Consider the following 121,896-nt stretch of genomic DNA (forward strand, 5'->3'; position numbering starts at 1 on the left):
AGCGCGCCGTTTTTCATCATTTTTGAGGATTCGAAAAAAATGACGAAATGACAAAAACGATGGGTTATAGCCCATGTTTTTTGAAATTTGGAAAAAAAAAGTTAGCCTCGTTTCTCATCATTTTGGACCATGGGCTATAGCCCATATCGTACGGCATACTATAGCGCGCCGTTTTTCATCATTTTTGAGGATTTGAAAAAAATGACGAAATGACAAAAACGATGGGTTATAGCCCATGTTTTTTGAAATTTGGAAAAAAAAAGTTAGCCTCGTTTCTCATCATTTTGGACCATGGGCTATAGCCCATATCGTACGGCATACTATAGCGCGCCGTTTTTCATCATTTTTGAGGATTTTTTTAAAAAAACGAAAAAAAAAAAACGATGGGTTATATCCCATGTTTTTTTTAATTAAAATAAAAAAGTTAGCCTCGTTTCTCATCATTTTGGACCATGGGCTATAGCCCATATCGTACGGCATACTATAGCGAGCCGTTTTTCATCATTTTTGAGGATTTGAAAAAAAAACGAAAAAAAAAAAACGATGGGTTATAGCCCATGTTTTTTTTAATTAAAAAAAAAAAAGTTAGCCTCGTTTCTCATCATTTTGGACCATGGGCTATAGCCCATATCGTACGGCATACTATAGCGCGCCGTTTTTCATCATTTTTGAGGATTCGAAAAAAATGACGAAATGACAAAAACGATGGGTTATAGCCCATGTTTTTTGAAATTTGGAAAAAAAAAGTTAGCCTCGTTTCTCATCATTTTGGACCATGGGCTATAGCCCATATCGTACGGCATACTATAGCGCGCCGTTTTTCATCATTTTTGAGGATTTGAAAAAAATGACGAAATGACAAAAACGATGGGTTATAGCCCATGTTTTTTGAAATTTGGAAAAAAAAAGTTAGCCTCGTTTCTCATCATTTTGGACCATGGGCTATAGCCCATATCGTACGGCATACTATAGCGCGCCGTTTTTCATCATTTTTGAGGATTTTTTTAAAAAAACGAAAAAAAAAAAACGATGGGTTATATCCCATGTTTTTTTTAATTAAAATAAAAAAAGTTAGCCTCGTTTCTCATCATTTTGGACCATGGGCTATAGCCCATATCGTACGGCATACTATAGCGCGCCGTTTTTCATCATTTTTGAGGATTCGAAAAAAATGACGAAATGACAAAAACGATGGGTTATAGCCCATGTTTTTTGAAATTTGGAAAAAAAAAGTTAGCCTCGTTTCTCATCATTTTGGACCATGGGCTATAGCCCATATCGTACGGCATACTATAGCGCGCCGTTTTTCATCATTTTTGAGGATTTGAAAAAAATGACGAAATGACAAAAACGATGGGTTATAGCCCATGTTTTTTGAAATTTGGAAAAAAAAAGTTAGCCTCGTTTCTCATCATTTTGGACCATGGGCTATAGCCCATATCGTACGGCATACTATAGCGCGCCGTTTTTCATCATTTTTGAGGATTTTTTTAAAAAAACGAAAAAAAAAAAACGATGGGTTATATCCAATGTTTTTTTTAATTAAAATAAAAAAAGTTAGCCTCGTTTCTCATCATTTTGGACCATGGGCTATAGCCCATATCGTACGGCATACTATAGCGTGCCGTTTTTCATCATTTTTGAGGATTCGAAAAAAATGACGAAATGACAAAAACGATGGGTTATAGCCCATGTTTTTTGAAATTTGGGAAAAAAAAGTTAGCCTCGTTTCTCATCATTTTGGACCATGGGCTATAGCCCATATCGTACGGCATACTATAGCGCGCCGTTTTTCATCATTTTTGAGGATTTAAAAAAAAAAAAAACGATGGGTTATAGCCCATGTTTTTTGAAAAAAAAAAAAAAAAAGTTAGCCTCGTTTCTCATCATTTTGGACCATGGGCTATAGCCCATATCGTACGGCATACTATAGCGCGCCGTTTTTCATCATTTTTGAGGATTTGAAAAAAATGACGAAATGACAAAAACGATGGGTTATAGCCCATGTTTTTTGGAAAAAAAAAAAAAAAGTTAGCCTCGTTTCTCATCATTTTGGACCATGGGCTATAGCCCATATCGTACGGCATACTATAGCGCGCCGTTTTTCATCATTTTTGAGGATTTGAAAAAAAAAAAAAAAACGATGGGTTATAGCCCATGTTTTTTGAAAAAAAAAAAAAAGTTTGCCTCGTTTCTCATCATTTTGGACCATGGGCTATAGCCCATATCGTACGGCATACTATAGCGCGCCGTTTTTCATCGTTTTTGAGGATTTGAAAAAAAAAAAAAAAAAAAAAACGATGGGTTATAGCCCATGTTTTTTGAAAAAAAAAAAGAAAAAAAGTTAGCCTCGTTTCTCATCATTTTGGACCATGGGCTCCTGGTTATTTTCGGAGGTTTTCTTTTTCTTCTTTTCCCCATGTTGAAAGTGATCTATGAAAAATGATCTCCATGTAACCATGGGGATGCGTGGTATGAGAGAGAGACGGTGGCGCGGCTTCCATGACAACTTCAAGGCAAACTCAAACTTAATTGGAAATATTGTCCAGGTAACAATAATCCCATTCTTTCTGGCACAAACGTTAAACGCAGTTTGTCACTCTGTTTGACAGTTTTCCCTGGACCCTTATTAGATCGAGAGCATACAATGAAACCAAATGGACCTGTGAGGGGCTGAGGGCCCATTTGCTTTCATATACGCTTTCAAGAATTACATTATTGCTATTGTTAAACATCTGCATTTACAAGAAGTCTCCACACTCTCCACAGAAGTCTCCCACTGTACCTTCGCCAGGCAGCCTCTGTAGACCTTCTTAAAGCACAGCTCAAGAAAAGACCCACTTCTACACTCTTGCTTTTACATTTTTTGTTGTTCATGTCCTCACTGTATTGCATTACAATTACTGCTATTATTTTTAATGTTTTATTCCTTGCTTTTCTTTTCTTTCTTTCTCCATTAATGCTCCGTACAGCATTTCATGTCATACTTTACTTTACATGTCATAAATACTTTGAATAGGAGAGACGGAGTTTAATTGCCAGTCAAAGCAAAGACTGGATGATCATGGCACGTCTTCGCAGGACATGCTTGTGTGAGGGTGGAAATGTAGATGTTTTGGTTTTGTGGTTTTTGTGTGATTTCCTGTGTTTTATAATTTTACATGCTGTAGAGTGAGATTATTGCAGAGTGATTTTACTTTCTTTATTTTTTTGCTTAATATTGTATTTCTGTTTGAACTGCATGATTTTGTATAACTTTATTTTTCCACTGACTGGCTAAATGGCTAGTATACACTATAAGGCCAAATTCCAATACCCCAAATCTCGGCCACTCCCTCACTCACACTCCAGCATGGCGGTGTTACAGTGAAATTGGTGACCTTCCCAGATATGTGACCATTTTTGGACTTCACACAACTTACATGGAGGTCTTTATATACGTGGCCTAAAGCTAAATACCGCTAAATTGAACCTATGCTACCATGGACTATAGCCCATATCGTACGGCATACTATAGCATAGAAATGTAAAATTTACATTTCAACGAAAGGACCTGTAAATGACAACACAAAAACTAAGGCACTGGTGTCGTACTTCTGGTTTACCGGAACGGGGTGCAACTCCCTGCAGTGCCCTGCTCAATTTGTTGTATTTACATGGTTCATTGGTCTCAGAGGTCATCGCTATAGTCTTCATCATTGAGTGTTGCGGAGGATTGCGGAGAGTTGCGGAAAGCGTAATTGCGGAAATTGCGGAATTGCGGAAATGGTGGATAACTTTTTTTTTCAAAATTGCGGAATTGCGGAAAATTCGGAAATTGCGGAAATGGTAATTGCGGAATTGCGGAAATGGAAATTACGGAAATTGCGGAATTGCGGAAATGGTGGATAACTTTTTTTTTCAAAATTACGGAATTGCGGAAAATTCGGAAATTGCGGAAATGGTAATTGCGGAAATTGCGGAATTGCGGAAATGGAAATTACGGAAATTGCGGAAATGGTGGATAACTTTTTTTTTCAAAATTGCGGAATTGCGGAAAATTCGGAAATTGCGGAAATGGTAATTGCGGAATTGCGGAAATGGAAATTACGGAAATTGCGGAATTGCGAAAATAGTGGATAACTTTTTTTTTCAAAATTGCGGAATTGCGGAAAATTCGGAAATTGCGGAAATGGTAATTGCGGAATTGCGGAAATGGAAATTACGGAAATTGCGGAATTGCGGAAATGGTGGATAACTTTTTTTTTTAAAAAACGGAAAGCGTTATTGCGGAAATTGCGGAAAGCGTAATTGCGGAAATTGCGGAAAGCGTAATTGCGGAAATTGCGGAAAGCGTAATTGCGGAAATTGCGGAAAGCCTAATTGCGGAAATTGCGGAAAACGTAATTGCGGAAAGCATAATTGCGGAAATTGCGGAAAGCATAATTGCGGAAATTGCGGAAAGCGTAATTGCGGAAACTGTTGTAGAGGGTGCCGACATACTCAGTTAATAATTTTAAGATGGAGAACTTGACCTTTATTACAATATTTGGAGACAAACGGGTTGCATAATAAAATTCAACACAACTTCAGTGGTATGTAGTGGTTAGTCAACGGACAGAATAAACGCATTCAGATGGCAACCAAATTCAAAATGTAAAATGTAACATACTGGTGCATAACCCATACTGTAGGTACAAGACTTCCAACGACTCACAATAATAATGAGGTATTGTGACTGACAGATGCGACGAGTGCTCGCATACAAATAGTTGTTGCACGAATAAAGCTTTGCGAATATTAAGGCACTGAGAACTCAATACTTCAAAATATACAATAGCAAAATAAACAAACGGAGGGGCAATAGATTTGGTTAAACCACAGCACGTGATCACATCAACGGTCTGCAATAATCAGCTCAAGACGCATAGACAATCGTGTCAAATGCCAGTATTGAAAACACTTGCAAACACAACTACTATATACACACCTCAATTGCCAAACAAACATGGTTACCAACCATTTTCATCCTTTAAACAAAATGCCACTTTTGTAGAGGTTTGGCTTATGTAGTTTAACTTGCCATAAATCAGCTCCAATAATTCACGCGTAGCACTGTACCTGAATGACCTCTAGCACGGTGTGTTGAACTCCACACTGCACCTGACCCAGTTTGACCTAGCAGCTTCCAGTCAGTGTTCTAAACTTAACGCTGTAATCTGTGTCAAGTATGAATCTGTTTTGAAGCAGATATTACTTAACTATTTTCAGTTGTTGATTAGAAATGTATATTCTAATTGGCTTCTATTGTACAGCCAAACTGTCAAAAGCCCTCTTAGCACAAAGCAAATTAGAATATATTGGGGTACTCTGTACTATAGGGACCGAACAATGAGGACCGTTTTTAAATTATCTAAATTCTATTCAACTGTAGAAGATATCTCACTAATATTTGGAGTCACTGGCATTAACTACAGCACACAACCCAAACCTCTACCAAAGTGTAATTTAGCTTTATTAACATTCGACATTAACATGAAATGGTCCAACGTGAATTCAAAAAAATATATATATATCTAGTGCAATTACAACCGCTGCAAGAGTGCTTAAATGCTTTAGGGTTGGATATGTTTACGCCACAAGGCGCCCACTATTTGCCTCGGGGTCGAGTCTTCGGCGTTAAACCCCGATATATCGATGCTGCTCGGTGCTCTCAGTGCTGAAGCCTCTAGAAGCTGAACCTCTCGCTGTTGGAGTGGCCGACCTTATCCAGATTGGGGTTGCAGGCAAACTGGATCATAGGAGGCGGTCCACACAACAGGATGATGGTGTCGTCGCTGGGTGGAGGCAGGTGGTCCCTCACCATCTCTTCACTGATAAAGCCTTGGCTGTATTCCCAGTCTGAAACAGACAAGGGGTTTGGGTTTAAGCAGACGGGATTCCAAAAAAAAAAAAAAAGTAATGCAGCAGGGTGGTATTATTACTGGTCTACAGAAAAGGTCACAACTAAATCTGATTCCCTCAACGGTCATCGTCTATTCTGGATTATTCTGTTTAGTTTACAGCAGCGGTTCTCAAACGTTTTATAGCCCATGTTTTTTTTTATTTTGAAAAAAAAAGTTAGCCTCGTTTCTCATCATTTTGGACCGTGGGCTATAGCCCATATCGTACGGCATACTATAGCGCGCCGTTTTTCATCATTTTTGAGGATTTGAAAAAAATGACGAAATGACAAAAACGATTGGTTATAGCCCATGTTTTTAGAAATTTTGAAAAAAAAAGTTAGCCTCGTTTCACATCATTTTGGACCGTGGGCTATAGCCCATATCGTACGGCATACTATAGCGCGCCGTTTTTCATCATTTTTGAGGATTTGAAAAAAATGACGAAATGACAAAAACGATGGGTTATAGCCCATGTTTTTAGAAATTTTGAAAAAAAAAAGTTAGCCTCGTTTCTCATCATTTTGGACCGTGGGCTATAGCCCATATCGTACGGCATACCATAGCGCGCAGTTTTTCATCATTTTTGAAGATTTGAAAAAAAATGACGAAATGACAAAAACGATGGGTTATAGCCCATGTTTTTTGACATTTTGAAAAAAAAAATTAGCCTCGTTTCACATCATTTTGGACCGTGGGCTATAGCCCATATCGTACGGCATACTATAGCGCGCCGTTTTTCATCATTTTTGAGGATTTGAAAAAAATGACGAAATGACAAAAACGATGGGTTATAGCCCATGTTTTTTTAAATTTTGGAAAAAAAAGTTAGCCTCGTTTCTCATCATTTTGGACCATGGGCTATAGCCCATATCGTACGGCATACTATAGCGCGCCGTTTTTCATCATTTTTGAGGATTTGAAAAAAATGACGAAATGACAAAAACGATGGGTTATAGCCCATGTTTTTAGAAATTTTGAAAAAAAAAGTTAGCCTCGTTTCTCATAATTTTGGACCGTGGGCTATAGCCCATATCGTACGGCATACCATAGCACGCAGTTTTTCATCATTTTTGAAGATTCGAAAAAAAATGACGAAATGACAAAAACGATGGGTTATAGCCCATGTTTTTTGAAATTTTGAAAAAAAAAGTTAGCCTCGTTTCTCATCATTTTGGACCGTGGGCTATAGCCCATATCGTACGGCATACCATAGCGCGCAGTTTTTCATCATTTTTGAAGATTTGAAAAAAAATGACGAAATGACAAAAACGATGGGTTATAGCCCATGTTTTTTGAAATTTTGAAAAAAAAAGTTAGCCTCGTTTCTCATCATTTTGGACCGTGGGCTATAGCCCATATCGTACGGCATACCATAGCGCGCAGTTTTTCATCATTTTTGAAGATTTGAAAAAAAATGACGAAATGACAAAAACGATGGGTTATAGCCCATGTTTTTTGAAATTTTGAAAAAAGAAGTTAGCCTCGTTTCACATCATTTTGGACCGTGGGCTATAGCCCATATCGTACGGCATACTATAGCGCGCCGTTTTTCATCATTTTTGAGGATTTGAAAAAAATGACGAAATGACAAAAACGATGGGTTATAGCCCATGTTTTTTTTAATTTTGGAAAAAAAAGTTAGCCTCGTTTCTCATCATTTTGGACCATGGGCTATAGCCCATATCGTACGGCATACCATAGCGCGCAGTTTTTCATCATTTTTGAAGATTTGAAAAAATGACGAAATGACAAAAACGATGGGTTATAGCCCATGTTTTTTGAAATTTTGAAAAAAAAAGTTAGCCTCGTTTCTCATCATTTTGGACCGTGGGCTATAGCCCATATCGTACGGCATACCATAGCGCGCAGTTTTTCATCATTTTTGAAGATTTGAAAAAAAATGACGAAATGACAAAAACGATGGGTTATAGCCCATGTTTTTTGAAATTTTGAAAAAAAAAGTTAGCCTCATTTCACATCATTTTGGACCGTGGGCTATAGCCCATATCGTACGGCATACTATAGCGCGCCGTTTTTCATCATTTTTGAGGATTTGAAAAAAATGACGAAATGACAAAAACGATGGGTTATAGCCCATGTTTTTTTTTATTTTGGAAAAAAAAGTTAGCCTCGTTTCTCATCATTTTGGACCATGGGCTATAGCCCATATCGTACGGCATACCATAGCGCGCAGTTTTTCATCATTTTTGAAGATTTGAAAAAAAGACGAAATGACAAAAACGATGGGTTATAGCCCATGTTTTTTGAAATTTTGAAAAAAAAAGTTAGCCTCGTTTCTCATAATTTTGGACCGTGGGCTATAGCCCATATCGTACGGCATACTATAGCGCGCCGTTTTTCATCATTTTTGAGGATTTGAAAAAAATGACGAAATGACAAAAACGATGGGTTATAGCTAGGGATGCACCGAAAGGGAAATTCTTGGCCGAAACCGAATACCGAATATAGGAAACAGTTGGCCGAAAACCGAATACCGAATAGCCGAATACATCTTTGTTGTAAAGCTACCTGATTATGGAAAAAGACATGATTATGGCAAAACCTAAACACTTATGGGTCCATTAAAAAAACATCTAATTAATTGGAGGCTTTGTGATTAATTAATCTCAAATAATCACATTTTAATCGCATATCAATAGGCCTATTTGACCTGAGCAGTGAGCTTTTTTTTTCTACATAAGCATAGGCAATAAAACAAGTAGTAATAATAATAGTGATAATAATATTATTTATATAATGCTTCTCTGAGTACTTAAAGATGCTTTTCAAGGGGAACATGAGAACTAATAAAAAACAACTTTATTAGGGAAAAACTAAGACTATGGAATAAAATAAATGAAAGTGGAATGAGATAGCTGGGGAAAGTAATATTCTAGAGGTGGGTTTAGCATGTCTCTGAGAAGTGCATAGTTTCGACAGGTCTTCCTGCTGTGGACACTGGACAGTGAAACTAAACACGGGCAGATGCAAGGATAGTCTATCATTCATTTTATAATGGAAACCAGCAACATGTTGATGCAAAGACGTGTAGCTGCTCCAAATGATATTCCCATTCGTCTTTGTGTCTGCCCGTGTAAACCTGGTGTAAACGCAGCATCGAGTGTGAGGTGTTTAGTTGGGGAACGGATGGAAAGTACTATAGTGTTATTAAGGAGGACTCCTTCTAACGATATGGACCAGAGCAAAACTAATGTTAGCTCCCATGCTAGCTAGTAGCTACCCTCGTCAGACAACACCACCACCATCCAGATCGGGTGGAAGGCAGCTGCTGATATGACGTTGCTTGTGCCCGTGGATGGGAAATAAGATTTAAAAGTCTATGGAAGCGCGGATGAAAGCACAGATGTGTGCAACAATAAAGTTGTGTCGGACTCGGATCTGTCTGTGCATTCCGTCTGCTGACTGCTGCTCGTGTGTTGTGAGTGACTATCTTAAAGAGCGTCATAAGCATGCGCCCTTCCTGCGCTGGAAGTAGCAGATCTACAAGTTATGTACCCGTCGCAATGCACAGCGCTTTGGGCTTGTACATCTGTGTTTTTCCCGCAGTTTAGTTGAATTATATCGATTCACAACTTTAGGACCACTACTACTATTCGGTGATATTTTTCGGCTTATTTGAGCCGAAACCGAATAGGCCGAAAATACATTTTTAGCCATTTTCGGCCGAATATTTTCGGTGGCCGAATTTTCGGTGCATCCCTAGTTATAGCCCATGTTTTTTGAAATTTTGGAAAAAAAAGTTAGCCTCGTTTCTCATCATTTTGGACCGTGGGCTATAGCCCATATCGTACGGCATACCATAGCGCGCAGTTTTTCATCATTTTTGAAGATTTGAAAAAAAATGACGAAATGACAAAAACGATGGGTTATAGCCCATGTTTTTTGAAATTTTGAAAAAAAAAGTTAGCCTCGTTTCTCATCATTTTGGACCATGGGCTATAGCCCATATAGTACGGCATACTATAGCGCGCCGTTTTTCATCATTTTTGAGGATTTGAAAAAAATGACGAAATGACAAAAACGATGGGTTATAGCCCATGTTTTTAGAAATTTTGGAAAAAAAAAGTTAGCCTCGTTTCTCATCATTTTGGACCGTGGGCTATAGCCCATATCGTACGGCATACCATAGCACGCAGTTTTTCATCATTTTTGAAGATTTGAAAAAAAATGACGAAATGACAAAAACGATGGGTTATAGCCCATGTTTTTTGACATTTTGAAAAAAAAAATTAGCCTCGTTTCACATCATTTTGGACCGTGGGCTATAGCCCATATCGTACGGCATACTATAGCGCGCCGTTTTTCATCATTTTTGAGGATTTGAAAAAAATGACGAAATGACAAAAATGATGGGTTATAGCCCATGTTTTTTTAAATTTTGGAAAAAAAAGTTAGCCTCGTTTCTCATCATTTTGGACCATGGGCTATAGCCCATATCGTACGGCATACTATAGCGCGCCGTTTTTCATCATTTTTGAGGATTTGAAAAAAATGACGAAATGACAAAAACGATGGGTTATAGCCCATGTTTTTAGAAATTTTGAAAAAAAAAGTTAGCCTCGTTTCTCATAATTTTGGACCGTGGGCTATAGCCCATATCGTACGGCATACCATAGCGCGCAGTTTTTCATCATTTTTGAAGATTCGAAAAAAAATGACGAAATGACAAAAACAATGGGTTATAGCCCATGTTTTTTGAAATTTTGAAAAAAAAGTTAGCCTCGTTTCTCATCATTTTGGACCGTGGGCTATAGCCCATATCGTACGGCATACCATAGCGCGCAGTTTTTCATCATTTTTGAAGATTTGAAAAAAAATGACGAAATGACAAAAACGATGGGTTATAGCCCATGTTTTTTGAAATTTTGGAAAAAAAAGTTAGCCTCGTTTCTCATCATTTTGGACCGTGGGCTATAGCCCATATCGTACGGCATACCATAGCGCGCAGTTTTTCATCATTTTTGAAGATTTGAAAAAAAATGACGAAATGACAAAAACGATGGGTTATAGCCCATGTTTTTTGAAATTTTGAAAAAAAAAGTTAGCCTCGTTTCACATCATTTTGGACCGTGGGCTATAGCCCATATCGTACGGCATACTATAGCGCGCCGTTTTTCATAATTTTTGAGGATTTGAAAAAAATGACGAAATGACAAAAACGATGGGTTATAGCCCATGTTTTTTTTTATTTTGGAAAAAAAAGTTAGCCTCGTTTCTCATCATTTTGGACCATGGGCTATAGCCCATATCGTACGGCATACCATAGCGCGCAGTTTTTCATCATTTTTGAAGATTTGAAAAAAAATGACGAAATGACAAAAACGATGGGTTATAGCCCATGTTTTTTGAAATTTTGAAAAAAAAAGTTAGCCTCGTTTCACATCATTTTGGACCGTGGGCTATAGCCCATATCGTACGGCATACTATAGCGCGCCGTTTTTCATCATTTTTGAGGATTTGAAAAAAATGACGAAATGACAAAAACGATGGGTTATAGCCCATGTTTTTTGAAATTTTGGAGAAAAAAGTTAGCCTCGTTTCTCATCATTTTGGACCGTGGGCTATAGCCCATATCGTACGGCATACCATAGCGCGGTTTTTCATCATTTTTGAAGATTTGAAAAAAATGACGAAATGACAAAAACGATGGGTTATAGCCCATGTTTTTTGACATTTTGAAAAAAAAAGTTAGCCTCGTTTCTCATAATTTTGGACCGTGGGCTATAGCCCATATCGTACGGCATACCATAGCGCGCAGTTTTTCATCATTTTTGAAGATTTGAAAAAAATGACAAAATGACAAAAACGATGGGTTATAGCCCATGTTTTTTGAAATTTTGAAAAAAAAAGTTAGCCTCGTTTCTCATCATTTTGGACCATGGGCTATAGCCCATATCGTACGGCATACTATAGCGCGCCGTTTTTCATCATTTTTGAGGATTTGAAAAAAATGACGAAATGACAAAAACGATGGGTTATAGCCCATGTTTTTTTGAAATTTTGAACAAAAAAGTTAGCCTCGTTTCACATCATTTTGGACCGTGGGCTATAGCCCATATCGTACGGCATACTATAGCGCGCCGTTTTTCATCATTTTTGAGGATTTGAAAAAAATGACGAAATGACAAAAACGATGGGTTATAGCCCATGTTTTTAGAAATTTTGAAAAAAAAAGTTAGCCTCGTTTCTCATAATTTTGGACCGTGGGCTATAGCCCATATCGTACGGCATACCATAGCGCGCAGTTTTTCATCATTTTTGAAGATTCGAAAAAAAATGACGAAATGACAAAAACAATGGGTTATAGCCCATGTTTTTTGAAATTTTGAAAAAAAAGTTAGCCTCGTTTCTCATCATTTTGGACCGTGGGCTATAGCCCATATCGTACGGCATACCATAGCGCGCAGTTTTTCATCATTTTTGAAGATTTGAAAAAAAATGACGAAATGACAAAAACGATGGGTTATAGCCCATGTTTTTTGAAATTTTGAAAAAAAAAGTTAGCCTCGTTTCTCATCATTTTGGACCGTGGGCTATAGCCCATATCGTACGGCATACCATAGCGCGCAGTTTTTCATCATTTTTGAAGATTTGGAAAAAAATGACGAAATGACAAAAACGATGGGTTATAGCCCATGTTTTTTGAAATTTTGAAAAAAAAAGTTAGCCTCGTTTCACATCATTTTGGACCGTGGGCTATAGCCCATATCGTACGGCATACTATAGCGCGCCGTTTTTCATAATTTTTGAGGATTTGAAAAAAATGACGAAATGACAAAAACGATGGGTTATAGCCCATGTTTTTTTTAATTTTGGAAAAAAAAGTTAGCCTCGTTTCTCATCATTTTGGACCATGGGCTATAGCCCATATCGTACGGCATACCATAGCGCGCAGTTTTTCATCATTTTTGAAGATTTGAAAAAAAATGACGAAATGACAAAAACGATGGGTTATAGCCCATGTTTTTTGAAATTTTGAAAAAAAAAGTTAGCCTCGTTTCACATCATTTTGGACCGTGGGCTATAGCCCATATCGTACGGCATACTATAGCGCGCCGTTTTTCATCATTTTTGAGGATTTGAAAAAAATGACGAAATGACAAAAACGATGGGTTATAGCCCATGTTTTTTGAAATTTTGGAGAAAAAAGTTAGCCTCGTTTCTCATCATTTTGGACCATGGGCTATAGCCCATATCGTACGGCATACTATAGCGCGCCGTTTTTCATCATTTTTGAAAAAAATGACAAAATGACAAAAACGATGGGTTATAGCCCATGTTTTTAGAAATTTTGGAAAAAAAAGTTAGCCTCGTTTCTCATCATTTTGGACCGTGGGCTATAGCCCATATCGTACGGCATACCATAGCGCGCAGTTTTTCATCATTTTTGAAGATTTGAAAAAAATGACGAAATGACAAAAACGATGGGTTATAGCCCATGTTTTTTGACATTTTGAAAAAAAAAGTTAGCCTCGTTTCTCATAATTTTGGACCGTGGGCTAAAGCCCATATCGTACGGCATACCATAGCGCGCAGTTTTTCATCATTTTTGAAGATTTGAAAAAAATGACAAAATGACAAAAACGATGGGTTATAGCCCATGTTTTTTGAAATTTTGAAAAAAAAAGTTAGCCTCGTTTCTCATCATTTTGGACCATGGGCTATAGCCCATATCGTACGGCATACTATAGCGCGCCGTTTTTCATCATTTTTGAGGATTTGAAAAAAATGACGAAATGACAAAAACGATGGGTTATAGCCCATGTTTTTTTGAAATTTTGAACAAAAAAGTTAGCCTCGTTTCACATCATTTTGGACCGTGGGCTATAGCCCATATCGTACGGCATACTATAGCGCGCCGTTTTTCATCATTTTTGAGGATTTGAAAAAAATGACGAAATGACAAAAACGATGGGTTATAGCCCATGTTTTTTGAAATTTTGGAAAAAAAAGTTAGCCTCGTTTCTCATCATTTTGGACCATGGGCTATAGCCCATATCGTACGGCATACTATAGCGCGCCGTTTTTCATCATTTTTGAGGATTTGAAAAAAATGACGAAATGACAAAAACGATGGGTTATAGCCCATGTTTTTAGAAATTTTGAAAAAAAAGTTAGCCTCGTTTCTCATCATTTTGGACCGTGGGCTATAGCCCATATCGTACGGCATACCATAGCGCGCAGTTTTTCATCATTTTTGAAGATTTGAAAAAAAATGACAAAATGACAAAAACGATGGGTTATAGGATTGTTAAGGACCGCCAAATTAATGTGTATTTGGCCGCAGACCCCCTCATCTGAAAATATATTGTGCCAGGTTCCTCCATACAAGATTTGTGGCGTTCAAAGGTTTCAAAAAGATATTCCCAATTTTACACATTTCTTTCGAGATTAATCTTATTTTTAATTAGCAGATCTTCAAGCTCACAGTGCATTGTGAGTTTATAGTGTTGTAGACGGGGTTAAAGTGGTCAAACAAGATTTTGCGGGATCTGGTCGCCAAATCCCGCTTAGAGAACTGCTCCTCTACAGTAGCTTTTCTTACCCTCGGGTGCCTGGTCCACGGTGAACCACAGCTTAAAGCGGTCAGGGTTGACGGCCGCAATCTCTTCCAACTCTGGTCGAAGCAAGATGTCTTTCTCAGTCTGTGTGTGTACAAGTGGGGTGGGGCAGTTGTGGTATTTTTAGTAACTCGCCCAAGGGTGGCCTCTCTTATAGAGAATAGAGATCACGCATTCCCATGACATCAGAAAGCAAGTGGCAGATGAGATGACACATCACTTAGTTGTGAACATTTTGAATTAAAAAGAAATCAGGCCCGTCTGAAGTGAGTGGTACTGTACAAGCCCTCCTCCCTGGCCTGTGTGTGTGTGTGTGTGTGTGTGTTAGACTGTGCAACAGTGACACTTGGTGGTGAACAAACGCTATTTTCGTGCTCGGACACAGCCACACAAATAGCCGTCTATAGGAGTGGTCGAAAAATAAACATCTAGTGTTGCAAATTGCAGCTAGTATTGGACCACAGAGTGCTTGTGAAATTCACCTGGTTGGCAAAGAGGAGGTGACACACGGTGGTGTCCTGAGGATCCTTCACCACAGCTGTGACGAGCTGCAGCATGGGAGTGATCCCTGAATCAAATGCACACACACAGTACCACAACATTAACAGCAGCAACGTTTTGTCAATGCTTAGACAATGTTCTAACAGTGTTGAGTAAATAACTCAACATCATCATTTGAGAAATGTTTTAAATTCATGCTCTACTTTCGAAATATCGAATAACAGAATATAATTCTCAGGGTGTGACGAAACTACTAAAAATAAATCAGTGGTTTCGGATGTGGATGAAGCCTTACCCGTTCCACCAGCAATCAAGCCCACTTGTGTGGCTTTCTTTATCACAGCTGGCGACTTCTTATCCTCTTGGATAGCAAATGTACCTGTTGGGAGACGGACAGCCACAATATGCAAGATATTATCTATTGTTCCTTGCCATTGAGCACATACATCACACCTTGCACTAACCGCAATGTACCTGGATGTTTGAGATTATTGTACGTATGTGTTCATTGAAGAAGTTTTATATGGGTTTAGTGTCGCTGTGAATGCCGTATCGGCGTGTACAGAGAACGGGAGAAATCGCAAGGAGTGTTCTCATTTACCAACCTTAGAATGACTGATATGCCATACAATGTATGGCATATCAGTCATTCTAAGGTTGGTAAATCAGTTGAGACATTAAGTTACCTATGAAAGCTATACCGTGATGCCACAGTGACGCCTCTCACCTTTGCCCTTGTAGACGATCAGGCCACTGGGCCCTCTGAAATCGATCGTGTCGTTGATCTTGAGGCTCTCCAAATACTGACTCATCTTCCCACCTTCTGGATACTTGGGATTGACATCCTTGAAGTAAATCTGAGAACCGGTACGAATGGGAGAATTTGATTTAGTAAATGCATGGATATTCAACCTAGCACAAATTCCTAGCAAATATATTAAGTTGCTCTGAAGTCTCTACCTTCACTACCAGGTCCACGTAGCCTTTGTCGTCATCGCTGGACACGGGTGTGTATGGCCGAACGACCAGCTTTCCATCTATTTTGGTAGACAGATAAATGTGCTGCCCTGGAAGCAGATGAAAGTATTAGTAGTGCCAGTGTTCCAGAACTTATTTGACAGTAGGACAATGATTAACAAGGAGTGTACGAATACCAAACGAGTCGCACCTTTAACCATCTCGCCCCGGGCGTACAGCCTGCGGAACTGCACCGCCTGGTAGCTAAAGTAAATAATGCTTAAAACTAGCCTCAGTAAACCTAACCTCAGTAAAACTATGCCTAACCCTAAACTTATTTCTAACCTTATTCTCAGTAAAACTAAATAAAAAATACAAGAACCGCGGCATCCGAGCGGTCGGCGGGAAAATAATCGAGGGGCGAGATGGTTTATGGGCGACCGCACCTAATACCGAGTGTACTGCCAGAAGAATACAAGTTATCCGCCATAGACAGTGTTGCATTGGTCATTGCATGCGGTACCAAGACGTCCCCCCTGGCCTCTAGAACATGCGTCCTGGCCAGCTAAATTACCTGTATTTTAAGTCTTGGAAATCAATATCCAGAGTGAATCGGAAATACTAACCGATGGGGAGTCCAAGGATGTGCTCTGGAGATGGCAGAGCAAAACGGAATTTCCTTGTGTCATGGCTGACAATCTGTAACGCAAGCAAATCAGAAAAACCAAGGCATTAAAATCATACAAAATCACATGTAAATGACACTGTTATTCCAAGTTCACAATGATTTTAACACAGATTATCCAGCCGTGCTTGGTTTTCAGGGTTTCATTCGTCAAATTACTACCTGCCCACATAATGTTTATCAAGAATGGAATACTTTCTGAATAATGACAGTTGCTATAATCAATTCAAACAAACATACATGAAAGACAATAAGCAATATGGATGAAAAGACATTATGTACCAGCTTGCATGACTTAATCATGGATTGTTCTATACAGGAAAGCAACGTTATGGAAACTACAATCCAGAACTTATTTATCAGTAAGGACACTTATTTTACAAGGAGCAGGCCTGAAGAAGAAGAACCTGAAGCGCAAAACCAGTAATGTGGTGGTCTCTCACAAGAAGAAGATGCAGGTTCTTATCCCCGGGCAGGACACGAAACGTAAGGAATGGGATGCAGCAATAATATCATCTTTGAGAGTGGGGACATGCAGATATACATTTACCTGTTTGTCTATCATCCGTAGTGCAACCTTAACGTTTGGGTCCTCTAATGTGAGGGCTGGCCTCCTCTTGGGGAAGAGCAGTCTAAATAGGAGGTTTATGATGGAGTCAAAGCCACCCCGGATCAGCTGAATTGATGAGGACAAAAATATATATATAAACATACGTTAGGATTTATAGTATTTAGTATAGTTTTAGTGGTTCTTTACTTAATTAACCTGCGGGTCCCCACATGATTTTTTTTTTCAGGTGAGGACATCCGAAACCACTGATTTTACCAAAGTAGTTTCGTCACACCCTGAGAAATATATTATGTTATGATATTTCAAAAGTAGAGCATGAATTTAAAACAATTATCAAATTATGATGTTGGGTTATTAAGGACTTTAATTAATCAAAAAAAGACCATGTACGCTACTGCATCAAAACTAATTAATCAACAAACTACCGTATACAATAAAAACTGGTCAAACATTGGCCAAATAATATATAAGAAGTTGTGAGCTTGTGGATCTGTTATTTTCACAGTAATTCGAATTACTGTGAAAATAACAGATCCACAAGCTCACAACTTCTTATACATGGAACCGAGTCAAACTAAATGTAATATGCCTCAACTCATACAGTTCCAACTAGTGACATGTCGCCGAAGATAGCCGATCTTATCTACACACAAAGCTCGAAACGCCTCGCATTTGTGTGAGCTTGTATATAAGATGCAGGGCTATTTGGGCGAGCGGCACCGTCATACGACGACGTGTAAAACCGACCAGGCTTTAAGATGAGATATAACACACATTTATTTAAGCTGCCTCTAAAAGCCTCCAAAAGTCATTTTAGGGCGTTGTCACTCCCATGAATCGTTCCTCAAATGCCCTCCTTGCACAGGAGGAGAAATGAGTCATCATGGCATAGTTTTCTGGTCGCTAGCCTTTCCTCTGTGTATGCGTGTGTGGACATCATGCTAACCATTAAGGCAAGTTATCATTAGCATTAGCATGACTGCGATGGGAAGAGAATAATATTGTTCGTTTTAAAACATTGTTGTTGTTTCTTATCTGTATACTTACACCAACGATGTAAGACAGCATCTTCGTTTCAGAATGAGAACCCGCGGGGTCCGTTTGTTTATCGGTGCGACAAAAAAAACTAAAACAAGCAAATGGCTTGATGTTTTACGCGAACCGTACAGTGAGTGTACACACGGAGGGAGCTGTCAGAGAAGTGTGTCAGTTGTTTAAACTGGTGGTGACTCTGGTGAGTGAACTCAACTGTACAGCTGCTCACTACACTTCCGCATTATTATCGTCTCCACCGCCCTCCTTCATAATAAAAGGCGAGCGTCTCGAGTCGTTCCATCACAATAAAATACACCTAGAGATTATTAGACTAATTTCTACAACAGATCAGGCCCATTATTTATTCAGCATTTGAGCCACCAGTGCACGGACCACCATTTGATGACATTTATAGCTCATCGTTGGATAAGATGTTGTCCATGTTAATGGTACGATCGTCGAGACTCGAAAGATATCATTGATCAAAATAAGAATTATCCTCGTTTCTCATCATTTTGGACCATGGGCTATAGCTTATATCGTACGGCATACTATAGCGCGCCATTTTTCATCATTTTTGATGATTTGACAAAAATGAAAAAATGAAAAAAACAATGGGTTATAGCCCATGTTTTTTGAATTTTTGAAAAAAAAGTTATCCTCGTTTCTCATCATTTTGGACCATGGGCTATAGCCTATATCGTACGGCATACTATAGCGCGCCGTTTTTCATCATTTTTGATGATTTGACAAAAATAAAAAAATGCTGAGAAATTCTCCGATGACTCCTCCATTGTGGGCTGCATCACGGAGGACAAAGACGGGGAGTACAGGAGCGTGGTGGAGAACTTCATCGGCTGGGCGGAACAAAACCACCTGCTGCTGAACATTAAAAAAACCAAAGAGCTGGTGTTCGACGCTAGGCGGAGCAAGAGGAGGACCCCAGCACCCATCACCATCCAGGGAGAGGAGGTGGAGATCGTGGACTCCTACAAGTTCCTGGGTATCCACCTGAACAAGGACCTGGACTGGAAGGACAACACTGAGACCGTCTACAAGAAGGGACAGAGCAGACTGTACCTCCTGAGGAGGCTCAAGTCCTTTGGAGTTTGTAGCAGGCTACTGGTTATGTTTTACCAGTCGGTTGTGGCCAGTATCTTATTCTATGCAGTGGTATGCTGGTAAGGCCGGGGAGCTCAACAGGCTCAACAAAATCATAAAGAAGGCCAGCTCTGTTGTTGGCCTCCGAATGGAGAGCCTACAGTCAGTAGTGGAGAGGAGGATCGGGGTTAAACTGGACTCCATGCTGGATAATCCCTCCCACCCCTTCCATGGTGTGCTGCGGGAAAGGACGAGCACCTTCAGCAGTAGGCTCACACTCCCCCTGATGCGCACGGAACGCTACAGACACTCCTTTATGCCAACTGCCATCAGACTACGCAATTCATAGAAGCATTAAGAACTGCCCCCCCACCCATATGGTCCTGGTCTTGTGTGGTTATGTCCTTTGTGTTTTTCTGTCTGTCCAGTAGTTTTTTAGTTTTTAGCTCTATGCACTTTGCTGTTGTAACACATCTCATCTCATTCCTTTTCAGGCTGCAAACTGCAGCCATCTCTCCTCCTGGAAAGTTAGTACCCTGAAACACAAGACTAGTAAAGACATCTCTGCAACGGCCATTAACTGTAGAGAAGGAAAATGCCACACAAAGATCTTTAGCCAATTTATTGAACACAATGAACAGTTATTTTGGATCAGACATGTCTGAGGTACATTATGTGATTTATTGTGGTGGTAGAAAAGGGAGTGTGGCATAAAAACAACTGGCAGTCCCACATCCTCTCGACACATGAACAATAATGAACACGAACAATTAATTAACAATTTACTTACTTCTGGTGACTAAAATGTGGACTAAAATGGGTACCTCACAAAAAAAATGTAAAAAAAAAAAAGAATGAAAGGAAAGGGGGGATAAAATGCTTCACTTAGTCCAATGCACTCATCTTAAAAATGTCAAATTCAAAAGAAAGAAGGGGGAAATTCTATAGGAAAAGAAAACCAATAATATAGATTTTTTTTCTGTCTTTGAAATACAAACTATATACACCGTCACTTTCTCTGATTTAGCACCAAATGAGACATGGGAAACAAATTTGTAGAATACTGGTAGTCACCAATGAGTGATCACTTGAATCCGTTTAGTGGATTCAAAGAGGTGCCATCATGCCTCTCTTCCAGGAAATTAACGTAACCCGTCCAACAAATTCAGAGTCAAGAGATGAACCCCACCCACCCCCACCCCAGAAGAAGAAAAAAACAAAAACTGCCCAGTTATGATGAGGTAATGCAAGATGGAATCTCGCTCTTTCTGTCCTAGGAACCTGAGGTACACAAACAACACAGGAAGCAGCAAGAATATCAGATAATAGGAATATAACAGACAATAATTGAGAATAAACATGCTATTCAAAAAAGGTCTGCAAACACAAGTGCTTCCAGTCCCAGACCAAACCTCTTACTTGCCCTCTAGTACGCACAAGGCAGAAAAGCAAGGAGAACGTTACATTTTCAAAATGTCATAATATAGCAGCACACTCAAGTGAATCACAATAAGGCAACGTAATCTTTGTGTAAGACTAGAAAAAGAAAAGCTTAATAGCAGCAAGAGGAAGATGTCTATAATATAAACACTTTGGAATTATATCTTTCAAATTATTCACAAAAACAAACCTTTAAAAGCATCAACAATGTTAATGTTTAAAGCATAGTACAGGCAATCTAAGGTTTAACCTCAAACAAATTGCAACACAAACTCTTTCCACTTTTTTTGTTTCATCAATATGTTAGTAATAACATATCAAAAGTCCTAAGAAATCGGAGTAGGGGAACATAGTGAAAAATGCTGAAATATATGATGTCACAATTCCCCATTGACTACCAATGTTAAAAATCAAATTATGGATGTTTTCTTGTCTGATGTCCAAACAAATGGTTCACTACTGTCCAGAATCAACCAGAATAAACATTATAAAGTTAAATTAATAATAAAGTATTATAATAATTCTTATTATTACATTTATTATTATAATTATTATTACTATAAAACTACATGTGGCATTCTCTTTTTTTATATCAGACCATTTTTGCTTTACTAAACCACAAAATAGGAACCTTTGATGATTAATTATACCCGTCAGGTACACATTTACTGTGGACCACATCCAATATCAGTAATGTCACCACTGAGGAAGATTATTTCAGAGGATGATAACCCAACTGGGAATGGAACGGGAGAATCAGATCTGGATGAAGTAGCTCTCCTCTATGCACAGTTGATGGAGGGATTAGTATCTGCAGAGGTACTTGCAATGCTGATGTGTTGCTCAGAATCAAGGAACAACTCAAAAGCAAAACTGAATCCTTGAAATCCTCCAGCAGGACTGCTTCCCTGTGGTTGCAGTACATGGATATGGTAGACATACTTCGAAAGTTTCTGAGAGGTGAACGTACTGGAAATTGGGCATTGCACCTTGAGGCAATAACAGAAATAATTCCTTACACTGGGCACAATCTCTATACGAGATCTATGTGCAGCGAATGTGCAAGCTCCAGGTGGATCACCCAGATGTCTACCAGAAATTTGAAGAGGGATTCCACATGGTCAGACGAAGTGATCGGCTATGGGCTGGCCTGTCTGTAGATTTAGCTATCGAACAGGTTCTGATGAGGAGTATGAAAACCAGTGGTGGCCTCACAAAAGTGCGAGGGATGCCAGAGCAGAAACGTTTGACATGGCTGCTCTCCATGCCAGCTTGTGCTGAAGTCAACATTGCAATGCAAGAGCTGACAGGGGTGAACCACAACACTGGTGAGCAGAACACAGACCTGACAGTTGCAAGACAAGCACGTGATATGGAGGACACACTCACAGTTCTGAAATATTTCCAAGAAAGGCATCCTTTCTCTGATCCAAGCTTGCGCAGTATTTCAACTGGGGTCCACGCACACCCTTCTGTGAATGTCGATGCAGCAAAGGCCATCGGAAACACCATCTTAGACAAGATGGATGGACAGGATGCTTATGAGTACTCATTTAAAAAGAAGGATCAGGCAATCACCATGAGGACAAAATCTTCATTGAAGATTGATGACGAAGCAGTGCACATGGATCCTCATCTACTTTTCCAGCGACTCACAATTGCTGCAAAAGCGTCACAAGACCTGCCATCAGTGTTCAAATATGAGCTGTGTAGTCATCCTCCAGCACTGTTTGACGCCTGCTTGATGCTTCGACAGCCACAGAAGCCAGTGCTAGCTGAAGCCATCTGGGGTGGCTACTAGCACATCTCATGTAAAGCCAGAGAGTCTGCCACCTACAGCTGCAGCAGCAAAGTAACACAGTCTCCGTGTGTACTACCAAGTGCAGCAGTGGAAGGGAACTGCATGTGAGCTCCTGCCGCAAGAATGGGGATGGGAAGAGAATGATGGGGGGCTTGTCCCTGTCCAGATGGACGTACCTCCAGCTCCACAGGAACTGCTACGGGTCATCAGATGCACCTGCAAGACAGACTGCAGCAGCCTGAGGTGCACTTGCAAGAAGCATGGCATTGACTGCTCTGTTGCATGTGCAAACTGCAAAGACACAGGGTGTCACAAAATGCCTATAATATTATGAATTTCCTTGTGCACAATCAATTTACTGCATTCAACAGATTGTCTAGGAAATTCTGGAAAGTATTTAACCTTTTCTTTGGACACCAGCTAAGAAAACTTCCATAAATCGATTTTTAACATGGGCGTCAATGGGGAATTGTGACGTCATCTATTTCAGCATTTTTCACTATGTTCCCCTACTCCGATTTCTTAGGACTTTTGGTATGTTATTACTAACATATTGATGAAACAAAGAAAGTGGAAAGAGTTTGTGTTGCAATTTGTTTGAGGTTAAACCTTAGATTGCCTGTACTAGCATGCAAGTTTTTTCTAATACAAAATGTTTTTGGCTTTTTGCACCACTAAACATGCGAGAAAATTCTGAAAATAATAATAAAGAACATTTCTGTCATAAATGTCAAACCGAGTATTCTCTCATGGTAAATTTGGTTATATATTGAAGAGAAATTTTCAACCCCTGCCCATGACTAGATAATGGAATTGAGGCATTGCTTTTTTATTTTTTAACTCAGTTTGGAGAACATCTTACATAAACAAGCAAAACAAGAACGAGAAAGTAATATTTAGAACACAATGTAATTCTTTCAAAGAACCATCACAAAGTTTGGCTATGGATTAGGCAAACCAAAAATTCAAGTACGGTTAAATGAATGAATGCAATAAAAAATAAAGCTTAATTTATACTTCTTCACACAACGCTTTCAACAAGCGTTTTTGACCACCCCTCCCCACCCAAAAGAAAAAGTGTGATTTTTGTCTAGTGCCATGGTCGTATGACGAAATATAAATTTGCCTTAAGTCTATACGTGACTTGGCTTTGTAGGTTTGCATTTACTAACCCATGGGATAGCTTTCAATACAATATGCATCACCCCAATTGGGAATCCAGCCCACAGAAAAAGGGAAAAAAAGGAGAAAAAAAAAAAAGAATAACTTAAGAGAAAACCAAAAACATAACATAACCCTAACACCCCACCTGAATCTCCTCAACTACCATCCCCTTTGTATTCTTAAGGAGTGTTTTAAAAGTGCATTTAGATTGATCCGAGCCCCTTCCCCCGCAAACAACCACTTTTTTGTTTCTCTTCTTATAATCAATGGTTAAATTGATACCGGAGAAAACGATGGGTAAAACTCCCGTGCACTAGTGATGCTAAACTTGGGGGAGGGGTGGTAATGAATTAATTTGACCGTCCCCAACCTGTCGCGACAAAAATTTTAAGAAATAAAATGTCTGACTCATCCGCGGATTGCGGGTCAACCCGCGCATTACTACCGTGCACACAAACTGTGCACTGAACCCTCTCCCTCACAAGGTATCAGACAATGGCAGACACCCGGGAACGTGTTGTGGCGTGCGCTGCTCAAGTATCGTGCGGCATTTGAATAACTAAATAGATTAGGATTAACACTCCGTTCAACATCCAGCACTGGACACATCACCCATTTTCTTCTTACACTTTCTGTACACTTTTCCTTCTCAAACCTCCTGCCATCTCTCACAAACATTTAACCACTACATCTCTGTGTGCTTTGCTGCACATCAACAGTGATGATAGAAGTATCCGAAAGATCCATAATCTCGGAATGTTCGCCCGGATGTTCATAATGACATGATGCCCACTACAGGGCTCCTGTAGTTTATTAAACCTGCTTTCCGTTCATCTCTCTACCGTCCAACCACGGCCAAACCTGCAACACTACTTGGCACAACGAAACCGTCTCCCCAATCACTACAGTCAAACTACTGTATGCACCCAATCTCTTTCTAGAACAAGGAACAACCGCTATTAAGAGTCTAGGGGCACCATCTTCGTCAGTGCCTTATCCCTAAACCTATCCTTTTTGTGTTTTACCATTTGATCGGCAAAGAAGTTTATGGATAAAGGCTAAGGCACTGATGGAAATGGGGGGTCAAATGCAGCCTTCCAAATCAAAAAAAGGTGAATATTGGCCTGTTGACTTTGACATGGCAGTAAAATCAAGACCTCAGTAAACAATGCTGATCTTGATATTAAGCACTGCCCCAACCTCTCCATTATCACTCTCTCTCGACTCTGTCTCGAGTGGGCCCAGCCCACTTCTGGCCAGCACAGATGAGCACAAATAGCAAGCAGTGGCACACAACACACTAGAAAGCAAGAGTCACTATTTTATCTAGCACTCCCCCTAGTGGACAACAGCTTGGTTTAAATGCCATGTATAATCACATCATTCACACACTCATGCACACACGTTTCCTGTACATTGGAAACGGAATACAAATCACAGTTGAGAAAAATTCTATAACTGTGAAATTGATAAATGCTTATTGAAGATAAATGCAACTAAGTCGTCTCTCGACTGTACTAATAACAAATAGACATTATTTATGATAAATTTATTTCTTGTTACGCTAGATGGTATGAAAAGAAATATGAATATATCATAGTATAATTACCCATTTTGTTTTCAAGTAAGAAAATATATTTAGGTTTCCATTCTGGCAACCTAAGGAACTATCAAGTTTTCAAAAATGTACTGTTTTAAACAGGCTGTGTGATTATATGTGGCCCATTCAACAACAACAGGTCAAATTATGACCACTCGATACTACTTAACGGGGAAAACGGAGAACAAAACAAAACGCATCTTCACTGTCAATCCAAAAAAAAATGCCGTTTTCAGCAAAGCTCAAAGAACTGTTAACACCGTCCATCGTGGGAGAGCCAACATAATACACGTGCCGAATCACCGGAGCTTATAGGTGGGACTTGACAACTAATGACGGGCGGCTCATGGCTTGGATGTTTTTTTTGACGCCACGTTGCTGCTGCCCGCTAAGCTCATTGTTCAGCAGGACTTGCGTTCTAAAACGGGGCTGGGAGCAGGGAGCGAGTTCATAGGTTCACGTCGCGTACATCTGTAGGGGTGCTCGCCTGGTCTTGCTGCTCCATCGCTTTGTTGCCCACTCGGACGGCGGCGGCGCTCTCCTGCCTCTGCAGGCCCTCCCGCAGACTGTTGGCCAGCACCAGCTCGATTTGCTCCTGGCACGCCTTCAGGCAATCCTAGAAGAAAAGAAAAAAGGGGGGGGGGGGCAAAAGGTTTATTATCCCATTTAGACCCGAGAACGATTCTACAAATGTTGTTCTAAATCAGTTTTTCGGAAAAACCCTATGTTTTCTATGCCAGTGGTTCTCAAACATTTTCATGTCAAGGACCCCCGCGCTATGAGCTTGTAGATCTGCTATTCAATCCATAGCTAAAGTACAACATAATGCTTGAAACACCAAAAAGGGGGCTTCCCGCCCAAAATGGGTTATACAAACATACGCGCGAGTGGCTCCACATGTACGGATTAATGAATGATCTGATGCGTATACATGCTGGACATCTGCGGACGAACACTGAACAGCTTTGGTCACATGCGTGGCATACCAGCAGGGAATTATGAGTCTTAACCCATTCTGAATGGGAACCCATTTTGGTGTTAGCATCATGTTATGCTTTAGCTATTGAAAAATAGCAGATCTACAAGCTCATAGCGGTCTGCTATTTTCGAAGAACGACTGACATTTTTAGAATCTGATCTCAGGTCAGAATGGGTTAATCAGACCAGTGTGTGTCCAGTGGAAACCTCGTATGAATCTGATCTCAGGTCAGAATGGGTTAAGGTAGGTGGTCCCGTCTGTGTAAGGAGCAGAACAATGGGTACCAGCACACTCCCAATACCAACGACACGGTGCACCTAGTTACTTGGTGGGCACAGGAATCCTCTCTAACACGGGGAGAGGTGGGAGGGAAACATTCCTAAATCTAATTCAGGGGTCATTGGCATGGCTGGCTTGTGGTTTGGAAATTTTTTTGTCATCCATTTTTACCACGGACATAAAAGAAAATGGAGCTATTTAAAAGTTCGTTGTTCATATGACATTGCTGACCACCCAAAATGTTCAAATTAAAGACAATCGACATTGACTTGTTGTATTTATTTCTCCATAATTCCAGAAACCATGGTTATTTGTCATTGACGCATGGTTTGGGTCTGGAGTGGAGAGCTGTGTGAAGGCCTATTCATAGTCTGGTTTTTCAGTGTTGAGGTGACCACCGAAAATCCAGACAATGTATGAGCCTTGAGTGAACTGTGTGTGGAGTGAGTGTTTGTAGGGGAGCACACCTGAGCTGACAATGGCAATCAGCCCAGAGTGCTGATGGCAGACACCTGTGGGTGATTGGTGCAGTTGTGGTGGTGGAAGGGGAGTTGTGAATGGTTTTGTCCACCAGAGGCTGCCATTTGGATTGTTTGAGGAAATTCTCAACAGGACCACTTCACCACTTTTCAACCTATCTTCATATAATAGGTCCTCACTAATAATCATGATAAAATGGCACAATGTTTTTCTACTAAAGTCTGTATCTCGGGCTGTGGGCAGTTCAGAAACCGTCCTCCAGTGACATCATCATTAGGCAGATGTGTTTTTTTTTAAACAAGATTTTTATTATCGTGAGAACGATGGCTTCCATTTTCGCATTGCAACTTTTCAGGACTAGAAAGCCGGCAGTTTCTATTAGCTTGTATTCCCCATCGATGATGTCACTGGAGGACGGTTTCTGAACTGCCCACAGCCCTCCTATGAGACACAGACCGAGTAGAAAAAAATGATTATTAGAGAGGACCTATAGAGCGCAGCAGTCCCGCCCCCTTTCAGAAAAGCGAGTGGCCCAGGAAATGAAACCCCAATGCATTTTTCCATCCGCACTTCGAATATAATTTATTTAAAGACGGTTACGCCGCGGACAAAGCCAATTCGGATCATGACAAATCATGACAATGAACACAATGTTTTGGGACGATCAAATCATTAGAAAGAAGAAAATAAAGGCAGGAGACAACACTATTTGTTTTGTTTTTCGTCTTATAAATTATTTGATCGTCCCAAAACATTGTGTTCATTGTCATGATTTGTCATGATCCGAATTGGCTTTGTCCGCGGCGTAACCGTCTTTAAATAAATTATATTCGAAGTGCCGATGGAAAAATGCATTGGAGTTTCATTTCCTGGGCCACTCGCTTTTCTGAAAGGGGGCGGGACTGCTGCGCTCTATTATATGAAGATAGGTTGAAAAGTGGTGAAGTGGTCCTTTAATATTACCAGAGGGAAACGCATATAGAGCTAGCCCCGAAATACCATAACAGGTCTGTAACCCTGAGTACAAATGGTCCATTTGGTTCTCCAGTGAATAAGTAAATAAAACCACGTACGGACATATTGAGGACCCCTGATATAATATGGAGGACAGTACCAGGGCTTCATTCCTACCTGGGGGTTTGTGAAGAAAGAGAAATGCTTTGCAGACTTGAGTCAACCGATTCCCACTAGTCACCATCCCCTGGTCTTAGGTCATTCAGAGCAAATGGCCCCTATGCAGAAATGGCTTTGATCTAACCCATTCTGGGCGGGAATCCCTTTTGGTGTTTTAAGCATTATGTTATACTTTAAAATAGCAGATCTACACACTCATAGCGCGGCACTCAGTGCCACGCTATGAGCTTGTAGATCTGCTATTTTTGAAAAATCTCGAAAATGTGGCTCAAATCTTTGAATATATATTCTTTCAGAGCGAACGTTTTAACTCAAATCTTTGCTTCTGAGGGGGGGGGGGTCCCTGGAGCAACATATTTTCAGATGGGGTCGGCAGCCAATTACATATAATTTTTGGGGTCCTTGAAAAAATAACATGAAATATTGAGAACCATTGATATGGAAACATATGAATTTCATATTCAACCACTTCAGGGTTTAGAAGATTTTTTTTCCTCTTCAAAACGGGTTAAAGTTTGGGTTAAGAACTGAATATGGGACAGCAGTGCAGGATGTTTTGAATGACTGCATCCACTACACCACAGTGGTTCTCAAAATGGCTCTCCAAGTACCACCATAATAACTGATGTTACAAAACAGGAGCGTAGACCTGCCCCATCCTATTCAGCCATGCACAGTGAACACAGGAGGGACATTTAACTTATCTTTTTGTTCCATTCCTAAGCTGCTCTAATGAAACTCTGTCTAAATCAGCACAACTGATATTTCTAACGCGATTAATCCGTTCTCAAATCTTAAATAAACTAGCCGTGTTATGCCCATTTCAGCACGGCTGGAGAGTCTATTTCAACTAATTGGTAAAGAACCGTAGTAATATAAATATTTCATTCCACATTTGTCTTTTTTCCTTCTTTTTTTTGGGAGACTCCTCTGCGTACCACCAGAGGGGGGGGCTCAAGTACCACCAGTGGTACACATACCACAGGTTTAGAATCACTGCCCTGGCCTACACCCATTGCGGGCAAACAATTTCCAAATAATGTCAGACCAAAATATCGTGCAAGAGCACTTTGGTGTAACATGGCGGTACAAGGTGCATGCTTGAGCATCTGAAAAGGAAGCATCCCAGTGCAGATGATCCTACACAGTGTTGGGCAATATTACGTAATAAAAACTCCTTTAAAAACCAATATATGAATTACTACTTTGTATTAAGAGTAATATATCATATTATATTACATTACTACCACATTGAATACAGCCGATGTGCAAGCTCAAACATGTCGCGTCAGCAACGTGTTGTGAGCAGAGCTTGCAGATCGGCTATTTTCAGTGTGCGAACATGTCATACGACAAAAGTATAAATTCGGCTTTAGATGTCGAATACTTCACAGACCACGGTTGAAAGCCATTAGCCTATGCTACCCGCACAATGTTTACAATCGCGCTTTGACCGTCACCGATACAAACTTAAAGTATGCACGTGTACGTGGCTTCGTTTTGGAGCCACGTGGAATCCCTGCAAACTTTGTGCGATGGCGCAAGCTTAAAAAGGAATAGATCTACAAGTTGACATCCTGTACCATCGTGTTGCATGTTGACAACTTTCTACTCTGCCTTGCTCCACGTCCACGGTCTGACAACGGACAGACACACCTTGGCGCCGACTCATAAGACAACGATACAGCGAAGAGAGATCGCTTTTATTTCACTCAGAAACAAAAACCAATCACGCATAACGCAGCATTACTTACATCAGTAATATGTAATAATAACAGGTACTCTTTTGGCAGCTGTAATAAGTAACACATATATCCCCGTTACTGGGTAAAGTAATAATATTCCACTAATATATTACTAAGTAATGCGTTACTGCCCAACACTGCTGCATGTTGCATGGCGAGTACTGTCGGCTGGGTGAACAATATTAGCAAATTGAGCTAATGTATGTATATTACAATCATCAATACTCAAATTGTAAAAAATAATGTGTTGCAGCCCTAAAGGGAACGCTCTTTTTCCATGTCCTCCTCCTCCCTGCCGATCTGGACGAGATGTGGGAGGTCTGCCTTAGCAAGCCGACAGCGGGGACCTTAAAGAATGTACCGGGGCTCGCAAAGAGGCCGACATTCCTTTGAAATGTACGGATAATTAGATCCTGATGGGCCGCAGTCGGAGGGCCTGTTGTGACGGCTGGGTTTGCGGGGCCCACGATGCCATGGCAACATAATAACCACAAGCCCGATGGCGGGAGCAGTTGCCGTTCATCTGACTGAGGAACGGGCCTTTATGAAAGACTTCTGGGCTTGCGTCAGTCCTTTCCTCCATCAGGTTGTGTAGTAATGCCACTATACACAGACAGACAGTTGTATCTTTGAGCGTTTCCACGATAACAAATTGACTGTATGCAAATGCACGACGGAAGATCCTCCTACGCAAATATTAATACACTTACATTGGGTCAACCGGACGGAGCGTGCAGTAATAGTATGTATAGGTGAGAATAACTTGGGAGATCGCTTTGTTTATCTCTCTCCCTCCACTGGCCACTCCCCTTGAAAGATGGCCCTCGGCTTCCAACGCATTAGGACATTTTTTATTCTTCTACCACCAGGAGGGGCACACACAGCTAAAGTGGGAGAAACTCAAAGGAACTCGCCTGCCTGTGTCCTACCACAAGAATGTGGGCCCAGGGTTCTAAAGAAGACATTCCCTCTACTGTTGCTCTTTATAGCAAAGCAGTCATGCTCCCCAGCCAAGAGCCACAGGCTCCCTCTATGAAAAGTAAATGGCTTCAATCTGCCACAATGGCAGCCATCGACGGTGTTTACTAGAAGGTCCTCCATGCCCCTTATAATCTGCGAGAGGTTATGAATACCGTTGGTAAAGTACTGCCGTGTATGCAATATAATCAACACCGATAAAGTAAGTAGCTAACTATATCAACAGATGTTATAATTCCCACACTCCAGGCTATGGTTTACTACTCACCACCTCCGTGTTGGTGATCTTAGCCAGCAGGTCCGTCAGCCTGTCTCGACTGAGCGTCTGGTCGGTGTGGTGTATCTGCAGGCCGCAGACCGCCGCTCCCACACTGCCGGTGGCGATCATGGAAGGCGGGTTCATGGCGAAGTTGAAATCTGCCGGGAAGGGAGGGAGGGAGAAGCAACGAGAAAACAGAACCGCTTTAGTTTATCACATGTCAATCAATTCAATGGGCTTTATTGGCATGAGAAAACATATACGTACGTTTACATTGTCAAAGCAAAAAGGCACAATACAACAATACAGCAACACATTGAAAGTCAGAGTCTTCAATAAATCAATTTCTATGTACCAAGATCACTCGAGGCAGACAGTGCAGGAATACACACAATGATTAGCCTTAAGGGTGGTTGTGTTCCAGCAGCTCACAAATCTTGCTGCCGTGTTTGCACATCAATCACTGTCGAGGCAACAATAGTGCAGGACGATGATAATCGCTTCGAAAGACACATAGCACAGTGCAGCCTCACTCAGCCCAAAGGGGGGAACGACACACAGCACAGTGCAGCCTCACTCAGCCCAAAGGGGGGAACGACACACAGCACAGTGCAGCCTCACTCAGCCCAAAGGGGGGGGGGGGACACACAGCACAGTGCAGCCTCACTCAGCCCAAAGGGGGGGGGGGACACAGCACAGTGCAGCCTCACTCAGCCCAAAGGGGGGAACGACACACAGCACAGTGCAGCCTCACTCAGCCCAAAGGGGGGAACGACACACAGCACAGTGCAGCCTCACTCAGCCCAAAGGGGGGAACGACACACAGCACAGTGCAGCCTCACTCAGCCCAAAGGGGGGGGGGGACACACAGCACAGTGCAGCCTCACTCAGCCCAAAGGGGGGGGGGGGACACATAGCACAGTGCAGCCTCACTCAGCCCAAAGGGGGGGGGACACATAGCACAGTGTAGCTTCACTCAGCCCAAAGGGGGGACGACACATAGCACAGTGTAGGGCTGACCTTCGATTCCGTATTTGATGATCGATTCAAAATCGATTCCCGCGTTTCGAACGTCGACGCTTCGAAACGTCAACGGGAGGGGGGGGTGCGAGGCGCGCAATGCGCGAGATGCGAGCAGTGACACTTTGGCTTAAACAGCGATATAGCGGAGAGAAAGGCATGCTTGGATTGGTCTCATTTATTTTAAACAATAAGCAACAACTGTTGCAGCCTTCATGAAAGCAGTGACGCACAAATAATTAGGCTTAATAAAACATCCGACCGTAACAAGTCAACTGCCTGAAACAGGCATTACCTCTCCATCAAATAAAAATATATATAATCCAAACTCCTCTGTCAATTGTAAACGAACGGTAACATGAATGAACTCTTCAAGCCTGACACTTGTCAGAAATAAAATCAACCACGGTTGATTTGATTGATCATAAAGTTAATGTGACTGTGAGTGTGCGTATGGGAAAAAATATATAAACTTCACAGATTATAGATCACTTGGAATTATAACAATCTGTTGAGTATTGCCTGAATAATGCCACTAGTGAAATCCCATTTTTTATCGACATGCGATGCCGATGGAGAAATCCCACATAGTTAAATTACCTCATAGTCATGCTGCATGCGCTGTTGGTCGATGAAGAATTATAATCCAAGGTTTGTCAATCATATTATGGTTTATGGTTGAAAGTAAACCATAATATTAAAGTAAACTCTAAGAAGAGATCTGCAGACTGCAGTGCAGAATGCATGCAGCTCCGCTTGCTAATTGAGTTGACATTTGCGCAACTTCACTGCATTACAGTAATTAGTTATTTGCCAGCACCTGCTCCAATATAGGCCTAAATCAAACTTTATTTATATAGCACATTTAAAACAATAAAAGCTGACCAAAGTGCTGTAGGCCTACAGGCTGAAACAAGTGGAGCATCGCATCACCATCGGCGCACAAAGAAAAGCATAATTAAAAGACAAAACACAGGCAAATAGTATAGGCTACATAATTACAATAATACGATCAGGTGCAATTAAATGCCAAAGAGAAAAGGTGTTTTGGTCTGTAGGAGCAAAAACAATCAATTCTTCGGTGCACTGAGCGCACTCACCATGTGAATCCAAGCAGCAATGGCTCATCGATAAAAGTTGAGATTTTATAGTGGCATTATTCAGGCAATAGTCAACAGATTGTTATAATTCCAAGTGATCTATAATCACAAGTGAAGTTTATATTTTCATTTTCGTGTAAGTAATGTTTTTATATGACTTATCAAACATGGTAGCCTATATTTAATGTCCACTGAGCTGTGGTGCATGCGCTTGCCTTCCTTGTTAACACGGGGAAAGAGGAGGCGTTGCGAGGTGCTGCGAGGCGCAAGCATGGCTCGCGGACCAAATGGGGCCGTCTCGCGGACCAAAAGCGGCCGCTTTTTTTTTAATGACTATTCGATTCAAAATTTTTAAATCGATTCCCGTGCGTATCGATTGAACGTCGATTAATCGATTTTTTTGGGTCAGCCTCAGCCCAAAGGGGGGACGACACATAGCACAGTGCAGCCTCACTCAGCCCAAATTGGGGGACGACACATAGCACAGTGTAGCTTCACTCAGCCCAAAGGGGGGACGACACATAGCACAGTGCAGCCTCACTCAGCCCAAAGGGGGGAACGACACACAGCACAGTGCAGCCTCACTCAGCCCAAAGGGGGGGGGACACATAGCACAGTGTAGCTTCACTCAGCCCAAAGGGGGGGGGACACATAGCACAGTGCAGCCTCACTCAGCCCAAAGGGGGGGACGGGCGACCGGTTGCAAAAGCATCCGAATCATCTCCAAAATGCATCCGTCCCAGCTGAACCGGACTTTCTCACAGACTGTTGGGAGTTTCGACACACCCAACGACCACGGCGGGGGAACCTGTGTGGTTTCCTATTAACCCATTTTTACCTGAGATCAGATTCTAAAAAGTGTCTTCTGCATCCTGACAGTTTTCTGAAAAAGCTATGTTTCCACGTCAGCCGTTCTTCGATTTTCCGAAAATAGCTGACCTTCAAGCTCGTAGCTTGAAGGTCAACTTGTAGATCTGCTATTTTTCAATAGCTAAAAGCATAACATAATGCCAACACCAAAAGGGGTTCCCGGCTCCCGCACAAAATGAGTTAACCAAGAGCTTCAGCTGTGATTACAAAAACAGAGCATATGCATCCTCCTACTCACTTAGCACTAACGACTCCCTCTGGTGACCGACTGGTCCCCACCGTCCCAGACTCAGAGATCAACACAGGCTTGGACGGACCGCGGAAAAGGAAGCGATTGAGCACATTATTCACATGGCGGCCGTTTTGCCCTTACATCATACCGGGGGTGGTAGGTATGACGCAAGACGATGATGTCAATTCACCTAGTCACTTTCTCTCAACAGCAGCACAGTAATGTTACTGTATATTGTATACTGTGTGCAAACTAGGCCCAGTCAGTCAAACATACAAAATATATACCCGACACCAATACTGGTGGAAAGCAACCACAAACTAAACATTTACTCACGTACTGTACTTAAGTACAATTTCGAGGCATTTGTCATTTCAAATTTCAAATACTAGTCTTCTCTACTCCACTACATCTCGGATCCAAATGTACTTTTACTCCACTACATTTGAAAGCTTGTGTTACAATTTACTTTGTAGATACTAATCAAGATTAGTATTACAAAAACAAACATTAATCACTTCAGACCTACAGTATACATATCGGCCATTTTGAAAATAGCCGAACTATAAGGTCTGCTTTTTTTCCCAAAAGATATTTATAGAAGAACATTTTCATACCAATACTTTTGTACCATTACTCAAGTAATTTTAGAATTTCGGACGTTCAATTGTAAAAGTATTTCTATATTGCCGTATTGATACTTTTACTAAAGTACAAAATGTGAGTACTTTTTCCACCTCTGCTGGTTCCACAACACAGTCACACTTTTAATAAGTGCTGGACCGCTGCATTGCCCAAGGCCCTACACAAGCCAACCCAGTGAATGGCAATAGTCAGCACAGGCCAGTCCCTCTCTTGCTAAACTCCTTCCTTCAAAGAGGATATGACCGATAGCTCTGTCTAACTCCTGGAGAGTAGCCCACCGCACAACACCTCTCCTCCAAGGACCAGCTGTCCATAGGAGGAGCTCCATCATAAGAATAACATCTCAACTCCATATAAAACTCCAAACATTTACGTTACAGCACAACCACAGCAGGCCTTGCATTTTTCTTCTCTCTCTAGTCTCCACCCCCCCTGCGGCTGTTTTGTGCTGGGGCATAACCAGCTGCTTATGAATAGCGGGAGGCAACCACTGAAACACACCCAAATAAATACAAAATAAAATAAGACTAAAGTGACACACAACAAGCCCTAAACGCATTCGTCAAACTACATTTTTCAATGATTGTTGGTTGGCTGCCTTCAGCAGATAAAAGTGAGTCTAGGTGGTGGTGCTCTAAACACGCTTTCCAGATATGAAAACATGATAATGGAATTTAAATGCCAGGCACAGGGGAGCCACACAATGCAGGGCACATCTGAATGTGTGCTGCTGCAGAGCCAAAAGACTTTGTTTTACAAATGCACACAAAGGCAGTGAAGGAAGGAAGGAAGATTGCTGGCCCAATGCCCCGACTATTTAAACCCGCTAGCTTCTCTAGTGTCAACAAACAATACAGAGAGGAGCCCTGAAAATCAGCTGCACCTGAGTCATAGTGCACTGCTTGTGCATAGGTGTGCGTGTGCGTGCGTGTCATCTGAGTGGGTGGCTAATCTAAACACTGCACTAACAATTCTCCCAGGCGCTTTGGAACGAGGGCCCCTGCTATGTCCACTGGGCAAAGCCAATGTTTCATTGGCTAAGTACATTTGCAGACATACCTCGTAGCGCGTTTAACCTAGGATCGGTGGACGGCTGTTGAACAGTTAGTGTGTAGTTGTTTTTTTTCTGCCTTTAGTGATATTTTGAGTGAAGATGGACAGGAAAGAGGGAGAGAGAGACGGGGACAGACATGCAGCAAAGGTCATCCTGAACTGGATTCGAACATGCGACGCGCCATCAGGCCAGAGCCTATATGTGGCATGCGCCTGGACCGCTAGGCCAGCGGGCACCCAGTTTAAGAACCAGAGCCAGGATCAAACTGGGGAACCTTTCCGATTCCCCCTGCAAATGCTCTTACCCCCTGAGCCACTGCTGTATACCCTGCCCACTGTGAGCTCTACAGCACAGCTTTCGGTAGACGTTCCATAGCTAAAGTTTCAGTCCACACTGAAAGCTAGGCTCCAGTGTGGAGAGACCAGCACAGAGGATGGCCCGGGGGGAAGCCCAGCCAGAAGACCTTGTTGAGGAACGGAAGGTCAGCAGAGACATCATCACAGATGACTCACAGTGGAAGAATGTGCGTGGTGATTGAATGTGGGAACAAAAAAGCAAGCAAAAGAGCAACTGTGTGAGCGAGGAAGAGAACGAAATGATGAAAAGGGTTACATGAAATGATTCACCGCTGTTTTTACCTGTGGCGCAGAGCGCAATGAATGTGTTTGTGTGCTTGCGGACCACGGCCAACCGCTCTTTGGGCAGGGGGAGTCTGCGGATGATGTGCTCCACAAAGTCGTTGGGAATGACCGAGGCCATGTTCCACTTCAATTTCCCCAGCACCACCAACTCCCAGTCCTGCAAGACAAAGCCAGAGAAGAAGTCCATTTAATGTTGAGAAACATTTCATGGTTCTCTCAACCAGTGGTCCAGGGACCCCTCGAATGCAGAATAATGGACCTTGGTACTATAAACTAAAGAGTCAACTCTATTGGTTTGTGATATTTACTTAGTCAGAGGGTGAAATGACATCATGCCGTGCGTCAATTCAACCATGAAAGTTCACGGTCCAACGCCATTTTCAGAGGAAATGACTCCGTAACACGAGTAACATTTCTCCCTCTTTATCTCTCCTCGCTGTCTCTCATTATCTGCATGCCTCTCTCATTCCTCTCATCCTTTGTCCTCATACTGCCGGCATGTGACGAGCTGCTTAAAGAGTCTCTGCCAAACAGACAGCTAGCTAGCCACTCACTTCCTGTCACAAGCCTCAACCAGATAAAATGGCTTCTACACCAACTCGAGTAGCTGTGGGGAACCAGTTTTGCAAATACGCCCCGACACCCTGGAGGAAATGGTACTGAAAGTTATATTTAGAGTTTTTTTAAGACTAATCCATGTTCATCTCAACATCCTTTAACCATGTACTATCAACACCTGACTTGGCAAAAGATGAATGCGCTCAATAGAAAGGACATGGTAAATGGCATGTCTTTTGCCATATCCCATCCCAATAACCAAAATTGTGTGGGGTTAATTTGGGACATTACCACAGCTACAGTGGACCAATGTTACAATTTATTTTTAATATTAACTTAACATATTTTAACTTGTAGCATGCTTGACCCCGATGGTTATAAAGTCAATGCACTTCCCCGCCCTGGTATGCAGAGTTCAAAATGCATTGCTTGACACGACATCAGCCTGCAAGAAGAGGGCTCGATACATTCTAATCATTACTTAACAGAAGTTACAGAACATTTCTGAATGAGATCATAATCTCTCTCTGCATGAATGATGAAAGTGGCGTCTCGCTCCACGGCATGAGTTCTTCTCGCCTCCATGGTATGAAGAGCATGGCATTGATGTTAGACATGTGCCGGGGGTTTCTCAATCAACAGATATGATCCCCATTCATTGACATTTATGAAACATTCTGGCACAGAAGCTCGACAACCAAAGAAAGAATCATTATGTTGCTCGTGATTAGCGTGGACCTTGCCTTCTATACTTCTAATAGATGACTGGGTTTGAACTATGCCAGACAAACATGACTGGCGGAAAATACCTTTAGCTTGGCCCCTGTGTGCGTGTGTTCATTGGAAAGTATATGTACTTGAAAATGTTAAGTTAAATGGGTATATGTACCAACTAGTCTACTAGACCATACTCATCTTGAGTACCTTAAAATTGTTGTTTGCATAATGGAGGGGGGGAAAAGCTTCTGTAGTTTTGTTATTCAAAACCACCAACAAGTACCAGTGATGATGTTATGAAGCCAAAATATAAAATGTATCCACATAAAACGCTCAAAACAAGTCTAGACCAGTGCTGGGCAACAGGTGTCCAGTGGGCCAAAATCAACCTGCCAGTGATGAAATTTGGCCTGGCAAAATTATTTTGTATAATTTATAATATCCAACAGTCCCACATATAGCCTAGTGATTCTCAGTGGGGGTCGGGGGACCACTAGGGGGTCCATGGAGGGCTTCGTCGGCGTCCCCAGCTAAATTACTGATAGTTTGGAACTAAATGGACCTTTAAATTATAAACATTTGTAACTCTTGAGAGCGTACGAATGGATCCAAAGCGGATGTGTAAATTCTCTGTATTATGGGTGTCGTGGCCTACATTTGTAAACTAAACTGGGGATCCTATATTTTTAAAAGTTTGATAAGCACTGGACTATAATGTCCAAATAGAGAATCGACCCCCACCTGAAGAATGCCTTTATCCTGCGAACAACAGGCATGCGTTTCATAGTCTCTCCATATCAGAGACCTTGAGCTCCTATTCTATGAAAGAGCTTGTTTATCTCTGTTCAAAGGGAGTATGTCTGTATGTCTCCAGATGTTCTTTTTTTACTTTCTTTGTTTTTTTACTTTTTAATTAACTTTTGTGAAGGCCAAGGATGTAGCCAGCACAAAATGATTACCCCAAGTATTTCTTTCGGCACCTGTAACATTTGATTACACACATGCAGAGTGTTTTATCAGTATGGAGTTATATCACACACACATTATTATTATTAAAGGAGAATTCCATGCTAGAAGGCTTTCTTACCTTTATTTGTAGTTGTTACGTCCCCACCAAAGAGGTGTTATTTTGTGCAAAAGTGCATTATTGGCTATTTCCCCGAATATAAGCCCTCAATTAATTGAATGGGGCATTGGGGTGTTGTGCTAATTCGCTTATTTCCATCGCTCAAAAATCATTTTATTTTGTTTGTGTGTATATATTCCAATTCTTCATAACGTAAATGGTATACCAAGCAGCACACTTTACTACTTATTTCGATGGAAATAAGCAAATTATCACAAAAACCCAACCCCCATTGTGGGCTTATATTAGGGGAAATACCTGGACTGGTGGGGATGTAACAACTACAAATAAGGTAAGAAAGCCTTCTAGCATGGAATTCTCCTTTAACTTTAATAGCAATATCATAATACCTTTTTGAATGTGTTCTGGTGCATCATTATGCACCGGCTCCAAAAAATCTTTAGCTCATGACCCAAAAGAGAAATTAGTGCAATCAGACTAATGCCTTAGAAAGAAATTGGCCTGAGGCCAAACTTACTTGCTGACCCCTGTTCTAGACTTAGTAAAACTAACCCGAGTTGGCTCTTTACATGGACCACATTTTCCCCCTCCAAATCAAAATTGCGTTGTGAGCTTGTAGAGCGTCTATTTTTGGCTAAGGAGTTCATTGTATAACATTAGTAGAAGTTGGTTAGGGCGACGGTGTTTTCTTTTTTCGCTTTAGTGATACGGAAACCGTGACTAATTCAACGTCTCAATGGTTTCCTCTTTTTGCAGATGTGTCAGCTTAAAACACTCCAAACCTGAGGTTGGGAGGGGCGTCTCCCACCATGCCCGGCCTGCCTCTCATGATACGGGGCAGTCCAGGACACAGAAACGAGGTGATGTTCACACAGTGAACCCATGTGACTCTCAGCCATTCATTATGGGCTTCCTACTTGCCTCACCTACCACACATATGCTAACATTTAACCTCTGCTAGCCCCTGTGGAGAATCTTAAAGTAAAGATGAGTAGGGTGGAGTACAGAGTTGCTGGGCTCACTTCCTGGCAGTGGTGGGGAAAAAAGTACATGATTTATTTAAGTACTTGTATCAATACTGCAATGAAGTACTCCGTTATAAAAAAAAAGTCCGGAAAAAAAATATGTACTTGTAGTACAAAAGTATTGGTATCAACATGTATGCAGAATGTCCCATTTCACAAATTTAAAAAAATGCAATGCATACATTGTGAGCTTGTAGATCATGTATTTTTTAATCGCCAAAATGTATATAGGCTACCGATATGGTTAAAGTATGCTTTGTCATAATAATAAAAAAAAGTGCAACATTTGGACCAGAGATGTTGTGGAGTATTGGAAATTAGAATTACTCAAGTAAAGTACAACTACCTCAAAATTGTACTTAAGTACAGGACTTGAGTAAATGTAATGTACTTTTTCCACCACTGCTACCCAGAACCCTTGCGATCCAGCTGTTGACACCGGCAGCGATGGTTATTTGAAGAGGAACTACCACTGTGCCCGACTCTGTCCCAGTGCCTATATGCAATTTATGCATCCTGTGAGGGGGACATCCTGGAATCTAAAACATTACGATGCACTCAAAACAGACTGAACACCACCACCCCCCCCTCGTACCAAAAAAAAGCTGCAATGGGCTCTGCCATTTTGGAAAGAACTTGGGGCCCCTTCCCTACTTCCTTCACAGGTGTTACCGATGATACTAACGAAGGCTCTGTTCCATTCTGGTCAAACAGAGTCAGGGTGCTGCTGCTACTGTGCATGTTGGCTCACTGGAAACACTCTGCTATTGGGTCTCAAAAGGTGTACTTGAGTCAGGGTTCCAAATGGCCCTGCACTCTCAAGAGTTAAGGGGGTCCTTGAAATTAAAGTTTGAGAACCACTACACGCAAAATTGAACAGAGCCATTAGTATCATCAGTAACAGTAACATCAGTATGGCTCCTCAGGAACCATTAATTCACAGGGTCTGTTGAATCTCGTCTCCTTGGTTTAATTAGCTGTGCAAGAAATGCATGAACGCAAGCTTATTGTGTATTCCATTTCCATGTAGGAGCAGATAGGAGAAGACAGATGAGAGGTAATGGCATAATGGTCCAATAAAACTAGTTAACAGGGCCACTTTTGGGGTGACCTGACAAAATCTAAATCCTGTAGTGCATAACTGCCCACTAGATGGCATCACAGGCCACTCCAGTTCAGAGACACGAGTCATTTTGTTCTGTTCAAAGAAGGGACGTTGCCTGAATTGCATGCAGACTGCAGTATAACTTATTAGTGAAAATGGGACCACTTTCCTGTTAACCAATACAATTCAGTTATATTATCAAATAACGTAATGATATTAATGATACTGCAATGTACGTCCTTATGAATATGGCCATTGAAACATAAGACTATATTCTTACCAGCAGTTGCCTGGGTGTGATGGAGTGGTCTGTGTACATGCAAAGCTTTTCTGCCGATAGTGGCCGACTGTCCTTTAATTTGGAGGCGAGGAACATGCAGACTGCTGCCAGAAGCTGTAAATAACACTTTCTGGTGGGCATCACCGCTAAGAATCTGTCCAAATAATTAATGGCCAAGGGAAAGACGTCCGCTTCACTCTTCGCCTCTTCACACACCTATCAAAACAGGGAGACAGACAGAATAATACATCATTGCAAAAGTATCTTCAAAGTTTGCTGTAGATTAGCTAGCTATATGCCCTGAATCAAAGAACAGGTTTAACATGTGACTGATGGTCTTATGCCTCTCCCTCTAGTCAAGTTGTAGGCCTTTGTTCATTTAAAGTGTGAATCACATTAATTATAAAGGCATTTTCTTCAAACAGGGCAAAGAAACCACGCACAAAACCCATGCAGCCGATGCCTGCGTAATAGGAAGTGCAGTGCCATTAGCCCACGCTATGCATGCAACGTTGCCTTCAGTATTCACATTTCACACCATCTTTTGAAAAGGGATTATACATTTAAATAAAATATCTAAAAGTCGGGAATCATGTGCATAACGTTAACGTGTTATTCTCAAAACGCCCCCAACAGTTGCCAACACGGTTGGACAACATTTAGGCTACCGTTTTATCTCTTCAAGAATGAACGGTTGTTTGGTTTTGCATGCATGTGGCCGTTCGGCGAAAAGCCATTATGGAGGACTCGACTCGGCGTTTTCAGAAATTCACTATAATTATTGGGAATGCAGAATGTGCGTCGTTATTTGACGTAAATTAAACTCAATCCGTCATCTATCGTGCAAGTGAACCGGTCCCACAAATCCCCCCAAATATTTAGCTTTAATCTGTAATGCAAATAGGCCTCATATGACTTTGAAGCTGCAGTTGTTAATTCACCATGGTGGAATTTCCACCGCTCCCACGCCTTTGGCCCGAGTTATTTTCATTCAATCGTTAAAACACAAGTTGTGACAGTTCTGCCTAAACTTAAAGAATGTCGTGCCATTTCGAAAGTTGTTAACCAATAACCAATTGGACCCTCATGATTAGATCTTAAACTCTTTGTGCGTAAAATGAAATGGGTTCGTTAAGTTTCGTTTTACGCTCTCGAAGAGTTGAAAAGTATTGTTAAACATCTGCATTAGTTAATTTAAAAGAAGTATTAGAGTGTAGAAGGATTGTTATTTTTTATCAACGTTTTGCCTGCTACCTCACATCAATAGAGCATGGAGTTGTGGACATTGAGTTTTGGGTCTGAGAGAGAGAGAGGCTACAAATGGTGGTCAGCCGACTCAAACGCCGGAATGGAACCATGGAAACTTGGCTTGTTGATATGAAGAGTTGTGAAAACCACTGATTTAACATGCAAAAAACGTTGCCGTTACTACAGGCACTGATTTTGATTCAACGTTCATATGTGCATGATAGAAAATGGCCTATACAGACATGAGACTACTAGGTACAAACCTCATGCATCCAACTTGCAACCACTGCTCTCATGCCGGGCTGAATGTCCTTCTGCACGCACTGGAAGTAGGAGCACTGCGGCAGAAACCTGTCTTCGATTGTTAGTAAACTTTGCAACACTCTCTCGTCATGGAAAATGCTCGGGTCGGGCTGGGCTCTCTTGACCACCAGAGCGTCCGACTCGAAGCAAAGAAGCTCCATGATGGTGCTTGGGTTTTTTTGTGCCTTTCTCTTCTCGGGGGGGTCAACAACAAGTAAAAAAGAATGCAAAAAAATAAGTTAATATCACAACAATGTCGCCAGGAATGGGGCCAGCAACAGCAGCGTGCACGGGGAGGAGGAGAGGTGCCTGCTGGGACGAAGCATGAGGAGAGAGACTGCAGGGTAGGCTGTTCCAGCGAAGAACAAGTCCTGCCTCTCTCTGTTTTTTTTCTGCCTCTTCTTCCTAGTCTGACAACGTGCTACTTTCCTCTCATTTAGACTAGCCTACTCTTTTTTTTGTGGTCCGACGCTGAATATGACGCAGCCAGCCTGCATATATTCTGCCCCCCAACCCAACTAAGCCCATGAAGAGTTTAGAGTTAGTTTGAATATCGGCCCGACTACACACACTACACTACTGAGTTGACTGACATAATATGCAACTCCTTCTTGAGCGAAGCGAAACGCCGAAACCGGATGATGATGAATGCCACCTCACTGAAGCAGCTACGAAGCAGCCCTTTGTACTCACTCTCTCTCTCTCTCTCTCTCTCTCTCTCTCCACCCCAGCTGGCCCCACGCACACACACACGCACATGCACCGATGATGCAAGCAAGCAAAAGAACAACTGGGAAAGAGCTTGTTGTGAATAAACCAGTTGAGTTCTCAACCACCTTATTCTTATAAATGTTAAGGTCCCCCGGTTTGACATGCTTTAGGCCAGTGATTTTCAACCAGTGGTCCTTGAGGGCGTTCCAGGTGGTCCCCACAGCTAAGGCTAATGATGGGAGAGTTGGTAACAAAATGGACCCTTATAGATCTTTAACTCTCGAGAAAAATGTTGTTAATCAAGAGTTAAATTGATGTTAAACATATATGCATTACTTAATTAAATACAGGAGGTGAATGTGGGAAGAACAAACTATTTTAGGTGCAGCATTAGGCTACTGCTGCATGCATACTGCACAATTTGTGCAAGTGTAGAAATTCACCCATAAACAGTCTGGAAATGAACACTCGCGATATTACTGTGTGTCTTTCTGTCACAAGTCAGCATTTCATTTCTTCATTCCTTTCGCAGATCACAGTTGCGATGCATGAAGCCACAGGACAACATGGCATGATATTCGCAGACATCCGGTGTGGAGGTCAGGGTGGTTTTCCATAAAGGATGTCCTCTGGCATTCCACCACCATCGTCCATGATGAGCATTAACGCGCAAGTCCAGAGGGAATACTTTGTGATCTGCCCAAGGATGTCTGTGAGTCTGTGTTACGTTTTCCTCCCAAGTAAAGACACTGATTTAGGCTCTTCCTGAACCTACTGTGGATTATACCAGGGACTAGTTGATTTGGACTTCAGCTCTTCTTTAGCTCTGGTCTATAGCCTTACTGCTTATGATTCTGCCCTGCACTAAGGCTCTGCTACTTTCGTTTTTTAAATCTCACATGGAAATCAGACCAGCCTATAGTCTATTCTTTAGCGTAAATACAAAGAACGTTTTTGCTACTCACCAAAAGAAAGGCGGGTTGTGTCATTAGAAAGCCTACTTTCCTTAGTGGAAGCACTCTGAGCCCCCCACCACCACCACACATATAAACGGTACTTTTTGGCCAAAAAGGGATTTGGTTTCCACCAGAAAGAAAATACTCCAATGCGCCCTCTACCGATATTGCCCAGAGAATTGCCTGTGGTGGGGGGCTCAGAGTGCGTCCACTAAGGAAAGTAGGCTTTCTAATGACACAACCCGTCTTTGTATTGGTGAGTAGGTCACCAAACAAAATAAGAGAGACCTGGCGTTTGTGAAACAAGCTTGTAAATATGTGGACACCTCTTACTTGTATTGTAAATAAGATAAGAGGGACTCTACGGCTGTGCTGTTTGTAAATGAGCTAAGAGAGACTCTACGGCTGTGCTGTTTGTAAATGAGCTAAGAGAGACTCTACGAGTGTGCCGTTTGTGTGTGGAACAATCATATACATTTTCTTTCTTGCCTCGATCTCCTAACTACCCCCCCCTTCCTACTTTTTTACTTCTAAAACCGATGTGATTCTAATCTATCCTGGAAAAGTGAGCCGTGAGGCTGTCGACCAATCAAACTGGGCCTCTGCAGGCCAGAGTTCACTTCCTTGGTTCTGCGTGCCACTCCTTGAGCTAACTTCCTCAATAAATACATAAAAACACATAAGAAAGATAAGGACATTGGATATCATTGTTCTGAAATGTTTTGGTTATCGGAATTAAACTTTCTGCAAAGCTGCCTGCATGCTTTTAAAACACAATCTCACACTGTTATACGTAGGTCTAAATGACTTCGTGCTCAGTGGAACGGCTACACAGACATCCCTTTTCACAAAGCCAAACAGCTGAATGAAAGGTGCAGTTTCATTGAGAAAAATGTAAATAAAATTGCTGCAGTGTTGTTGTTCTCCGAGGGAATGTCAAGGTTAGCCTTATTAGTTCTACTTCAAAGTGTGTGTGTGTGTGTGTGTGTGTGTGTGTGTGTGTGTGTGGGGGGGGGGGGGTTGAATGCTTTCATTACAGATTTCATGCCAGCAGGTTCTGCCCCATTGACCCCCATACAGAGACGTTTATAAAACCCTATAGCTGGCCCCAATGTTGGCGTCCAGAGGGTCTCTGTCTCTCTGTTGTGACCAAAGTATCCATGCCATACCAGACAGACAGGCAAAGTCTGACACTTGAGGGAAACAGAGGTGTGAGCCAGATAAAGCTGCCTTGCCCCCGTCGCTGCTGTTTGTGCATGTGTCCAATGATAACACATGTCAGCCACTATCACACACCCCGAGTCGCACAGAGGTAACAGAAAGCGCCCGAAGCCCTGGGAAAACGTGGAGGAGCGTGAAATCACCTTGATCCAAAGATTCCTGCCGCATACCAGTCCACTGAACCCACCAGAGCACACAGGGGGGCCCTGAGATGGGCAGCCTGCACTCTACAGGGCCACAGGTCGGGGGGGAAGCAGAGAACAGACACGCAGAGACGAGACAAGAAAGAGAAAGGGGGGTTTAGCGCGAAGCTTAAAACCGACTTATGCATTTCCTGCATAAGAGCAGGTAAATCATTTCATGAGGGTGGGGGGGCCTGCCTCCTCTCCGGCGGGGAGATATAAACACAGGATTTACTTTGACATGCCACTTTTCAAGGCCTAGGCTTGATTACAGGTTGCCCATGTGCTGTGAGTGAGTCAGGCCGCCTGCCTGTTTGGGTTTACTGACAGCAGAAGAGGATGCTATGGCTGGAATGCTGTGGTGTGAACCGTGGTGAAGACTCCTCCCAGTGCTGAGTGATAGCTGGTGTGCTTCAGCCAGAGAGCAGATAAAGTGGCCTCTGTGTGTCACATGGCAGTATACTGTATGCTTTCACATCAACTGATTACACCCTATTGCCCTCTCAAAACCCAGAGTGTGAATAGAACTCAAGAGTGTACAAAATTGACCCGAAAGAGTACATTTTTACCAGTGGTGGAACGTAACTAAGTACATTTACTAAGTACTGTAGGTATTTGTAGTTTACTTGAGTATTTCCAATTTCCAATACTTTTACTTTCTACTCCACTACATTTATTTGAAAGCTAAAGCTAAAAATAAAAAAGAAAGGGGGAAAAAAGTGAGTTATTTTTCCACCACAGATTTTTACACTCCCTCGGTAAAATGTACACTTGGGATTGATTCTACAGCGCGGGAGGGGAGATCTCCATTCCCAAACATGAAACGTATAGGCTACATATTCATATAGATCATGGGGTGGTTCTTGGCCCTTTCACATGCTATTCTTGTCATGCTATCAGCGTAGCGGAGCAGGCCTCTATCAGGAGTGTCACACATCAAAGCTAGCCTTGTCAGTGCCACTTCACCACACCGTGGCTACACCAAAGTGGGAAAGACAGTGTTTTCCGAGAGAATAATGGCTACACGTGAAGAAGGTCAGACAGAGAAAATCCCCTCGCATGTTCCCCTTGGGAGTCTTGTTGTCGATTATCTGATGATTTAATAAAGAATTATTGGGTTACCAACACTTACAAGAATATCACTGACATTTTGAAGTGATATTAGGGGTTAACCGTTTAAAAAATATATTTTCTTTGGATTTTGCCTTTATTGATATAGGGTACAGTAATGTTTCGGACAGGAAAGGGGGAGAGAGATGGGGGGGAGACATGCGGCAAAGGCCGACAGGCTCGGGACTCGAACCCGCAACACGACGTCAGGCTGGATTACCGGCCTAGGTGCCTGGACCGCTCAGCCGCAGCACAGGCCAGGGGTTAACCGGTTTTAAGGGTTATGCAATACATAGACGGGAAACATTCCACTTGAGCAAATCCCAACTCAACTTACAAGCATAATGTTAGAAAGAGTGCAAGGATAAATGTATACCATTAGCTGCAATACACCAGGCCGATGTTTGCCTTGTGTTCATTTAGTTGTTGTATTATTTTCTGTTTGCATGTCTATGTCTTTATACTATACAGTGTGCCATTGCATCTTGGAATGTAATCATGAGAGTGCTGTGGCGCAAACAGTTAAATTGCAGCAAAACTGCAGCGCTAGATCGGAAAACAAATGGAAAGTCATTGAATCGGCACAGGAAAACGAGGGTGTTTCCCCACACTGTGCCTTTGGAATGTTTTGGCTAAAGTGAAAGCCATCATTCAAACCCAAATGCCAACATTTGAAGAGACAATGAAGGGACAGATAGAGACATCCGGGCCTGGTCTTTAGTCTGGGTCTGGAACACAAGTGCGTTTCTTCTCCGACTGTATCTTGGGCCTGGGTCAATGGCTCAGTAACCCCCCTGCCTCCCACCCCATCCCGTCCCGTCCCCCCTCCTCCCCCAGTTCGGTATACAAGTCGTTCGGCAGCTTGCATCCCTCACTCCAGTCCTAGCAGAGCTTCAGAGAACATTTTGCCCCATTCTCTTCTTGAACGCTTATAGGAGTGAGGAAAAAAGGAGAGAAGACCCAGACAAATTAATGGTGAGGGAAGGGAAGAGGGGAGGAGTGTATGGAGTGGTGTGCGTGCGTGCGCGTGCGTGTGTGTGTGTGTGTGTGTGTGTGTGTGTGTGTGTGTGTGAGGAAGGGGAAGCCTGGATTAAGTCATGAGCTGTGCGAGACATAGGTTGGATTTTTAGTGGGTGAGGTCACATCCTCTTTGTTGAACAGCGGACAAAGTCATTCTTCTCCGCGTGTCTAAAAGAGTGCACTCTGATGAAAAAAGATGATCTCTGGCGGTTAATTCAACTCTTCAAATGATCTGTAAGGGTCAGAGTTAAGTTAACACTCTATATATCTCTGTGTGTCGACACACCGAGGGGGCCACTTGTTCTGCCCCAGAGGTCGGCTCTGGAGTTTCCCTACTGTAAATATAGCTTCCCTTCCTTTCGCTTGCCTCATGCTGCACAGACGGCAAGTTGTGAGCTTGTAGATCCGCTGTTTTCTACTTGCGACACCGTCATACATACGACAAGAGTATGAATGAGGCCTCAAGGCAGTGGAGGACAGGGGGGACTCTAGGCCCGGGGCCAAGAGAGGCAGCGTCTGCCTGTCACAAGTGAGTGAGTGTGTGCGGTCAGAGATTAGGGAAGGAAAAGGACCCAAAAAACATCCAAATTCCGGTGGAGGCGCTCCTCCCGCAGCAGCTGTGGCTTTCCGAGTGGGGAAGGATGCTGGACAGCTGGAGCGACTCGATTGGCTGGTGAGGCCGTGGAGGGGGGGGGGGGGGCGTGTCCCCGGCCAACATGGCCACTTGGCCATGGACACGCTTCCTCTCTGTGAAGTCTTAAATGAGACGAGTGACAATTCATCGGGGACAGGATGTCCAATAGGAAGACGGACCCCTAGGGGTACAGATGGAGGGGGCCTTGCAGCTGGCCCACGCGGTGACCTTCATGATATCAAACCCTTTCTCCCTCTTTCTCGCTCCATCCCTTCCTCATAAGCACACTGTGCCTATAGTAAAGAAGAAAGAAAGAAAAAAAGGCATTAATCAGCAGGAGAGAGCAGAGCGGTTTCCAGTAAGTCATTTTCTGTACGTTTATTTTAAGGCGACGCAGGGCCTCGCTGCCGGTCCACAAATAACATTGCTTTCTTCGTCTCTCTCTCTCGACTTCCCCCGGCCTTTGCAACATTTCCTCTGCAGCACACTTTACATTTCCCTCCTGAGAGAGAAGAGGAAACGGGGGCCCTCTCTCGCCATGCGAAGGAAAGTGCTTTGAAAAGCGGGGCTCCAGCCAGCGAGCATATATACCATAAAATTCTCCTTATAAACGGCGAGCTTGCAGGATTCAGAGGCAGCAGCAGACTCGCCTGCCAGGGGCCCCCAGTCAGTCAGTCTGTCTGGAGGAGCTGCTTTCCTGTGTGTGTGAAGCATGCACAGCGCTGGGCCTCCTGAGCTTCATACGAGCAGCATAAAGAGGCCTCTGTGAGGCTGACTCAGCTCTGCTCTTAATTCACCTTATTGGTCTCATTGCGTGATTCAATTCCGAGGGAAGGCTCAAGAGCGACTGGTCCCTCAAGGACCACAGGGTCCCCCCCTCCCTCCCCCCCCCCCAATCAACAGAAGCCCCATCCATCCATTCATGCAACCAGAAGGATGGAACATGTTCTGTCATTGGCATGGAACATGGAATCCGTCTCAATAAACAGCCCCTGTGTAGCTAGCTACTAGAATTAGAGTGATCATCCATGACCTGTAGCCATGGCAAATACAGTAAAAATCATCTGTGAGCATATATGAAAATTGACCCCTTTGACTAGTGTACCCAAATGGATTGGGACGGTTGAACGCATACTGTAAGCCTTACAGTATGCGTTCAACCGTCCTTACAGTGTAAGGGTCCAACCCTTGGGTTCTTGAGGGTCTCTAGCCCCTCCAATGCCTGGCTTTTGAAATTACGTTATATGGCAGCCAATAAGCTTTTAATGTTTGTTTAGAGCGCTTTTAACAAAGATTGAATGGCAGCCAAATCTATGGACTTTAAATATTTGTTTACAGCAGTTAAACAAACATTGACGACGTGAGACGCCATGTGGCCAATATACTGTAAATACATCTTGGGATCTTTTTTTCCTATGCCCAGCACGGCATGTGATGATGTATGATGATAAGAGCACCCCTCACTTCACACGAGTAACGTAATGTATATAGTGGCAGTGAATCTGCAATGAATGAAAGTGACTGCCATACGTGGCAGCCAAGTCTATGGACTTTTAATGTTTGCTTTAAGCCGTGACGTCATGTAGCAGCCACAGTGGACGCCCCTGACTTCACTGAGTGGGATTTTTAAATGTATTTTACATAAACACATTAACACATTTGTTTTACTGTAAACTGATAATTCAATAAAGCTATACATAAATGTAGTGTCTCCCTGAGGTAATTGCCTTTTCTGGCTCCACTAAATGTCATTGTCTTGAAATTGAAACCATTCTAGGAATCTTGGACGACTACAGTACAGCATTGCGGCGCAGACTACGTTTACAGAATATGGAGGGCAGAGTGGAGGAACGTCTGAAATGTAGGCAACCAACCGGGCCTAATTCAGCGCCACATTGTAACATGCATGCACTGACCCACAAAACCACTAACCAATTCTTTACCAAATGCATGGCACTTGATCTCACCGCTAGCATGCTAGTAAGGCAAACAAACATTCCGTCTGGGTGATGGTGAAATCAGACAGATTCCCTTGTGCGTTGCGTAATGCGTATGCATTCCAAAAGAGCCCCAAAAGCAAGAGCAAGGCAAACAGCGGGGCATTACTGGCCTTATCTGGAGGAAATGTCATGATAGGAATTAGAGCGATGACGACTGTGTGGCTGACGGCGGCGTCGCTCTCCGCGTTCCCCTGGCTCACGGCCCGGCTTTGATCTTCTGGTTGCCTGGAGGCCTTCCGTCTGTGTAGGGTCCAGCGGCGTAGAGGTGTGGTCTCGGTGGCGGGGGCCCCCCTCGAGTAGACCTGCTCATCAGCATGGCACGGGGGCCCGTATCCACTGGGTCGTTCTTCTTGGCTCTGCCCAGGTGAGGGACTGCCATTACTGTTATCAGCTCATCTGTAAAGCTAAGTGGGCATTATTTATTACACTTACACACAACATGCCTATACGACGGAGCCAGTATGAGTTTAGCTGTTGCCCCATCCTCAGATATAAAGATTAATTTGTGAATCCTCGCCCTATAAAACATAGTAAAACTTTGTAGAGTGGAGACTCTTTTCTTTTGGCCATAGTTGGCTCTGTGTCTCTTCAAAACAACATGGTGGTCACCATTTTCCCATGTCTTTTTCAGTGGTGGAAAGTACATTTACTTAAGTACTGTACTTAAATAAAATATTGAGGGATTTTTACTTTACTTGAGCATTTCCAATTCCCAGTACTTTTACTCTACTCCACTACATTTCAGAGGTAAATATTGTACTTTTACTCCACTACTTTAGTTGAAAACTTTAGTTACTAGTTACTTTGTAGATTTTGAGTAATATTAAAAAAATGCATTACCCACTTCATCCCAATATACATTCTGGCCATTTGAAAATAGCTGATCTACAACCTCACAATGCTCCGCGATGCGATACATTGTGAGCTTGTAGATCTGCTATTCTCAAAAGATTTGAAAACCTGAAATGGAAAATTCTGCTTAATGAGTACTTTTACCGTTGGTACATTGTGATGTTAATACTTTTGTACTTGTACTACTACTAAGTACATTTAGAATTCTGGACTTTTACTTGTAACTGGGTATTTCTATATTGCAGTATTGATACTTTTACTTAATTAAGTAAAACATGCAGAGTACTTTTTCCACCACTGGTCCTTTTTCCCATGACACATTACTTTGGGCGCAGCCCTTTTTCTCTTTTTTTTTCTTTAGCTCAGAGAGCTTAAAATCCTGTTCAACGGGCTGAGCCTTATAGAAAAAGAGGGAGCTAAAAGTACTTTTGGCGGTGGTGAAAAACCAGTTTCAATCTGAACCTGGATTAGTCTCAATCAAATGACAACCTTGAAGGACTAGATACTTGCGTTTCATTGCTGAGCTAAGGGTCCCCCCAAGCTACGAGAGGTGGATTAGGGTGACACATGACACAACTTGCTATGCACCAACTATGCATAGTTGCGCACACACACACGATATATAGTACGATCCATCTACAAAAATTTCCCACAAGGACTGCCCTGTTCAATCTATCAGGCCTATTAATATCAGATACCTCCCAGAAGAAAACTTTTTTTTCCTCCTCTTTGCCTGAGGTCAGTGAAGAGGAAGTCATCAATTCTTCCCACCGAAACTCTGGGAGGAGCGCCGGGACCCATTCTTTCCAACTCTCTTTCTCTAATCGTTGTTATTCGGATGTCAGCCAGCCTTGAGCCGGCCGGCCCACACCGGTCCACTTGTGTGAGATCACTAGATCAGGGGAGAGAGAGAGGGGGTGGGGGCCTGGGGGGGGGGTTCACAGCAGTGTTGTTTTTGTCAACTAAAACTATGACGAATAATGTCCGTCGACTACCTTTTTACACTGACGAAAACTAAATGGAAACTAAATGAAAACTGAGCTATTATGACTACAACTAAGCTAAATGTATTGACAATTTCGTCAACGGATGAAAACTAGACTAAAATGTTAGGAAGGGACTAGTGGACAAGAGATCCAGTATAAGTCATTTTACACTTGGTTGCATGCTGAAAATAGCCAATCTACAAGCTCACAATGCGTCGCGCTGTGAGCGGGTAAAATCATCATTACGATGGCATCAAGGCCTGCGGAAATACATTTTAGTTGACTAAATCACCTGTAGATTTAGTCGACTAAAATCTTATAATATTTAGTTGACTGAAGTAGACACTAAACACTAAAACATTCCGGGTGACTAAAATGTGACTGAAACTAAATGAAAACTATTCAAGAGACTATATGACTAAAACTAAAATATAAATTTGCTGCCAAAACAACAACAACAGTGGTTCACAGTGCTTCTTGGCCCTATGGGCTGCATGCGACGCTGCAGGCTGAGCCTAGGCCAGAGCTTCCCAGGCTCAAGGCCTCGTCCCTGGGGGAGCGCTCGTGCAAGTTCCGGGCCATGTCGCTCGGAATCCTCCCGCAGCCTACAAAGTGGGAACGTAGCCAAATTATAAGCAGCAGCATCCATCCAGAAGGATGTGCATCTAAAAATATCAAACATATAGCTGAGAAAGGAGTTTAGGTATAGGCCGTCTCGATGCACATGCATCAGACTCATAACGGAAACACACCTACAAGGTCTGTAATCAAAGTATAGACTGGGTATGCACGCTGCATGACATCATCATATCCGGAAGTTATGCAGGAATGCCTAACTGAGTGGCAAAAAAAAAAAAAAAACGTTCTGGCCTTGACAGCCCAGGCACACATACAGTACACACAGAAAAGTCCTATCTGATTGCATTAAACAACGTTAAACTCGATTTGCCTTTATATTATGCATGCGCATACCCTCTATATTGGAACTGCTTTATAATCCGATGAGTGTGTACACGCAGTGGGGCGTCTCCCACCTGTCATAACTGCTCTGTAAATGTTCAGTGACAACTGTACCTACAGTACAAACCATAAACTGGCTATGAGCAGAGAAGTCACTCTTCGGTGTGTGGCTATATGTTTTGAGACACTCTGCATCTGCAATGGCATTCTCATGGAAATGGCAGCGCCCGGTCAGACTGATTCTACGACAACCTTGGATGTCTTTTGTTTCCGTTGCTTATGCAATTGTTGATAACAGGAAGTACAGAAGGCATATGTTATGGTTGGAGCTCCGGCCTGAGCTCAAGTCCTTGGTCAGGATTCCCACTGTCACTGAGGAAATGAAAGCACAGGGAGGATCTCTTTATGGTTAGCCCATGAAGACATAAATACTCACTGCATGGGAGAAGCAAGACTTTCAATGGGCCTGCCGGAAAACTGATGAACAGGCAAAGAAGAACATTATTGCACAAGATGAGAGTGCTCGTCGCAGGCAGTGAAACCTCTCAAAGGACAGACACACGCACACAAACTGTCCAGGGGCCCTTCGGAGAAATTTGACCGTGCGGTACTGGGTTTTAAGCCCTGAAAAGGGCTCCTGTGGCCCTTCATTGGCAATTGATTTTGTTAAATTTAGGTCAAAAAGATGATAAAAACACAGAAAAACATGAAAATGTCACGCGCACTATGGGGGCAAAGATTACCGGCGCAGGGGCCCTCGTGGGAGTTAGTCCGTCCCTGACGCGCACGCACGCACACACGCACGCACACACAAACACATTTGCATTTGAGTCATTGTCCTCCAGTTGTTGCTGTTGACCTGATGAAAAAGGGGGGCAAAAAAAAAAAGGAAAGAAAGCAAACATGCTTGAGGAATCTATGAAATGCAAAGCGTGGGAGGAGTGGCCTGACACATGTGGCTAGACATGAAAACAACCAGAGCTTTCAAGGTGCGGCTTCTCTCTCTGCAGCCTGTCGGCAGTCTCGCCGAGTCGCCTGTCAGGCTGATATGTTCTCCCTCTCTCTCAGATGTGACGGAACTGAGCATGTTTGTATTCCATAGGGTTTCCAGAGTTCAGTCTGTGCCCCCGGGGCGTGCAGATATGGGTGACTGTGAGGGGGCCATTGGAAGTCCCTCGTTCCCACACACACACAGTCGGCTTGCAACTGACATCACGTCTTTTTATGCACGAACACGGCGCTATGGGACTCTCACGTCAGTTGCTATACCAGTGCTGGAAAAAGTACTCAAATGTTTTACTTAAGTAAAAGTATCAATACATCAATTTAGAAATACTCTGTTACAAGTGAAAGTCTGGAATTCACTTGAGTAAAAGTACAAAAGTAATCGCATTTTTTTTAAACTTAAGTACAAAAGTACAAAGTACTCATTATGCAGAATGTCTTATTTTATACGTTTTCAAATGTATGGAAATCTTTTGAAAATAGAAGTTGGGGGACAATCCAGGCTCGAGTGTGACTTGACATGAAAGCCCCGTGAATGCACATAGACACACAGGAAAGCTTTTGCACGCCAGTTCTGCTTTTAAACCAAAATCGGTAAACCAGAGGATATGTTCTTGTTCCTGTCTGTTTCTGTGAATTGTGTGCTGTAATGTATCTTTTTGTAATGTATTGTGTCTGTCTTGTCTGATTCTTGAACGGTGACGTCATGGACGCAAAACTTCAGCGCAAGCTGACAATAAAGTTGTATCGCATCGTATCGTAGATTGACAGTATATATATATATACCGGTATATATATCAACACATAAATACACTGAGGGAGGGCAGACCGGCAGACAGTTAAATCATGAGTTAAACCATTGGTTCTCAAAGTGGGGTCCGGCCGGGATCCACCAGCGGTCATTCGAGGGAGTTCCAGGGGGTCCCCAGCTAAATTATAGATAGTTAGGAACCAAATGGACCCTTATGGGTCTGCAACTCAGAGAGCCTACAAATGGATCCATATACGCTCTCAGAGTAAAATTAACAGTGATTTTACAATTGGAGTCCCAGAGATGGGAATGCCATTAAATGGGGGGTCTGAGGCCTATATGCATGTCACACTGGGGGGATCCTTGAAATTAAAACGGGTTGAGAATCACTGCTAGAGCCGTGACAAATCTTCTCTTACGGGGGTCCCTGCATGGCATATGTTTTCAAATGGGGGTGCGCGGGTTATACGTCTCAACTTGGGGGTCCTTGACATGGAAACTTTTGTGAACCACCGAGTTAAAAAAAATGTGCAGTGAACAAACAGGGTGGTATAGAGATAGGCAGCTGAGGTCATGCTCTGTTGCATTCCGCAGAGAGAGAGAGAGAGAGAGAGAGAGAGAGAGAGGAACAACAAAAGCCAAAGGTGTCAATGACCAACAACAGCTGGTTCTGCTTCCTCAAGAGAGCGGTGTCTGTCTGCAGTGTTGCCATGTCGAGCTTATTATAAGCAACTTTGGGCATGCTTTTTGTGTGAAGTAGCTTGTAAAATAGGCCTATTGGTAGTTGCGTGTTGCGGTTTTGTGGGGCTTGTTTCTAAAGTGTGGTTGCTTAAGTTATTTGGGCTCGTTTCCTAATGTCGTCCAACTAAACCAGTAGTGATTCTCACACATTTTCATGTCAAGGACTTCCGGATTAATGTATTGGTCCAAAGACCATATAAAAAGATGTTTTGCCAGGAACCCCCCATACAAGATTTGTGTTGAAAATAGCAGAATAGTAGAAGTGGAAGGCTCATCTGAGGACAACCTATAGAGAGAGAGAGAGAGAGAGAGAGAGAGAGAAGTAAATCTGCTATCTACTAGCAGCTATAGTAGATAGTAGATCTGCTATTTTCAAATAGGCTTCCTTTGGGCTTGTTTTCATGGACCTGGTTGCTTATTTCTCTCACAAAATCTATACGATACAGTTCCTTTCCCTCTGTTGCACTCACCAGGGGTGGAATAAGTATATGTCAGCGTTTTACTTCAATAGTCAAAGTACCAGTACTGCAATGTAGAACTATACTCCGTTACTATTACTAAAGTAAAAGTCCGGAATTCAAAATGTACTTGAGTACGAAAGCATTGGCATTAGAATGTACTTAAAAGTACCCCAAAAGTAAAAGTACTCATTGTGCAGAATGTTTCGTTTTAAATTTTAAAATGTATTAAAATCTCACAATGAAAAGCTATTTTCAAATGGCGCGAAATGGACATAGGGCTGGAGTGCTTACTGTGTGTTTTGTCATATAATCCAAATCTACAAAGTAACTAACAAACAAAATATCACTTAAGTACCAGCACTTAAGTAAATGTACTGAGTTACTTTCCACCTCTGTGTACTCACTGACTACAACAGTTTCCAATGACATCTGATATCGCAATGAGCGCACATGGCCTGCATGTCCAGTCAGTCCGATCGTCTTGACATGACATCAGGAAGCCCAGCTCGAATCTAGACGGACAGAGGACATGTGAAGTCGTCCCCCCCCCCCCCCCCCCAAAAAAGTGCTTCTTCTTCTCATCTGGCTAGAGAAGAAACACAAATACATGACATGACATACATGGTAGAGAGAGAGAGAGAGAGAGAGAGAGAGAGAGAGAGAGATAACACATTCTCTCATGCTACAATCATTTCCTCCCTCCGGCATGGTTTCTGCCTCGACAGCTAGCTCACCAGCTGAGAGGAGGATGTTGCTGGTGAATATGCCTCGGCAGCAAGTATACATGGAAGATAAGTGACACTGCTGGATTATTTTTTCTTCTCCCCAGCCTGTCAAAAAGGCTGCGACACCAAACCGTACGTCCAACCGGAGGAGGTTGCAACGTCATGCATTCTGTTCGAGCTGAACATTAGCATAAGGAAGGAGTGAAGATGATGCAGGGTCATTCTAATTCACCTTTAGCAAAGCCCCGCCCTCTACCAGTTAAGACACTCCTACTTGGACACTTTCCAGCCCGGGCTCATTCGTTCCAATGTAAATACCGTGGATTTTACACGTTAAATACTGGTTCATTTTTGGAACTAGACCTTCAAAATCTCTTCCAAATCCGTCAACAAGGCCTGCCATGTGCACTGGGAAAAATATGTGCGTGACATTTCTTTTTAAAACAATGTTTTATCATATAGGAAAACTATATGTACCCATGTTAAGTCAAAGTCAGAGTCAAAGTCATACGATTTGTCACACACGTTAACGCAGTGAAATTTGTTCTCCGCATTTGACCCATCTCTTGGAGCAGTGAGCCGCAGCCAAGGAGCGGTGAGCTGCAGCCGTGCCACGCTCGGGAATCATTAGTAGATTTGACCCCCCAACCCAACCCTTGGATGCCGAGTGCCAAGCAGGGAGGCATTGGGTCCCATTTTTACAGTCTTTGGTATGACCCGGCCAGGGATCGAACCCCGACCTCCCAGTTTCAGGGCGGGCACTCTAACCACAAGGCCACTAGTAATGGTGCTTAGCTGTGATTGGACCATAGCAGTTTGGGGAGGGGAGGGGCCAATCTAAGTAACTAATGGGCACGGTTTACGATTCTGTGACTGTTCCTATCCATCCGGACACAACTCGGACAGCACTGAATCGACTGAAGATGATTTCGCAACGCCTCAGGCGACTCGTTCGTCTGAGGCGGCACGCCCCGTCGGTGAAACGGAGTGCACCTTAGTCAATCTGACAAAGATATTTATAAAGATATGTTTGGGCCCTTTTCTGCCTTACTAATTGGATAGTGTACTGTACACTATAAGGTGACAGGAAATGTGGGGAATGACACGCAGCAAAGGTCATCGCCAGGATCGGGACTCGGACTCGCGACACACTGTCAGGCTGGATTAGCAGTCTAGGTGCCTGGACCGCTTAGGCCGGCTCAGGCAATCTGACAGTTTTTGTGTTTTTGTAACTGTGACATAAACATTTAAAAACTGTGTTCTCCATTATTCTAGTAATCTAAAAAGCTAATCATAAGAATAATTGCTAAGAAAGAAATTCTCGGCTCTTTGCCCACAGATGCCGACTTGTGACTGGGCCAGGGACTATTAGCCTGGCTAATAAGCCAGACTCAAATCACACTCGGTCTGGTTTATTAACCAGGCTAAGGGACTATATGTTCTCCTTTGACCTCTGTTCACCACGGCTCAATGTGCTCTCTCTCTCTCTCTCTGAACGCGAGGTGACGTGACGGCTACGGCAAACGGACGGGCACGTGCCAACACGTCCAGCTCTTTGCCCTCCGTCTCTCCTCTCGTCATACCGAGCATGCTTTCTCACTCAGGCTTTAGGCACCGAACATGTTCTCACAACTCTTCTTTCAGAAGATAATAGATAATTTTATGTACGTAAGCTCCCTGGCCTGCGAGGAAGAATGTATCGGATAAAATCATCATCCCTAGCTCCAGCATTGTGTACAAGTTCAACCACATAGCAGGGAGACATGGTGGCATGACTTAGCGGCCTTTCTATAAAATATATACAGTAAATTCCTTGCTTTATGAGAATAGAGGTATCCATGTGTGTGTGTGTGTGTGTGTGTGTAGACTGGCCACAGGGTAGACCCCATGCTTCTGTCAAAGACATATTGAAGCCAATTAAGCTTCACTCATGTTGCCACATCAAATGGCTGCTCACCAACTTAATGGGACCAGTTGTTTTTTTGCACGTTATTGTCCCGCCGGTGCGATTTAAGTCTGAAAGACACACATCTGAACCTGTGGAGGTTTAAGCGCATTTCCAGATGTTTCATCCCCTGGCCATCGCTCACATGTGCAACGGATTTCAGAGAGCATTGCCTCGTGGAGCTTTACATCATCCGACATAGGAAATGCATTCACGTTTGCAAGGCATATACGGAGCAACTTCAAAAACTGAAAGCTGATGTGAATATTGCACGCACAATCACTGGCTATGTGGCTCCTCGGCAGCCCAGAGGTGCGGCGGTTCGGTTCCGACTGTAATGGAAAACCGCGTGGTGCTCCCATTGACGTCGCATCTCAGCCGAGCGTCCCAAGAACACATGAAAATGCTTTTTGCAATGTCATAACACGGAAGACGAGGAGACCGCTATACGCCCGTCGACTATAACAGCGGCAGATTGTGCTCGCAGATCAAACGGGCTCCCGCGGCCTGGGGCACGTTATATCACATTTCATTTTTGGGCCGAGGCCCTTCATTCATTTCTGACATTTACAGTTGGATCAGTGAGCAGCCCCCCTCTCCGAGGCCTCTTGGCTCTCGCTCTGCACTGAGGCCCCGTCAGCCACTCTGGAAAAACCCAGTGCATCTGATTCACATTGCCTGGCTCCACTTGTGTGTTCCGTTTTGGGCCCGTGCCGCTGGAGGAGCAGAGCGGGCCAATTAACAGCCGCCACTCCGAGACGACCATGATGTCATCCTCCCCTTCTCTCCCTCTCCGCCATAACAGGCTGCAGATGAGAAGGCGGCTTTTCTTTCTCCCTGTGAGCTTTAAGCAAAGCAGACGACGGGATGAAAATGGCATTGGATGTCTATTCTATACGAACAATTGCATCTTTCTGGATCTGCTCTCAATTATTGCCAATTACCGCGGTCCCCCATGCGTCACGGGCTGTTAACAGTGCAGCACTCGTCGACTTAAGTCAGCGCGGATAATGTCGTGTCATTTATCTCATGCGAGAGAAAGAAGGAAAAAAAAAACACTTATGATTGATAACAGCCCAAGAGAAACAAATGTGAGAGAATGGCTTTTAAGGCCTGTTTCCGTCGTAGTCGTGGGACAGAAGTGAGGCCACCGAGGCAGGACCTCCGTATGGTGTTAATTGTGGCCACGCCCCCGAATACAAAGCACCTGTGTGCTGCAGTCAGTGTGGCCCTCTGGCCTCCTGCACTGGCCAAGCTGACACACCTTCTTTGTGTGGAAAGCCACAGTCAGCCAACTGTGTGTCCTCGGATATCAAAGGGGAGGTGATGACAATGATGCTGGGAGTGGCCCTCACAAACACTGTGGCGCACACACACACACACACACGGGCAGACGCGTGCAAATCCCAATGCGGCAAAAACACACGCACAGTCGCGCGCACACACACACACACACACACACACAGTCACACACACACACACACACACACACACACACACACACACACACACACACACACACACACGCTCCAGTGTACGTCTTAAGCACAATCCCAGAAGGCCTTGCATTTTGGAGGAAACGAGCATGGAAGCCACATCAGTGGGTCTCTCTCCTCCCTGCAGGGACCTGTGGGCTGCGACAGACCTCCTCTCATTTCCCTATGTAATCTATCTCAAAACGCCCCACAACCACACACTTCATATAGACTCCATGGGCCTCTGCAGACGACATCTTTTACCCCGAATGAATTTGTCAGCATAGATTCAAGGAGGAGCGAATGAATCCCCCGCCGTAAATGTATAGTTGCATGAAGGCAACGTGAACGTTTTGAGAATGTTGATTTTATCACCCGAGAGTGCTGTCGACCCGCCGTCGATCGCTTTCTATTTGATGTAGAAGCAAAGATTGTGTCTTAATGTGGGAAGAAGATAAGTGAACCTGGAGCTATGTCAGACGTGAACATTATTAAGGTTCATACAGATCATGGTACTCCGACACAGTACGCGGAGCAGAAGTCTTACATTACGCAAAGTGACGCCAGGTGAAGTCCACTGCCAGCTGACATTCACCACATTGATACACCGATGGGAGGAGGAAACCATGCAAGGCACAAACCTGCACATCGGGAGCAATTAGGGGTTCAGAGTCTTGCTCAAGGACACTAAACTCTGGGGATTTAACTGGGAACCCTGGGGTTCCCATCCAGCCGCTCTACCGGCCACTCTACCCCTGAGCCACTGAGCCGCCCATTATCAAGAGTGCAGTCTTTGCTGTGGGAGAGGAAAGAGCTTTGATGGTGAATTCCTCTGTAAATCTTCACAAGCCGTGGTTCAGTTCTAGCTCAGGGGAGGGTCGGTCGGTGAAGTGGGGTCAGGCACCTAACCTCAAGTCACATACTGGAGCAGGGCTGCATGGAAGGAGCCAATTCCCTTTACATAATGGGGAAAAAGGTGCTATACATGCTTATGTATAATACTTAATTATAATAAGGTAAGCAAAGTTACCTCTAATTGTGTCCATTTTCAGCCTAAGGTGCTGATATTACAGAGGAACAGAGAAAAGCTACAGGATTTTCGGGAAATGACCACAGACCTTCAGAAGAGAAAACATGCCCAAGTCTCGTCAACCATGCCTGTTGAATGGATGGCTCTGTTGGTAAACGCAGATACATTTCTCTCAATCAGCTCTGTATCTCTATCATGTTCTTTTCCGTATAGCATGACGGCTACTTTACAATTCATCGTAAGACTGCGTCACTCAGTCACAACACTTTGACACATCACGTCAAAATTTACTTTACTCTGCTCGCTGAGTCGCTATAAGAGGATCTGAATCTTGTCCGAAATGTGTCTTTGGGGCTGTTGTCATACAGACTGCGTGAAGCTATGCCCTGTTTCGCATTCCTCTGCCATCCAACCTCTGTCTCTGCCTGGACTTTCCCACAGAACCCTAAACCCTGTGAATGAGAGTGGGCCTTTGTTTCAGGCATTTTTTATCCTGATCCCGGCAACTTCCCCGTGGTGGAATGCAACAGGAATGCCAGCGCCTGCTACCTGGCATTAGAGAGTCTTTGTCCGGAAATAGGAGAGGCTGAAGCAGAGAACAGGTCAAAGAGGTTTTGACAATGGATCGCTCACTCTCTCTCTCTCAAGGTGCCCAGCCCATATTACTGTGCAAATGAACGGCACAACCCCGGGTCAATTTCTGAAACATGGCAAGGTGCACCACGTAGAAGCTAAAACAAAACAAAAAAGAAGCACTTTGTCTGCAACTAGGCCAGTTTCCCTATGAGATCGCTACAGTATACCTGTCACAAGACTTTTTCCCACTGTACAAATCATTAACTGGCTTGCCGGTGTAGCAACTGATTGGCATGCATACACAAGCACAATTGAAAATGTGTGTGTCGGCTGGCTGCTGCAGTTAACAGGTTGCCATGAGCTTATCGTCGCCGGCTGAGAGCAGTGTTGCCAACCCTCACGAGAGAAATAAGCCAACCACACCTCCAAAAACAAGCCAACTCTTGCGAGAGAAATAAGCCAAATCTCCACTCGAAAAACAAGCCAAAACAAGCCCAATAATATGGCCTGACAAACCCTCAACTCTGGAAAAAAAAAACAAGCCAAAAGTTGCAAGAAACAAGTGGACGTGGCAACCCTGGCTGAGAGTGAGAGCTGGAGCAGAATGGAAGGGGTTAACCTCAAGGTGTAATTCCATTCGTTCCTGTACACTGACACATTGGTTTAAGTGTGGGAGGTAAAAGGACTCCATGATTTACAGAACGGGGATTTTGTTTGACACGGTTCAGAGTTTCAGTGTAGTGTTTTAGTTCATTTGCATCAGCATATATATATATATGTACGTAATTAACCACTTAAGCCTTAAATACTGTTGTAAGCTTGAAGAGTTGCAATTTATTTAAAAATTCTTAACATTTTGTGATTTTTTCTTTTCCTCTTTCAAAATGTTTGGCCTATGTTTGTTGGTTTGGCCTAACGACATGGACGCCAGGTTTGAAAGTGGTTAAATGACAAATTAACAAAATGACCCGCAGGCTTGGCGCTTATACGGTCAGTTTCCAAACCAGGACGTTTTACCAAAAACACATACAGTATAGCAGATCTACAAGCTCGTAGCGCGCCACTCGGTGGCGCGCTATGAGCGCCACCGAGTGAGCTTGTAGGTCTGCTATATGATACAAAACGGATCAGCTGTAAGCGTGGGAACAAGCCAACGTTTTGGTCTACATGTCAGAGCAGGAGTTTGCTTTGTGGCGGGTATGCACAGGCACACAGTTAACCCGGGCCCGTCAGTAAAGCCATTTCAGCTGTAATGTGAGCAGGCCCCATCTCTGAGACTGATGTCGCCCGAGTCCCACAGTCTGATGATGAGGATAAGGTGCTGAGGGGTAACTAACGACAGACCAAAGCACACACATGTCTGGGACATCAGGTCACAAATCCTACAGTTACCCCAAGCAGCCTCACTTCCTGGGGAGGACCACCACCAGAGAGAAAGCCATTACCTAACTGGTCAGTTCAAACAAATCAAGATACACATTTTAAGTAAAGTTCCAAAAAATTATAATCACACCCGTGTGAAGTGAGGGGCACTCTCATCATCGTACATCATCATGCATCATCTCATACTGGCCAATCAGAATGCCTGTTGCCACAAATTTACGTCATATATTTGCGGCCCTCAAAATAAAAATAAAAGGAAAGAAAGAAAGAAATAAAGAAAAAGGACTCTTCCAAAGAGGGTATGTGCGTGACATCATCATCATACCCGGAAGTTACAGTATGCGGGAACGCCTGAGTGGCCAAAAACTACTTTCTGGCCATCCAAACAGAAAAGTCCTATCTGATTGCATTAAACTAAGTGAAACGACGTTAAACTCACTTTGCCACTCACTTTTTGCATGCGCATACCATCTATTATTAACCAGTGAACCAGTTTAATCCAATATTTTTGATTCAACGGACGTGAGGGTGAATACGTCGAGGGTGAATAGACCTAAACACGAACCATTGACTGTATAGGTTCTGACAAAACCCAACCAAATACGAACCACGCTTTTCCTTTAGTGTTGTAATTTAGTTATGGCAGTTGGACTGCAACATGCTCTTCCCTAGAAAACCCAGCAGATGTGCTCTTTATTACCCACAGGCCGCCAAACGTCCAAGGGAGTAGAAGTGAACAGGGGAAGAGAGTCTGTTGTCCAGGCCCTCACGGTCTCTCCAGAGAGGAAAGTTATGAACTCAGTGGGAAAAGATAAGGCCAGTTCCTCGACATGACAGCCCATAAGGGTAGATAAAGAATTCCGCCAAATTCCACACCAGTTAAGTATATTCATAGACAACGGCACTTTTTTTTTTTGCAGTCTGAAATTCCCAGCCTATAATGGAAACACTAGCCTGCATTCAGGCCTGAATGTGAACTGAGGGTGACATCTTGAAAGTAATGTCATAGCCATGAGGTCACCAATCAAAGTGCATGCCTTCCAATAGAGGGTATGCGCGTGACATCATCGTACGTGGAAGTTATGCGGGAACGCCCACTGAGTGGCAAAAAACGACTTTCTGGCCTTGCCAGCCCATTCATCTAAACAGAAAAGTCCTGTCTGATTGCATTAAACAATGTTAAACTGACCAACATTGCAGCTGTATGAAAAGCTTGAATTATCCTCTATCTGCAAAGTTTTTGTTTCATATAAATCCACCATAGACATGTTATGAGCTACTTTCTGTCAAGAAATGCCCTGCATTTGATTATTTTTCTAATTGTCAGAGTTTGGAAGTGCTTGTTTTCAATAACACAACATTTTGCTGCCTCCTGCATTATGTGACATTTAGAAACAGGTGGTACGCAGGACGGTTGAGTGATTTCCAACGAGCGCTTCCAAACTCCAACACTCCATGCTGCTCAATGTTTTGCCACTCAGTCTAAATGAGGGGGGCGTGTCCTGATGGGAAAATCATGCATGTGCATACTCTCTATACCACCAGAAGGTTGCAACACCTGACTGCACCACTGAAGTTGAGATGAAGCTAAAAATGGGTGGAAATGTATGTAACGATCATATAGAATTAGGTCATTCCAATCACATAGGATTTTCATTTGTGTGAGCAAACACACATAACTGCGTTCGATGATCTGATTTACCAATTCTTTGACAAAAAGGGAGGAAAGAAAATCGAAGTCATGCTGCAGACATTTGCCTTCGGTTATTGTTTACTATTTACGAGTCGACTTCACCATGGTCACCACCAGCAGCCTTCAGAGAGCGTGCAGCAAGAATCATTTCCTATTCGAAACTACATTATGCAACTACAGGACGAAACATACAGTATGAGCTGGTTTGCCACCCCTAAGCAACCAGAGATCTTCTGATAGATAGGTTAGGCAGGATTAAAGTAGATTAGGACAGTGACATGACAGGGCTTGTTAGTGTATCTTGGGGGTAAATCAGTCTCAGCATTAAAGCTGAGACTGACTCAGCTCATGAATATACAACTGAAGGAGCATTCATCAATTCATCCAATTAAAACAGGCAAGTCTATCTTCCATTCATAACTTTCTGTTCTGAAGAACGGAAGAACCCGAGGCTGCTTCAGGAACTACAGTCAAGTTTATTTCCTTTCTATTGTTGTAAGAGCAAAAAGAAAACGTGGAACTAGACATGGAAAATAGAAAGGCCTCTCTGACTATTCCTGGTGGAAACTAAATTAATTTTTGAAAAACATTATCTGACACAAACTCCACTTCAGGGGGGCTGGAACGTTGGCTGCTTAGAGACATGTCACTCATATTCAAGTCTTTCAAAGTTAGGCACAGCCATTAATCTAGGCCTTAAAATCCACAACGTAAAAATGGGGAAATATAAGAGTTGTTCTCAAATAGCCAAATCCCATTTTCTCCATCATGTCTTATACTCACGTAGTAACTGGTAAACACACATCAACAAAACGCTAAAAAGTATTAATGGCCCTCCAAACTTTTATCCAAATAAAACAGGGGGATTCTTAAGTGTTGCCACATTGCTACTTCTATGGAATATCTGCCAAACTCCTCGCCTACATGCCTCCTGTCTCTACGATCTCACAGGGACACCACATAACCACTTGGAATGTAGTTGTCTTTACCTCACTTTTGCTCTGTCAATGCCTGCCGCTACTGGGCAAATGGCATGTGCCCCGGCAATAAGGTGCTTTGAGGTGCCTTAATGCTTACAGTAGGTACAGTATAGCCAATTCTAAAAGACTGTCATTGTCCATCCATACAGTGGTCCAAGTAATCATATCCAGGGGTCAGACCTGAAGATTGATCACACAACTACAGACATCAGGCAGCTGTGACTCATACAAACTAAGATGTCCCTTACTCCCTTCAGTCAGGCTTTAAGCGTAGCCTCAAGGTGTGGTACCAGTATCATATGTGTCGGCCTTGTGCCAACGCGTAGCTAGACAGATGGCCATCTAAACTGTGACGCATGCCTGGCTGCCATCTCCAATTGTAATGGCAAAGGAAAATCACATTATAGCACTTGATTAATTATTCAAGGCCTTTTAACAATGGCTGAAACACTAACCAACACACACAGAATCAGTTATTGTTGTATCCCATTGAATTCATCATTGTAAGTATACTGTTCTTGAGTTGTGCTTTGTGTTAAGATAATTGTCTCTCTGGTTCCCGGGAAGGCATATACCAGCTGGGTCACTTACAAAGATACAGATTTAGTTTCTATCGAGTATGGACCTTTTTGAGCACCTGGCCATCATAGTGCTAGTCAACCGGCATTGACTAGCATTATGAAAATAATAGTACACACGCAATACGCACTGCAAGTAGGGCAACACGCCAAGGGGGGCAACAAAATGGGGGGCTGCCCCGTGGTTTGACCTCCCTTTAGTTCGACAATGCAGTAAGGTTGGCGAACATGCATTAAGGTTGGCGAACCGAACACGCATTAAGGTTGGCGAACATGCATTAAGGTTGGCCAACATGCATTAAGGTTGGGGAACCTGCATTAAGGTTGGCGAACATGCATTAAGGTTGGCGAACATGCATTAAGGTTGGCGAACACGCATTAAGGTTGGCGAACATGCATTAAGGTTGGGGAACATGCATTAAGGTTGGGGAACATGGGCTGCTCCGTGCTTGCCGTTATGTATAGGTTAGGGTCAAAGATAGGGTTTTGTAATGGTCGAACTAACGGGAGGTCGAACCAATGCCACAAAATGTGCCAAAAAGTGGCAAGCCGAACCTCATAACAATGTTCTTCATAACGCATGCCCATGTGGGCGTCCTCGCAAATAGCAAAAAGTAGCCTGCATGACATAACGCAGTGCTGTCGTCGGGATGGGGGGGGGGGGGGGGGGCAGCACAAATAATATGCGAGTAGGGCAACCAAATCGTCAGCGGGGTCCCTGTTCACTTCAGGGAAAACATTCGAGTACTTTTTCCACCACTGGCAGCCACTCGCAGCGCTTTAGTTGGGACTGTGGGAGGGATATGTACCCCTATAGAGCAAGCAGTGCTTGTGCTTAATGGCACCGGGATGACTAAGCATGGAGGCCCAGTGCCTGTGGCAGCGTGCAGACATGTTCCATTCTGTCAGCGTCCCAGTAGCACACACAGGCACCATCTAACATGGTCCCCCAAACTCTTCCTGGCTAGGAGGAGTGGGAACAATCAGCAAAATGAATCCTTGTGAAACTCTTCTGCAAACAACCTCCCAAGCAAGCATACACTGTGGCTGTAGCGTAACAATTTGTCCCTTTTACTCTGTAAGTCTGTGTTTGTTAGTTTGTCAGTTAGTTTTCTTTTTCACATTTGGTGCCATGTGGCTGTTGGAGCAATGGTGTCCGAGGGCGAAGTTATCAATAGCAGACCGATGACCATGTGACATATACAGTATATGCATGCACACACACGCACGCACGAACAGTAAATATTGTGCGAGTGTGGCTAATGGTCTTGCAGCCTGTGAGAAATAACTGCACTGTCTGGGAGATCTTTTTTCTTTTTATTGCTTTGCCAGCAAAAATGGAAATAATTTGTTTTCCAAAGTGTGTCATATTTCCCATCAGTGTCAGGAAAATGTACTGAGTCAATGTCTTCCTGCAGGTATTTCCCCCCCAAAAAACAATGAATATCTGAGCTAAGCATTCTCCTCAAACCATTCAAACCAACTCCACAGTATCATACAGTGCTTTCACAATGTGTGTGGTCTGGTCTGGGCTCAGAGAGAAACCTGTCACCAGTGCTTTTGAATCTTTGCCTCCACCTAGTGGGCTTTGCCAGAAGAACATATACAGTTCAATAAAGTACAATAACCCTTGTCTAGGTTTAGCGTCCTCCACAGTGGGACCTTTTCCACCACCACCAGAAGAACTTTGGTTCTAGAACTTCGTTACCTTTTGTTTGAGCGGCTCTTTTAAACAGCTAGTGGAGGGAAATACATTTCTTGCAGCATTCGGCAAAACACTTTGTGAGTTTATATCACATCTGCATCTTCCAACCTGAATAGTGACACGCCCACTTTGGTTCCCACTTCAGGGCAAGAAGAAGTATTCTTTTGGTTCCAGTTTCGAACCAACTTTTAGGGATCTTAACCAATTCATTTGGTGCAAAATTAGACAGGAAAACAATAACGGAACCGGTTCAATCCTGGTGGAAAAGGGGCCAGTGTGAGGAACGTAAAATAAAACTACATAGGCCTACTCACAACCTTTAAAGCAGAAGACCCAAATTAAATAAAGAGTCTAAATCAAAATACAGTACATTCAAAATCAATTAACCATTTTGAGTTAATCCGTATTCCTATTTGGATCACGTGCGTGGTGTCACCCTGTAGATCGGTCATTACGACGGCATCAAGGCCTGACAAAATACATTTAGTCGACTAAATCAACTGTAGATGTAGTCGACAAAAATCCTGTTATTTAGTCGACTAAAACTAGACTAACACTAAGACATTCCAGATGACTAAAATGTGGCTGAAACTAAATTAACACTATTCAAGAGACTATGACTAAAACAAAAATCAAAATTTGCTGCCAAAAACAACACTGCTTGAGACAGAGCCTCCCTCCGCAAAATTCACAAGCAAAGAAATATTACTGAATCAGACTACTAACGTGGGAAGTTTGGAAAATGCGTTTACAACAGACCCAACATATGGGTGTAAACATCTTAGTGAATCCGGCCCAAATATCTTTGTACACTATAGACCACTGTTTCCCCAAACACTGGGTCTGAACCCTTTTTAGTCATCTGAAATGATAGTCTTAGTCGGCTAAATATGACAAACTAGTCTTAGTGTTAATTCTTAAAGCAAATTCTGATTTAGTCTTTTGAACACACGACATAGATTTAGTCCCTCTTAGTCATGTGAAATTGTTTAGTCTTATGCTGCATTCACATGGAATCAGGCAAGCAGTAGACGGCAAACCAAAGTCATTATAGTGGACGTGAGCAGGCCGGTAAACGGAACAGGACGACTCGGCAGCCATAACCGGCGACGGTAATGGCAGACGGCAACAATGTTAAAATATTTCATATTTTTACTGTTTGCCGTCTACCGCTTGCCTGATTCCATGAATGCAGCATTAGTCTCAAACAAAATGAACACTGGTCTAAACAAGATATATCGGCATGTTTCGTACTATGCATAAAGTTAACGACCTCAACCACTCGAGCGCTCTGAGGTGGGAAGGAAGTAGGGAGTTCCAAGTCGGAAACCTTTCAGCCATGAACGCACCATATTCCATGACTCCAGCATGTCCATTCTTCAGCCTGAACACTGGGGCTGCTCTTCTTCTTCGCTGTTACTTCTTCTATACAGTAACATGTAGGCTGTGGTGGCACTGTTGAAAAGTTGTTTTTCTTTTTTTAATCAATACGTTTGATGTTAAAAGTATAGTGTGACTGTGAAATTATATTTTTTTGTAGGGGGGGGGGGGGGGGGCGGCGGCTCTCCATCTCTTTAATAAACAGAAAATATTTCTTTCAGGCTCGGTTCAGGGTCGGTTGCCAATGTCCAGCCAATACAAGCAGGAGAGAGTACGCACTTATCAACTTAGAATGTATAGTGCTCCAATTCTAATTGTCTTCTAAATTGTCACAACCTCTCGTCTCTCTTGCTAATTAGATAAAATTGGTATCCAGACACGGAACTGGAGAGACAGGGTGACCCCTGTTACTGAACAAACACTCTAGTCTATAGCAATGATTGATATCAGCAGAATATATAGGTATTTAACACTTATTTTAACAAAAGAAAATCACTTTGCAACTGAAATATTTACTTTACCTGTGTCCTCCATATGAGCTCTGTACCTCCTCCCAGCTGGCCTGGGTGTTGACACAAGAAAGAAATCAGACAAACATTGATTTATAATATGTTATTTAAATAATGAATACACACACACACACACACACACACACACACACACACACACACACACACACACACACACACACACCCTCTTCTACAAGGGACATCACAGAGGGGCCAACTCATTTTGGGGGAAAAAACCATCAAAATCTTAAAATCCTTTCAGAAGCTGAAGACCTACCTGTTTTACATGGCTGTCATCTGCATAGTGCCAGCTTTGGTCCCCCTTGTGGCGAACATAGGCAGTGTAGTGTCCACACATTACAGTGCCAGAGTGCACTATCACCGCATACAACATATATCTGCCTTCAGTCTGAAAGAACACAAATAGAATAAGAATAATAAGAATAATAAATAATAATAATGCTGCAAAAAAAGGTAACACCATACGGTACAAACAATCTCCAGATCCAGTTTTCAAATAATTGTAATGGAGTAAAAGAATATTATATATATAAATACAATATTTGGATCCGAGATAGGTAGAAATAAACAAAAAATAAGTAAATGTACTTAGTTGCTTTCCACCACTGATATCTCTTTGCAGAAAATAACTGATCTACAAGCTGCTTCACAACAACACAGCTTGTAGATGGGCTATTTTCACTATATGTACAGGGTTCATGTGGTTAAAGAAGCACCTTGACGTAGTTCCTTGAAAACGTCTCTTCTGTCAGGATCTGCAGACAGTCGAGGGTTTCCGGAAAAGCAACTCTGCAGTGAAGTTTCGTGATGTTGCCACGAGAATGACGAAATCTCTTCAGGTGCACACACAGAACGGAGGGCATGGAGAGCAGTCTGAGACCCTAAAGAGACAGAAAGTGTTCAGTCAGGACAACTCAAGAATGGATGGAATATATATTTATTGAATATCAAATGAGCAATATATTCATTATGGTTTGGCAATGTATTGGATCTGCTTTTTAGGTACTCAGATCAAGCGCATCAGTCCCGAGTCCCGACCATAGGGACTCCGTACCTAAACAGTAGATCCAAAATGACAGCAGGTTGTATCCACACTTTTCCTGGGCTGTGTGTGCTCCAGTTCCTGTCGATTTGATCCAATGAAAGCCAATGAAACTGGTCAGATGACCAATGATATCCAATGAAATCAACAGGAACTGGAGCACACACAGCCCAGGAAAAGTGTGTATACAGCAGCAGCAGCAGCAAGCAAGCAGGAGGAGTGCAAAAGGGAACTTGTGAACTCAATACTGCCTCACTCTGGCGGAGTCAGGTTAACACTCAGTACCCTCTTTAAATTTAGTGTAGCCAATTACATTACCCCTTTTTTTCTCCCCAATCTAGTCAAAATGCCAATCAATTCCGACCACTGCCCACCTGTCAGCAAGGAGCCCCCCGTTAACCCATTCTGGGCGGGAACCCCTTTTGGTGTTTCAAGCATTATGTTACTTTAGCTATTGAAAAATAGCAGATCTGCGAGCTTGTAGGTCTGAAAAATCTTGAAAATGTGGCTCAAATCTTTGAATATATACTCTTTCAGAGCGAACATTTTTAACTCATATCTTTGCTTCTGAGAGGTTCCTGGAACAACATATTTTCAGATGGGGGTGTTTCATGTCTCCTGACATGAAATATTGAGCACCACTGATACAGAAACATGAGGTTTTTCATTTAGTAGACATTTTTTTAATTTCGACGTCAGGCCTAAAGGGGTAAAACATTCCCTGCGGCGCCGACAGTCACCGGCCCTAGCCTCGTAGAGTACATGCAGTGACAAATATCATGCTCACCACCCGGCTTTGGTTCTCCCAAACCCAAATTCAGGTCAGCCTAATTATTGTGTTGGTTCATATAGACGTTCAGCAAGTCGGATGCACAGCGGACCGCGGTGGATTTTGGGTCTCTGCGGTGATGGGCAGGTAGCCTACTGCCCTACTTCACCCTCAAACTCCTGACAGTTTTCTGAAATACTTATGTTTCTATATAAGTGGTGCTCAATATTTCATGTCAAGGACCTAAGAAATTATATTGAATTGACCGCTGACCCCCATTTGAAAATATGTAGTTCCAGAGACCCCCCGGAAGCAAAGATTTGAGTTAAAAACCGAAACGTTCGCTCTGAAATAATATATATATATTCAAAGATTTGCACCACATTTTCACGACTTTTCAAAAATAGCAGACCTACAAGCTCATATGAGCTTGTAGATCTGCTATTTCTCAATAGCTAAAGTGTGACATAATGTTACAACACCAAAAGGGGTTCCCACGCAAAATGGCTTAACTCTCAGGATAGATCGTATCAATGGAAAAGAACACACCTGTTTAGATGGGGTCTTTTTTGCACACTGTGCACAATAGCAAATGTTACTTCCCCGAAGCTCCTGGAGTTCGAAGAAAGATGCCATGCAGCTTTCCTGGGAAAAAAATAAAAAGGAATACAGGAATTAGTGTCAGCTAAAACATGTATTGGTAACCCAACTGGAAAAGCATCTGTGTCAAATTTATTTGCAAGCTTTCGGTCTGCACTGACCTTCTTCAGGCATAGACCGAAAAGCTTGCAAAATAATTGATTGTGCACAGTTTTGAGTGTGCGGAGCTTCCTATTATTGTTTCTTCATTATCCTTGTGTGACTCCAGCACCTCACTTAAGTTTTTTCAGCAGATGAGCTGTGTTTTTTTTTACATTTTTGCCCGAGTTGGCCATTTAAAAAAAGTTCACGGCGCTTCGATCACTTTGTAATTTATGAAGGAGAAAAAACGAATCTTGAAAGTGAATTTTTTTGAATAGTAGGGTATGTGACATCATCATCATAACATTATGCGGGAATGCCTACTGTGTCAAAAATCGGATTGCATTAAATTATGTTAAACGACGTTAAACTCACTTTGCCACTCACTCACTTTATGCATGCGCATACCCTCTATTGTACAAATACAAATCTTCTCTTCTGGGGGTCCCTGCCACAAAATGCTTTCACAATGCTTTCCGCGGCCATACTGTATTGATTCAATATATCAATTTGGCACAAAACAGTTTGAGAACTACTGGTTTAGAAGGCATTTGTAGAATCGGCCTCAGGTCTTAATGGGTTTAGTTAATTAGGGTCAAAATGACTGAATCCCAGTCATATGTATCCGATAATAATGGTCTCACCAGGGTGTTGTGACCCTCATGTATGTGCAGAGGGAGACTGAGCAGGTAGCTGGCCTCAGACTGGACGTGACCGCATTCCAAACACTGAAGGTGATTTTCAACTGAAATCTTGTATAGACGCTGGATATCAAGAGCCTAGAGAAGAGCAGATAACGTTAAATACATGGGCTATTGTAAGCCAATGCCAATTAATAGCAGTGGCTAAATGTAAATAAACAAGGATGTCATAATTTGAAAGAAAAAGAAAGAAAGAAAGAAAAACAACAACGAACCACTTCTTTGTCATCCATCTGTTGATGCATTAAGTTCAGAATAGCGAGGAACACCTCATCCGCGTCATGCTGGATATAAACTACAGTACAAAGCAAAACATTTTGATACCTGTAAAGCTTAAATAGCATGTGACAATGACAAGCAATATACTTTAGTTTAAATACCCCAAAGTAGAGGTAGGTAAGTGCTCATACGTCGAATGTGGTTTTTGTCCAGGCAGCGCAGGAAATCTGCATGAGGAGCAGGCTGGGACTGGTCACTCTGCAAGGCTCGAAGGACTCTCTTTAGTTGTCGGGGGACATTATAGTCCCATTCCGTGTCGTCTGGTTTCCACCTTTGTAGAATGTGAAATGAATAATCATATCTATGATGTCTTTGTTACTGTACATAACTACATACGGTACTGTATAGCCCTGGTAAATGGTGCATTTATATAGAGTTTGGCGCATTACATTCACCCATTCATACACCGATGGTGGGCCATGCAAGGAACCAACCTGCACATCGGGAGCAATTAGGGGTTTAGAGTCTTGCTCAAGGACAACCTTGCGGTTCCCATCCGGCCTCTCTACCGGTCACTCTACCCCTGGGCCACTGCTGCCCTGCGTTTATTGTTGTCTAGTTATCCAGGATGGTAACCACTATGGAGATACTGTGACGACTGTGTGGACTTACTTGTCTAGTATGTTTGTCAGTTCCCAGGTAGCAGAGAAAGACTGCAATAAAGCGTTCACGCAGCAGGACAGACCATAGTTCCCGAGACCTCGTATCCCTGCAAAATCACCAGTCAGTGCATCTTTTGTCTAGATATTTCAGACAAATAATTTCAAGATATCAAGCAGATACCTGTAAATGCTGCATTTTATTCAAAAACACAGCATTACATTTAGATTATTCTTTGGTCAGATAAAATGATCTTTTTTTGACTGAATAGCAACATAACATAACATAAGATTTTATTTAGTTAAGATAAGTATTTAATATCTCATAAGTAGCCTACTGTTTGTTCAGAAACCGGGGTGTCCTTAGACTCCTTGCCTCTCCAGCTCTTTACAGAAAATGAAAATGAAAACAGAAAATACCAATTTTAGAGAATTTGAAAGTGATGACACAAATAAATTAGCAGACAAATTTGGAACTGGAACTCTATACAAATTAAGCTGAGTGTAGCCTACTCTTTCCTGAGGGCTAAACATGTATTTTCTGTTTATTGAAGAGCTGGAGACAGAGGGAGGCTCCTGTTAATGAACAAACACTAGTGAGTCTATATGATTACTATCAAAATATAGGGCTTTAATCATTTAACAACAAAAAAGGGGAAAAAAAGTTTTGTTATAAACAAAGAAATCTCACTAACAGTGGACCTAGACATACCTCTAAATCTAAAATAATATATAGTGTTTGTTCAGTAATAGACCCTCTTTCTTGTAAACAAGTGTAATGCTTAATTGGGTCGTCTACTCACAGTTAACAGTCTTTGTATTGTTTGTTTTTGAAATGTACTGTAATTCTGAAAACTGTTAATAAATATTTCAATCAATCAATCAATGTACCCTAGCTCTGGAACATGACTGTCATGACGAGTCATGGGAACCACGCCCCCCTTGTGGCGAAAAATAAAACTTCTGGAAACTCAGATTATGGGAACCATATGGCTAGCTCCCTCCAGCATTTTCAACTGCATTGCCAATTCAGCCAATCAGGAAAGTGTAGCCAATGAATATCAGGCTCAGCTTCAATTTTACAGTGTTCCAGTTTAATCTCAATCTGTGTAAATTCTCTCTGAATCCTATAGGATGAAATTGGTATCCTGAGCTGACCCGAAAAGGCATTTTCTGCTTAGAACTGGAGAGACGTGGATCCCTTGTTTGCTGAAACAAACACTCCATGATTGTTAAACACCGCATTACCAGCAGAATCATGTATTTCATTGGTTTTAGCATCCCATTCAATAAATGAAAAGACAACATTACCACTTACCTGAAGACCTTATGTAACGAGGGTCCAACTTTGAGCCACTTCCTCCCATATCCCAATACCGGTACATGTCACTGATATTGAAGAGCAGGCAATATATGGGCAGCAACCGTCAAGTGTAGAGCTGCTGCAGCAACATTACTTAACCTCGCCCACCAGGCTTTCCACCACCTCGGAGGAAAACATTACTATAGCAAGCAGCATGGTTACTTTCAGTTTCTATTCCGTTAAACGAAACCAAGTTCAAACCTACCGATGAGGAGGATGAGAGGTGTAATAGCGATGGAAAAGGCGCACGTTCGTAATGCTGGATCGTAATGAATTTTATGAATTGAACAAGGTGGACCCTCTTGTAAACAAGTGTAATTGGGAATTGGGCAAACCTAACCGCAAGCACGGGAGCAACGCGGTCGAACTAACGGGAGGTCGAACCTTAGGGCAGCCCCCTCCACAGTTAACAGTCTTTGTATTGAGTTGTGCTTGAAATGTAGTGTAATTCTGCAAAGTGTTAATAAATATTTCAATCAATCAATAACAAATATTACACCAATACGAGCCGAGACTGTAGCCTGTTTGCTATAAGTTATTCATGCATCCCTCTTTTATCCATCCGGCGAGACGGGTCGCCGCATTTTAGGAGCACCAAGTAACTCCTCTGAGTACTAGACCAAAAAAGTTGTGTGCAGCCCTGACTACGTATATTTCCACACTCACTCCAGAGGGCCATTATATTTCCACTCTCACACCAGAGGGCCACTATATTATATTTCCACACTCACTCCAGACTCGAGGGCCACTATATTTCCACACTCACTCCAGAGGGCCACTATAGTTCCACACTCACTCCAGAGGGCCACTATATTTGGACACTCACTCCAGAGGGCCACTATATTTCCACACTCACTCCAGAGGGCCACTATAGTTCCACACTCACTCCAGAGGGCCACTATAGTTCCACACTCACTCCAGAGGACCACTATATTTCCACACGACTCGCTCAATAAAACAATTAAGGAAAACTCCTATAGACCGAATGGGACGGCTCTCTTCTTTATTTTGTTATAGCCTGCCTGGTATATTGCTGGCAGACTTTTGGCTATAAGAAAACAAAGGCAGCATAAAGAGATATTAAAGAGATTAATTTATTGTCTACACATACATTCATTCTGGATCTGGACCAAATTATACATCAGATCAAACCAAATCATGTCTCCCAATGTGGGGATATCACTTTATTTTCACCAGAGGGTGAAATGGTGTCATACTTTTTGTGCTAATTTGTGCTGGTATAATTTTTTTGATAATTCAAGTTATACGTTTCTTACTGTCTGTTTTCATCATATGGGGAATAATGGGGTGCCAACATCAGAGGTGTACCTCAGGATCATCACATTATGCTGCTTGCTGGCTCTCCTTGAATATTTGTGGAGATGACCGATTTATCCAAGTTGTGCCTCGATTTCCTTGATGCATAACAGGTGTGCAGCCACACCCAGCTGAGTCCCTATAGTCCTACTCCCCTTATAGTTTGACTCGGGACAAAGTCGATCAAAGTACACACTTTAAATCAGTCAATCTCAATAGTTTCAATGTAAAATAAATACCTATACAATACATATCATGTGGCGGCTGGCCTCTCTCCATTTAAGCAAGTTCCTGGATTTAAAGCAAAAGTAGGCAATATTAGTTCAAACCTTGAATGTCAATTATTTTGGAGTGAATAGTAGACAGCATAGGAAATAACATCACATCTGTTTCATAGTTTTAACCAAGTTATGAAAAGGAGCATTCAACTGAGCAAGAGACAGATTTCACTCAAATAGGGAAAGGCAGTTTCCATCTGGTTTACATTGCATTGTTAACACATTATTCTTGGGGAGGGATTATGAGAAATGGATCACTTCCCAACTCACTTTTGTTGCCATTGAATAGAAAGGCAGACAATCACTCTAACCTGGCATAGTAAACTACACATGTATTATCTCAAATAGGATAGGTGAGGTTTCACATGTTCTAGATTCAGAATCAGAACATGCCTTTCCTGGCACATTTGTATACACTATGACAAAAAGAGAAGGGAACATGCTCAAGTACTAATTGGTAAAGATGGAAGATTACTGTGATAGAACTGGCAGCAAGGAATTTCTCATATTCCGGAGACCGGAACCAACTTCTGAGACAGAACAAAGCGTATAAACGCATAACATTTTGTGGTCCATAACCATTAATCCATCGAGCAGCTCCAGATATACGAACTGATGACACAAAGATTATATGGCTTCTGGGATTTCAGAGCTATCAACAACACTTACTAGATTGTTATAATAAAAAATATTAAAGCCAACTGATATTTGTGAAAAGTGGAGAATGCATATTCTCACAGACTCACACGCCACAGTTCATTGAGGAATAGTTTTAACATATTTCATAAATTGAATATACAAATAAAATTAGTTATTAAAATAGACTATATTTTGAAGTGTATTTTACAAATTATTTTTCTGAGTAACAGCCTGATAGTATGGGGCAAACACGCCATTCCACATCTGTTTAAGTAGTTGCAGAAGTTTGGAAATCCAGAGGAAAGAGGAAGGAAGAGCTGTGGACAAAAAAGAAAATACAATTACTCTATTACAACCAAATATTGAGCTCTTCAACAGAACTGTAATTCAGGCCAAGTATGCATCAGACACAATTAATAATTTGACTAACCTGGATCCATTCGAACAAAAACAATGTAGAGAAGGACAATAGCCAAAAATACTTTTCTGAGAGGGAATGACTTGACACCGACCTTTGACAGTTTTGCGCGCAAGAACCTTAGCATGGCTTTGAGTGTGTTGATCACAGCACCTGAAATAAATAAATAAACACCAAATACATTTTTATTTTATTTAGATTATTTTAAAGGATTTATTCATGTGTGATTACATAACTATGTGTAAGCTATAGTTATAAGTTAGAGTTACATTGAGATTCGTGACCTTGTGGTGTGGTTGTGAGTTCGGTGGTCTCTGGGTCATGGCTGGGACTTGGAGGTGGTTCTAGAATTTGATGCTCTTTTTCCTCCAAGAAATCCAGCGCCGTCTGCCTCTGCACCTCTGTGAATGCAACATTTCCCACCTCGCCTAAGATGAACTCTCGTGCCTCTTCCATGCGTCTGAGAGGCACAAGTACATGCGCCAGGTACAGCTCTGCAACTGATCCAAACTCTGCTAATGTTCTGTTGGAAGGGCAGTGAATCCAAAGCCTTGATGACTCCAGCATTGCAGCTTGATCACCCACTTTGGTATAGAGAAGTATGCTATAAAAGAAATACAGAAATTGGGACAGGAATTAAGGAAGGGGTTATTTTTTTTCTTTTTGTTATTATAAATGAAAAGCACAACAGTATGTTCGATGTTAGCGTGCCATTAGTGTGCAAGGTAGGGCTGGACAAACACAGTATCCATACTATATCCATCCATATTACAATTTAGGCATTTAGCAGACGCTCTTAATCCAGAGGGATTCACACTTCACAGTAAGCAAGAACAACACATGGTAATACATCAAATACATAAACAACAGTGATCAAGGATCATAATGTAAATTACGAACCAAACATCCGTTTTAGAAGAACCTAACAGTGGAATATCTATATAATGAAGATATTGTGTACACACTATAGAGTGCTGCTATGTCTACATAAAATGCTATATAAATTACATAAATTGAGCCTTTGCATACGCGTATATTCTTTCTACGTCCGAGCATAGACATGGTAACGCCCCGTCTGCCTCTGATTGGCCTACCGAAACTGCCCGTCTTGCCTGTCCTCCGAGATGCAAGGGTACTCCGTGGTGGGAAATAATAATAATAGTACAAGAGAATGGCAACACGCAACAGTAATTTGTAACTTTAATTTTTGTAGAAGAGGCAAACTAATATTGTTTGTGCCGTTTGCTTTGATTGAATAATTGATGTGTTAGTGTTGATTATCGTGTATTAATCTAAACTAAGGGAAAAGATTTTTATTTATTTTTACAGTACAATAATGTTTTAAGTTCACACATGTATACAAATAAACAGGCCAACGGCATAAACAATATTAGTTTACCTCTTCTACAAAAATAAAAGTTGCAAAAATGCCAAGCTGTCATTCTCTTGTAGCTATTATATATCGTACTTGACTTGTATTATTTATTTCCCACCACGGAGTAACCTCGCGCAGCAGACTATCCAGCATGAATCTTCCACCTCGGAGACACCGGCTGTGTCGGTAAGCCAATCAGAGGCATGGCTTTACCATGTCTATGCTCAGACGTAGAAAGAATATACCCTTTGCATAGTGCATACCAGTGGCGGAAAGTTATTATAACGGCAGGGGGTTCATGCAGCCACGCCCCCTCCCCCCCCCAGCGGTGGAAAAAAACCGAGAACCAGACTAGGTAGAAATAAATTGTGGCATTTTATCATGAACATTAGTGAGGACCAATTGTATGAAGGTAGGTTGAAAAGTGGTCCCTCCTTTGATATTATCATCACAATATTGATATTGAGGCATTTGTTAAAACATAAGCATGTGTCTCACCACAGCTGCATTATTTTAGCAGGTATCTTCTCGGGGCAGTCATAGTGCTTGAGGATCCAAGTGAGTGCATACTGCCACCGATTAAGCTCAGCCAGCGCTTGTATCCCAATAATGCAGAGGCCTGCTTTTAACTCTCCATTCCTGGGGAAAAGCAAAACATTAAAGCTAGACTTCATAGTATTGCTGAAAACAGCTCTTCTTTACACACAATAACATCCTCATCATTAAGGTGGTTGCACACTGGACACGTTTTTCGGAAAACACGCTCTGTGTGCAGGGACCCAATGTATCCATTTGTAACTCTTCTGAGACTTTACAAGTCCATTTGGTTCCATTTATTTTGTGCACTCTCACAGAAGATTGGAAACTGCCCAGAAGAAGCTCCAATAAAAACATGGTAAAAAAAACGTGATAAAACCTAAAAACACTCAAACAATAAACACAGGGCAATAATAATAATAATGTCAGTCAAAAGTGCAGTGCAGAATTGGTTTTTGATTGATTGATTGAAATACGTATTAACAGTTTGCAGAATTACAGTACATTTCAAGCACAAACTCAATACAAAGACTGTTAGTGGACGACCCAATTAAGCATTACACTTGTTTACAAGAGGGTCCACAATGTTCAATTCATCAAAACATTTAGAGACATTTAGAGACACTTCTATATAGTCAAAGAACAGTACAGGATTTCATCATAAAGGAGATAATGAATGAAGATATTCTGATATTGATCCCCACTCAAACCATCTAGTCTACCCAGACAATCGTGTGTGTGTGTGTGTGTGTGTGTGTGTGTGTGTGTGTGTGTGAGTGTGTGTTCATCACAGTTACGGATGAATGTAACTCGCCTGCTGTCCTCTTGCTCGATGCTGACAAGAGTCAGACTGTCCAACCCTCCTTGGCATGTGTCGAAAGCTGCTTGGAAGTCTCTGTGGACACACAGTTGTTCTGCAGCTGTGTCCAACGCATTGATTGTTTGTGCTAAATGTGGAACAAGTGGTGCGCTGCCGACATTATCACGGACTGCCCCACAAGTTGCTGGTGGTGTTGAGGAGTTGTTGTTGTTCATCATCTCTATTTCACCTTTGCTTGATAACATACGTTTAAAGCTAAAAAAAAACGTTACACCGTTATGGTTATCTAATCTTGATCATTTCTGATTTGGTCATTATGTTTTTAATGGTTCGCTGCAGCAGAAGATCCTCAGATCTCATCAGCGTTTTGTTCGTACTTTGTTTACTCCTGATGATGTGATGAAAGTGAACCTTGTTCCGGGTTTGGACGTGAAATCCAATGAGTGTTGCGTTTTAGGCTACCCAACCCAGCTAGCCAATCAGATTACGGTTTCTTCGTTTCCGTCATAACTGCTTCCACGTTGTAAACACGTCAGTGTTGCCATGTCCGCTTATTATAAGCGACTTGGGCTTGTCTTTCCGTGCAGAAGGCTCCGCTTGTTTTTAAAAATATATTACCACAGACCTGGTCTCTTATTTCTATCGCAAAATCTGGCAACATTGCTGCTTGCATTTCCTAAACACGTGTGTGCAGTGTGTTGCGGAACAGTCACGGCGACGGAGCATTTCAGCAAGGAACACAGTCACTATTACTTGTAAGTTATAATCCGAAATTAATACGGTCATTTTTTTAACAGTCGGCATGATCGTGTCAATTCGAAAAGGTTATTAGGCCTTCAATCGGGCTGTCCGATGAATAGTTGGTCATAACAAGCTATGCTCGCTAACGTTAGCTTATTTTATACTAGCATCCATGTGATTAATTTAGGGTATTAAGTAACCGAAACTAGAAATACACGTTTGTATTTATTTCGTGCTAATACAAACATCTGTATACGTAAAGATGATGTCCCCATCCCCTTCAAATCACCATGTGTTATTGTTGTTACACTAGCCCGGCCTAGAGTATGGCTGTGATATCACAGGAGCAGTGGTTTTCAACAATTTTTGTCCATTATTTATTCAGCGTTTCAGCCACGGCCCACAATTAGATGAGATTTTAGCCTCACACTCAACCATGCTGTATTGTTGTGGGGCCATTAGGAAAGGTGACAGGCGAATGTTGATCAAAAATAACATTTCTACATTCTGCTGTCAAAGGGGAGGGTATTGCAACTCTGGTTTTATAATGGGATGAATCTAATTGCGAGCGGTGAGCACTTACTATGAGACCTAGCAGATCATGTCTGTCTGTGTGTCTGTCTGTGTGTGTGTCCCCCCTTTGTGCCCATATATGGAGCTACGTCCAAATATGCAGTGTGTTGCATCAATACGTCACCATGACTCAGCCATAACCATATAAGGAGTCCCCAAAGCAGCTATACGTCCAAAACCCAAATATGTACGAGCTGCGTTCGCTTCCCGCGTTTGCGCGTCTTACTGGTCTAGTGTTGCAAATTCCAGCTAGTAATACGGATGTTTATCAATGATTTCATTTAACTCTTGAATTGCTCATTCACTCCCATGATGACAAATAGACCATCTTGTATTATGTTCTTCTAGCACATCACTGAAATGGCAAAAAGCTTAAGGAGCAAGAGGCAGAGGAAGATGCGAGCAGAGAAGAGGAAGAAGAATGCTCCGAAGGAACTGGCCCGTTTGAAGCAAGCTTTAGGCAATGACGTGAAGGGAGAGGCCATCATGAGTGACATCCAGGAGGTGGCCACAGTGGTGCCAGCAAGTAAACTCAAGGAGAAGATGCAGGTGGAAGTTCCCGTGGAGGGTGATGGAGGTGAGTGAGATCATTTTTTGTTGTCAGTTGAAACCTACCCTCGGAAATCCAGACGTTTTTATTTCCAGGGAGAGAAAAAAAGTCTGGGGCCGAGTCCACTTCAATTCGGCATACAGTAGCGCAAACCTCGCTCACCCTGCTGATTTCTGTTAATCTTTGTTAAATTGACGCGCACGCGCACACACACACACACACACACTCCTCTCTCACCCTAATTAATTAGTCTCATGTCGCGCAGCTGCGTCTAGATTCTCTGCCGGGAGCATAGGTGGACCCCAGGCTAGTTGAAACCTGATTGATAGCTCATGAAATGTAGACGACATTGTCATCACCTAGTAATACTGACGGCCTAGCCTGATTGGCTGCCTAAGCCAATGGAAGTGTAGTATGATTGCCTGCCTCTTAAGCTATGCCACACGCAGCACAAAAGGGCTGATTTCCGCACCATAGCGAGAAAGCTTTACCACCGCATCCTCAAAGCGACAACCGCTGCACAACAAATGTCATTGAACCACGCAATGAAAATGAACGCAAACAACGGCCGCGAGGTTGTGACACACAAACATACACGTTAACAAAATAATAATCATACTAATATGGGGGGAGAACACAACGGAGACAAGAACACAATAGAGACAGCGCTTCTTTCACCTGACAAATATCACTATGTGATCATTTCTTGTTTCAGGAAGTCAGGCAGCCTTTCAAACATATGAACTGAAGAGCTCTTATCGTCCTTCTCACCTAGGGTTTTGGGGGTTTAGTGAAGGTCTAATTGTTGCATTTCTCTATTGCAGAGGGGAAAATGGATTTGGACAGCACACGCAGCAAGACAACTCTAATGAATGAAAATGGACAGTACCCTGCATGGATGAACCAACGGCAGATCAAGAAAATGAAAGCTAAACGGTTGGCAAAGAAAGGAAAATATCCCAAGAGCAAGAAGAATAAGCACATTGCCTGGTAAAACAAAATACCCCCAAAGGACCTTTTACTACTTAATATCTTGTGACAGCAGGCATATGTCATATTACTTTTGAGTGTGTATACTATACACAATAATTGTCATGTGAACAAGTATTTTTGTTCTTGGTTGGAGAAAGGTTTATTCACGGTTGTACCACCAAACGTACTGTATGGCTGAAAAGCAGTTCACTAGACTAAAGAGTAGCTGTTGTGTTCAAATGGAACAGTCAGGGATGCCTTTTTGATAAGTTTCTTTTTTTATTAAAAGAACATCAGACTCTTGTAAATATTACATTAGTGGGTTGCGACATTGTGGCAGTTACCATGTATTATTTGACTCAATAAAAATGTATGAGTAAAATGGATGCATCGTATTCCATGGGATTGCTCTATTATTTCCAGTTACTTGGTCATTAATGGACCATACGTTGTCAGTGATGGATGGATTGATAGACTTCAGTTGGATGCAATTATAGCATGTAATCCATATGAATATGACACTGACAATAGTGATTTCACAATTTATCACAAATCTGATTGCCTACAGCCCTACATAATGGAGTTTGGAAACCACTATGTATGCTTTTCCAATGGTATGACCATGTAAATTACTGATTCAAAGACATTCTGATTTGTCATCTATTCATACCATCTTATTGATCCTCCAGAAAAATGTTTTAAATTGTATAAATATGCAACTAGGCCGTATAAAAGCCTATAGTTGACCCAAACTGACAATATACTGCAGATATGCTATTTTCACTACTTTGTAAACATTTTATTGATGTAACTTCTTTGATTTTTCATTCATGAAATTCTGTAAGTGTTTGAATTAAACAATATAAATCTCTTTAAATAATAAAAAAACTAGATGTAGGAAGCGCAAAAAAAGGGATATTACAGATGGGTCCACGTCCCAAACATGTATATTCCAACCCTGGAAAAGCTTGATCCTGGCACTCACTGCATCTTCACAAAGGCAGCAGGGAACAGACCAAAGTCTCCATGGCAATGTCCCCTCCACCAGCCCTCGTCCACCATCTCTATGTTGGTAATGACGTCACCGAAGTTGAAGGAGATCTCATCATCAGCCCCTGGATGAAGGGAGGAAGGAATAAAGAATGTTTCCTTAGGTGAGGAAGGCAACGGGGAAAAAGTAAGAGAGTGGCTAATTGTGTAATTAGCCGAATTAATGAATGTACACTGTACAGTATACAGCGTTGTATCCATACCTCCCTGGTAGTCATAAAGTGCCTCTGCAGTCTGGCCACCTGATAGGTCCTCATAATCATTGTCTGTATCGGCTTTAAAAAAAAGAAAGGACATTTTGTAAATCTAAATATTCATAATGGTAACAGGAATGCTCGCCTTAAAACACGCTCGCCCTAATTCTTTTTCCGCTGACCGCTCGGTGGGACGGTTCCTGTATTTGTTTTTACTGAAAATAAGGTTAGGCATAGTTTTACTGCGGTTAAGTTTAGGAATAGGGTTTAGGTATTGGCACCGTTTTACTGCGGTTAACCATTTAGGTGTAGGCATAGTTAAATACCAGCCGGAGCAGTTAACACTGGCTGTACGCCTGAGGTAACTGGTTTGAGGCGAGCGTCCTGTTATCCATTCATATGACTGCATTGTTTCGTTGACTTTCTATTTGAAAAATAGATGTTCAATAAAATATTACGCAACTAAAAAGTGATGTTGGTGGAAACCAGTGCTACCAAATAAAACCAGACCTGGTGGAGGAGGTATCGCTCCGATGTCTTCATAAAGTTCCTCTCCCTCTTCCGCGACGTCCTCATACTCGCCGCCATCTTCTGCGATGTTCTCGTAGTCTTCGCCGGATTCCTCCACCTGCGGTGTGAACTCCTGTGGCTGATCCAGCTCCTGGAAGTCATCCGAGCGTGGGTGTAAGGGTGGAGGCTCTTCGTACACGGGTTCGTCCTGGAGAAATCAAACACAAAGCTCATTGGTTTCATAAAGCACTCAATCTTTGGAGAATGGAGATGCTAGAAGATTGCTATCTTCTAGTCCCAATCCAGATAGGAGGCTATCGGTTTAAAATTACACCGTACTTGAACTGGATGATTTCAGATAATCTGGATTTGATTGACTTTTAGATTAATCCGAGGCATATACTGTACATCCTGATCAGGTTCCTCTGCCGGTGGCTGAGGAGGGAGTGGTCGGTAGACTGCTGTTTTCCTACTGTCCTCTGCATTCATGTTTGGAACAGCAGGTGGACGACACACCGTTTCCTCCCTATTGTCGTCCTGGAAGAAGAAAAGCGTAGAATATAACCGATGATGGATTAGCATGGGAAATAGTCAAACATGGCCATGATGGCCAGAGCACACACAGAAAGCTATAGTGTATGTAGCTCTGGTCCATAGCTCTAATGCGTTGCATTTAGAGCTATGTTACTCTCAACTTCTGCCGCTCGCATGAATGCAGACCAGCCTCTCCTCTTTAGCATAAATAAAAATAAAGTTTTTGCTACTCACCAAAACAAAGGCGGGTTGTGTCATTAGAAAGCCTACTTTCCTTAGTGGGCGCACTCTGAGCCCCCCACCACACGTATAAACTGTACTTTTTGGCCAAAAGGGGATTTTGTTTCCACCGGGAAAAGAAATACTTTTAGTTACTCCACTGCGCCTTCTACCGATATTGCCCAGAGAATTGCCTCATAGAGAATATTTTCCTTGATGACTATTTCTATGTATTATATGTAATGCGGTAATTACCACGTGTCTGCTAAATGCCTAAAATGTAAATTGTAGAAAGGCACATTATCTGCCTGTACGCAAGTTGTCGGCAGGTTGCATGTGTTGTTATGTGTGTTACCCCTTGTCTGTGTCTGGCCTCCTCCCGTTCTTTCTTCTCTCTGGCCTGTCTCCTGGACCTCTCCTCTTCTGCTTTCTTTTTGTTCTCTTCATCCGATGCCTTCGCCATGTTTTCAAAACGAGCCCTTAGGTTCCCTGCACCCACACCGGCTGCAGGCGTACAGAAAATACAGGAAGAAAAGTGCCGTTGAATACAGACAGCTGGTCTATAGGCACAATATTAAACAAATACACCTGGAGATGCAAAACCCGCCCAAATCAACATCTTTGGTGTGTCAACCAATTGCATGTACGCCAATTGTAAACATTTACCATGATTGGGACCTTAACCTCACGACCTTGAAACACAAAGTTTCATTCATTTTCGAGTTATTTTGCTCATAATCACACTGTCACTAACTGCTGGTAGGGTAATAACACAGCCCCCTCATTGTTGAATTGAATTGTTATGTGTTCAATTGCTAGAATAGTGCCCCACTTGTCACGATAAAACTTACAGGCCTCCAGTGGCTGTGTTTTTTCATAAGCAGATGCAGGAGTTTCCATGTCCATGAAGCCAACAGCACTCTAGAGGAAATCAGTGAGATGGAAAAGGTATTCATTAACCACTTGAACCCTAGCATCCCTATACAGGGGGGAATATTTGTCATTGTCATTTTGAGAGAAAAATAGAGGGTTTAACCCATTTTGGGCGGGAACCCCTCTTGGTGTTTATAGCATTATGTCACACTTTAGCTATTGAAAATAGCAGATCTACAAGCTCTATGAACTTGTAGGTCTGCTATTTTTGAAAAATCGTGAAAATGTGGCACAAATCTTTGAATATATATTCTTCCAGAGCGAACATTTTTAACTGAAATATTTGCTTCTGGGGAGGGTCCCTGGAACTACATATTTTGAGATGGGGGTCCGTGGCCCAATAGAGATAATTCTGGGGGTCCTTGACATGAAAAAGGTTGAGCACCACTGACATAGGTTTTTCTTTTAATCGACTGACCAATTACCAGTATTCATCATCATCGGCAGCCTTTCAATACTGACCTTATCCATGCGATCTTCCTGCACCCCATAGCGTCCTCCAAAACCTTTTGAGTAATCTGTACAGAGAGATCATCACCTTTAAAACCAGGGCCATAAACCTCAATGTCTATTTAATTTGATTTAATTTCCTCACCTTTTTGCGACTGATGCTTCTCCGTCTCTCCTTTATAATCGTAGCCCAAGGCAGCTTTATCTACTTTCTCCTTCTCAACTCCAAACTTGCCACCAAATCCCTTTGAGTAGTCTGTCGGAGCGACGATCAAAACATTTAGCATAGATCGACTACAATATTGACATACAATGTTGACAACATTTCACCCATTGTCACAAATGAAGTTGATAACCTGATCTGAACTCACCTTTCTGAGACTGGTGTTTCTCCGTTTCTCCTTTATAGTCGTAACCCAATGCCGTCTTATCCACCTTTTCTTTCTCCACCCCATACTTTCCACCAAACCCTTTGGCATAATCTAAAACAGTTAAGATACCGTTTAGATACTGTGCTGCAGAAAATCATGACATTTTGTAATGTAGCTTCTTGTAAGAGCACAGACAGCTTTTTTTTTACCTTTCTGAGAGGAATGTTGTGCCACTTCCCCCTTGTATTGATAACCCACAGCCGACTATACAAACAAAACATGTGCATAAGGTTTGTGTGACTTAAGGAGGACTGAAACATTATATTATTTTATCTAATAAATGTTTTATAATTGTAAAAAATAAATCTCTTCGTTTGTTCAGAAAGGTTTGCAGACTTGAATATTGAGCATTTGTAGTGTAAATGTGTAATAGTAGATTTCCGTTTTTCTCACCTTATCGACACGGTCTGTCTGAACACCATATTTGCCACCAAAACCTTGCGCTCCGTCTTTCTGAGAAGAATGTTGCTCCACGTGTGCCACATAGTCATTCCCCATGGCCACCTGAGTTGTTGTACACAAACACAAACGTTCAAACACATTACCAGACCTACAGTGTGGATTACTGTCACTGGTGTTGGAAAACTGACAAGGAACACTGACTTTCATTTTATTGACTGAAGCCCTATTAAATAATCTTCGTTAAGCAATATACATGTTGCCTAATGAGTTTTGCCTATAATGTTTATTTAAAGTGCTCTAAACAAACAAAGACCATAGACTTGGCTTGGCGTATTTTCAAAAGCCAGACGTTGGAGCGCCCCTCAAAAAGCAAAGGCCTCATTTGAGACATTAGAATAAGCCACTGGAATAAGGGCTCTGACAGAAACACAATATCATATCTTTGGAATTAATATTATCGCTTGTGGTTCGTCAACCTTGTCCATGCGGTCTTTCTCCACTCCGAACTTCCCTCCGTAGCCGTAGGAGGCTTTGGGAGCCTGCGAGAGTTCCTCCTGCTTCATCTTCGCATGTTCCCGAGACACGTTCTGTCTGAGCTCTGCAACGCTGGAAGGTTACACAGAATTCAAATCATCACACATCAGGTGGATGTTCGCACGCGCACACACGCACACACACACACACACACACACACACACACACACACACACACACACACACACACACACACAGTCCATAAAAGTAATGGTAATGGTGTTGATACTAGGGTTGGTACAAGACATTAGCACACGTAAATAGTGCGGGACATTATTCATGACAGGGACGTCATGACTCACATTGTTGTGTATTAGCCAGTCTGACACTTGACCGAGTTGGGACTAAGAGCAACTGCAGTTAGTGCACGTATGCAGACAGTACACAACTATAGCTAAATGGAGGAAAAGAGGAACTTACCAGGTGCGGAGATCGCAAAACATGATGATGATAAAAAGATGCTCACACGGATCAAAAACGGGATCAAGAACATAGATAAAAAGAGAGGATCCGGGCACTCAAAGTTAAAAACGAGGAAAGCCTTTATTGAAAGGCAACTAACTGCCAACATGTTTCAACCAACAAGGTCTTCATCAGGGCAAGAATGCAAAATAGCAAAATGGAATTGTTAACGGTGCAAGACCATGGCATGCACCATGCAGCGCCGGTCGGGGAAAATAAATAAATGAATAGACCAGGGCCAGGCATCCCCCAATAGTGCGGGGACATTCAGGCCCAAATGACCTCCTCTACAGCTCCTATTAGAGACCTGCGGAATGGCGGATTTAGCCGCGGGCAACCGCAGCGGTACAAGCCTACAAGGTATTGGCAGGAGTTTGATTAAGTGAGAAATACTATCTGATTGCTCATCGATTTGACAGAATGTTGTTCACAACATTAAAAAAAAATCACACCTGTGTGAAGTGAGTGGTGCAACTCCAGGCAGGGATCTACCGTTCCACCACATATAGTTGCATGACCAAAACATATGACCCAACGTGGAATTCTTGTGTTTATGGAATTTATTTGATTTGTTCGTTTATATTATTATTATAGTAGGAAAAGAAAATGGGCTTTTTACTACTTTTACTACTCGTGACCCATTTACTGGACCTCAAAATTGGTCTGTGACCCGCAAAAGGGTCCCGACCCACTGTTTGGGAAACAGTGTTTTTGTGCATGGCCACACCATGTCAGTGACATGGCAGTGGCATTGGTTTAATATAGTGCTGCATAATTATTCGAAAAAAGATCGAGATCTCATCTAGATTCAGACACCTCATCCGACCTCACTTCTCAATTTGAGCAAGAATCGTGCAGCACTATTTCGCGGTCCAGTTCATTTTAGTTACTCTTATGTTTTTGCTACGAGAGAGACTTTAAGAGAGGTTTAAGTCAAGTACTTTGATGTTGTTTGATGTTGCAGAGAATCGTGCAGCACTAAATATATACGTCATCTTCCCATATTGCCCATATTAGGAAACACACGGCACTTGATACCCTGCACACTTAGTTTCACTTCCTTTTCCTCTTCCTACATAGAACTGTCTTCTTGTCACTGTATGACCTGGCGTCTATTTGCAGCTCGACGCCGTTGCATTCTCTTCAATTAGCTTGGTAGTCATTCACGTACAGAAGCAATAGAACTGAAATATACTGAAGTAATAGTCACCTGATGGCCTCTTGGCGCCCCGACCCCTCAATGGTCTTGGCACCCCACCTCTGTTCCTGTTCTGAAACGTCATTCTGAAACACAGAACACAAAGTCAGCTCTGAAAAAACTAAAACTAAAAAACAACAACAGCAAGTGAGCTTTTCAATAAAACAAAAGCAAGCAAGACTGTGTTCAGTGCCAACTGCCAAGTATGCCACACAGTAAAACCCTCAGTGTTCACTCAATCATTTGTAACGTTGAGAGTGTGTGCAAACCCCTGTGGGTCCATTTGGTTACATTTGGACACACTCTGAGTTCAAATACAGGCGATGTGAACGTACGCCATGACAGGATGGACAAGATAAATAAGCGTTTTATCTGATCTCGTTAGGAGGAACTGGAAGTGGTGAGTGATGAATGGTCTCCACAGTCGATCGCTTCGGTGGCGAAAGGCCTACGCTGGTTTCGACACTCCTGAATACATTAACCAGTGTTGGAAAGTAACAAGTACATTTACTCCAAGTACTGTACCAAAGTAACATTTTGAGGTACTTTCACTTTACTGGAGTATTTCCAATTTCCAACACTTTTACTTCCACTCCACTATACATCTCGGATCCAAACATTGTACTCCACTAGATTTATTTGAAAGCTTTAGTTACTTTGTAGATTTTGATTATCATTACAAAACATTAACCACTTCATTTCGGCCATTTGAAAATAGCGGATCTACAAGCTCACATGCGACGCATTGTGAGCTTGTAGATCTGCTATTTTCAAACTATTTCTTTATGCATTTGAAAACTTGAGACAGGACTGTGCACAATGACTACTTTTTGTCACTTTAAGTACATTTTGATGCCAATAGCCTACTTTTGCACTTTCACTCAAGTCAGTTTTGAATTCCAGACTTTTACTCGTAACAGAGTAATTTCTACATTGCAGTACTGATACTTTTAATGAGAGTACTTTTTACACCACTGTTCATACCTCAAAGTCTGGGTCGGTCTCCCAGTCGTCGCCCTCCACAGCCTCCTTCACGCTCACATCGTGGCCCACCACTGACTTCCACATCTGGTGGAATAATATGGATATAAAGTAATGTTGATATTTATTAAAACTGTTTCGTTGCAAGGAGTTGCAACTGGTGTGATTTGGGCTTCAGACAAACTGCTCGAAATGCTCTCAAGTTAAAAATGAACACTGATTACAACTATGAATGAAATGACTGCAATACAAAGAGAGATTCGTTCAGTTAGTAAGTGTGAAAATATAATTGTTAACAGAATAGAGAAGAATGGTAGCCCGATAAAAGCATGATGATTATGCAGAGTAAAGTATGATCAGTGTTAATTGGCTTGCATGTAAGCAGAATTATGTTTGCTTGCTAGTTTCTTTTTTAAATCATGGAAAAAAAAATATATAGAACCACAAGCCCCAGCCCCCATAGTGACAGTAAAAAAAAATAGGGAAGTCATCAGAAGTTATTTGCAGCACTGCATTTCCTCATCATAAAAACACCCTCTCAAAATGGATTTAATACAGAAGTAGAACAAAATAAAATCATGATAGGATATAGAAAACATTGCATAATGTAAGCTATAATCCTATGTGGAAATAATATGAATTCCATTTAGATTTTCTTGAAACGGACAAACCCAACACAATATATTGCTATTGTGATTAAAATAAAAGCCATGTCTTGTGACTCAAAACGCTACAACGATGCCTTAAGCTATCCAGCTAAATTATATATTCTGGTCTTGAAACACTGAACATAAGACTCAGAAGTTACAATAGCTGTACAAGTCCTACTGTAACTTAATCAACTTCCTTAAATGAAAACCTAAACAAAACACAAGATGGCAAAAATAAGAAAACTAAACTAGCAAACACATATTGTTTAAGGAGGAATAAACTTACCTTGAAATGGTTTGTGTTTCCAAAATATTTTAATCTGAATAACTCCGAGATGCAAATGCGACAGACGGCAGTGAGTCGACCTGTTGTGGAACGCGCTAAATGCGATAGTAGCCTACAGTAGGCTTACGAGGATGTAAATGAAATTACACCGGCGCGTAGGCTACTTTGATTCAATCGGTTATAATATCCTGCTATTGATCAGCTAATACCGTCCGATAAATCAACCACCACCACCACGTTGATTTCCTGCACCTCTCTTACATTAGATACTTTATTTAAACCTGTAAATGTAATACAATCAAGAATTAATACTAAACAGTGAACAGTGTAATACTACACTTTGGACACTTGGGGGCAGGCTGACCAATCTTACCACGAGACGACCGTTATTACTAGTAATCAAAACTAGCGTTTATGATTCTCTTTAAAGTAGACCTACGTAACGTCTAAATATTTTATAACAACAACAAATATGACCACTTCAATCAGATCATGGAGGACCCTGGTCTGATGTAAACAAGTCTTAATGCTTTTTCTAAACTGCTGTTAATAAAAAAGATCAATCACAATCCCCCCTCCCCCTTATTGCCTGTGTTGATTTGATGAACCTGTACGTTTCACGTTTTACTAACCTGTATCTGCCTGCCTGAGTGTTAACCAATTGGAAACACAGAAGACACCATTTAAATATGCAAGGCAATTCTACACCTTTGTAAACGCCATTACTTTATTATTTTTTATACAGCCCTTATATAAGGTATTTTACATTAAACCTTACTTCAGTGATGCCAAATTACAAGATAAACATTGTGTTTAAGAATAATGTCATTAAACAAAATAGTTTTGAGTAACTTCGAGTAACAGTGAGACAGTAGACATTTAACCATTTAAAATTATGGGCAATAAATTAGGCCGAAGAATCAACACACGAAGGACATACAGTAATGACAATAAACAGTTTTTTGTTAAGAAACTGGAATGGATCCACGCTGGTAAAATTCCAGCTACTGGAACCAGTCAACCATAATAAGAACTTCCAACCTAGATATGTGTGCAACAAAAGCATGGATAAAAAACCTGACTAGATAGAGGAAAGGGCCCCCATTATACCCTAACTTATACTAGTGTCTATGAAGTCTTAAAGGGCCACTTCACCCCTTTTGCAACCAGATCTTATTTTAATGATGTTTGGGAGACAAGAAACACTTTTCTGGTGTTTTTATGAGGGTAATTTGTGTGTGTGTGTTTTTATTTATTTTTTATTTCAGTATTTCAAAGTGTCCATGGACTCCATGATGTCATGGACACTGGGCTCACTTCCTTCCTGGACTACAATTCCCATAATGCTTTGGTGCACTGCTCGTGGGGAGGGTTGTCTTACCAAAGATGGTTTATGTATGAAGATGGGATCTATCTTATTAAAAAGTCTATCCCTAATAGAGTTGTAGAATGGCATTTCATTTTCAATTTCCCTTAGATCACACAGACCACATAATCTATCCTCCTCAACCGTGCCTACATATCTGCCTGTCTCAATATGCAGACCAAGAATGCCAGCTCTAATTTGGATCACATAAGGATCGTTTCTAATCGTTTTAAATATGTCCATTCATTTCAATATTAACATTCACATATTCTCATCTTAAATATGGGGTCAGAGCCCCCTATGTGTTACCGCCCACCTCACGCAGATATGGGAAGTAAAGCAAAGTTGGCCTCTCTTGCTAATTCTCCTCTTAGGCCCAGTGTCCATGACATCATGGAGTCCATCCATGGACACTTTGAAATACTAAAATATCTAAAAACACATTGTACCCACATAAAAACCCCAGGAAAGTGTTTCTTCACTTTCTTGTCTCCCAAACATCATTAAAATAAGATTTAAGCCCTTTAAGTCCACAAACGTACGTACAGAAATACAAACTGTAAAACACCTGTAGAACCTCCGACTCTTTGTGTATTTTGAATGTGAACTGTATATGAAAAGGAAAGTAAATGAAAATAAATTATGGTCGGAATGTTATCAGTCTAAAAACGAAAATTGCACTGTGCTCAATTATTGTTGTGCATTACACACGGGTAGAAGAGACAAGCGACGGGAGCAATTTCAACCATATCCTAACTCCTAAACCTCAAGCGACAACTTTTCATCCGGAATGCAATGGCACGTGGAAAACACTAGACCAGATTGTTTTATTCAACTCATTAAAGCTATATCCCAGGTTATAGCATAAAACAAACGGCCTGAAATTATTGACAACTGCTTTCAGCTAGCTCCGCAAATCTACGCACTTTGGTTAAAGGTTTAAGACACATTTCCTGTAGTGTATATAAGAAAAGTGTATCACTTGTGTTTAGAATGTCATCCCTTTTGTTAAGTAGGTTACTTCTGTAGCGTATGATGGTAACGCATCATGTAACGCATCTGTAACGTATGATGGCACTGGTCCGACCTCTCATTAGTCCGACCCATTACTAACCCTATCCCCAAACCGTAACCCTCACCGCACGCGGAAGCCACGGGGTGAGTCTTAACCGGCCACGTCGTTGGACTAACTTGCCGGGGGGAGCCAGTCACCCAAAATTTGAGAGGACCTGTGATGTCATGACATGCATTTTATTTGTGTTTTATCTATTAATTTGGTCATTAAGGTCCACAGAATGAGAAGTCTGCTCTGCCGGAAACATTGCACATCGCGATGGTGAATACCACACCATAGACACCAATATAAGGCAAACATTTGTGCATGTGACATGTCAAACTAGGGTGTTTTCATGATTCTGAATCCATTCCAAGCATTAGTTTTGCAGGAAAAACACTCATTGGCCTAAAAACAAAGTGTCTATACATTATAAATGTAAAATAAATTCAATTCTTATTTGAAAAAGATTACTCCTAAATCTCGAGGGTTACATTCTAAATAAACTAATATTTAAACACCTGATCTTGTGGAAAACTCAAAGTAAAATCAGTTTGGATAAAGCTAGCAGATGTTAAGGTTTGGCTTGTTCAGGAAATGCTACTTGACTACTTGTCCATTCGTGTGAGTAGCAACTCCAGCATCTGTTCCAGATGAGCCATATGAGGAAGAACACCGATGAAAGCAGTCCTTAGTTTGGAACAACATGATGCCCTCAGTCCATGTCTCTAATGGAGCATATGAATGATTCAGAATCATGAAAAACCCCTAGTTTGACATGTCACAAGCTACTTTATTTTGCTTTATATATTGGTTGTCTATGGTGTGGTATACAAAAATGGCCATAACCTTTTTTCGCAATGTTTCCGTCAGAGCAGACCTCTCATTCTGTGGACCTTAATGACCAAGTGAATAGATAAAACACAAACAAAAAGTATGTCATGACATCACAGGTTAATCTCCATTCCTTGAGGTTTTGGGCCTGTTGCTCCCCGGCCGGTATAATACGGTGACGGCTCGGGTTTAGTCTGTCATTTTCATGTGTGTGTGTGTGTGTGTGTGTGTGTGTGTGTGTGTGTGTGTGTGGTCTCATAGGTAACCTCCCAGGCACAGAAGCAGTAGGCCGTGCACAGTGAGCAAGTAGAGGGAGAAAAGGAGAGGCGTGCGTTGGCGCGAGCAGAACGTCACGCGGAGCATCCGCACGAGTCCCGGGCCTCCTCTCCGACTCTGCGGAAAAAGAACAAAAGTGAGAAACACCATTGTTAGAGCAGGGGTGCTCAACGTGTGGCCCGTAGACCATTAGTGTGCGAATGTGCGATGTGCACCATGTGCGAAAATAAATATTTTATTTGACAGAAATAAGAAATGAGCGACTGAAATGAAAAGTACTGTATGAATTCAAATAGACAGCGGCTAAATTGCCTTGAGGTCCTCATGTGACCACCGCGCTGACTTTAGGTGCGTTGCCCGTTCAAAACATATTAAATAAATAACGGTAGTGGGTCGCACACACATATTTATTTCATTTTTGAACAGGGACAAACGTTTCATCAGTGTGAAGGCTGGACAAAAAAATGAAATAAATACTTTGAACTGACGTCTTGGTGTGTGGGACCCACAGTTTGCCTTGAGATGCCTTCCCTCCAATGCAGGCTCCGCCCATTGGTGTATGAATGTGTGTGAAATTGAATGGGTGAATGTAATGCACAATCCAATTTGGATAAAAAGCGATATATAAATGCACCATTTCTTTTAAAAAACTTACTCGAGTGACCACTCCTTCTGGTGGATCTATGAGGACAGCTGTTTCTGAGTGCTGTCCTTCAAGTGCAGCTTGCCTGGTATAACTGATGACATCAAACAGACACAGTCATGAATTTCTTTTTTTTTAATACATTTGTGTTTACTTTAGAGTTTAGACCAGTGGTTTTCAACCTTGATCATATCAAGGTCCATTATCTATTTGGCATTTGAGCCGCAGAGTACGGACCACCATTTGATGATATTTTGCCTCGCAGAATATTTTGTTGTCGTTGGATAAGATTGTGTCCACAATTCCATGCTGTATTGATGTGGTACCATAGGAGAGACAATAGGCAAACTATCAAAATAAGAAATGATTTGACATGCTAATTGTGTAGACTAGATTGTGAAAATGAAGTAGCCTAATGCAGGTGTACTCTTATCTATAAGGGTCCAATTGGTTACCAACTCTCCCATCATTTAGCTGCGGACCACCTGGAACCCTCTCAATGACCACTAGTTGAAAACCACTGGTTTAGACAGATAATTGACTACGGTATATTCATATTCACACAGTGGCTGTTTTGCTCTTGGAGTATGAAGTAAAAGCACAGACTGTGATGTAAAATGATGATAGTCTCGTACCTTTTTAGAAGATCCTGTGAGGCCATTAGTTGCTCCTCGATTAACATCCTCTGTTGCATCTCCTCATCCAGCCTGACGGAGGGAAATTAAAGTTTACTTTGTTTCTAAGAAAGCACACGCAAATGGTCCAGTGTGACTGTAACATGGAAGTAGGACTACTAGTCCATCCTCTTCTGAATTCCACATTTCCAATACACCAAATCTCGGCCACTCTAGCGTGGCAGCGTTACGGTGAAAGTCCACAGGGTGGTCACATATTTCAGCGGGTCACCAATTTCACCGTAACACCACCATGCTAGAGTGAACGAGTGCGAGTGAGTGAACAAGTGGCCAAGATTTTGGGGTATTGGCTTTAATGATCAGTTACCTCCTCTGCAGCTCTTTCACCTCAGCCATGTAGGCTGAGGTGGGAGCTAGGGAGCTACTGCGCTCCTGTGGGGCCCCGGGTGCGCTGTCCACTTCCTCCGTCCCCTGGAGGAAAGTTACAACAGTAAATCAGGCTACACACATTCACCCCGCGCTGCTTATGGAACTCGGCTCCGCCTCGTTCGCTGTCGTGCCGATAATCGCGGTAAAGCACAGCCTCTCGTGTAACATTGCTTAAATTCATCTCTCCTCCGCTCCATTCCGCACTGGGGATAGCACAGGCCTCGCATGTGCAATTGTGCATAAAGAATATAAAATCTATTTAAAAAATAGGTGTTTTTATATATGTACTCACACTCCATGGACAACGATGTTCCGATGTTTTACCTGTCTCTGATAGTGCTCCTGTAGAAGTTTGGGCTTAGGAGCCTGAGCTTCCTCCAGCATGGCGGTGAGCTGCCGTAGCTGTTGGTCACGCTCTGAGAGCGTGGCGAGAGTCTGCTGCTTCAGCTGTTCTGCCTGAGCCAACCAGTCAGCACGCTCCAGCCTGCAACGAGAACAAATGTCAAATGTTTAACTTCGACAGGCTGCTTCGGTGAAGTGATCAGTGACATAATAATGAGAGCATCGTTTCTCACTGGAGCGTTTCGATGTCCTGACTGCCCGCCTCCACCATGTTCTCCAGTTGCCTTATGATGCTCAGCATCTCCCCGGCTTTTGTCCTCTCCTCAAACAACTCCTGGCTGACTTTGATCAGCTCTCCCGCTCCCAGTCGAGCCAGCTCTGACTTCTTCCTCTGGAGCTCTGAGGTTTGTTGCTGTAGCTGTTCCAGCTGCAAGGTAAAACACCCAGAGAAAAAAAACTAAACATACAGGTGATGGAAGCCCTCCAATAAGCATTCAAATTAATGTAGCTATGTCGAACTGTAAAGTTGCTATGAATGTAGTGAATTTGACTACCGGTACCTATAGCAGCAGGCGTTAAAAGTTCAGAAGACGTCTCTTACCAGTCTTTCCCTATCATTCTGCAGGGCTTGTAGTGCGTTCTTCAAGCCCCACACTTCTCCGGTGGAGCCTCCCGGGCTGCTATGCACCGACGGTGGTGCTGGGGCCACCGCCTTGCTCATCTCCTCCAGCCGAAGGCTCAGCTCCTGGGCCTCGTTTATCGCCTGGTCCCTGCTGTCCTGGAGGGAGGCCATGGCCATCCCAAACGACTGGTTCTCTGCTCGCAGCTCGGCCGTCACTTCCCTCTCCCCCACCAGCTTCTGCTCGATCACCATCAGGTCTCGGGCCAACTCCGCCACCCTCTCCACGGCGCTCTCCGACTCGGTCCGCATCACGCCTCCCTCCCAGCGCAGCTCCGCCAGCTCTTTGGCCTTGGAGGCCTGCTCCTCCCTCTGGTGCTGCGTCTTGTGCTCCAGGGCCTCCACCTGCTCCCTGGCGACCTGCAGCTGCTCCCTCAGCTTCTCCACCTCGGCCCCCGGGGCGTCTCTCGTCTGCTGCTGGACCCGGCCGTCGGCACTCTGACTGAGGGTCTCCCTCTCCACCCTGCCCGGTGTGACGGCTCCCCCTGCCTCTACATCCCCCCCGTCTCCTCCTCCTCCGCCGAGGTTCTTCACGCGAGCCTCCAGGGCGTTGCGCTCGCTCTCCAGCGAGGCGATGCGCTCTCGCTGCGCGGCCAGGAGCCTCCGGTGCTGCGACTCCTTCATGCCGAGGACCTGGTTGAGCTCCTCGCGGTAGCCGTGCAGCTGGGCCGCCAGCTTGGCCTTCTCGGCGTACAGGTCGTCTCTCTGGACGAGCAGCGAGCGCAGCTCCACTTTCAGGCTGTTGTTCTCCGCCGCGGCCTCCTGGATCAGAGTGTCCTTCTCCACCATCACCTGAGAGTGCAGAAGAGACCCAGTGTTTAGGCCATATATGGGCAACTGGCGGCCCGGGGGGGTGCATACTTAGACTAGTCATTGGTGAGACATGGGTTAAGGTTAGGTTTAGGTGTGCTGCCCCGTGGGAGGTTAGGGTTAGGGTGAGGGTTTGAGATAGGTTGTATTTGTAGGACTAATGACTGGTCTAACCAATGACTAGTCTAAATCAAATATCAGAATACAGTCTAAATTAGTAGCTAAAATGTTATTGTCTTTTTTATGTCCAATGTATTTGTATTTAGTTTATAAAGTTAACATAACTGTAATTAAAGGCATTTGAAATAAAATAAAAATGTTGCTTTTCAGGATTCCAATTGAAAAATAGCAAAAGATTATTCATGGTTTTGAATTCAAATAATAGCAAAAAATAGCCCATCTACAAGCTCAATGCAACGCGTTTTGAGCTTGTAGATCGGCTATTTTTTGCTACAACAGTAATATGCAATTTGGCCCTCTGGGGCGAGTGTGGAAATATAGTGGCCATCGTCAAAGTTGCCCACACCTGGTTTAGGCGACTAAAACTATATGACGAAAAATGTCTACTGCCTTTTAACTAAATAAAAACTAAGCTACGATGACTAAAGCCAAGACTAAATATACTGATAATTCCGTTGACGAATAAAAACTAGACTAAAATATTAGAGAGGGACTAGAGAAGAGATACAGTAGAACTAAAAGACAAGTCTTTTAAAAAAAGAAGAATTCATCCCACGATTTTGAAAGCCATTTTCAATTATCTAATGTAATCCTGGGCTCTACACTTCCTCAAGTGACAAGTCGTTTTATGCTTGGTTGCCCATTAAAATAGCCGATCTACAAACTCTTGTGAGCATAAAATTTAGTCTGTAACCACTTTATGTAGGTGTGTTTAGCGTTCTCCTAAATGGCTGAAAGCTACAGTATACGAATGATTTTAAGGATGGCTTGTAGCTAATGTTAGCTACGGTTAATACAATACACCCGATTAATTTAGAACAGCGACGACACCACAGCCATGCAGTTCTGAAAACAATGCACAACAATTCGGCACATACTGTAGTGTAATGCAGTGTGACAGAACATCGTTATTATCCAGGTTTTTTTACCTGCAGGTGTTTCTCTTCCAGCTGTTTGTACATGTTGAGAACACGTTCTCTATCGTCCTGCAAAGAGGCCATGGCCCTCGTAAAGGAGCCCAGTCTGTCTTTGCTGTGGTTGCCCTCTTCCTTCGCCTTCTGTAGCTTGGCCTCCAGATCTCGCAGGTCCTCTCTCCTCTGCTCCAACTCCGTTTCTGCTAGCTGCGCCCTGCTGTCAGCATCTCTTCTAGCCTCCTCTGCAGCCTGGGGGGGGAAAACAAACACAAACTGTGAGGAGGAACAAACTGTGACGAACAGCTGCTGCAGAAATATATCGTTGCAGAAATAACATCGTACTGTTATGGAAATCAATATATGTCCATCCGGGTGAATGTATATCATAGAAGTTTATTCAGAAGAACAGCAACAAGCAAACAACATCTCTCAGTCTAGCAGGCCTAGCCTGGATCCCTCAACATTCTCTCTCAGTTCCATCTCTGGTCTCTCGTGGTCTCCCTCCCACCAGTCTCCTGAGCTTCTCTGTAGGTCCTCTCTTATACCCCAATAGCAGGTCCACAGATAAACATGACCATCACAAAGGTACAATACAATGGCTGTCTTGGCTATCGGCCCTCCTCCTGAGACAGGAACTACCTAGTGATACCTATTCAGGCCCAGCAGGGTCTCATAACAAACAATAGGTGTGACATAGCCTTTTACATACAACTTGATTGGCTTGAGACAGGCTTTCAGGCCAAGGTGTCGTTGCTCACAGACAGGACCAGACAGACTAGCATGGAACCATATACTATATAGATTTGAGTCTTCATATTTCCCACAACAGTACATAATATTGCAAATAAAACTACCTGAGTGACAGCCTGCTCCTTCTCCCCGAGCAACTCGACCTCTCTCCTCTCCTTCTCGCTCAGCTCTGTCTGCAGGCTCTCCGTCAGGGCCTTGGAGGAACGCAGGTCCGTCTCCAGCTGCTCCACGGTCAGACACAGCCTCCTCTCCTCGGCCTCCCTCTCCCTCAGCTCCGTCCTGGCCCGGTCGGCTTCACCCTGAAGCCTCCCGACCGCCTCCTCCAGAGCCCGGACCCTGTTACGGAGCCCCGCCGCCTCGCTCTCCAGGGTGCTGGCTTCAGCCCGCATGCTCTGGATTTGGGCCATCGCTTGCTCAAGCTTCCCCGTCTTCTCCTCCAGCGCAGCTATGGTTTCTCGTGATTTCTTCTCCTCTTCTTCCATCCTGAGCGCCCGATCTTGGTCTACTTTCTGCAGTCTATAATGAAAGATGTCGATTAAATGGTAAATGGTGCATTTATATAGCGCCTTTATCCAAGGCGCTTTACATAGATTCTGCATTACATTCACCCATTCACACACGCATTCATACACCGAATGGTAGCAGAAACCATGCAAGGCACAAAACCAGCACATCAGGAGCAATTAGAGGTTCAGTGTCCAGGACACTTCGACACTACTCTAACTCTGGGGGAGTCCGGGTTCGAACTGGAAACCTTGGGCCCTTTCTGAAACCAGTCCCTTGACTTGAAGTGCTCTCGGGAGGTTCCCTCGTCAGGAAGTGCCCCTCCAGCTGAATCAAGTTCCCTTGATTAGGGTGCTGGGTATAAAAAACTGTTTGGAAATACACTCGCCCTCCTTGTGCAGAAACAGGAAACAGACACCATTTGTTGCCATGGTTACCATCATGCAATTGTGTTACCTTTTATTTTGTTTGTAGGCCTACAGTTATATTGCATTGCATCGTGTATGTTTGTGTGACATGTGGATTTCATTCATATGGAAAAAGGAAATACAGCGTGACTGTCAAAAATGACATGTCATATACATCCATGGTGTTTATAAATCATTGTGTTAAAAGTTGTTTTGTTTGTGTGGTTTCATTTATAGTTTTTCACGGTGGGGTAAATAAAGAGCCCTTGTGAACATTAGTTGGAGCGTTGTCTATTCTGCATCAGATGAAGATTTTTTTATTTATCATTTATTTGTGGTGGTACTTCCATTTGTAGGTTGCGGTTTCCATGAGGACAGAGAGCAGGGCTGCACAAGGCAATCGAGTCTAGATCGGCACAGACTCGCTCTTGAGGGCTTTATAAGCCACTTCCACTCAAGGCTGCTTGGTTTCGGACGACACTTAATATGGCGCAGCCTCGCGTGAACGCGCATATCGAGGGCAAGTGTGTAGGGCGAGTGGTGAGGAGCTGGTTTCAGAAAGGGGGTTGAGGTTACCATCCAGCCACTCTACCCCTGAGCCACCGCCGCCCGATTAGTGTCAACATCTGAGATATATGTTAGAACAAACGCACACATACATGCTCATGCACACACACACACACACACACACACACACACACACGTTGTTTGGGCTTTACCGGTCCACTGAAAGCTGTAGTTCCTCCTTCTGCGTAGTTTCTTTCTGCAGCTGTTCGGCCAGCTCCTTGGCCCGTGTCTCGGTCTCACGTACTTCAGACTCCTTCCCCTGGAGGGTGCTGTTGAAGCGGGTCTCCCACTGCCGGATTTCATCCAGTACCCGGTCCCGGTCATCCTGCAGTCAGGGTTGTCACAATTAGTACATACTCGTCTAAATCGCAATTATTTGAGGAATTATTTCGTCATAATCGTTATTTCGTCCTAATCGTGTCCATGTTGAAAATGTTTCATACATTAAAAAAAAAGAAGCAGAAATAGCAGATCTTTGTGATGCGTTGTATTTAAGTATATTATTTTGTATATTTCAGTTATTTGTTATATCTATCTTTTAATTACGAAGCCTAAAAGAAACTAATTAAAACGTTAAATCGCAATAATTATTTGCGTGACAATTAATCATCAACTTAAATGCGTGATCGTGACAGCCCTACCTGCAGTGAGGACATGCAGCGTGAAAAGGCAGCCAGTCTGGCCAGGGATTCGTCCAGTCGCGCCTGCATCTCCTGGACTTGTCTCTTGGCGCTCCTGGCCATGTTCCTGGCCTCCAACGTGGCCTCCTCTTCCTTTTCCCTCTCTCGGTAAGCGTCCTCCAGCCTCAGTTCCACCTGCTTGAGCTCGGCCCCCAGCCTGAATCTCACGGAGTCCAAGGTCTGCTCCGCCTCAGCCTTTATGGACGCCTCCCGTTGCAGCGCCGCCTGTTCAGAAGCCATCTTCTCGGCCAGGGCCTGGCTGGCTCGTTTCTGGGCGTCCTCCAGCTGGGATTTGCAGCCCACCAGGTCGGCCTCAGTCCTCTTCATTCCCTCCAGGGTCTTAGAGGTTTCCGCACGGGAAGATTCCAGCTCTCGGTGGAGCTCGTCGCGGGCTAGCTGCAGTGCCTTGGCTTCCCTGCCCAGTTCACTGATCCTCTCCTGATATCTGATGCAGTCCTTCTGCATCTGACGTACTTCCAGTTGCTTTTCCCTCAGCAGTTCCTCCAGCTGACGTGCTCGGCTCTGGCTGCCCTCGCGGACCCTCTGAGCCGACTTGAGCTGTTGCTCCAACTCTCTTTGCTTGCCGGACTCTGCCTCCGCCTCGTCCCTCTCTCTCTGTGCCTGCCTCTTGTCCTCTTCTAGTCGGGCTGCTCTGTCCCTTTCACTCAGCGTCTCGGCCTCCAGGTCAGCACAGCCTCTCTCCAACCTCTCCACTTCCCTCTGGAGCTCAGCCAAGCGCTCTCGGCTCTCTGTCGACTCTTGCTGGTAGCCAGCGATGCTGCCGTTGAGCTGGGCCAATTGGTTCATCAGACGCTCCTCCAGGTCATCTTTCTCGCTCTCGAGGCTACTGCGGAGCCCTTTAAAATGGGCTTCCCGTTTAGACAGTTCCTCCACGAAGCTCTGCTCTTTGTCTTTGCTCTCTTGGAGGCATTGCTGCAGAGAGTTCACAAGGCTCTGCTCCGTCTCTTTACACTCCTGGAGTTGCTTTTGTAGTGAGCCCAGTTCAGCCTTGAGTGTGGCCTCCATTTCCTGTCTAAGCTCTCTCTCTGCACTAAATTCTGCCTCCATCTCCCTGATTTTACCATCCAAACCAATCTGGTTACCTTCAGTTGTTTCCGTTGGCCTCTCCTCGGTAGACTGCGACGGTGTTTCGGGTGCAGATAGTGCAACTACTTCCTCAAATGGTGCTTCTCGCTCTATAGCCTCAGGCTGTTCTTCAGAATTACTCTCAAGTTCATCGTGGGAAATTTCAGCCATGACACTGCTTGCTTGCTGGGCAACAACAGACTCTTCCACGACAACTTCAGAGCTTGAGGATGTAGGTGAAAGTTGCCTCTTTTTTTCTACCTCTTGGGCAAGTTCTTCCTTCAACTCGGCAACCTGTTGCTGTAAACAGTCCCTTTCAGCTTTTATCGAATCCAAATCAGCATTCAAAGTTTCCAGCTCCTCCCGAAGTCTTTCACGCTCAGGTTTCAGTGTCCTGTCATCTCTTCTGACTGCCTTCTTTTCCTCCACTTCCCTAAGCCTCTCATTTTCCTCCTCCAACTCCATTATTTTCTGCTGCTTCGTTTTAGCGAACTTTCTCATTTTATCTTTAATTGAATCCACTTCTTTCTGCGCCTCCTCTGCCCGCCGTTCTGCTCCCTGCCTCACCACCTCGTGAGCCCTCACTCTGGCTGCCAGCTCCTGTCTCTCCTGTCTGGCGGCTTCCAGGACGCGTCTCACGCGCTCTGCTTCGTCGCTCACATTTTCGTAGGACTTGAGCAGAGTCTCATACTCGTCCTTCATGCCCTGGACTTTATCCTCATGTTCTTTGCCGTTCCTGGCGGCTTCTTCCTTGACAAACTCTGCGTCTCTCTTGCAAGCATCTTTCTCCGTTATTATGCCTTCCATTGCCAACTTGAGGCTTTCACAGGACGACCCTAGACTTTGGTTCTCAAGTAAGGTACGGTCGACCTCTTCGATCAACTTAACTCGCTCTACCCTCAACTTCTCTAGCTCACACTCTTTGAGGTCCACATTCTGCTGCAGCTCAGCGATGAGTTTCTCCGTAGAGGCCAGTGCCTCTTTCTGGGCCTTGCTTTCTTTGAGGGCCTCTTTGCGGGAGATCAGAGCGGCCTGAAGTTTCCGCTGAAGCTGCTGAACCTTGGCCTCATTGTCCTTTTCTCCCTGTTGTTGTTGAACCACAGCCTCGAGGCTCAGCACCTTTTCCTGCTCGGCCGCCACCCCTTCCTGTAGGGAAGATATGAGTTGGTCCTTCTCAGCCACTGTGTCCTGCACGGAGCGAAGGAGTGTGTTTTGCTCACCAAGCTGCTGACTCAGCTCCGTTATCTCTCTGTTCTTGTTGTCGAGGAACCGTTTGAATTCCTCCACTTCAGCCTGCAGACTTACGACGGAGGCCTCTGCAGACATCGCTCCAGCTGCAGCCTCCACCTCCATTTTCAAGGATTCCGCATGAGACTCTGCCTGGCAACACTTCTCCCTTAGAGCGTCGATCTCCTCCAAAAGAACGTCAATCTGCTTTTCCTTCGCTTTTTGGGATTCCAACTCCCGGCCCAGGTCGATGAGCTCGGCTTCCTTCTGTGAGAGACTGGCCTGGGCCTGCTGCAGCTGACCCTCCAGCTGTTTGCACGTCATCTGCACAGCTTGATGCTCCTCTCTGAGAGTTTGCAGATGCACATCTTTTTCTACAGAGGGGCCCGGGGGCTGCTCCACGGGAGGAGGTTCATCACACTGCGGTGGTGCTGAATCACTTTCACTGAAATCCACCCAGTCCTCTTGGACCCAGTCACCTGGTGCTGGCTTCTCCTGTTGTGTTCCAGTGAGAGCCGCCGTCTGTTGGTTAGGTAAAGCCTCCTTCTCTACAATTACATCTCTCTGCGCCTGCCGTTCCTCCAGTTCTCTCAGTTTGGTTACAAGAGATTCCCGCTCACCGTCCTGCTTCTCAAAACGTTCCAGAAGCTCATTGTGTTCTTCCTTCTGCTGTTTCAGCTGTTCCCGGTGGTGCCTGTCCTTCTCTTTGGCCTTGCGAATGGTTTCCTTACGCGCTTGCTGGGCTTCGAGGAGCTTCTTCTGCAGCGTTTCACACTCTGCCTCTAGAGAGGCTATGTGGGATTGTAACTCTGTCATTTCTGCATTGTCAGTCTGTTGAGCGTCTTCACTTAGCTTTTTGTTCTGGACAAGGGTTTCAGCCATAGCCTGTTCCTGTTTGCCGATTCTTTGCTCAAGACTCCTGACTACTTCTTCTTTGGACCTCAAAGTTTCCCTTACTTTCTCGAGAACAGTCTCCATTTCCTGAATTTCCTTTGCTCTCTGTTTTTCTACGGCAGGTGTATTCATAGGAGTCTCCACTGTTGCTTTGCCATCATCTTGCCCTTTCCAGTTCTTGGCCTTCTCCTCAAAATCAGCCACTTTCTTTATGAGTTCTTTGCGTTGTACAAGCGCTGCCTGACATTTCTTCTTCAAGCTTGCAAGCTGGGTTGTAAGATCCTCCTTGTCCTTTCTCAAAGTAACAAGCTCATATACATCCACCGGGCCATCATCCTTCACTTCCTGTTGCACTGATCGGACATTCTCTAGTTCCGATATTTGCTCCTTCAGCTTCTTCACCTCACTGCTGATCATAAACTTTTCCTCTCCCGCCTGAAGAAGCTTGGCAGACATGCCGTCATTCAACTCCATCATCTCTTGGTCTTTCTGCATCACACGATGCTGTAGCTCACTGATCTCAGAGTCCTTCTCTGACAAAGACGTGTTGTTCAGGTCCGTCGTCTGCGAGTATTCCAGCAGGCTATTCTCCGTGTCCTGGAGCTTACGCTCCAGTTCGGAGGAGAGCAACTCCCCGTCCTCCAGCTGTGCACTCAGCATCCTGGCGTGGCCCTCCTGTTCAGAAAGGGCTTGCTGGACCGCGTCGAGGTCACTCTGCAGGGCCTCGATCCTCTGCTCCTTGGTTTGGCTTTCAGCATTCAAGATTTTTAACTGTTCTTCTAAAAGGTGCATTTCAACGCGTTTCTCCTCCACAGAGGAGGCACACTGTTGGGAGAGTTTATGCACCTCCTCTTTAGCTTCACCAAGCTCCTCCTTTACATTCTGGACCATGGATTCCATCTCTTCTCTGACAGCTACCAGCAGCTGCTTTTCTTCTTCAAGGCTATGGATTTTCTCTTGCGACTCGGTCGACGTCTCCCTCAGCCTCTGGAGTTCAGCCATAAGCTCGCTGTACCTCTTCTGGAGCTCGTCCGCTAACGCCTGGGCAAAGACTTGGCCCGAGGGGAAGCCGGAGTCAGCGGTGGAGGCACCCTGTGCGGTCAGCTGAACATGCACGGTTTCTCGGATGACAACGGAGGAAGAGGACACCTGAACGGCAGACGTCTCCTGCTCCATGCTGGTCTCCTCCCACGACTGCAGCTGTAGCTGGCCAAAGTCCTGAGTCACGGAGGGCCACTCCTGGCTGCATTCCTGGTTCACCGCTTCCAGCAGGGTCCAGCTGCTGTGGGCCACTTCCGAGTCACTGCTGGTGACCATCTCGTCCGAGGAGGCTCCCTTGGACTCTCCGGGTGGTGACTCGGACTGGCGTCCGATGAGCTCTGGGCTGCTCTCGCTGTCGGCACAGGCAGAGGTGTCCTCGGCCAGCAGGGTGTTCTCCTCTTCTGGGGCGTCCTCCACGAGGTCAGGCAAGGCCAGTGGACTGTCACGGGAGGCACTGGTAGCATCAGGATCCTGCTCTGGAGTCTGGTCACCAACGTCTTCTGTTGCACCCTCGGTGCTTTGCTCTTTAGCCAGCGAGAGGCATTCGTTCAAGGCAGCCAGCTCATTGTCTTTCTCCAACAACCGCTGCTCCAAGGCCAAGATTTGTGCTGAGGAAGTCGACAAAAATAAAGAGAAGACAAATCAGTGTTTGTTGTGACAAATGAGCTTTAGCTCCGTTCAATTCAAACATGATCACAATCATCTGTTCTGTTTTGTATTATGGCCTATTAATCTGACTGGCCTTCGCAAAACAATGTCTTCTTAATAGAGGATGTGTGACTGCATTTATAATTTGGGGGGAGATGAATGCATCAAAACAGAATCTTTATTTTACAATTTAATTTTTTAAGTGTGAGTGTGTACATGATTAGATTTTAGTATGCTGTGCCATAAATTAAATTATTGGATAGGAGGAGGATGACATTGTGGACATTGTAATAGTATGCAGGATGTTAGTACTATAATCACGTAATGTTTGCTCACAGAATGTTTGTTCAAAGGCTTCTGGGAGCAAACAATTTCTCCATTCTCTGTCAGACCAAATCCAAAAGTGCTGTTCGATGACACCAAAATCCTTTTCTATCTTGTTACGAGAATTGGGGAAGAGTATATGGGTTATAGTCTCCCTTGAAGTCATATTTCTTTACCTTTTGCAGCATCAGACGATTCCGGCACTGCTGGTTCAATCACATCCTGTCCCAGAGGTTCAGACAACTAGGGGGAAAGAAAAGGGTCAACATGTGAGCTACTTCTGAACACAGAAGCTGTTGACACACCGACTATGAATCATCATTCCTCACAATGAACTTCCTGGTATAGGGTGGACAGAAAGAACACAGAACTGATGATAAGGATAGCCATTTTGCAATGTCGGGCTGTCCGCTGTTACAATGCAAGACCACAGTGTGTCCCAGACTCCCAGCACCATACTTTCAGGTGCATAGGGCTGTCACAAATACCAATTTAAGTTGATGATTAATTGTCACACAAATAATTGCAATTAACGATTTAATTGTCATTTTTGCAATGTACATTGGAACGTTACAATTTGTATGTCTGTTTGCCTTTTAGGCTTCGTAATTACAAATTGCACAGGACAGATATGACAAATAATTGAAAACTGAACTGAAAGATATTTTTTTTAACTTTCCAAATGTTTGAAAATGATTGACGATTACCTGACAAATAATTGTGACAGGCCTACAGATGCACACAGTGCTGTCTATCGGATCTACAGTCCCAACAGGGATTAACGTTTTAAAACTGCATTTTTCTTTATGGCTGGGGAGGTCACACAGCATCGGCTGTAGCCCAAAGCACCGTCCTTTCGTCTGTCTCCTCCTGACAAGACAACAAAGTAGACCGAAGTGTTGTGGGTGTGCTGAAATAGCCTAATTGACGGTCTGAACAAAGTGACAAACGGTGTCTCTTTCACCCCAGGAGGGAACACACCATGGTGTAACATTGTATAAAAGGACACATGAGGGAAATTCCTGAAGTTCTGAGTTCTTATTATGGTGTGACATTATAGTCAGAGAGGCACTAGTAATAAAACACTGTTCGTCAGATTGCTCATTTTACACTGAGTTGCACGGCAATGGCAGCAGAAACATTATCACATTCATTAGGTATTCAATGCTTTTGTTTTCAATAACTCCAACATTTAGCTAAAATCAGGCTAATGTAGACACAGGACTTTAGAAACTCATTATAGAGAAGTTAGGGTTTGCAGTTTAGCTTTGCAGAGATGACTGTGGCTTCACTCACACCTTTCGATCTAGCATACAACATTGATGCATGCTAGATGTATGAGACTTGTTTACTGATGCAAGCTCCCAATGAATTTCCAATGGAAGTCACAACATTTGTTGTACGGCTTTCGGCTGTGTTTCGACTGCCCCCCTCATACAACAAAAATGTGGAAATGCATTGCGAGCTTGCATCAGTAAACAAGTCTCATGAATCAGCTATACATCAATCTGTTGTGAAGGTGTGAGTCAGGCCAAAGACTGTGCCGTTTCACTTAGCAGTGGTTCTCAAAGTGGGGTCCCCCAGTTGTCCTTGAGAGGGTGCCGGGGAGTCCTTGGCAAAATGTGTTAACCCATTTAGACCTGAGGCTGATTCTACAAATGTCTTCTAAATCCTGCCAGTTTTCTGATAAACCCTATGTTTCTATGTCATTGGTTCTCAAACATTTTCACGTCAAGGACCCCCAAAAATATATGTAATTGGCTGCCGACTCCCATCTGAAAATATGTTGTTCCAGGGACCCCCCCAGAAGCAAAGACTTGAGTTAAAAACACTGAAAGAATATATATAAGATTTGCGCCACATTTTCACAATCTTTAAAAAATATATAATGACATAATGCTTAAAACACCAGAAGGGGTTCCCGTACAGAATGGGTTTTAGAATCTAAATCAGTTTACTCCTTTTAATGTATGAAATGTACTGTAAATCAGCTATTTGTGAGATTGTAGATCTGCTGTTTTCAAATGACAAATCGTCTATGGGGATCCCTGGCACAAAATATTTTCTGATGGTCGTTCGCAACAAATACATATTCATTGGGGGTCCTTGACATGAAAACGTTTGAGAACCACTGATTTAAAGAAAATAAAACAAAGTGCTCACATGACTAATGAATCATTACCCCCAAAACTATCATGTTTAATTGCTTGCTTACTACTAACCGTTCCAATATGCTGCTCCAGGTGTTGTATCTTGGCAACGGCCTCCTCACATTCTGTTGTACTTCTATCCAGTTGCTCTGGAAAAAAAAAAGCTCATTCAACCTTGATGTCACATCACCTCGGCATATGGCTTAAGGGGACCATTTACTCTAGGGGACTAGAGTAAATGGTTAGAATTCCTTAACAGTAAAAAACTAGGACTAGCAGACATCAAAAACCCAGGTGTGTGGGTGATTCTCTTACCCTGAAGGACCTCCATGCTGAGAGTGACTTGGGCACATCGCTCCTCATATTCACCCCGCTCCTCCCTCAGCCTCGTCAGTCGGGCCTCCAGGGACTGCAGAGTTCCCAGGAACAGGGAGAGATCGGTCGGGGTGGGGCTTTCTTCTTCCTCCTCTGCTAAATGAACGTCCTCCAAAGCCAGGGCATGGAGGCTTCTCCATACCTTGGCTAAGGTTTCAGCCCTCTCCTGACTCTGTCCCTGCTCTTCTCTAAGAGAGGCCATCTCGTTCTGCAACTCATCGACGTCCACTGTCTCCCTCTCCCTCTCCGTGTTCTCCTGGACGGCGTGGGCGGCCGCCTGCTCAAACTTCTCATTCACGGAAGCGAGCTCCCTCTCGAGCCGAGCGATTTCCATCCCGTCTCTCTCCGACGCGTCGCGGCTCGCTTGGACGGCCGCAAACTCAGCCTCTTTCACTGACTCAAGCTCTCTCTCCAACCTGGCCACTTCTTCCATCGTCTCTTTCTCAAAAGCCTCGCCTCTAGTGATGAACGCTGCCTGTTCTACCTCTCTCGTGCTGGTCATATCTCTCAACTGCATGGCTACCTCGGCATTCCCTCTTTCTAAGAATTCATTTTGGGCTCTGAGCGTTTCCAGCTCCGATTCAGTGCGGGTGGCCTGTTGGGCCCACTTCTGCTGGTCCTCTTCCCTCTGCCCGGCAGCCTCAGCCAGCTCTGCTTCAGCGCGTGTGACCTGTTGGGCCCATTTCTGCTGGTCCACTTCCCTCTGCCCGGCAGCCTCAGCCAGCTCTGCTTCAGCACGTGTGGCCCGTTGGGCCCACTTCTGCTGGTCCTCTTCCCTCTGCCCGGCAGCCTCAGCCAACTCCTGCTCCATCAGGCGGAACTGGGCAGTTAGGATCTAGAGATAAGAAGTGAAGAAATGTGGGCGTGAGTGGGTGTGAGATGGGTGGTTGAGCCAACGATTGCCAAAGCCGCAATTTTGGTTATTGCAAATTGTGGCTCTAGCCACAAATTGCAACACTAGATTTTTTCATAATGGGTTGAATCTAGAGTTGCAACACCAGCCAATGACAGCCCATACATCCAAACAGAAAATTCCTATCTGATTGTATTAAACGACGTTAAACTCATCAACATTGCAGCTGTACAAAAAGCTTGAATCATCCTCTTTCTATCTGCAAATTGTTTGTTTCATAAACATCCACCATAGACATTACGGTATGAGCTTCTTTCTGTGTCAAGAAATTACGTACAGGTGATTATTTTTCTGTGGTGGAGTTTGGAATGAACTCGCTCGTTTTCTCCTGCTGCCTCCTACATTATGTGAAACTTCAAAACAGATGGTACTAGGGGCCATTGAGTGGTTACCAACGAGTGCTTCCAAACTCTAACACAAATCACCTGTACGGAATTTGGCAGAAAGTAGCTTATTTATTTTTTTATATATATTTTTTATCCCACGATTTTGTAACCCATTTTTCACCCCTTTGCCAATCATCTACTGTGATCCTGGGATCTACACACCCTCCGCCAACCTGGGGAGAGCAACGGACTTAACTCATGCTCCCTTCATGCCTGAGTGTCCAAGTTGCTCCTTTACACGTGACAGGGGGGAGTTTCCCTGGTTGGACGTAGCGCGTGGAAGGAACACGTTATTCCAACCAGTTCCTTTCCCCTCCATCAGGCGCCCCGGCTGGCCAGGGGGAGGCAGTTTAGAGACCAGAAAGTAGCTTATAATAGAAAGAGGATACGAACTCAAGCTTTTCATACAGCTGCAATGTTGCCAAATTTAATTTTAATAAAATCAGATAGAACCTTTGATGTGTGGGCTTTCAATAGCTGGTGATACAACTCTGGACTCAACCCATTATATACAAAAATCTAGTGTTGCAAATTGCGGCTAAAGGCCATCTAGATTGAGAAGCGGGGGGGGCACGCCAGTCAGAGTTGTATTACTTTCATCAGCCCCGTATTGATTACAGTCGGCTATAGAGTGTTGCAGTCCCGCCCCCTACCAGGGCAGAGGAAATTATTCTCCGTTCATTTTCCTCATAGACATTTCAAAAAGTATTTATTTAAAGACGTTTACACCGCGGACAAAGCCAACTCGAGTCGTGACAACTCATGACAACAAACACAATATTTTGGACCAAACAAATAATTACAAAAAAGGTTACAACACTTTTTTTGTTGTTTTTCTTCTTTGTAATTATTTGTTAATATAGAGTCTATAGTGTCAAGTTCAGCGATTTAATTGTCAACATGGGATGGGATCTGCACCTGCTTCTGTTGATCGGCACTGTTGAGCTCCTGCTGCAGCATTTCCACAACTTGGGAGCGTGAGCGCACGGCTTCCTCCAGCTCCTCACACCGCCGCTGGGATGTTTGCAGTGCCTGGGGAAACGTACAGGAGTCAATAGTTTGATGACAATTCAATTCAAAGGAGCTTTATTGGCATGAGAAAACATACGTTCACATAATACACATGTGTCAAAATATAATAAAAAACGTTTAAAATGGGGAAAGTATATGCAGTTGGAGGGCGGTACAGCATTGTGTAAACAGAGCTATGTCACATTGTGTCGTTATACAGGGTATAAAGCTTTTTGAAACAAATAGAAATTTTCACATTGCAGCATTTTTTCTCAAGACTATTTAAATAGCATATGACAAACCTCGGATTTAAGATGTGTTTAAAGGTAGCAGCTCTGTTTACATATGCAGTAGGTCTAGCGGTCTACTTGGTACAGATAGTAGTCCTATGTGACATGACAATAAATCCTGTGACATGACAATGAATAGTGAACATGAATGGAATTGTGTGGTGATGGTTTTGAAATTTCTTCTTTATGCATTAATGCAGTGGTTCTCAACGTTTTCAGGCCGCGACGCCCCCCCCCAAAAAATAATCATATTTGAACTGGGGACTCCCCTGTCCTGACAAGCACTCGGAGTCTGAATTATAGGAGCTGAGGCATTACATTTAGTTTGACTTTGCGAGGCGTTGTGAGCTTGTAGGATGTCTATTTTCACAATTTGTCTCTTTCTTTCTTCTTATTTGCCGATGCTTCGATTTTCATAGCGTAGTTTGGTTGATTACTTTTGATGCAGTAATTCTTTTTCAGTAAATCTTCTTTTTTGTCGTTATTAAAAAAGGTCACTTCACCGTCATCTGGGGGGACCCCAAGATCACGACCCACAGGTTGACAACCACTGTATTAAGGAGCGGACTCTTATATCAATCACACAACATTGAACGGGACAACAATAATACTGATCAGCTTCAAGTGCTACTGAAATGTGGCACCTGCTGGAGCTCAGTGTCGCCGTGAGATTGCATGGTGACCCTCAGCAGTTCGTCCTCATGTTTCTGGACCTGCTCCTGGAAACGCACGTCCTTCTCAAACACGACGGTCTGCAGCGCTCTCAGCTACGTTAAGGGCACAACCACAACACCCTCCAGTCAGTCAGAACGCTTTTTTAAAACACTCAAAACCTTTGAAAACTATCTCTTCGTTCTCAGGTGTAAGGATTATTTATGGTTACCTGCTCGGCGTGAACCGTTTCTTTTTCTTGAAGGAGCTGCTGCGTGGTGTTGAGGTATTCCTGGAGAGCCCTGCTGTTGGCCTCCTCCTCCGACAACTTGCTTCTCAGCTCCTCCTCTACAGCTCCACCAGATCCTGTAAAAGAGCTGTCTGGGCTCTGATGGAAACAGGACAGATGTAGAACGCACAAAAACCAACTGTGATATCTACGGCACAAACGCAAGGTTGTACATACGGGGTTGTTTTTGACTGGGTTTTTTATTGCTCAATGGAATAACTTACAGATATTCCTTCTTGTCCTTTCAAATCGGATATCTGTTTGGTGAGAGAAACCATCTTGGCTTTGGCCTGCAGTTTCAGTTTGGTGAAGCGAGTCTCTGCGGTTTCTTTTTCATCCTGCGAACATTCAACAAAACATCATTCAAAAAGACAACCTCAACAATTAACCACTTGAACGCTACAACACCATACCTATTCACCAACAATAGCCTATCTATAAGCTCACAATGAGGCACATGGGGGGGGGGGTTAAGATATAGTTTGGTATTTTTCTGCCTTTATTGGATGGTGTACACTGTACAGTATGGTGACAGGAAATGGGGAGAGAGATGGGGGGTGAAACCGGCAAAGGTCGTCCGGATCGGGAGTCGAACCCGCGACACACCAATCAGGTTGGCTTAGCAGCCTAGGTGCCCGGACTGCTACACTAGCCCGCCGGGTATGTGGCACATTGTTGTGCGCTTGTAGATCATTTTAAATTAATGTTTGCACCAGAATAGAGATGCTAGAAAATGCGCAAGAACGTGCACAAAAAACACTTGCCTTGAGCTGTGCATCTTTGTTGACCAGATCGGCATCTCTCTGGGCCAGCTGGCCGTCCTTCTCTCTAATGAGCTCTTTCAGCTGGACCACCAGCTGTTCCATGTGGGCCAGTCTCTCCAGGGCTTCCTCTGACACCGCTGGGTCCCGCTCCTCCCCTGGAAGTACCCGAGGCACCAGTCCGTCCTGCCAAAGCAGCACACACGCACACAGGAATACAATGATAGCAACTTCATCAGCCACTTCAGGTTGAGGGATAGGCCAGAATAACTTAACACACAAATAATAATCGATGAATTGTTCCTGAGGGTCAAATTCTAAATTTTCCTTCTTTAAGATAAGACAAAAAGGTGAAAATACTGCTGTCCAAAGGCTCTGCTTGATGGATTAATCTTTCTTAATCCATCAACGTCAGTCACGCAAATAGCCCTAATCCTAATGGATCCACCTGTGATTATTGAAGGAATTATGCATCTGGTACCACTACCAGACTACAATGCACCACAAGCGTCCAATTAGATCACATCTTGAATTAACAAATTCTAATCTGCAACTTGCAGTCAACGTGGTAGATTTGTAGAGTGTCTGGTCATTAAGGAGGATGTTAAGATGTAGTGTGTCCTATCATTAAGGAGGACGTTTTGCATGTCTGCTCCCACCTGTGGATCTCCATCTGGGGGCTCTTCTCCAGACAGCTCCTGGAGGACCGTGGCCAGACGACTCAACATCTGTGGGAGAACAAAACAAAGCTGTGAGTCCTGAATGCAGGCTGGCGGCACGGCTTAGGTCGGGACTCCGAAGTATCCCTTCTTTGTTTTACAGAAATGTAAAAATCTAAAATTCTAAAACAAAATGCATTTTAAAAAAAAGCTCACAATGCGTTACATCACACAACGCGTTGTGAGCTTGTAGATCAGCTATTTTCACTAGTTTGGGTCCCAGGGAGAAATCACATTTCTAAAACAGTTGGGAACCCCTGGTTTAGATTACACATTTTGTCCTTGCTATACTGCTTTTTATTAAGAGGATAGTTGGGGCTGCTGGCCTGTGGCAAAACTGTGAATTCCATGTTGAAAATGAATATTTTACTGACATTGAGAATACATTGTGAGGCCAATTTCACTAAAAAAGAAAGAAAACAATTATTAGAACTGTGTCATAACAGTAGGAAAATGGTAGACCTATTATCCAGCTGATCAGCTCAGAGGCTTTGTGGTTACGGTGGGAGGTCCAGCCAGGTCATACTCCATACATCCAAATAGATATGCCCTATATGATCGTGTTAAATGACGTTAAACTCACCAACATTTCAGCTGTAAGGAAACTTTCGGAACGCTTCTGCTAAGGAATTCCGTGCCGGTGATAATCTTTGAGGGGCGCTAGCCCCTCCTATGCACAGCTGTGCATGTAGGTGTGTTTGAGCATGTGTTTGTAGCACGGAATGTGATGATTTGATTGGCTGATGATGATGGTGTATGGTGATAAGAGCACCCCTCACTTCACACAAGTGAAGTGAGGCTTTTCGGAAGCGCTCGTCAGATAATTTGCACATAATGCGGGAAGCGGCAGCGCGTTGGGTTATTGAAAAGGAGTGCTTCCATCCAAACTCCAACATTTCAAATTTCTTAATTAATTTCTTAATTTCTAGACAGCTCATGTCTACGGTGGACATTTAAGAAACAAACACTTTGCAGATAGAAAGTGGATAGTTCAAGCTTTCCGTACAGCTGCAATGTTGGCGAGTTTAATGTCGTATAATACAATCAGATTGGACTTTTCCGTTTGGCTGTCAATGACTGGTGTTGCAACGTGCAACTCTACATTCAACCCATTAAAAAAAAAACTAGTGTTGCAAATTGCGGCTATAGGTCCCTGCGATGCATGTCCAGGAGGTGCACATCATGGTACTGACCTCACGCTACAGAAACAGGAGATCTCCTGCCCCATTAGGCCTATAAATGGCTCAGGAACCATTTTTGATTCCAAGGCTACTCATCACTACTACGGTACTTACTATTCCAGTCTTGCTGGAAAAACTGGACATGTTAATTTAGGGCTGGGTGGTAATAGGCATGGAATAACATTTACTGTTATTTTATTTACTGTGGCATTATATATTCCTTGTTCATAATAGAAATACTTGAAGGGGTAAAGCACTGGTATGGTCAGTGCAATAGCAGCCATCATCATGGTCTTAAAAGTATTACTATCCCGGACGGTTTAGCTCAACTGTCTGGGCAACTATGGCTGCTGAGCCAGCCTGACGGCGTGCCACGGGTTCGACTCCCGGTCCAGACGGCCTTTGCCGTGTCTTCCCCCCCCCCCCATCTCTCTCCCCATTTCCTGTCAATCTACTTTCAACCTATCAATAAAGGCAGAAAAAGCCCCAAAAATATATCTTTAAATGTATTACTAGAACATATTTCACATAGAGTCCAGACAGAAGGTATGACGTTTATCGTTCAAAACTGCAATAAAATAAATACAAACTCTTTTCTCAACTTCCATCTCTGAAAAACACACCATAAAATCATGCTGCAGAAAGTGAAATAAACACAACAAACAAAGAAACAAGGTCTCCTGGTCAGCGCATGCAGTATGAACAAATTCCCCATACCAAAGAAAATGCATACATTCTACTACAGTTTAAACAGCCCAGCCCAACTTTTGTTTATCTAAAAACATACATAAACTTTAAGACCATGAATTCAACAAAAAACACAAACATGTTCAATCCTAGGCTAGCCTAAGACCCAAAATAGACAAACTTACAAATGCTTAGTTATGAATATCCATTTCAACAAATCAGAATACAAATTCTTAGCCTGTAGTTTTCTCTGACTTCCAACTAGCCCCACAAGCAGAACCCAAATGTAGTAAAGTTTCTGACACTTTGATTACTTAAGCGACAATCAAATTTCATAAAAGCTTTATGTAGGGTTCCGAGAGGGGCTAACTTCCAACATGGCTGGCTGCCTGTAATGTGCAATTGTGTTGTATATTTGTAGGCAGCTAGACACAATGAATGGTTGATGTTTGTTGATGATATAATATGAGCAATGTATCATCAGCAACAACACTAAAATGGTCTCCTAATGGATCTTGCAAACAAGTCACTCGACTGTGTGAGTGTGTACAGTAACTACAGTATGCTTGTTTTATGCCACCTATCCCTGGCTGACACTGACAGCCATTACAAAAACATCATATAGGCCTCTTCTATTGGGACTGTTTATGTTGCTGAAATTCCCCAAACTGTGTGCAGTGAATCCAAAACCCACTGGGTCGAGTTAAAGCGGACGACTTGTCCCGAACCTCTCACAACATCAGACACTCAACTGCGGCTGCGTCATTATAGTTTGTGTGACGTCCATGTTAGATTAAATCATGACTCTCCTTTCATAGATACGTAAGATAACAATAAATAACGACACGTTTGTCTTCAGGACAGGTATCCAACGTGCATAAATAAGGCTTCACGAACGACTTTGCAGGGCAGTGGTCGTGGAGGTACAGACTAAACTTCACCAACCCTGGCTTACTCGCTACTCTCTCTCCTCGCAGCCTTGCTAAAACAAGCTACACAACAACTCTGCAAAACACAAGAAACAGCTCACAAACAAACCGAACCCGGCGTGTCTGTCATTGAATGAATTCAAATGTGTAACCTTTACAGAAATAAGGTTTGACCAACCTGTGCGAGTGTCTGTCCAGTAAACACTGTCTTTTATGATCTGCTTTTGGATGGATGTGTGTGACTATGTGCAAAGCCTACAGTAGCCACATCACCAGCAAACATCCCGGAAACAGAGTCCTGCCCTGCACCTATTGGACAGGCTGGTTTGCTGCGTAACGAAATGGTGCGTTCACACGGGCAGATGAAACGATGCAAAGACGCGTTGTGACCCTGTGAGTTGATTTGGAGCAGCTATATACGTGCATCGTTGCGTCTTTGCAACGTCATGTCGCTGGCTTCCTATTGACAATGAATCGGACCCGGATCGGAGCACTGATGCTGAGCCCCTTTGAGCAAATAGAAATATAAAACAATTTGTATTTCCTCTCCGACTCCCAGAGAGAGTAAACCGAAGGGAACGTACGTGTGCACAAAAGGGGAAACATCCATGATGTGCATGAATATATTTGCTACAACAATATTTGACCGCTAAACTTGTGACATTAATAAGGATGGTGGTGGTGGGACTTGGCCAAAGAAGAGGAGTAAATGTGGTGATCCACAGTTTCGGGCAGTTGGCGAGGAGTGTGCTGCTGCTCGCCCACTACACCGCGCTGACGGTGGTCTTCGTGGGTCGCGTGGGACGGTGGACGTGGGAGGCGATCAACTGGATCGAGCTGTGTGCGCGCTACGCCGTGTCGTTCTTTGACGGCGTCTCCAGGTGTTTGCATTGGCTGCGGTTCGCACTGGGCTGTGGATGGTGGAGGTCGAGATGATGGAATTAAGTTCAAGTGGAAGACCGACGTGCAGCTCTTCGAGATGTTCTGCTTCTGACTGCACTGCAGTAGAGAAGATGTTCGGAGTTACGTAAAAAGGCCCAACATAGCAAAAGTGTACCGTGTGGGTCCATATGGCGGGCTTGAGGACCTTTGGAGCTTTGTTGTGGAACTGGAAGTTCTGGAACGGTGGAACCGATTGTGAAGTTGAAAGAATGTCGATTCAAAACCTTAGGGAGCGTAAAAGCCTGCACTTCAGCAATTCAACGTTTTCCTCAATCCCTTTGTCTTCTTAATACAGCTGTATTAAGAGTGTAATAAGACTCTGTAATATGACTTTATGCCAGATGACTGTATTGATCCAAGGCTAGCCAATCACGTACCATTTCCTGTTTTTATCGCGGCTGTACTGTACAATGTACAGTCATGTACAGTGTACATGATCGAAAAACTAAAAGGTTTGATGTGCAGTTTGTGCACATAGCTACTTTACTGTGCATATGCCACATCATGTGATATTCGTTTTGTATTATTATGCATGGTATTTTACTTTAGACATACTTTAGTATTCCTAGCATTATTATTAAAGCGATGCAAGCGCAATAGCTAAAATAAATTAGCATGGTATTTGACTTTAGACCTACTTTAGTATTCCTAGCATTATTATTAAAGCGATGCAAGCGCAATAGCTAAAATAAATTACGTTATTGGACACTGAAAAATACTTGGTATTCCTCAGCTATAGGCTGTGTTTTACAGGATCACAGTAAACTAGGCCTTTTATGTGACATGCCAACAGGTTTGTCCTGTTATGTTTGTATGCCTGGCCACATTAATTTGATTTGAGCTGGTGCTTTCCACACTAGTACCAAGCAGTAGGCCTATATCAGTTTGCACTTTGGTATAAGATTACTGTAGCTTGGTATTACCTATCACAGTGACATGGCGTTGCCTTTTTAGTTTGACCTGCATTTGTTTAGAAAGTATTCTTATAATACTAGGCTTGTCAGAGCTAATATCATTCCGAAGAAATTCCTTGGGCAAGTTATTATGAGGTGTAGGCCGTGGAAGGAGAGACTGCTAATGTGAC

The 121,896-nt window shown here is 43.1% G+C and overlaps 7 protein-coding genes across 14 annotated transcripts; 1 reads left to right on the forward strand and 6 right to left on the reverse strand.

Annotated features, from left to right (window-relative positions):
* Window positions 1-4,493: 4,493 nt before the first annotated feature.
* Window positions 4,494-18,480, reverse strand: LOC308311183 (NADH-cytochrome b5 reductase 3-like). Its single transcript, XM_080757776.1, has 9 exons — window positions 18,268-18,480; window positions 17,200-17,325; window positions 16,591-16,663; window positions 15,968-16,074; window positions 15,735-15,864; window positions 15,303-15,386; window positions 14,989-15,074; window positions 14,491-14,590; window positions 4,494-5,880 (listed from the first exon to the last, which is right to left on the reverse strand). The coding sequence occupies exons 1-9, from the start codon at window positions 18,286-18,288 to the stop codon at window positions 5,708-5,710; spliced, it is 900 nt and encodes a 299-aa protein (XP_080613902.1). The 5' UTR covers window positions 18,289-18,480; the 3' UTR covers window positions 4,494-5,707.
* A 1,483-nt stretch (window positions 18,481-19,963) lies between these two features.
* On the reverse strand, window positions 19,964-43,760 carry LOC308311133 (G1/S-specific cyclin-D2-like). Its single transcript, XM_080757676.1, has 5 exons — window positions 43,061-43,760; window positions 41,550-41,765; window positions 36,775-36,934; window positions 31,225-31,373; window positions 19,964-25,977 (listed from the first exon to the last, which is right to left on the reverse strand). The coding sequence occupies exons 1-5, from the start codon at window positions 43,259-43,261 to the stop codon at window positions 25,810-25,812; spliced, it is 894 nt and encodes a 297-aa protein (XP_080613802.1). The 5' UTR covers window positions 43,262-43,760; the 3' UTR covers window positions 19,964-25,809.
* A 4,364-nt stretch (window positions 43,761-48,124) lies between these two features.
* On the reverse strand, window positions 48,125-76,335 carry usp18 (ubiquitin specific peptidase 18). Of its 6 annotated transcripts, none has more exons than XM_080757122.1 (12): window positions 76,140-76,335; window positions 74,835-74,931; window positions 74,354-74,493; window positions 74,159-74,238; window positions 73,887-74,021; window positions 73,051-73,146; window positions 71,407-71,571; window positions 70,947-71,078; window positions 70,682-70,722; window positions 70,054-70,235; window positions 51,045-51,338; window positions 48,125-49,227 (listed from the first exon to the last, which is right to left on the reverse strand). In XM_080757122.1, the coding sequence occupies exons 1-10, from the start codon at window positions 76,204-76,206 to the stop codon at window positions 70,160-70,162; spliced, it is 1,029 nt and encodes a 342-aa protein (XP_080613248.1). In that variant the 5' UTR covers window positions 76,207-76,335; the 3' UTR covers window positions 48,125-49,227; window positions 51,045-51,338; window positions 70,054-70,159. The 6 variants fall into 6 exon arrangements, with proteins under 6 accessions (XP_080613248.1, XP_080613245.1, XP_080613243.1 ...); XM_080757119.1 differs by having other exon boundaries at window positions 51,045-51,306; window positions 70,130-70,235; window positions 74,324-74,493; XM_080757117.1 differs by having other exon boundaries at window positions 74,324-74,493.
* A 1,455-nt stretch (window positions 76,336-77,790) lies between these two features.
* Window positions 77,791-81,960, reverse strand: pex26 (peroxisomal biogenesis factor 26). 2 transcript variants are annotated; one of them, XM_080757266.1, is made up of 5 exons: window positions 81,563-81,960; window positions 80,710-80,850; window positions 79,121-79,440; window positions 78,849-78,989; window positions 77,791-78,735 (listed from the first exon to the last, which is right to left on the reverse strand). In XM_080757266.1, the coding sequence occupies exons 1-5, from the start codon at window positions 81,811-81,813 to the stop codon at window positions 78,623-78,625; spliced, it is 966 nt and encodes a 321-aa protein (XP_080613392.1). In that variant the 5' UTR covers window positions 81,814-81,960; the 3' UTR covers window positions 77,791-78,622. The 2 variants fall into 2 exon arrangements, with proteins under 2 accessions (XP_080613392.1, XP_080613391.1); XM_080757265.1 differs by having other exon boundaries at window positions 79,106-79,440.
* Window positions 81,961-82,221: 261 nt separating this feature from the next.
* llph (LLP homolog, long-term synaptic facilitation factor) lies at window positions 82,222-84,790 on the forward strand. The gene is made up of 3 exons (XM_080757158.1): window positions 82,222-82,323; window positions 83,231-83,459; window positions 84,257-84,790. The coding sequence occupies exons 2-3, from the start codon at window positions 83,243-83,245 to the stop codon at window positions 84,424-84,426; spliced, it is 387 nt and encodes a 128-aa protein (XP_080613284.1). The 5' UTR covers window positions 82,222-82,323; window positions 83,231-83,242; the 3' UTR covers window positions 84,427-84,790.
* On the reverse strand, window positions 84,540-93,339 carry hcls1 (hematopoietic cell-specific Lyn substrate 1). Its single transcript, XM_080757157.1, has 15 exons — window positions 93,239-93,339; window positions 92,306-92,389; window positions 91,334-91,407; window positions 89,604-89,733; window positions 89,119-89,229; window positions 88,875-88,929; window positions 88,666-88,776; window positions 88,440-88,550; window positions 88,307-88,362; window positions 87,763-87,832; window positions 87,267-87,415; window positions 86,567-86,695; window positions 86,159-86,366; window positions 85,658-85,729; window positions 84,540-85,519 (listed from the first exon to the last, which is right to left on the reverse strand). The coding sequence occupies exons 2-15, from the start codon at window positions 92,387-92,389 to the stop codon at window positions 85,386-85,388; spliced, it is 1,494 nt and encodes a 497-aa protein (XP_080613283.1). The 5' UTR covers window positions 93,239-93,339; the 3' UTR covers window positions 84,540-85,385.
* A 581-nt stretch (window positions 93,340-93,920) lies between these two features.
* On the reverse strand, window positions 93,921-120,148 carry golgb1 (golgin B1). 2 transcript variants are annotated; one of them, XR_013963538.1, is made up of 22 exons: window positions 120,049-120,148; window positions 117,014-117,082; window positions 116,358-116,540; window positions 115,818-115,931; window positions 115,537-115,692; window positions 115,298-115,420; window positions 114,271-114,384; window positions 111,994-112,888; window positions 111,751-111,827; window positions 109,705-109,771; window positions 104,270-109,164; window positions 103,781-103,953; window positions 102,255-102,666; window positions 101,416-101,649; window positions 99,419-100,288; window positions 99,051-99,244; window positions 98,800-98,959; window positions 98,414-98,517; window positions 98,047-98,118; window positions 97,424-97,505; window positions 94,017-96,885; window positions 93,921-93,985 (listed from the first exon to the last, which is right to left on the reverse strand). XR_013963538.1 is itself a non-coding variant. In XM_080757211.1 (21 exons), the coding sequence occupies exons 2-21, from the start codon at window positions 117,080-117,082 to the stop codon at window positions 96,748-96,750; spliced, it is 9,132 nt and encodes a 3,043-aa protein (XP_080613337.1). In that variant the 5' UTR covers window positions 120,049-120,148; the 3' UTR covers window positions 93,921-96,747. The 2 variants fall into 2 exon arrangements, 1 of the variants encoding a protein (XP_080613337.1); XM_080757211.1 differs by having other exon boundaries at window positions 93,921-96,885.
* Between the last annotated feature and the right edge of the window lie 1,748 nt (window positions 120,149-121,896).

This window comes from Protomyctophum bolini (genome assembly GCF_963924005.1).
Source record: "Protomyctophum bolini genome assembly, chromosome: 23".
Classification (NCBI taxonomy): domain Eukaryota; kingdom Metazoa; phylum Chordata; class Actinopteri; order Myctophiformes; family Myctophidae; genus Protomyctophum; species Protomyctophum bolini.

What these genes read in the sequence shown, in the direction of transcription:
- LOC308311183 (XM_080757776.1), bottom strand. Translation starts at nt 18,288, where the DNA reads ATGCTGTCTTACATCGTTGGT. An exon ending in CATCCTTGGACTCCCCATCG is followed by an intron (nt 16,075 to 16,590) that starts GTTAGTATTTCC and finishes ATCTGCTTCCAG; the next exon opens with GGCAGCACATTTATCTGTCT. An exon ending in CTTGATTGCTGGTGGAACGG is followed by an intron (nt 15,075 to 15,302) that starts GTAAGGCTTCAT and finishes CATTTGATTCAG; the next exon opens with GGATCACTCCCATGCTGCAG.
- LOC308311133 (XM_080757676.1), bottom strand. Translation starts at nt 43,261, where the DNA reads ATGGAGCTTCTTTGCTTCGAGTCGGACGCTCTGGTGGTCAAGAGAGCC. An exon ending in TTGCAAGTTGGATGCATGAG is followed by an intron (nt 41,766 to 43,060) that starts GTTTGTACCTAG and finishes CTGTTTTGATAG; the next exon opens with GTGTGTGAAGAGGCGAAGAG. An exon ending in CATTGCGCTCTGCGCCACAG is followed by an intron (nt 31,374 to 36,774) that starts GTAAAAACAGCG and finishes CCTTCCCGGCAG; the next exon opens with ATTTCAACTTCGCCATGAAC.
- usp18 (XM_080757121.1), bottom strand. Translation starts at nt 76,206, where the DNA reads ATGTACCGGTATTGGGATATGGGAGGAAGTGGCTCAAAGTTGGACCCT. An exon ending in TTACCTACCTCTACTTTGGG is followed by an intron (nt 74,239 to 74,323) that starts GTATTTAAACTA and finishes TTTGTACTGTAG; the next exon opens with TTTATATCCAGCATGACGCG. An exon ending in AGATGGATGACAAAGAAGTG is followed by an intron (nt 74,022 to 74,158) that starts GTTCGTTGTTGT and finishes GCTCTTCTCTAG; the next exon opens with GCTCTTGATATCCAGCGTCT.
- pex26 (XM_080757265.1), bottom strand. Translation starts at nt 81,813, where the DNA reads ATGTTATCAAGCAAAGGTGAAATAGAGATGATGAACAACAACAACTCC. An exon ending in GCTAAAATAATGCAGCTGTG is followed by an intron (nt 79,441 to 80,709) that starts GTGAGACACATG and finishes TTTCTTTTATAG; the next exon opens with CATACTTCTCTATACCAAAG. An exon ending in ACAAGGTCACGAATCTCAAT is followed by an intron (nt 78,990 to 79,105) that starts GTAACTCTAACT and finishes TATTTATTTCAG; the next exon opens with GTGCTGTGATCAACACACTC.
- llph (XM_080757158.1), top strand. Translation starts at nt 83,243, where the DNA reads ATGGCAAAAAGCTTAAGGAGCAAGAGGCAGAGGAAGATGCGAGCAGAG. An exon ending in TCCCGTGGAGGGTGATGGAG is followed by an intron (nt 83,460 to 84,256) that starts GTGAGTGAGATC and finishes TCTCTATTGCAG; the next exon opens with AGGGGAAAATGGATTTGGAC.
- hcls1 (XM_080757157.1), bottom strand. Translation starts at nt 92,389, where the DNA reads ATGTGGAAGTCAGTGGTGGGCCACGATGTGAGCGTGAAGGAGGCTGTG. An exon ending in AGAAAGACCGCATGGACAAG is followed by an intron (nt 89,230 to 89,603) that starts GTTGACGAACCA and finishes ACAACAACTCAG; the next exon opens with GTGGCCATGGGGAATGACTA. An exon ending in AGACAGACCGTGTCGATAAG is followed by an intron (nt 88,930 to 89,118) that starts GTGAGAAAAACG and finishes TTGTTTGTATAG; the next exon opens with TCGGCTGTGGGTTATCAATA.
- golgb1 (XM_080757211.1), bottom strand. Translation starts at nt 117,082, where the DNA reads ATGTTGAGTCGTCTGGCCACGGTCCTCCAGGAGCTGTCTGGAGAAGAG. An exon ending in AGGAGCAGGCTGTCACTCAG is followed by an intron (nt 101,650 to 102,254) that starts GTAGTTTTATTT and finishes TTCCCCCCCCAG; the next exon opens with GCTGCAGAGGAGGCTAGAAG. An exon ending in CAGGACATCGAAACGCTCCA is followed by an intron (nt 98,960 to 99,050) that starts GTGAGAAACGAT and finishes TTCTCGTTGCAG; the next exon opens with GCTGGAGCGTGCTGACTGGT.